At 40.8% G+C, this 144,179-nt stretch overlaps 2 protein-coding genes across 2 annotated transcripts; both read left to right on the top strand.

Moving 5' to 3' along the window:
• The first annotated feature begins 37,038 nt into the window (after positions 1 to 37,038).
• Positions 37,039 to 94,369, top strand: LOC134578474 (5-hydroxytryptamine receptor 3A-like). Its single transcript, XM_063437473.1, has 7 exons — positions 37,039 to 37,091; positions 52,148 to 52,290; positions 59,159 to 59,203; positions 73,822 to 73,931; positions 82,675 to 82,844; positions 93,956 to 94,069; positions 94,344 to 94,369. Exons 1-7 carry the CDS (start codon positions 37,049 to 37,051, stop codon positions 94,367 to 94,369), a joined length of 651 nt encoding a protein of 216 aa, XP_063293543.1. The 5' UTR covers positions 37,039 to 37,048.
• A 1,731-nt stretch (positions 94,370 to 96,100) lies between these two features.
• On the top strand, positions 96,101 to 130,641 carry LOC134578473 (5-hydroxytryptamine receptor 3A-like). Its single transcript, XM_063437472.1, has 5 exons — positions 96,101 to 96,221; positions 101,277 to 101,422; positions 102,338 to 102,542; positions 116,706 to 116,909; positions 129,520 to 130,641. Exons 1-5 carry the CDS (start codon positions 96,101 to 96,103, stop codon positions 129,783 to 129,785), a joined length of 942 nt encoding a protein of 313 aa, XP_063293542.1. The 3' UTR covers positions 129,786 to 130,641.
• Positions 130,642 to 144,179: the final 13,538 nt, after the last annotated feature.

Raw genomic sequence — 144,179 nt, 5'->3', positions numbered from 1 at the left:
AATAAACTTTTACAATAGTGTGCAATTTGTCTAATGTTGTTTAGACTTGTCATTTTGTTTGCCATTTGTCATCTGTCCAGGAGGTGGCCTACTAATAACACAAAAAGTATGGTTAAAAAAAAAAAAAAGTGTAGTGTAGTTTTTGTGTCAGAAAATAAAATGTGTGGACCTAATCATTGCAAACTGCATCTGTAAAACTAGAAATCACATTTTTGTCAATTTGTATGCAGAGTTTATTAATGGTTACATTCTCTCATCATCATAGATACATTTTTTTCTGTATTTTTGGGGGGTTATCACAACACATCTATCAATGTATATGCTACTTTTACCATTATAAAAGTGTTTCATTTTCTTCGCTTAACCACTACTTTTATAAAGGCCCACTCATGCCTGGAATTCTCATTAAGAGTGATGTGATTGGTTGGCTTGGAAACCAATCACAGCAATCTGATGGGCAAGTCATGCCTCTCATGAAACTTGCCTGGTAAAAAGAATATACCTAGTATGTGGTTGTAATTTATTTTACCTGGGAATTATTGGACTGCCATCAGTTCTATCTCCATGCCAATGCTACTTATATCATATTTGTTTTGACATAGTGCTTACAGCACACCCAACACTGAATTACATCAACAGTCCTCCATGTCACCAAGTTGAGTTCACAGCCTTCTCAACTACTCTCCAGGCATTCCCCACCACAGCTATTGTCACCCATGTATTATTTAAATTAAGGTCCTCATGTCCCAATGTGTCCCATAAAAAGGTCATCATGATCTGTACTTTGTGTGAAAATTGTAAACTGCCAAACAGACAGACAGTTTTACACAGCATCAATTTCACGGTCAAAAGAACATGTATGTGTAATAAAATTTGGTTTATTTGTTAATGTATGGTTTGGTGCCATTGTTTTTGACTGCCTTGGTGAAACATCTGTGTGTAAACTCCACCTTATTACAAAGTATGTGAGGTAATGTATTATTGTGGCGACAGAATAGGACATAGAATATTGCTTTGGTCTTAATCAATTTGTGTGAGATATAATGCCCTGGGAAATTTGACTAATTCTATTACAACTCCACAAACTACATTCCAGATCATTTTCCAGGGCCAAGAAATGAAAATGATATACACATTCCACGTTCATACACGTTCCAGTAGAACATCTTTGCTATTGGTATTTCGTATCAAATATTTTTTCATTGAAAGGTTTTCATTTTTAACAATCATTCTAAAACAATGAAATATGTGGAATAAATAATACATATACAAACAAAAAGAAACAGGGGGGGGGGGAATATTCCTCCATTAGAAAATTGATAACATATGCTTTATGAAAAACACTACATAGTGTCAAATAAGGTGTAAAAGAACTTCACATGCACTGGTGATAAATAGTGTACAAACAGAACAATAATAAAAGGAGAGGCACATATACTACAATACGGCAAAAATGTCATCATAAAGAGTATTTTTATTTGACATTATCTACCCATATGCTCCAGTGGTAACTTAAAGGGACACTCCAGTGCCAGGAAAACAAATAGTTTTCCTGGCACTGCAGGTCCCCTCTCCCTCCCACCCCCTATCCCATGTTGCGGAAAGGGTGAAAACCCCTTCAGTGACTTACCTGAGACCACCGCCGATGTCCCTCAGCGGTGGTTTAGGGTCCGCCCACGCTCCTCCCCCACCAACTCCTTCCCCGCCAGTTTGCGCATGCGCGTCCGCCGGGATGAGACCTAATTTGCATGCGCATTAGACCTCCCCATAGGAAAGCATTGAAAATGTTTTCAATACTTTCCTATGGTGATTTTAGCGACGCTGGAGGTCCTCACATAGAGTAATTATTGCAGTTTATAAAAACTGCAATAATTACACTTGCAGGGTTAAGGGTAGTGGGAGTTGGCACCCAGACCACTCCAATGGGCAGAAGTGGTATGGGTGCCTGGAGTGTCCCTTTAATGATTCTGTTGTGTTTGATGGCAATCTGAGGTAATCTCATAGCACTTATTCTCCAAGGCCAGTGTTAATACACTGAACTGCGTCAGACCTCCTATAAAGTGGTATTACTATAGTGATGGCTATCAAGACATTGCCTACCATTATCTTATCCACTTTGGTAAAGTTTTCAGGAAATTACTTGAATAAACATAGTTCTGGAGTAATATCCCTGATTATTGTATGTACACTTATCCAGAATAATTGTAAACGTGGACAATGCAACCACATGTGGGAGTATGTGCCTGTCTGCCCACAGCCACACCAGCAGAGATTTGTAGAATTGTGGTATATTTTCTGGAGCCTGAATGGAATCAGATACCACCAATATAAAACTTTATAGTGGTTCACCAAATGAGACGAACATTGGGTGATACCTTTCAAATTTAAAGAAATAGCCAACCAGTCATCCAGAGACATTTCTCTCTAGAGATCCCTTTACCATGAGACTATGTAATCAAATTTGGTTTGGGGCCTAGCATTAATATTGGAATAACAATGATATAGTACATTTCCTTCTCGGGTTATCGATATAATTTTTTTTATATTTAGGACGTCTCTAAATGAGTATATTTTTGGTCTAATATTGGGACTTAAATTTTCTCGATTAATTGGGTAACTACAATCTCATATTTGGTGGCATCTGAATCTTCTAAATCATATTTTAATCTAGATTTGTTAAATTATAACAATAAATTATCTGAGAAACTTTTTTTTTTTTTTTTTAAACCCAGAAATCAGCATCAGGACGAGGAGTATTAGATTTTAAAATGGACATTGGCATGACCCTGGACCACAAAACCGGTCACTATCTGCCTAGGCATTATATCCCAAGTCTTCAACGTTGTCCTTCTTGTGGAAAGTATTTTCCTGATTTTAGTGAGCAAATTATGAGATAAACCATAAAAGTTCTATAATGGAATGTGGAAGTAACTTTTCTTTTTTAATCAATAACCACTGAGGTTGATCGGCAGTCAGATTAACTTAAAGGCCTGTGCGGCATTTGTTGCAAAATAATAACTTTGAAAATCAGGTACACCCAAACAACCATTCACTGAGATGTTGCAGTATAGACAAGTTGATCCCACTAGGTTTGCCTGAGCAGGTATTTTATTATAGCTGAATTAAGTTTCCTAAAAAAAGCAAAGTGGGATGGACATTGGGATGGCCCTTAAAAAGTATAGCATTTGAGAGAATATTCATATTTAATGAATCTATTTTACCTAGTCATAATATCTCCAGCTCACTATCTGTTCATCTCTTTCTGTAGTTCTGGCCATATTTTTTCTATATAGAAAAAAGGGTGCGCTGTGCCTTTAAGACAAAAACGTGCAATATTTCTTTAAAATCAAATTTGAAATATTTGTGCTTGTAGTACTTCACAGTAATTATATTGTGGATGTGGTATTCTCTAATACACATGTGAAAATACACAAAAGTGCAAATGTGCTGATATCTCTGATATCACAGTGCTTCAGTGCAACACAAAATTCAGATAAATGAAGTGGATACAATACCCAGCTGTATATACCCTCGATTGGGTTACTTCAAATTACTTGTGCATATGTATAAAAAACAAAAAGAGAAGTACATAGTGTGATACAGTAAAATAAATTAGCATATTGAGACAATCTCTCTATGGGTACACTCACAAGTGAAGAGCAGATAAGCCTGCTCCAACTGTATCCGCTTTGTATACAAAAGATACACAGGACGGCAGCAGCTTGAAAACAAAATAGACTTTAATATCTGCAAAATTCCACAGTATAAAACGGTGTCACTTAGCTCCCTCAATCCTTCTTTGGACGAATGTTCTGTTCGGTTTGGTTGCCGGCAAACACAATACCGCAGACACTTCCTGGAGGCGGAGCCTTAGTGACGTAACCACGGGACGTGCGTGATGACGCGTTTCGCCTCAGATTCGGCTTCCTCAGATCACACTCCCATCCTGCTGCTGCCTTCTTTTAAATCCACACTCATTGGCGTGTATCCGCCCATTCTGTCCTCTCATTGGTTAAAAATTAGTCTCTATGTGTTAATCCAAAATTCTTCATTACAACGTTCATTCATAGAGTCCTTATCACCTAAATAGCGTTTTATTATAACACATATCTCAAACATCTTTTTATGTACAGACTATATTCATATTATACATATCTACTCAATCTGAGTGAGAGAAAAAAAGAGGAATATATTAGTCAAATGTTACATATATTAAAAATCAAGTTAAAATCTCTAGAAAATCTTTATTATACAATATACTATAATTTATAAAAAATAAAAATTAAGCTTCAGATAAAATGAAATAAAAATGCAAAATTATATTATTCATCTTACAGGAAATTATACAAATCAAATTATATATTCAAACCTCTTGGTTCTAAAGTTCCTAGACGATGTACCCATTTCATTTCTTCCCTACCTATTGCATTTATATGATCCCCCCCTCTCCAGGCTTTATTAACTATTTGGATACCTAGAAAGATTAACCCATTAGGATCCTTTTTGTGGTACTTATTAAAATGGGCTGAGACGCTGTGTTGCTCATAGCCCCGTTTTATATTGTACACATGTTCATAAATACGTTTATGAAGGGGACGTATTGTGCGACCTACGTATTGCAGCCCACAGGGACAAATTAATAAATAAATTAAATTTTTACTACAGCAAGTTATAAAATCCTTTATAGAGAATTCCTCATCACTTTGTCTCGCTTTAAATTTACTTATTCCTTTTAGAGTTTTGTTTTTGCTGCACTTGCAGCCCATACACTTTCCGCATGAATAAAAACCACTTTTATTATTTAGAAATGTTGTTTTTACTTCTTTTTTAGGGTGATTAAAGGTTAAAAGTCTTTTAAAATTTGGTGCGCCTCTAAAAGTAATAAAAGGCCTCTCTGGTATGATTCCTGCCAACTCTTTATCTTTTTTCAGTAAGTCCCAATGTTTATTAATTATAGACCTCATTTTTCTAGAATCACTATTAAAATCAAAAACTAAGGGCATCTTATTCTCTTTTTCCTCAATTTGCCTATTTTTACCTCTCATAATAGCATCGTCCTGATTGAGTTGGCTCACTTCCTCATATGCCCTATCTAATATGCTTTTTGGGTATTTTTTCTCTGAAAACTTATCCATAAGGATATTGGCCTGATCTTTAAAAACATCTAACTCTGTGCAATTTCTCCTCAATCTTTGTAACTGTCCTTTTGGGATATTATCCAGCCAGGGGGTGTAGTGACCACTATTATATAACACATAGCTGTTTGTATCCACTTTCTTGAAATAATTCTTAGTTTTAATACCCCCTCCTTCCACATAAATATCCAAATCCAGAAAGCTGATATTGTCCTTACTATAGGTACTGGTAAGATGAATACCCCAATTATTTTCATTTAATAAATTTAAAAAACTCTCCAAATGTGACTCCGTACCTCTCCATATAAAAAACATATCGTCTATGTACCTATGATATGAGACTAGGTCCGCCCCCCATTCTTGACTGTTATAAATATGGATATTTTCCCAACTAGACATAAATAAATTTGCATAACTAGGGGCGAACCTAGACCCAATCGCGGTACCTTGGCATTGGAGATAAAACTGAGAATTAAAAAAGAAGTAATTATTATTTAAAATCCAACGTATACTGTCCATTAAAAATTCTACATGCGGGTGACTGAATTTTCCAGATTCCTCTAAAATTTTTCTAATCTCTCTACATCCTAAGTCATGGGTAATTGAAGTATATAAGGAGGATACATCGCTAGTGACTAGTATAAAAGAGTCCTCCCACTCTATTTCCTTTAAAATCTTTATCACTTGCGTGGTGTCTTTTAAGTAGGATGGGACTATCTTTACTAGATCTTGCAGCCAGATATCGACATATTTAGACAGATTTGCCGATATTGACCCTATCCCCGAGACAATCGGCCTTCCTGGGGGGCACTTTGTATCTTTGTGTACCTTTGGTAGTGTATAAAAAACAGGTAGTCTTGGATGTTCTACTTTTAAGAAATTGTACTCTTTCTCATTGAGAACTCCTGTTTCCTTGCCCTTCTCTAGTAGTACATACAGAGATTCTTTTATTATTTGAGTGGGGTCATTTTTTAAACATTTGTACACCTTTTCTTCCCCTAACTGTCTGTTGCATTCTTTCAAATAATCCTCTGTATCTTGTACCACTATACTCCCCCCCTTATCCGCCGGTTTTATAACTATGTCCCTATTAGTCCTTAATTCTTGTAGTGATCTCCTCTCGTTAAAACTAAGATTATGATTCCTTCTTTTCTTATTGTTACTAGTATTCAACTTCTCAAAATCTTCCAATACACATTTTTCAAACATGTCTACAGGACTTGTCTTGTAGGTCCTAGGATAAAATGTCGATCTGTTTCTTAAACTTGTATGATTTGGATCTCCTATCTTATTCTCACATTTATTAATTGAAAAGAACCTTTTTAACGTCAGGTTCCTAGAGTATTTTAACATGTCCACATATGCAGAAAAAGGATTAAAACCTACATTGGGGGCAAATTTTAGACCCTTATTCAGAATCCTAATTTCATCTTTACTAGGATTATATTTAGAGAGATTTATTACTCCCTCCAATTTGATGTTCTTCCTCTTTTTCCTATGCTGTAACTCTCGTCCTCCTCTACATCCTCTGTATCCCTGTACCTTCTTCTTTTCTGAGGTGAGAAGGTCAGCCTTCCCCTCCTCTCCCCTAAAAAATCCTTTTGTTCTGGATGTATATTTTCATCTGCAAGGGTTTCAAAGTGATTTTTTAATTCAATCTCTTTCCTTTTTTGTACAAATGGAGGACTTCTATACTGTCTGTTTTTATTGGGTTGATATTTATTTTTCGGTTCTACCCTAGTCCAATTTTGTTGTTTCCTATTTTCCGGGGTTTTCCACTGAGTGTGATCTGAATATTTCACACTATTCACTCTCTTTCTGTAAGGGTAGTTAGGGGAATCCGATTTGTATTTGTAATTATATTCTTTCTTTTCTCTATATGGATTGGTATAGGTTCTAACCTTATTATTCTTTTTTTTTTTTTTAGTATAAATTCTTTTATTCAATTTCTTACACAAATACATTTATCACTAGGACTACATAAGTCCAATACTGTTTTAACATATTTAACACATTTACATAATACAAACACAATACACTGTTATCTGCCGGGTCAGGCATTGAGAGAGGATCTATCTTTAGCTCACGGTTCTAACTATTTCTGAGCTCAGGTAAGTCCCAATATAATTTATAGCCAATTTTCAATTTTGTTAAACCAACTTTGCCATAGATCTCTTCTTTTGGGGGCATTCAAATATGGGATGCTCAGATCTCTCTCCATCATTGTCTGAAGACGGATTTGATCCTTAATCATATCCCAATGGACCGTTTGGTTTGATTTCCAATTCCGTGCCAAGACAATTTTGAATGCGATAAAACAATGAATAATAAAACATCTATTACTATAGACCATCTTTGGCCAATGCATGTGTAACAAAACTATCTCGGGTTTCATTTCTAACTCTACTCCGGTTATATCTTTTATGAATCTTAGCATTCTCTTTATAGAGCTCTGAATTTTTGAACAACTCCACCAGATATGGATAAATGATCCTACTTCTTTATCGCATCTCCAACATTTAGAAGAGACCCCTGGGTACATCTGGGACAGCTTACTAGGGACTAGATACCATCTGTTGATGACCTTATAGTAAGATTCTAATAGATTTAAGCATTGGACCTGTCGACGGTTAATATTTATAGCTTTACACCACTCATCCTGATCTAAAGGGCATTTCAGATCATTTTCCCATTTAGTTTTCTGAGGGAAGCTAACCACTTCATTAATGTTTCTTATAGCTTCTATTGCTTTAGCTAAGACTTTTGGTACAGTCTGGTTTGAAAAAATATTTTTTATCATCATAGACGCTTTTCCAGGTTCTTTGCTAAGGTGTTTCTGCAGGAAATATTTAAGTCTCAGGTAAGTAAATACTTCTCGCTGGGAAAGATTAAATTTTTCTAAAATAATATCAAAAGGCAATATATTAACTGCACCTAATATCTGCGAGACTTTATATATTCCCTGGGTTCGCCAGCTGTCCAGAGAGATGTCCCTCATATTAACTTCTATTGTCCTCAAGTTTGCTGTATCCAGAATTGCATATTTTAGACCCATTTTCTTTTTAATTTCCTCCCAGACTGGCACCATTTGAGCCCATATAATATTATTTTTAATATCTATCTCCATTTTCTCTAAAGGTTTCGTATTCCATAATATGCCCTCTGAACTTTTTAATCTCAAGTCTTCCATTTCCATACAATACCAACTTTCTTCCCTAGCAGTCACCATCTGGGACCTATACATATGTGTAATCACGTTTGCCCAGTATATAACTCTTATATTGGGGAAATTTAATCCTCCGTCCTTGGTTTTTAAAGATAAGATTTTCCTATTTATTCTATTTTTTGTACCCTTATTAATAAAGTTCTCTAGATTATTTTGTAATATTGTCAACCAACTATCTGGAACCCTGAGTGGAATCATTTGGAATAGATAGTTCCACTTAGGGATGATATAGGAGTTGATGACATTAATACGGCCCCACCAGGTAATCTGCGCATTTCTCCAATCTTTAAGTAGTAAGTTTGTACTTTTTAACAAACTTAAAAAAAAATTTCTTCCATCATTCTCTCTATATTTTTCGTAATGGTTATTCCTAAACAGTCAAACTTCTGAGGTGCCCATGTAAATGCATAGAGATTACTAATTTCCTCTCTTGACTTTTTGTCTATTTCAGTACTCATCACAACTGTTTTTTCATTGTTAAGTTTGTAATTTGCTAGTTGGCTATACCGTCTAACTTCCTCCATCAAATGCTTCAGGGATCTAATTGGCTCAGTGATTGTCAAAAGGATGTCATCCGCATAAAGACTAATTTTTAGTTCTTTTTCTCCTATTTTATATCCATTTATATCTGCGTTGTTTCTAATATTTTCCGCTAGGGGTTCTATTGAGAGGATATATAATAGAGGTGAGAGCGGACACCCTTGTCTCACTCCATTATTTACTGATACCCAATCCGAACATACATTTGGGCCTACTATTCTAGTAGAAGGATTTTTATATAGGGCCATAATTCCTCTTATCATCCAGCCATCTATTCCATAGGCTTCTAGGGTTAGTTCTAAAAACTTCCAGTTTAGTCTATCAAAGGCTTTTTCTGCGTCGACTGCTAAGGTCATAAGAGGAATATGTTTCTTGTTAGCGTTATCTATAATGCTTATAATTCTTCTTGAATTGGACCCCACCCATCTATCTGGTATAAAGCCTATTTGATCATTATAAATAAGCGTTTTAATAATACTTTTAAGGCGGTCTGCCAAAATGGATGAGAATATTTTTACATCTGAATTAATTAGAGAGCTGGGACGGTAACTGGACACTGCAGCTGGATCTTTTCCTTGTTTCAAGATGGGAAGCATATTTGCTCTTGTCATCTCTTCAGGGAAGCTTCCTATTTGAACCGCATTATTAAACGCTAATGCTAGATGTGAGCTCAAAATAGATTTGTAAGTATGAAAAAACAAATTAGAGAAACCGTCTGGACCTGGTGTTTTTAATTTCTGGGTTTTAGATATAGCCCTAATCACCTCTGCCTCTGTAATCACTTTGTTTAAACTATCTTTCTGAATTTTATCTATTTTTTTTAGATTTGTACTGGTTAAATATTCTTTCATCTTTGTTACAGAGGTTTCTACGGGAAGATTGTATAATGACCCATAATAATCTCTAAAACAGTCTCCAATCTCTTTTGGATTTATATAAGTTTTTGAATTATATACAATCTTGGATATGCGTGCCTTAGCATGTTGTTTCCTCAGCTTATTAGTTAACATCTTATCTGTTTTATTCCCTCTGCAGTAGAATCTGAGTTTTAATTTCTTGATATTATTTGCTATCTTAATATTCAAACATTGTAAAATATTTTTTTGAACTTCTGCTATTCGTCTACCTTTCTCCATAGTAGGATCTTTTTTATTATCAGTTGTAAAATTATAGAGTTCAATATGTAGATCTCCTAATCTTTTTTCTTTACCTTTAGCTTCATGATTTAGCTTTATAAGATAGCCCCTTACCACTGATTTAAAAGAACACCAAGTGTTAAGATTTGAGGTATCCAAAGGGTCATTCTCCTTAAAAAAAACACATTATCAGATTCTCCAGCTTGGTCTTGCTATGTTTATTATATAGCAAGTAGTTATTTAGTTTCCAAGTTGAATTGCTTATAGCTGTCAAATTGTCTTTTAATTCAAATATGTACATGCTATGATCCGAACGTTTTCCACAATATTTATTTTTGTCAAATTATCTACTAGATTTATATTGCCCCAAATCATGTCAATTCTTGAGTATGTGTAATAAACTCTCGATAGGTGAGTATAATCTCTTAAATCAGGATTTTGGAGACGCCAGACATCAAATAAATCATAATTATTTTTAATGTTAGTCAAAGAGCTAGCGTTTTTAACTAATGATTTATTCAATGAGCTCCCTTTCAACAATTTTTTATCTTTTTGTGGATCTAGTATGCAATTGAAATCGCCCGCCACTATATATATCCCTGTTTTAACCAAGTCCGCTTTGTTTAGTATTTTCTTTAATTGGGAAACTGGAGCTACATTAGGAAGGTATAGATTAACTATGGTAAATTTCATGTCATTTATCTTGGCTACTAAAATCATAAATTTGCCTTCCGTGTCTAATTCCTGATAGAGTTTCTCCCACTTAACCCTGTCCGAAATTATCATTGCTACGCCTCTTTTCTTTTTATCCCTCATAGATGCATGTAGGATAAATGGAAACTTATTACCTCCCCATGTGGGTTTCTCATTTTGTCTCCAGTGTGTCTCCTGAACTAAACAGATATCAATTTTTTATCATTTGGTTACGTATCATGGATCTTTTATGCATAGTATTTAGGCCCTGAGCATTTATAGACAAAAACTTAACCATATTTACTTTCTCTCTCTCTATTTTCTATCCTCCTGCCTTTAAGACCCCTCAGATAACACATATTTATAACAAACAACAATACATTAATCGGGAACCTTTTATGGTACCACATCTTTACCTATCTCACCTAGGACTAACCTTAGTCTCTAGCGGATAGCCCCCGTCTCGTGAATAGATCACTACTCCAAGATTTATGCTTAGTATAAGCATCAGGCAGATCTCTAAGTTAGAGTCGAGGAGGGACGACTGGGGGAGGGAGAGGGAGGAAACAGAAAAAAAAAAACACTTGTGGTATCCTTCTATAATTTCAACTATTTCCAATTTACACTTAACTAATTCTATAGTGACGTATTTATAATGCTAACTTTCAATTATGACATTCTCTATAGGCACTTAATTTACTAGTATGAATTATAATGATACATTCTCTACCCATACCCTTATCTATGTGTTCTATGATAGGTACTTATTCCATACAAATCCAAATTTTTACAGGAGAGAGAAGAGAAAAATAAATAAATAAAAAAAATTAATATATAAGGCACTCGTGTTCTCCTTCCTCAATTTAAACTTATTCTCCATGTTACCCTTAACAAATTCAATAGTGACGTGTACTTGTGCAGACTTTCAATTATAACGTTCTCTATAAACTCTTAGGTTACTAATATAATTATAGTGATTATTTCTCTACCCTCACCTATATCTATATTTCTATAGTAAGTAATTATTCCACACATTTCTAAAACAATTTTTACCCCAAGAAGGGCATCTTATATCTTATAATCCTTTACTGGGTCGTAAGTAAATATATCTCAAACCTAAATCTTCTTCCATAAAAAATATAAAAAAAAAAAAAAAAAAAGGCACTCGTGTTATCGTTCCTCAATTTAAGCTTATTCTCCTTGTTACCCTTAACAAATTCGATAGTGACATATAATTATGGAGACTTTCAATTATAACGTGCTCTATAAACTTTTAAGTTACAAATATAATTATAGTGATTATTTCTCTGTCCACACCTTTATCTGTGTTTCTATAGTAAGTAATTATTCCACACATTTCTAAAACAAGAGGAATATATTAGTCAAATGTTACATATATTAAAAATCAAGTTAAAATCTCTAGAAAATCTTTATTATAGAATATACTATAATTTATAAAAACTAGTTTTTTTTTTTTTTTTTTTTTAAAGATTCTTTATTTTTCATTTTTCATTCTTCATAAACAAAGGTTGATGAACGTTTTACAGAAAAAAAGAGGTTGGTTAGTCAGGGGGTAACAATGATACGACACATGTTTATTTACACATAACTCTGGCATTGTGTTTGGTATCTCATACATTATATTTCCTTGGGGACTTGAGAGTTGGGAGGTTCGTGTGTATGACCTTACGGGTCATGTTCTCTTTGGTCAGCTGTTGTTGCGGAGGTTTGGGTCGGTTATGATGTTTCTGACCAGGTAACGGTCCCGAAGTTTGCCAGTTATTAGAGACAAGTTAGGTTGTAGGCTTGTTGGGTCAGGTATTTTGATGACGGTCGTTCTATTGTTGGGGGAAGGGGGAACATTTGTCTTGGGAATTACGGCCTTTGGGTCGTTTAGTGACTGTGGCGATGGCGGCATGGCCTGGTAGGTGGGTTGGGTGCTGTGGGGAGGGGGAGTGTTGGGTAGGTGGGTTGTTAAGGGTGGGGAGAGGGTTGTGAAGAGGGGGGTTAGAGGCTGCTGCCCTCCTGGGTACCCCCCCCGAGCCCAGGGTGGGTGGGAGTGGTGTGGGGTTGGCTGGTTAGGTGTGTGTCTTCGCATTCGTTCTATGTTGGTGGTGTTGGTTGTGTGATCTGGTAGATCACCATGGAGGGTTACTGTGGCCTTCTAGCCATGGGTCCCAGACTTTGTGGAATGATTTAGGGGTGTCGTGTATCTGTGCTGTCATTCTGTCCATATCTATACTATCTGTGATTTTTGCGTATATTTGAGGGTGGGTGGGTATACGTGATGTGGACCAGTGTTCTGCAATTGCTCTGCGTGTGGCAAGGGTCACTCTTGCTATGAGTTTATTTTCATTGCGGGTGAAGCTATCCAGCGGTTTGGAGAGTAGAAGAGCCCATGGGTCGAGGGGTACTGGCTTGTCCAGTAGTCTGGATAGGAGGGCCGTTATCGTTAGCCATAAGGGGGTAAGTTTAGGGCACGTCCACCAGCAGTGGAGGAAAGTGCCTGTTTCGCCACATAATTTCCAGCAGAGGTTGGTGGGGCACTGTTTCATGGCTTTTAGGCGGTAGGGAGTGAGGTACCATCTGAAGAGCATTTTGTATGCCTGCTCTTGATGGGTGACGCATATTGAAATGGATTTGGTAGATGCCCAGATGTCAGCCCAATCTGAGGGGTCTTCGGGGGGTCCCAGGTCTTTCTCCCAGGCCGTGATGTATGGGAGGGATACCTGTGTATGGTGTGTGGTTAGAGTCTGGTATATGGTTGATATTTGGCTCTTTCTGAATGGTGAGTGGAGGGTGTCCCTTTCAAAACTGGTCAGGGATGAGGTTGCTGCTAAGCGGACTGTGTCTGTTGCTGTGAAGCTTCGAAGTTGGAGGTAGCGGAAGTAGTCGTATGTGGTTAGGGTTTCGGGGTTGGGGATGTCGGTGTATTGCAGGGGCTTTCCATTGGGGTAAAGGTGTCCTAGTCGAACTATGTCGCGGTCTTCGAAGTGGGCGTAGTCTTGTGGAGAGAGGCCTGGTGGAAACATTCTGTTGCGGAGGATTGGGGTGAGAGGTGATAGGCCCGTGGACAGCTCGAATTTGTCGCTTAGGTGGTCCCAGAGGTCTAGGGAGTGGGTGATTGTTGGGGAGGTGGGGGGTGGCAGCGATCTGTATTTTTTTTGGAGCCACATGTATTGGGAGGGGTGTTCTTTACCAAAGATGAGATGTTCTAAGTCTACCCAACGTTTGTGTGAGGGGGGAAGGTGCCAGTGTTGAATTTGGGTGAGGTGAGCCGCATGGAGGTAGAGTGTAAGGTTGGGGAGGCCTAGCCCTCCGGAGGGTTTGGGTACGTATAGTGTGGATCTACGGACTCGGGGTTTTTTCCCGTTCCAGATGAATCGGTCTATGGCAGTTTGCAGTTGTTTGAGGTCTGTTTTTTTACAGGGGATGGGTAGTGCTTGGAAGGCATAGAGGAATTTGGGTAGGAGGTTCATTTTAACCGATGCTATTCTCCCTAGCCAAGATATGGTCATCGGTTTCCAGCGTTCCAGATTTAGGAATGCTTTTTGGAATAGTGGGGGGTAGTTGGCTGTGTATAGGGTAGAGGTGTCGTTGGTGATTTGGACCCCTAGATAGGTGATCGCTGATGGGCATAGTCTGAAGGGGAAGTCCCGTTTCAGGATGTGGATAGTTGATTCCGAGAGGTTAAGCGGCATAAGGTCTGATTTAGTGGCGTTGAGTTGATATCCGGAGATTTTTGAGTAGCTTTGTAGGGTTGTTAGGAGGGTGGTTAGGGTCGGGACGGGGTTAGTCAGGGTAAGGAGGATGTCGTCTGCGTATGCTGCGATTGTGAATGTTTCGTCCCTGATCCGGAGCCCTTCTATGTGTGGGTCATTACGTATGGTCTCCAGCAGGGGTTCAAGGGAGATGGCGAATAGTAAAGGGGACAGGGGGCAACCTTGACGGGTTCCATTCAGTATGGGGAAGGAAGGTGGGGTGATGTTGGGGATTAGGAGGTGTGCGGTCGGTGTGTGGTACATTGCTTTTAGAAAAAGGGTGAATTCTTGTGGGAATCCGAATTTGTGGAGTACTGTAAAGAGGTATGGCCAGAGAAGGCGGTCGAAGGCCTTCTCGGCGTCTAGGGAGAGTATCGTGGTGGGGAGGCGTTTATGATTGGCATACCAGATGAGGTCTATAGCTCGTCTGGTATTGTCTTGTGCTTGTCTTTGAGGGATAAAACCTACTTGGTCTGGGTTGATAAGTTTTGGTAAGAGGGGGTTGATTCTTGTCGTCATCACTTTGGTCAGGAGTTTTAAGTCTATGTTCAGGAGTGAGATGGGGCGGAAGTGGCCTGGGTCTTTGTGGGTCTTACCGGGTTTGGGTAGGAGAGTAATGTTCGCTCGCGTCATGTCGGGGGGTAGTGGGGTGCCTTTGAGCATTTCGTTAAATACTTTGCATAGTCGTGGGGTGAGTATGTCTCCAAATGTTTTGTAGTAGATGGCTGTCAGGCCGTCAGGGCCAGGGCTTTTGTTGGGTTTTAAGGTTTTTATAGCTGCTTGCAGTTCTTCTGGGGTGATGTCTGCGGAGATTATCGTTCTAGCTGTGTCTGTGAGGGAGGGGAGGGAGAGTGTTTTGAGGAAGTTGTCTGTTAAGGTTTGGGTGAGGTTGGTTCGGGGGTTCGGGGTGTGGTTGTAGAGGGACGTAAAGTAGTCTTGGAATGTCTTCCCGATTGTGTGGGGGTCTCTACTCAGTGTGCCGTCTGATGTACGAATCTTGGAGATTCGTTTCGAGTCCGTTAGGTGCTTGAGGCGTTTTGCTAGCATCGAGTCTGCTTTGTTACCCTTCTCGTAGTATTTTTGTTTGGTCCATGTGAGTGCTTTAGCTGTGGCTGAGAGTGAGAGGCGTTTGAGCAGGGTCCTGGCTGCTGAGAGCTGGTCAAAAAGAGAGGGAGTTGGGTTTTGTTTGTGTAGAGTTTCTAGACGGCCTATTTCAGAGATAGTGTCCATGAGTTGTCTGTTGTGTTGTTTTTTGCGTGTCGTTGCAATGGCTATTAATTTGCCTCTAATGACCGGTTTGTGGGCCGCCCAAAGGGTGATTGGGGAGGACACAGAAGGGTCATTCAAGGTGAAGTATTCTTTTATGTTTTCTGCCAGGGACATGGTTACGAGCTTGTCTTGTAGGAGCTGTGAGTTGAGCTTCCATGTCCACGGACGTGTCATGTTGGGAATTGAGAGGGTGAGGGAGATGTCGGCATGGTCCGACCATGTTATATGGCCTATGGAGGTGTGTGTGATTCTGGATGTGATGTTTGGGGAAATGAGGAAGTAGTCGATACGGGAGTAGGTGTTGTGGGGATGGGAGTAGAACGTATAATCTCGAGTGGAGGGGTGCTGGGCTCTCCATATATCCAGGAGGTTATGTGTGTGAAGGAATTGAGAGAAAGGGGCGTCGTTGTGTGAGGGTCGTGGGTCCCCTTGAGATTTGGATGTGCGGTCCAGGGTTGGGTGGTGTGTGGCGTTACAGTCGCCCCCTACAATGGTGAAGGTTGCCTTGAGCGTTGTTAGGTGGGCCGAGAATGTTTGCCAGAAAGCTGGGTCTGGGGTTGTGGGGGCGTATAAGGAGGTGATAGAGTAGGTTGAGGGTCCTATTTTGCCCGTGAGCGTGAGGTATCTACCTTGCTTGTCCGGGAAGGCTTGGACGTCGGTCAGAGGGCAGGTTGTTTTAAGTATGACGGCTACTCCTTTAGTTTTGGCTTCTGGTGAGTTGGCATGGAAGCTGCGGTTGTAGTGTTTGTTCCGGAGTGGGAAGTGTTTGTGAGGGGTGAAGTGGGTTTCCTGAACTAAGAGAATGTCTGCTTTTTGGCTGTGGGCCCATCGTAGTAGGGCGTGACGTTTTTTGGGGTTGTTAAGGCCTTTTGCGTTGATGGAAACACAGTGTAGCTTGAGTGTCATGGCCGGGGTTGAGTTGGTCAGGTGCTGGGGTGTGTCTGTGTGGTGTGGGAAGATCTAGAGATTGGGTATCGGGTCTGGGTATTCCCAGGAGGGCAGCAGGGGGAGGAGGGTATGGCGGGACGGGTGAGGTATACGGAGGGGGTATAAGTGCTGGTCTTATCTCAGTTGCCAGCAAGGGTGGTCTGTGGTGTCTGGGGTCTCTCTGGTTGGAGTGGTCAGAGACCGTCGACACAAATCAGGTCGTGTGGGGGGAAGAGGTCGTCTGTCTAGGAGTGGGCGGCAAACAATTTGCGATTGTAAGTGGGCAGTCTGGTAATAGTGCAAAACCTGGTGTAATGGAACCTGGAGAGTAACTTTTGGAACTATTTACAGCAGTGTGTACTTCTTGCCGCGCCTCGATGCGACATTGGGTTGTTTGGTGTGTTACGGCTTAGGTCTCTTCTGTGTGGGTAATACGTCGTGGTTTAGGGGTCACGTCCCCCCGGGCCCATGTCTAGGGTGGAGGGCCAGTGGAGCCCTGAGGTCGCCCAGGGCCCCCATTGCTGCCTGAGTATCTCATATCCTTGAGGCTCAGGGCCGTCGCGGCCCCCCGCCTCCCCCGTCCCGAAGGCGGGGGGAGGGGAAAGGCCGCCAAGACCCAGGCCGTGTCCCCTCCCGTCCCCGTCCCTGACAAAGTGGCACCGTGGTGCGGCACCCGATCTCCGGACCGTCGCGGCCCGCCGCCCCCCCCGCCCCCGGGGGGAGAGGGGGGGAGGGGAGGGCCGCCAGAGCCCAGAGGTATCCATCTCTGAGGCCGAATCAGGTGTAACCCGTGTGATGCAGTGCCCGCCCCAGCCGGGACCGTCGTAGTCCACCGCCCCCCCGTCCCATGGGGGGGGGGGGAAGACCACCAGGGAACCGGGACCTCCCTCCACCCATCTCAAGTATAAAACAGAAGCTTTCTCCAGAGACCGTGTCCCCCACTCCAGCATCATACATAAAACATAAAACAGAGATTGTCCCCATAGAGCCCCTACTGTATTCTCAGGGTTCCCAGAGTTTTGTTGGTCGCGCCGGAGGCGCCGCGTCCACCCCGTGCCCGGGCCGTCGCAGTCCGCCGCCCCCCCCCGCCCCCCAAAAAAGGGGGGGGGGGAAGACCACCAGGGCCCCGGGGCCTCCACCCCCAGCCCCAGGTGTAGGACAGCGGCTGTCCCCATGAAACCATACCCCCACCCCAGCCCTGGGCATAAAACAGAGAGTGTCCCCATAGTGTTCTTACGGTATTCCCAGAGTTCGTAAAGTTCTTGGAGATCGTGTTGGTCTTATGGGTCGGTGTCTAGCCTCTGGGTGTTGGGGTGTACTTTAGGTCGATCAATAGCTGAGTGGGGCCTTAGGCATATACGTCCTGGGGGGATCGGTGCCGGAGTGCAGAGTTCCCAGGGGGGGTCTCAAGAGCGCTGAAGTGTTCGTGCGGTGGCGGGGCGAGCGCGACAGCCAGGGTCTCGCGCCGGGCCCCGGGGTTTGCGGTCAGGTCTCTAGGTTGGTTTCAATGCGGGCACCAATCAGGGTTCTTCTGTACATGCAGCTGGGTCTAGTGTGGCGGGAAGGGTCCGTGTGAAGTAGCTGTAATTAGGGTCGTTGTGGGTTCGGTCGAGGCGCGGCAGCCGTGCCGGTGTGTGGGTTTAGGCTGGGGGCTGCCTGGGGCGCTGTCTTCTGTCGCGCTCCCTTTGCGGCTGTTGGTCCCATGTTCGGTGTTGGGCTGCAGGTTGTTGCGAGTTTGCGGTTATGTCTCGGGCAAGGTCCTGGAGGCCTAGTTGTTCGGCAAATTCCTGGGCTTCTGATGGCCTATACAGCGTGTATGTGCGGTTGTCGTGTCGCACCATGAGTTTAAATGGATGGCCCCAGGAATAGCGAATTCTTCTTGCTTGTAGTGCTTGGGTTAGAGGTTTCAGCTCTCTGCGTTTGCGGAGGATTGTAGGCGCTAGGTCCTGGTATAATTGTACCGCATGGCCCTCTATTTGAAGTGGGGTCTCTCTAGTTGCGCGCATTATTGCTTCCTTAATGTGGAAGTAGTGGCAGCGGACTATGATGTCCCGTGGTTGTGAGGCAGTTGCGGAGGGCGGGCGGAGGGCCCTGTGCGCTCTGTCGAGGAGAAGATCTGACGGTGGAGCGTCTGGCAGCAAGCTGCTGAAGGCCTCATGAAGCATGGCGTTGAGGGCTTCTGGTGCGGAGGATTCCGGCAGACCTCTTATGCGGATGTTATTCCGCCTGGATCTGTTGTTCAGGTCTTCTTGTAGGTCCTCTAGGTATGCTATTTGTCCCTGCACTTCCTTGAGTGTGGCCTCATGGCTGGAGGTGATGGCGGTAACGTCGGCCATTTTGTTTTCCAGGGTGTGAGTGCGTTTCGTTAAGTCAGTCAGGCCCTCTTTGAGTGGGGCTAGGTGTTTTGTCAGCTCATCTGCCACTAGTGATTTCATGTCAGATAGTAAGTCTTTTAGGTCTTTCCTTGTAAGGGGCGAGGGCTCCCTTTTGCGGCTAGTGACGCTGGTGTCAGAATCTGAATCTGAGGCCTGCAGGCTGTGTGTGTCTGGCAACTCTTTGTCTGACCTGACTTTGAAGATTAGCGCTACGGCTGCTCCGGTTCTGGATTTTCGTCCCCCTCCCATCTTAACGCGTTCCGTTGTGGGTCGGGGTCGCGGAGGTCAGTTTTCGGGTGTCTTTGTGCGGTATTGCCCCTAATGTGCGCTGATAATTGTATTGCCGCCACGGAGCTCTCCTACAACGCGGCCATCTTCGTCGGCGGTTAAGCTCCGCCTCCAAAAAAAAAACTAGTTTTTGTTTTTAATAGTGATTCTAGAAAAATTAGGTCTATAATTAATAAATATTGGGACTTACTGAAAAAAGAGAAAGAGTTGGCAGGAATCATACCAGAGAGGCCTTTTATTACTTTTAGAGGCGCACCAAATTTTAAAAGACTTTTAACCTTTAATCACCCTAAAAAAGAAGTAAAAACAACATTTCTAAATAATAAAAGTGGTTTTTATTCATGAGGAAAGTGTATGGGCTGCAAGTGCAGCAAAAACAAAACTCTAAAAGGAATAAGTAAATTTAAAGCGAGACAAAGTGATGAGGAATTCTCTATAAAGGATTTTATAACTTGCTGTAGTAAAAATTTAATTTATTTATTAATTTGTCCCTGTGGGCTGCAATACGTAGGTCGCACAATACGTCATGTGTACAATATAAAACGGGGCTATGAGCAACACAGCGTCTCAGCCCATTTTAATAAGTACCACAAAAAGGATCCTAATGGGTTAATCTTTCTAGGTATCCAAATAGTTAATAAAGCCTGGAGAGGGGGGGATCATATAAATGCAATAGGCAGGGAAGAAATGAAATGGGTACATCGTCTGGGAACTTTAGAACCAAGAGGTTTGAATATAGAATTTGACTTGTATAATTTCCTGTAAGATGAATAATATAATTTTGCATTTTTATTTCATTTTATCTGAAGCTTAATTTTTATTTTTTATAAATTATAGTATATTGTATAATAAAGATTTTCTAGAGATTTTAACTTGATTTTTAATATATGTAACATTTGACTAATATATTCCTCTTTTTTTCTCTCACTCAGATTGAGTAGATATGTATAATATGAATATAGTCTGTACATAAAAAGATGTTTGAGATATGTGTTATAATAAAACGCTATTTAGGTGATAAGGACTCTATGAATGAACGTTGTAATGAAGAATTTTGGATTAACACATAGAGACTAATTTTTAACCAATGAGAGGACAGAATGGGCGGATACATGCCAATGAGTGTGGATTTAAAAGAAGGCAGCAGCAGGATGGGAGTGTGATCTGAGGAAGCCGAATCTGAGGCGAAACGCGTCATCACGCACGTCCCGTGGTTACGTCACTAAGGCTCCGCCTCCAGGAAGTGTCTGCGGTATTGTGTTTGCCGGCAACCAAACCGAACAGAACATTCGTCCAAAGAAGGATTGAGGGAGCTAAGTGACACCGTTTTATACTGTGGAATTTTGCAGATATTAAAGTCTATTTCGTTTTCAAGCTGCTGCCGTCCTGTGTATCTTTTGTATACAAAGCGGATACAGTTGGAGCAGGCTTATCTGCTCTTCACTTGTGAGTGTACCCATAGAGAGATTGTCTCCATATGCTAATTGATTTTACTGTATCACGCTATGCACTTCTCTTTTTGTTGTTTATACATATGCACAAGTAATTTGAAGTAACCCAATCGAGGGTATATACAGCTGGGTATTGTATCCACTTCATTTATCTGAATTTTGTGTTGCACTGAAGCACTGTGATATCAGAGATATCAGCACATTTGCACTTTTGTGTATTTTCACATGTGTATTAGAGAATACCACATCCACAATATAATTACTGTGAAGTACTACAAGCACAAATATTTCAAATTTGATTTTAAAGAAATATTGCACGTTTTTGTCTTAAAGGCACAGCGCACCCTTTTTTTTCTATATTGTTGTTTTTTGAGTGTTTTATGAGCTATTGCACTTTACAAGGGAGCTGCTTTTATAGTTTTTAAGTACTAGCATTTACAAATTGTAGACGTGTATTGAGCGCCTTTTGTTACTTGTTCTTTTTTGGTGTATACATTTTTGATAGCTCTAATCAAGTAAGGCTGCTATACAATCATGTCATTATTTGAATACAGAAATAATATGCAATGTAGATTTGATTTAGTTGAAATTTTACAATATGAAAATACTATTGATACCACAAAAGATGACATAGAAGTCACTTTTAAAGATTTCGAAAAGATCTTAGCGAAAGAAATTAAATTTAAATGGGAGATTGCAACTTTAAATAGATATATAAAAGACAACATCACCCCTAGGGGCTTAAGATTTTCTAAGACCCCGACATTTGAAAATGAGAAAAATAAAAAATATGTGGATATCTGGAATGATGCATTAGAAAGATTTTCCAGGGAAATGATGAGTATAGTCATTGCCTGTAGAACTGAAGGTTTGGATGATCTAGATAAAGAGGTAAAAGACATCCAAAAATTACCAGAACCAGCACTAGGCACCAGGGATTATGATGAATTAACTAGGAAAACTCAGGAAAATTTGAACAGACTAGAAACACAAGTAAAAGAGATTAAACACAGAAAATATAAAAGAGACATGCAAGATTATAAGAATAATAAGGTTAGAACCTATACCAATCCATATAGAGAAAAGAAAGAATATAATTACAAATACAAATCGGATTCCCCTAACTACCCTTACAGAAAGAGAGTGAATAGTGTGAAATATTCAGATCACACTCAGTGGAAAACCCCGGAAAATAGGAAACAACAAAATTGGACTAGGGTAGAACCGAAAAATAAATATCAACCCAATAAAAACAGACAGTATAGAAGTCCTCCATTTGTACAAAAAAGGAAAGAGATTGAATTAAAAATCACTTTGAAACCCTTGCAGATGAAAATATACATCCAGAACAAAAGGATTTTTTAGGGGAGAGGATGGTAAGGCTGACCTTCTCACCTCAGAAAAGAAGAAGGTACAGGGATACAGAGGATGTAGAGGAGGACGAGAGTTACAGCATAGGAAAAAGAGGAAGAACATCAAATTGGAGGGAGTAATAAATCTCTCTAAATATAATCCTAGTAAAGATGAAATTAGGCTTCTGAATAAGGGTCTCAAATTTGCCCCCAATGTAGGTTTTAATCCTTTTTCTGCATATGTGGACATGTTAAAATACTCTAGGAACCTGACGTTAAAGAGGTTCTTTTCAATTAATAAATGTGAGAATAAGATAGGAGATCCAAATCATACAAGTTTAAGAAACAGATCGACATTTTATCCTAGGACCTACAAGACAAGTCCTGTAGACATGTTTGAAAAATGTGTATTGGAAGATTTTGAGAAGTTGAATACTAGTAACAATAAGAAAAGAAGGAATCATAATCTTAGTTTTAACGAGAGGAGATCACTACAAGAATTAAGGACTAATGGGGACATAGTTATAAAACCGGCGGATAAGGGGGGGGGGAGTATAGTGGTACAAGATACAGAGGATTATTTGAAAGAATGCAACAGACAGTTAGGGGAAGAAAAGGTGTACAAATGTTTAAAAAATGACCCCACTCAAATAATAAAAGAATCTCTGTATGTACTACTAGAGAAGGGCAAGGAAACAGGAGTTCTCAATGAGAAAGAGTACAATTTCTTAAAAGTAGAACATCCAAGACTACCTGTTTTTTATACACTACCAAAGGTACACAAAGATACAAAGTGCCCCCCAGGAAGGCCGATTGTCTCGGAGATAGGGTCAATATCGGCAAATCTGTCTAAATATGTCGATATCTGGCTGCAAGATCTAGTAAAGATAGTCCCATCCTACTTAAAAGACACCACGCAAGTGATAAAGATTTTAAAGGAAATAGAGTGGGAGGACTCTTTTATACTAGTCACTAGCGATGTATCCTCTTTATATACTTCAATTACCCATGACTTAGGATGTAGAGAGATTAGAAAAAAATTTAGAGGAATCTTGAAAATTCAGTCACCCGCATGTAGAATTTTTAATGGACAGTATATGTTGGATTTTAAATAATAATTACTTCTTTTTTAATTCTCAGTTTTATCTCCAATGCCAAGGTACCGCGATGGGGACTAGGTTCGCCCCTAGTTATGCAAATTTATTTATGTCTAGTTGGGAAAATATCCATATTTATAACAGTCAAGAATGGGGGGCGGACCTAGTCTCATATCATAGGTACATAGACAATATGTTTTTTATTTGGAGAGGTACAGAGTCACATTTGGAGAGTTTTTTAAATTTATTAAATGAAAATAATTGGGGTATTCATCTTACCAGTACCTATAGTAAGGACAATATCAGCTTCCTGGATTTGGATATTTATGTGGAAGGAGGGGGTATTAAAACTAAGAATTATTTCAAGAAAGTGGATGCAAACAGCTATGTGTTATATAATAGTGGTCACTACACCCCCTGGCTGGATAATATCCCAAAAGGACAGTTACAAAGATTGAGGAGAAATTGCACAGAGTTAGATGTTTTTAAAGATCAGGCCAATATCCTTATGGATAAGTTTTCAGAGAAAAAATACCCAAAAAGCATATTAGATAGGGCATATGAGGAAGTGAGCCAACTCAATCAGGACAATGCTATTATGAGAGGTAAAAATAGGCAAATTGAGGAAAAAGAGAATAAGATGCCCTTAGATTTTGATTTTAATAGTGATTCTAGAAAAATTAGGTCTATAATTAATAAACATTGGGACTTACTGAAAAAAGATAAAGAGTTGGCAGGAATCATACCAGAGAGGCCTTTTATTACTTTTAGAGGCACACCAAATTTTAAAAGACTTTTAACCTTTAATCACCCTAAAAAAGAAGTAAAAACAACATTTCTAAATAATAAAAGTGGTTTTTATTCATGCGGAAAGTGTATGGGCTGCAAGTGCAGCAAAAAAAAAACTCTAAAAGGAATAAGTAAATTTAAAGCGAGACAAAGTGATGAGGAATTCTCTATAAAGGATTTTATAACTTGCTGTAGTAAAAATTTAATTTATTTATTAATTTGTCCCTGTGGGCTGCAATACGTAGGTCGCACAATACGTCCCCTTCATAAACTTATTTATGAACATGTGTACAATATAAAACGGGGCTATGAGCAACACAGCGTCTCAGCCCATTTTAATAAGTACCACAAAAAGGATCCTAATGGGTTAATCTTTCTAGGTATCCAAATAGTTAATGAAGCCTGGAGAGGGGGGGATCATATAAATGCAATAGGTAGGGAAGAAATGAAATGGGTACATCGTCTGGGAACTTTAGAACCAAGAGGTTTGAATATAGAATTTGACTTGCATAATTTCCTGTAAGATGAATAATATAATTTTGCATTTTTATTTCATTTTATCTGAAGCTTAATTTTTAATTTTTATAAATTATAGTATATTGTATAATAAAGATTTTCTAGAGATTTTAACTTGATTTTTAATATATGTAACATTTGACTAATATATTCCTCTTTTTTTCTCTCACTCAGATTGAGTAGATATGTTTAATATGAATATAGTCTGTACATAAAAAGATGTTTGAGATATGTGTTATAATAAAACGCTATTTAGGTGATAAGGACTCTATGAATGAATGTTGTAATGAAGAATTTTGGATTAACACATAGAGACTAATTTTTAACCAATTAGAGGACAGAATGGGCGGATACACGCCAATGAGTGTGGATTTAAAAGAAGGCAGCAGCAGGATGGGAGTGTGATCCGAGGAAGCCGAATCTGAGGCGAAACGCGTCATCACGCACGTCCCGTGGTTACGTCACTAAGGCTCCGCCTCCAGGAAGTGTCTGCAGTATTGTGTTTGCCGGCAACCAAACCGAACAGAACATTCGTCCAAAGAAGGATTGAGGGAGCTAAGTGACACCGTTTTATACTGTGGAATTTTGCAGATATTAAAGTCTATTTCGTTTTCAAGCTGCTGCCGTCCTGTGTATCTTTTGTATACAAAGCGGATACAGTTGGAGCAGGCTTATCTGCTCTTCACTTGTGAGTGTACCCATAGAGAGATTGTCTCCATATGCTAATTTATTTTACTGTATCACGCTACGTACTTCTCTTTTTGTTTTTTATACATATGCACAAGTAATTTGAAGTAACCCAATCGAGGGTATATACAGCTGGGTATTGTATCCACTTCATTTATCTGAATTTTGTGTTGCACTGAAGCACTGTGATATCAGAGATATCAGCACATTTGCACTTTTGTGTATTTTCACGTGTGTATTAGAGAATACCACATCCACAATATAATTACTGTGAAGTACTACAAGCACAAATATTTCAAATTTGATTTTAAAGAAATATTGCACATTTTTGTCTTAAAGGCACAGCGCACCCTTTTTTCTATATTGTCGTTTTTTGAGTGTTTTATGAGCTATTGCACTTTACAAGGGAGCTGCTTTTATAGTTTTTAAGTACTAGCATTTACAAATTGTAGACGTGTATTGAGCGCCTTTTGTTACTTGTTCTTTTTTGGTGTATACATATTTTTTCTATGTTACATGCATGCATGTTCAACAGGTTTTTGGTTAAACTAATGCCCAAATAAGCCACATGTGATTCCCTCCACTCAAAACTGAAGGCATTCCTCAGCCCATCCATGACAGGCCATGGACCATAAAAAGGCAAAGCCTGCATCTTAGTTTCGTTGAGATTATAATAGGAAATATCCCCAAATTGTTCTAATATGTGCATCAAGAGAAGCAACCAGGTTCCTTAAAGACAAAATTATATTGTCTGCAAAGAGCCGAATCTTATGAGTGACACCACCAATTGAAACACCCTCTATCATCTGGTCACTCCTAATTAGTCCGGCCAGGGGTTCCATCACCAGAATAAATAATAAAGGGGACAGGGGACAACCATTAGTTGTGAAAATTAATGGTATTTACAACTGTGGCAGTGTACTCTTTATGGAATGGGGCTTAATATAATATTTACTTTAAATAATTATTTGCTGGAAAAAAAAGTCCTAAGCATCACTGATATTCAAATATCTAGTAGAAGACAATGGTTTTTGAAAGAAATAAAAGTAGGCTACAAGTTTAGAAGCCTTGGTGTGCGTAAATGCATTTAGGTATTAAAAATAAATCTGGATTTTGAAATGGAATGTATAAATAACTGGAGGTTTTTAATAACACTACAATGGCCTCTAGGTGTATGTCCACCTGTCAAGTCAAGGCAAACCTCTTAAGTGGGTCCTACACAAACAATTCACCTTGCTTCCTTAAGCTTCAGGTAAAAATGTTTTAATGAGTCAGAGACAGGCATTTTTCTAAACCCCTACATACTTATTAACCCTTAATAGGAATCGGGTGGCAGCATTAAGGCCCTGACGTGGCAGGTGGGCTAACACCTAGTGGCCAATGGAGTGTTACTAGAAACCTCCAGTTATTTAACTATGCATAGGATTTGGGATAGTGTGCAAGTAACTATTTTCTTTGGTTTTTATTGTATGTAGTGGGGCTGGTGTGTACTATGATCATTCCTACTACTTACCAGGAGTAGTGGAAGCACATGACTTATTTTTGTGTATTTGTAAGAGGCAGACAATTGCCCAGAGTACCTGCCTTGCATATGAGCTATAAAATAACTTATTGAGAAGTCAATGTCTGGACTGCCACAGAAAGGCTGTGCCGTGGAATAACAGAAGGTGCAGTAGCTGCAGATATCAGATTTCATGCTATTACAAGTCAAGACTTTAGATAAACCCAGAGAAAATAAAATAAATTGCATGCATAATTTTCTTTGGGTGTACGTCTGCTGAACTGATATTTTTAATGGAATGCAAGACAGAAAAAAAGACTTGCATCTATCAAGTTCAGCCCTTCTCACATCTGTTTTTGAGGTTGATCCAAAAGGCAAAAAAAATAAAAAAAATTCCTTCTCGACCACACAATGGCAGTCAATCTTGGATCGAGAAGCAGTTACCCAAATATAAAAAAAATGATATCCATGATTATATTTTTGCAAACAAATTCATCAAGTTGCGTTTTAGACATCTGTACAAACTGATAAAACCACATCCAAATTGTTCTTGCAAAGAAAACTTTTCTTTCTAAATGGATGACCTTGTGTCATATGTATAGTATTGTAATGGATCCCCTATACTACGACCAAGTACCCTCCGTTAATGGACGCTTCCTAGCCTGTGCCAAGGACTACAAGCACCGCTCCAAACACCACAAGCACCACAGACTCCACAACTGCCGTAGCTTAACTGGAGTCTCGCCGTCTTTCTTCCACCCTGGATCATCCTATGTCCTCCAGGACCGTGTGGGAAAGACCTCTCCTTCAGGAGAGCGTAACAGGAACAGCTCTTACAAGAGCTAAACGATTAAAGCTCAGGGGAGTATACAAGTATAGCAATCCCCAGTGTGAGTACAGCTGTCCCCTCCAATCACGAGACAAGACCACGTGTTGAGGGTCAAGAAGATCTGTTTAATAAGCACCAAAGGACTTTCTTTTATGCAGGTTTTTCCACAAGGTTACCACCCCCATGGTCTTGTGGAATAGCCAATCAACAACGTACAATACAGTTAAACACTCCCATTCATTCCAGCAAAATCCTCCCTTCTGCCTGTGATAGAATTACTGTACACAATGGGCTAATGTAATTATCACAGGCAGGAAAATGCAGTTTTTATACAATTCTTATAACTTTAAAAGTATACATGCAATATTAATCACATATTCTAAATCCGCATACTCCATATCCAAACATGTTAAAAAATCATACAATTTGGTCCAGTGGTTCAAAAGATAGATGGGAGTCCTATTTGACCGACTGCAAGCATGGCTTTCATGCCCAAAACAGTTCCACAGATTTAGGCTGTGCAGCTGGTCTATCTTCTCTATTCTGGAGATAATTGGCTTAAGTGGGTGTGGTAAGCCAATTATCTCCAGGTACAGAAAATATCTCCAAAAACTGTTACAAAAACTACATAACTTATATAATACAGTAGGAAACAAAACTGCTAACTATAATAGAAAACAGAAAAGAGGGAGTCAGCCTGTTAGACAAAAGCTCTGAAACTGGAAAGGTATAGGGATTCACCAAAAAACCTATACGAGAATATAGACAGATGATGGCTACTATGCAAGATAGTAACCGTTTATCCAGGAGCTTACTTAGTAGAATGAATGAAATAAAATAAATGTGAATGAATAAAAAATTAATCAAATTGAACTGAAGAATGAAAAAAATAATCTAAAGTGCAGGTTACGTGACGGCCTTTAATATGCTTAGTATGGATTAACCCTTAATTGTCTAATTTAATTGTATGATTAGACCCAGTTATGTGGGACCCAAGTGAGTAGAGAAAGTATAAAAAGAAAATGAGATAAAATGTAACCCTACTTCTCAGTTACAGGAAAAAAATAAAATAGAAATAGCTATCTATTTAGAGGATACAATAACCAAATGGTTAAATGTGTTCACAAAGTATCCACTATCTTCCATTCAAACAAATGGTTTATAGAGTGAATAGGCTCAGTACAACAAAGCTAATTTGTATTAGGCAATATAAATATATATCGCTAAAAACAACTGTAGGTATCAAAGTATTATTTATTAAAAATTACAATTAAAAATCAAATGCTCAAAAATGAAGTTAATAGCACATCCACAATATTAGTGCCAGTCAATTATGGGTAAAAAATGCAAGACCACCTTATTAAAAAGTATGGATGGATCCGGATGCTGTATGTGATCCTCTTGCCCAGATCCTAATCACCGGTGAGGACGGCGTGCGTTCCACAGTGCGTTCCACCTCGAGCCTCACTTCGGGGGAACAGCACTGCTCTCGCGGCGGTGTCAGTAATGCGCCTGGGATCCGGGATAGGCGAGTTCTTCTGCAGAGGTACCCTGGCTGGATAAAGCTCGTGTGGATGTTCCTTCTTGCTGTTCTAGCTGTCTGACGCGTTTCGTAGAGAATAGCTCTACTTCATCAGATGTAGAGACAGCGTCAGACAGCTAGAACAGCAAGAAGGAACATCCACACGAGCTTTATCCAGCCAGGGTACCTCTGCAGAAGAACTCACCTATCCCGGATCCCAGGCGCATTACTGACACCGCCGCGAAAGCAGTGCTGTTCCCCCGAAGTGAGGCTCGAGGTGGAACGCACTGTGGAACGCACGCCGTCCTCACCGGCGATTAGGATCTGGGCAAGAGGACCACATACAGCATCCGGATCTATCCATACTTTTTAATAAGGTGGTCTTGCATTTTTTACCCATAATTGACTGGCACTAATATTGTGGATGTGCTATTAACTTAATTTTTGAGCAATTGATTTTTAATTGTAATTTTTAATAAATAATACTTTGATACCTACAGTTGTTTTTAGCGATATATATATATATTTATATTGCCTAATACAAATTAGCTTTGTTGTACTGAGCCTATTCACTCTATAAACCATTTGTTTGAATAGAAGATAGTGGATACTTTGTGAACACATTTGACCATTTGGTTATTGTATCCTTTAAATAGATACTTATTTCTATTTTTTTTTCTGTAACTGAGAAGTAGGGTTACATTTTATCTCATTTTCTTTTTATACTTTCTCTACTCACTTGGGTCCCACATAACTGGGTCTAATCATACAATTAAATTAGACAATTAAGGGTTAATCCATACTAAGCATATTAAAGGACGTCACGTAACCTGCACTTTAGATTATTTTTTTTCATTCTTCAGTTCAATTTGATTAATTTTTCATTCATTCTCATTTATTTTATTTCATTCATTCTACTAAGTAAGCTCCTGGATAAACGGTTACTATCTTGCATAGTAGCCATCATCTGTTTATATAATACAGTGTTTAACCTATGTGTCCAACATATCCCCAGATAGCTTGGATCGGAGCGCTCAATATGTCCGCGCTCAGATCCCACAAATACAGTTGGATCGCCATGGGGTTAAACAATAACAAGGGCTCATGAGAGATTGAGGAGGGACAAAGCAGCCAGTTTCAACTGGTCTGGCAGTGTTCCCGGGACAGCGCCCTGCTGGAGAATAATGGACAGGAAAAGGGGGAGGGGAAGAGGCACATTCTCCCATGGAATCAAAGGGGCAGAAACAGTGCAATAAAATCCAATATGCCTAAATAAAGTTTTTAAAGGGCAAACTCTACCAGGGGCCATAGTCACAGTGCAAGAGGCTGGCAATTAGTCCTCTCCAGGCACAAGTAGCGAAGGGCACTTTGTCACAAGTATTGTTTACAAATAGATATGCAGACAATGGTCTGTATTGTCAAGACAAAAAAACATTTAGGTGAGTCCTAGCCGAGCAATTCACCAGGATGTTTTAAGCAGAAAAGATAAAATCTCTAATGAGACAGAGAGCAATATATTTTTAATTCCCTATAAACTTATAAACCCTTTACAGGTTTGATCCTTGTTTGCAGTAGCACGGTCCTCTAGGGTAAACAGGCACAGCCCTTTTATTTTCACATAATCCAGGCACTTTATTTGTAAGTCCACACAGGAGACAGCAACACAACTAAAGAAACAATAAAGTAACCGGTTTCCCTAGGGTGCTTTGCTTCTCTCTATTTTGCTCAGCTCCTTTGCTGTTGTCTTCTCTGACTCCCCAAGTCAGTCTGCTTTTCATGCCTTTGACTTGTTCACTTGGGTGTACATCAGTGGCTTCTGCTTCATGTTTCTTTCCCTGGCTGTATCCACTAGTTTTACTTTCTCCTTTTGGGTGGTTTTTGCTTACCACCGGCACTAGGCCTTGCATATATTTTCTCATCTTTGCAATTTTCTTTAAGATGGTTCTGCACGCTTTAGTCTTATCACTAGAGTTGAGTGAACCGGGATTGTAAAGTTCAGGTTCGTACTGAACATTACTTTTTTTGACCCCAGACCCGAACACACCAGTGTATGTTCGGGTTGGAGTTCGGTGTTTTAATGGCGCATTTTGAAAGGCTGAAGGGCAGCCAATCAACAAGCGTTTGACTCGTGTGCCCTTAGAAGCCATCACAGCCATGCCTACTAATGTCATGGCTGTGATTGGCCAGTGCAGCATGTGACCCAGCCTCTATATATAAGCTGGAGCTCTTATTAGTGTAGGGAGAGGATGCTGCAGCTGTTAGGGACAGATTAGGAAATAATTCTGGTGTTGAATCTGCAAACAGCGATTAACCCCTAACATTAACAGCGTTTTTGCACCCTGCCCTGAGCCCAGTGCCACAGAGAGTGCAGTGCACTTGCAACTGCATGCGTGCCAGGCACATTACTTTAATCCTGTTTTGGTAGCTCAGTGGGCAACATCTATGCATTTTTAAATACTGCAATTTTTTTGGTGCTAAATAGTACATTTGCGTACTGCATTTTTTGCAGTCCAATAAAACCCTTAAATACCACTGTTACAATGTTGGTTTTAAAAAAATAAATTAAAAAAAAATAAAAAAATAAAATAAAAATCGAACTTTTTGGTGCTAAATAGTACATTTGCAGCCTGCGGTGCACTTCATATCTGAGAGTCAATTAGAACCGTCATATACTGTGCTTACAGCGCATTTTTTAAAATTCTAATTATTTAGGTGCTTAAAAGTAAATTTGGGGCCTCCACTTCATATCTGAGAGTCAAATAGAACCGTCAAATATTGTGCTTACAGCGCAGTTTTAAAAATTAAAAAGATTTTACTGCTAAATAGTATATTTGGTGCCTGCACTTCATATCTGGTGTATGTGTACAACAATGGCTAGTTACCGCTTTTCAAGAAAGTCTAAAGACTTTTTAAAAAAGTGAAAAATAAGTGTTATTGTGATCGCTTCATATACAGAAGCATTAATATACATTTCTATATTGTGGAAAGACACAACTACAAAATTAAAAAACAAACACCAAAACAACGTGGAATGAAGGCCATGTGCAGTTTGGAGGAAGAGGCGCTGGTCGCAGAGAGGCCCCAGCACAGCATAAGAGGGAGCAGGGTACAAAAGCGGAGCGGACGTCCCCTAGCGCTTGTCGGCATGTATTATCTTTAGAATTACCACAGTTATCCAAGTAACAGATGGAGCGATAAAAGGAACCATAACAGATTTAACGAGCCATTCGTAGTTTCATAGTCAGGGGGGGAAGTCCGGTGACCGGGACCCAGACACTGTCTGGGCGGCGTTTGGACGACAGGGACCCAGTATGCCTGATGCCGAAGTTAGGAGTCACAGTGTGGAATGGATTAGCAGAGTCTAGTGCAGGGTAACCGCACGCCCCCTGGTGTTGAGCACCAATGTTTGTGCAGCCACATACCAGGACCCTGATGCAGCTTCAGCGAGCAGCAGCAGGCGATAGTGGAGTTTCAGCTGCAGCACGCACGGGTCAGTCGCTCTGCGGAACAGCACCACTTCACCACCAATGAGTGGGCCTCCATGCGAGACCTGTGTGCCATGTTGCGCTGTTTCGAGGACTCCACCAACATGACCAGTGCCGATGACACCGTTCTCAGCCTTACTATCCCGCTTCTATGTCTCCTTGAAAAAAACGCTTTGGCCGATGATGGAAGAGGATGTGGCACAGGAGGAAGAGGAGGAGGAAGAGGGGCATTTCCACTGTTATCAGGCCAGTCATTCACAAGTGGCTCAGAGGGTGGGTTCCTGTACCAGCATAGGCCAGGTACACAATTGTCCAGCATCTCCACACTGTCCCATGGAAGCGTTCAGCTGTCCATCTCCCAAACACTGGAGAGAAAGAGGAAGTACCCCCCTACCCACCCGCGATCCCTGGCCCTGAATGCCAGCATTTCAAAATTCCTGGCCTTTGAAATACTGTCATTCCGTCTGGTGGAAACGGACAGTTTTAAAAACCTGATGGCGTTATTGGACTGCAAGAAATGCACAGCAGGCTGCAAATGTTTATTTTTTTATATGTCCCAATATTTTGGGGGCTACCCCAATTAAAAAAAAACCAAAAAAACAGTGTTGGCTACCTCCTCCACCGTGCTTCCACCTACACCGCCACACAGTCACCGCCTCCTCAACCTATGGGTCACTTAGTATAAACTATGTACACAATAGCAGAGGCTTGTGAAGGCCTTTTCTCCATGCATCAGGAGTTGAGCACTCCAACCCTCTCTCAAATGGATAATTCTGATGATCCTCCTGACAGCCATGCTTTAGATTTTGATTTATGTTCTTCCAAAGCTAAAATCAAATATTCCATCTAGTGCTATTTTATGGCTCAGCTGTATTTTTAATTTTTATGTATTTTATGTTATTTTAAGTGATTTCCCTATCCACATTTGTTTATTTGTTTGCAGGGCACTTGTCCTACTCTTACCCCCATTTTACTTCCTTTTGCAGCCATCTAGCCCTTTCCAGGACATTTTTAGAGCCATTTTTGTGCCCAAAAGTTTGGGTCCCCATTGACTTCAATGGGGTTCGGGTTCTGGGTAAAGTTCAAACCCGGACTTTTTTCCGAAGTTCCGCGGAACCCGAACATCCAGGTGTCCGCTCAACTCTACTTATCACCTTTACACTGTGTGTTTTTACTGGTTTCATTTTTTATAGCACAAACCGGCTTGACACTGCTGGCCTCAGTTACAGTCTTTCTTTCTCCTTTTGTTGCCTTGGGAAGATTTATCAGTGCCTTTCTGTTTTCTAATGTCTTCCAGCATTCTCTTGAAACATGCAAGATTCAGTTTCTGAACGTGAAAATATTTTTGTTTCCAACTCTTTTTCTAAGACCTCTTTATCTGTTGTGATGCCACTCAGAGCAAGTTTGAGGCTCATGTGAAGCTGCAATGTTTTGATTTTCAAACAAACACTTGTCAACTTCAGTAATCAGTTTCTCGCTCTCCATTCTGATTCTTCTGACCTTTCTTACTTTGGCGCATGTCATCAGGGTCACCATCACTGTCTCTTGACAATTCCGCTTTTTCCTTTAGTTTTGCTGGTCTCTTAACTACCCTTTTTTCTTTTGTTTTTTGGTCCTTGGAGGATCCATCTGGCTTTTCACCCTCTTCCACATTATCACTACTTTCAGGCTCAATTTTATCCTTCTTGCCTTCTAATTCCTGTTCTCTCTCTTCTGCGTGTTTCTCAACATCACACTTTGCTGCCTCTATGCTGTTCAGCTTGCCGAAGACTTCTTTTACTACCTCTGTCATCTTACGCAGGATGTCAGTAGCTTCGTTACGGGGTCCCTTGTCCCCACGCTCCCTGCAGGGGGCAATCTGCAAAACCTCAGTAAGGGCAGCTCTCTTCTCCTGCTGAGCGTCCCTCAGGTTCTTAACCTGTGCAGCCAGTAAATAGTTGGTGTCTTGTTGTATAGCGGTTGCCTGTGCCAGAGCCTTCAGCAGGTCCTCCATTATAGCACCAAGCAGCTAACAATCTTTAAGGTACAGTGCTACTTATTTGTTTAACAGGTCTGCCAAAATAAAAGTCCTCAATAAGAAGACCAACGGATGACTGGCACACCCACAGACCCTCAATGTGCTACAGTGCCCGCATCCTCCACACTATTGTGATCCTTGTTTGCAGTTAGCATGGTCCTCTAGGGGAAACAACAGGCACAGTCCTTGTATTTTCACATAATCCAGGCACTTTCATGGGCGTCTGCAGGAATTTTTCCAGGGGGGGGGGGGGGGGGGGGAAGGGAGGGCATAATTGTAATGACATCCATGCTTGGCCCCTTTTTGATAGTGTCATGAAGGGGAGGAGCATTCTGGTCACCATAACTTCATTTAAATGAAAATGCTATGATGCCAGGAGGCCCCTGGGTGCTCTCTTTCCTTAAAGGGGTTAAACCACTCTCAAATGGTTTAACCCCAAAGGCTTCCTCCAGCTCCAGATTGCTCAGTGGTATTCGACTTCTGAAACGGAGTGTCAGGAAGTGCAGATTGACTTCAGGCATGTGGTCAGGCATGTGGTCAGCTGACGCTCTAAGCCAATCGCTAGTTCCCGATTCATAACATTTTTTACGTTTTTATGAATGGGGAGCTACTGATTGGCTTAGAGTGCCAGCTGAACATTGTAGCCAATCAGCGGCACTCCTACCCAGTGGTACTCTGTGCTTCCTGACACTTAGTAAATCAAGGTAAACACATTAACACTGATATGTTTTTTACCTGGGGAGAGGAGAAGGTCCAAAGTTTCCTGCCAGGCCCAGTTACCAAAGCCTTATGATGTGGTGTCCAGAATGAAGTGGAGGGTTCACTTCACTTGTCCTTCCTGCTCCAATCTAATTTTCTTCTCCATTTGACACAGTCTTCTTTTTCTTCTGACATAGTCTTCTCTCCTCCTTGGCTCCTTCTGCTCCTTTACCTTTCTGCTACTTTCTGCTTATTTTGTGCCCTTCTGCTCCTTTCTCTTTCTGATCCCTTTCTGTTACTTGCAGACCCTTCCTTCTCCTTGTTGTCCCTTCCTGCTCCTTACAGACCCTTCCTGCTCATTTCTGTTCCTTTTCCTACTTTACCTTTGTGCTCCTTCTGCCCCTTCCAGATAATTGTTGACCCTTTCTGCTCCTTGATTTCCCTTCCTGCTCCTTGCAGACCCTTCCTCCTTCTTGCTGACCCTTCCTGCTCATTTCTGCTCCTTCTACATTACTTACCTGATCTGTAGGTTGCCCTCCCCCCTACCCCCATGCTTGCTGCACTCGGTGCTGCTCCCCTGCGGATGCAGTCAGGAGAAGGACAAGCTGTAGCTTCCTATCCCTGCCTTTCTCCATTCACAGCGCCACCTGGCCGGCTCCGGTATTGTTTATTATCACACAAACGAAAAATAGCAGCACAAACTGAAAAATCCAAGGGGGGGTGGGGCAAATGCGGACGCCCATGGGCACTTTATTTGTAAGTCCACACAGGAGACAGCAACACAACTAAAGAAACAATAATGTAACAGGTTTCCCTTTAAACAAAAAACCTAGCTCGTCTGAGCACCGACTAACATAATATCCCTCTCTATCATGGGTTAAACTAACAAAACGTATCATTGCACCAACCTTATTTGATAACACCCTGCACTCCAGCACTCAGTCACCTTGACTGCTTTCCTTTCTGCACTCCCAATGCTCCAAGCCAGTCTTGACTGCTTCCTTCTGCACTCCCAGTGCTCCAAGCCAGCCTTGACTCTTGTCTCTTTCACAGGAGAGAACAGAGTGTCTTCTACCTGCTTCCAGGGAGGAAGCCAGCAATCCCCCTTTACCTGCCTAGCAGGGAGGGGTTTTTCCCACTGCTGCAGCTAATTATCTGCAGCTGAGCAGTGGGTTGGAGACAGTTTAAAACTCTGGCCTGGATCTTATTTCTCCCAGTAGTTTGTTAAATGCGGAGTGGAGCATTGGCCCACCCTGCTCTCCAAATGCTCCACCCCAGGGGCCCAAAACTAAACATAGGTTTGTGTTGCACACCACACATACAACACGTACTGCCCCTGGGGTTAAATGTTATAACATCTCTGCCTTCACTTTATCACACAGGGAACACATGGTGTGGGTGGTAGCACTGAAACATAATAGAAAAGCAAATACAAACATACAAAAGTAAACCTTGACGTTTGATGTTTGAAGGTTTTGCCTTGACTTGGCAGGTGAGCTTACAATTTAATGGTCATTGGAGTGATGCTAAAAAAAAAAATCACATTTTTTACATGTGCACAAGGATTTGGCATAGTATAGTGTGCAAGTATATTTCACAAAGTTTGACGTTTATTTTAAACTTGTTTTTCTGCTTTCAGATTCCTTCGTATTTAAATGTTTTTTTTTTCTGCCACAAGCAGAATAGTTTTGTCACTCGTCACTTAACATTAACAAAGTGTCATTTTAGTATATCACACTTCACTTTCATCAAAATGTTGCTTTTTATGTTGTCGCTGTTTATGCTCACCGTTTGTGGTAAGTAACTAATTTCTATACATTTATCACTTTGAATAGGTGGTCTTACGTTTTTCTCACACGACAAACATAGGTATGAAAAGCAAAACGAAGCCAGGCAAATTCTCTGCAAGAATTTATATCTTTTAATTTCTGTTGTCAGCAATAGAGAGCGTAAACGTAGTGAACGGAGCACTGCTTTAAAAAAATGAAACTATGAAATGTCAAGAGCTGTATGAGAAACAATAAGTAGTGAATAAAATAAAGTACAAACTTGCCATCTGACGAGGTCAAGGATTAAAAATAAAGCAGCCCGGTTCACCAAAAAACACTATTCTTTATTTATATTATTTGTGGTGAGAGGCATTGGGTAGGGACACAGAGCAACCCTACTTTACTGTCCGATGACATTATGTTGTTGTTCTGTAAATGAGCAGCAGGCAATGTGATTTGTTACATGGTGATTCACTTAGGAGAAAAGGAAGACAAGTAAGGGACTAATTTATGTGAAAATCAATATACATGACTAAAAAAGAAAATAAATGAAAGAAAGTAACATTATCTACTGACAAAATGTAATGTAGAAAATTATTGACAGTGGTCCTTCAAAGAGACATTCTAAGCACCAAATCAACTTTACACTTAATGCAGCTTAAGCTTAAAGAGACACTCCAGACCAATAACGTACTTTAGCTTGCTGAAATGTGTGTTTATGTGTGAATGGAGTGTCTTTTTTTCCATTTCAGAAAAAAATAAAAAATGTACACTTTTTTTTAAGTTTAACTTGCTGCAACCCCTCGATTTTCAAGCAGACGGCATGTCCTCTTACCTTCTGGTTGCTTACCTCAATGGAGCTAACCCCAAGAGGCAGGCAAGTTCCCAAAGCACTTTCTGTGTACAGACTTATCATTGAGCTCCATTGGGAAGTCTGTGATGGGACATCCACATTAAGTCTGGGTTGGGATAGAAGGGAAGGGATTGCAAAGGCAGTAAACAAGAGATCTGCAGCGTTTGCAAGCTGATTTTAAATATGACCACAATGAAAAAATGCATAATCAATTTTATGTATGTATGTTTCATTGAGGATAAATCTACTAAACAGTGATCATTGTTATATATATATATATATATATATATATATATATATATATATATATATGGGGCTGTGGAGTGTCCCTTTAATGTGTTAGGCAGGATCACTGTTACCATGTTGCATTCTGTATCTTGTGCATTCTGTATCCACTACTAAACAGTGATCATTGTTATATATATATATATATATATATATATATATATATATATATATATATATATATATATATATATATATATATATATATATATATTTGGGGCTGTGGAGTGTCCCTTTAATGTGTTAGGCAGGATCACTGTTACCATGTTGCATTTTGTATCTTGTGCATGAAGTATCCACTGTCTTAATGTTTTGGGTTTCTTTTGAAGTGTCATCACTGAATGGAGACACTGTATACAAATTAAGATGTCTTCTTGCCCCAACAGATGCAAAGATCATTCCAGTGAAGTAATAGCATCATAGGTGACTGACCACTGTGCTTTGATTTAACAGTGCAACCAGACCCATTTAATATAGCAGAGCTGGGAGGAAGTTAGCAACTGTAACTTCCTAGAGGAGGAGGTGGGGCTGCTGGGTGGACTGGGATAGCAGGTCCCAAACTCCCAACAGCCCCAGCCACCCTCCATCATCCATCCCTCCTGATCTAGATCATACCATATTATAATTGTTTGGCATGCTACATGAACTTTTTTTCTTTTATGATAATTAAAGGGACACTGTCGGCACCCAGATCATTTCAGCTCATTGAAGTGACCTGGGTACAGTGTCCCTTCCTGGTTTGAAACGGATACCTTTAGTATTAGGAACTCCAGCATCAGAGTTTTACCCTTAGGAAAGCATTGATTCAATGCTTTCCTATGGTGAGGTCTAATGCGCACAGCATTTGCCGCGCATGCGCATTAGAGCCCACTCATTGCGGGATGGAGGAGGAGGAAAAGGAGCGTTGTCCCAGCGCAGAGGGACATTGGCACTGGGATCAGGTAAGTAAATAAAGGGGTTTTAACCCTTTATTCATGGGAAAGGGGCACATGTGAGACAGGGAGAGGTAGGTGGAGCGGTAGTGCCAGGAATACAGCTTTGTATTCCTGGCACTATAGTATCCCTTTAATGAATGGCTTAACGAAAATCCTTTTTTGTTGTGACATATACAATTATGACATCTGTACACTAGGATGTACTTGAAAACTATCATTCCCCACATTTTCTTTATAGTAATACACTACAATATTTTTGCAAGAGTTGAGAAATGCAGCTTATTAAGCTTTTTAGCACTATGCAGAGAGGATATACATCTTATTTGAATAACTTTCCTTTTTATTGATATAAAAGATGTTTGTACAAAAGGTTCATGCAAAGAACCAAAGACATACAATCAATCAATAGTGTGCACCAATTATCAGCATTAATATAGAGCTTTTGTATATCTGTGCTGCATAACTCCAAAACATAAAAATTCACCATAATACATATACAAAAACACACGCACATGGTAATAGAGTCCAGTTTACATAATACACTATGTTGTTCCCACAGAGAGGTCCAATAGTTGTATGTCTAACAGAGTATAGCTCAAGGTAATGTCTCAAAAACCTTTGATCTTATCAATTAGGTTTGAATATGTTTCCAGATATCTATGATTATCATATATATTAATGAGGATCAAGCCCTTCTCCATCTCTAACTGTTTTAATAGTTGAGTTTTAAGATGTTCTTTGGTTGGGATATTCATTTTTTTTTTTCCAATTTCTAGCGATGAAAGTCTTGGCTGCCATAAGGCAATGTACTATTAGGATGTCTGCCTTTACAACATCTCCACCATCAATTAAGTGTAGTAAAGCTATTTCTGCTTTTTGATCAAGCAATACACCTCCTACGTTGTTAATTAAATCAAAGGCTACCTTCCAGAATTGCCTAATTCTTGGACAGCTTCACCAAATATGGGTCATGTATCCCTCTAACTTGAAACATCTCCAGCAGTGTGGGGGATTTATCTGAGATATCTTGGATAGTCTCATTGGGAACATATACCATCTATAACTAATTTGTATATGGGTCTCTAATATATTTAGACAGTGGATATATTTTGTAATGTTTATAAAAGATTGGCACCAGTTTCTATACTGTATACTTATTGATAGGTCTTTTTCCCACTTCGATAAAGCCTTAGGGATGTCTGGACCTCCCTTCAATTTTATTAACGACACCGAATATATTTTTTTAAGAATAGCACCCGGAAATTGTTTCCTAAATAGAATACCCATGTCTCCTTCTAAGCTTAACATATGATCTCTTAGGAAACTCTTAATACATAAGTAACTAAAGATCTCTTTGGAATGCAGATTCAAGATTTTCTTTAGATCACCAAACCTTCAAATTTGATGTTCTGTATATAGGTCATTAATAGGACAATCTTTTTTTCTATACCAATTTTTCAAATCAATTTCAGACATAATTATTTCTAAGGATTTAATACTAACATTGTCATAGATTTTATTATTAATTTTTAGTTCTTTCTTTATGGTTTTCCATTCTTTTAAGGTCTGAAAAAGGACTAAGGAGGAATTTTCTGTTATATTAGAGAGTTTATTATTCTTACTTGCTTCCCTCCAAAGGAGCGGTTCTAAGTTGTTTGAACCCAATCTATAGGCTTCTACTTTGTACCATGTTTGTTCTTTAGACTCGCTTAGTTGTAGTTTAATCGCATGTACAATCATGTTAGCCTGAAACTTTGTATAATTAGTGGATAGCCCAGACCACCATGATATCCCTTTCTCGACAAAGTATAAGAAAAAATTCTTGGTCTTTTACCTCTCCAGATGTAATTTGTGATACTACTCTGTATCATATTCAGCCAATGTTTGGAAAATGTGAGAGGAAGCATACGAAATAGGTATTCCCATTTGGGAATAGTATAAGCCTTTATGGTGTTTATCCCACCCCTCCATTCTTTCAATTAACTATTAGACTCTTTCAGAAGTCTTAAAAATGTAGCCTCCATGGCCCGTCTAAGGTCTGCTGATATTATAACACCCAAATAGGTGAACTCTTTTTCTGTCCATCTAAAATCGTATTCTCTTTTCATGGACTGAAGATTATTACTTTGTATATTAATAGTGAGGGCTATAGTTTTTTTCATGTCTAATCTATAATTAGAAACTATACTATATTTTGCGAATTCCTCCATTAAATTAGCCAGGGCAGTGTCTGGGTCCGTAACAGATATTAATATGTAGTCCGCATAAAGACAGATCTTTAATTCTCTATCAGACAATTTTACTCCTTTGATCTGGGGATTATGCCTAATGTTACTAGCAAGTGGTCCTATAGATAAGACATACAACAGTGGGGACAGTGGGGAGCCCTGCCTAGTACCATTTGTTATATTAAACCAACCCAAGCACATATATTGGCCCACTATCCTTGCTGAGGGCACCAAATACAGGGCTCCCACTGCCCCCACTATCCATCCCTCAAAACCAAAATGGATCAGAACACCTCTCGAAAATCCCCAACTGACCCTGTCAAAGGCCTTTTCTGCATCCACCGACAGGGTCAAAAGGGGCGTTCCCAAACTATGTGCCTAGTCCAAGACATCTATCACTCTTCGGGTGTTATTGCAGGACTGCCTTCCCAACAAAAATCCAATCTGATCTGGATGTATTATTGAGGCAATCTTTTTTTCATGCTTTCCGCCAATATAGCAGCATATAATTTAACATCTAAAGAGATAGGGCCAACTATGGCTATATCAGTGGGAGTTTTACCTTGCTTAAGGATTGGCATCATGTGAGCTCTTAACAAATCTGACAAGGCTCTACCTCTACCTGCAATCTCATTAAAAGTAGCTGTTAATATCAGGAGAATTTTCTTTTTAAAGACTTTAAAGAAAAGGTTAGAATAGCCATCCGGACCTGGGGATTTTCTATTCTCTAGTTTATTTATTAAATATTCTACTTCTTCTGGAGATATATCTTTAGTTAAAATATCGTTCTGTGCTGATGTAATTTTGGGGATGATTGAATTTTTTAGGTAGTTCTCGTTTTTTTAGGGAGAAGATTTCAAATTATATAAATTGGCAAAATAAGATCTAAATCGACTAGCTATCTCCTCTGGCTTCAAAATATCCTTTCCTATTTCAGTTAGTTTACATATTTTTTTTCTTTTCTAAACTACGTTTCTTCAATTTATTTGTCAACACAGAATCTACTCTGTTATTCCTATAGTAGAATTTAATATTTAGCTTGTGTAAACTACATTCTATTCTTTCTGAGATCTTTTTGTTAATCTTGTCCTTACATTACTTACTAAGGATAGCTCTCTCTGGAGAATAATCCTTTTTATAGGTGGTAGATAGATTATAAAACTCAATATTCACATCGGCTAGCTCAGTATCTCTGTTGACTTGCCAACCTTATCCAATGACCTCTTATAACTACCTTAAAAGAACACCATACGCACTCACTGGATATGTAATCGGATATATTTTCATCAAAAAATAATTCAGACAATTTCTTATAAAGTTCTATATTCGTCTTATTTTTCAAAAGGATATCATCTAGTCTCCAAAGTTGCAGTCTTTTTTTGTATATCTAACACATTAGCTAGCAAAATATCATGGTCTGACCAAGTATTCTCTTTAATTATAATTGACTGTATCGCTTTTGAAAAACCTAAATCTCCCATAATCATTTATGCAGATTATGCAGATTTCCGCAGCAGATCTGTGGTGTATAGATCTATGTGTAATTTTTTTTTCTCATTTGGATAGGCTAATCTCCAGCAGTCAAACAATTCTTATTTCTTATTCAACATGTTTAGTTAGATTCTTGTCTATCCGCTGCGATGGACTTAACTGTTTATCCATGGAGGTATCGACAATACAATTAAAACACCCCGTGATCACTAATCTTTCTTAACTGGATCTACTAATTTTTATATTTTAACCAGCATTTTAATCGGATCTCTGTTGGGCAAGTAAATATTCACCAATAGTGATGTACCGAACTGTTCGCTGGCGAATAGTTCCTGACGAACATAGCGTGTTCACGCTCGCCACGGCGGGTGAACACATGCGCGGTTCGATCCACCCCCTATTCATCATCATTAAGTAAACTTTGACCCTGTGCCTCACGGTCAGCAGACACATTCCAGCAAATTAGCAGCAGACCCTCCCTTCCAGACCCTCCCACCTCCTGTACAGCATCCATTTTAGATTCATCCTGAAGCTGCATTCTTAGATAGAGGAGGGAAAGTGTAGCTGCTGCTCATTTGATAGGGAAATTGATAGCTAGGCTAGGGTATTCAGTGTCCACTACAGTCCTGAAGGACTCATCTGATCTCTGCTGTAAGGACAGCACCCCAAAAAGCCCTTTTTAGGGCTAGAACATCAGTCTGCTTTTTTTTTTCCTGTGTAATGTAATTGCAGTTGACTGCCTGCCAGCTTCTGTGTCAGGCTCACAGTGGATACTGTGCCTACTTGCCCAGTGCCACCACTCATATCTGGTGTCACAATAGCTTAAGCTTGCATTTAAAAACCAAACATTTTTTTTCACTGTAATAGATTGAATAGCAGTTAGTTGTCTGCAAGCGTCTGGGTGTCAGGCATTCAGCGTGTACTCTGCCAACCTCTGCAAGTGCACTTTGCCACTCATATCTGGTGTCACTATAGCGGGCCTTTAAAAAGAAAAAAGTTTTTTACTGTAAGCTAATAGCAGTCAGTGTCCTTAAAGCGGGTGTCAGGCCTTCAGCGTGTACTCTGCCAACCTCTGCCAGTCCACTTTGCCACTCATATCAGGTGTGACAATAGCCTGCCTTTAAAAAGAAAAAAAGTTTTTCCACTGGTATAGATTGAATAGCAGTTAGTTGTCTTCAAGCGGGTGTGTCAGGCCTTCAGCCTCTACTCTGCCAACCTCTGCCAGTCCACTTTGCCTCTCCTATATGGTGTCACTATAGCGTGCCTTTAAAAAGAAAAAAAGTTTTTCACTGTAAGCTAATAGCAGTCAGTGTCCTTAAAGCGGGTGTCAGACCTTCAGCGTGTACTCTGCCAACCTCTGCAAGTGCACTTTGCCACTCATATCTGGTGTCACAATAGCGTGCATTTAAAAACAAAAAAGTTTTTCACTGTAAGCTAATAGCAGTCAGTGTCCTTAAAGCGGGTGTCAGGCCTACAGTGTGTACTCTGCCAACCTCTGCAAGTGCACTTTGCCACTCATATCTGGTGTCACTATAGCGTGCATTTAAAACCAAAAAACTTTTTCCACTGTTATAGATTGAATAGCAGTTAGTTGTCTTCAAGCGGGTGTCAGGCCTACAGTGTGTACTCTGCCAACCTCTGCAAGTGCACTTTGCCACTCATATCTGGTGTAACAATAGCGTGCCTTTAACCCCTTAAGGACCAAACTTCTGGAATAAAAGGGAATTATGACGTGTCACACACGTCATGTGTCCTTAAGGGGTTAAAAAGAAAAAAAGTTTTTCACTGTAAGCTAATAGCAGTCAGTGTCCTTAAAGCGGGTGTCAGGCCTACAGTGTGTACTCTGCCAACCTCTGCAAGTGCACGTTGCCACTCATATCTGGTGTCACTATAGCGTGCATTTAAAACCAAAAACCTTTTTCCACTGTTATAGATTGAATAGCAGTTAGTTGTCTTCAAGCGGGTGTCAGGCCTACAGTGTGTACTCTGCCAACCTCTGCAAGTGCACTTTGCCACTCATATCTGGTGTAACAATAGCGTGCCTTTAAAAAGAAAAAAAGTTTTTCACTGTAAGCTAATAGCAGTCAGTGTCCTTCAAGCTGGTGTATCAGGCCTTCAGCGTGTACTCTGCCAACCTCTGCCAGTCCACTTTGCCACTCATATCTGGTGTGACAATAGCGTGCCTTTAAAAATAAAAAAAGTTTTTCACTGTAAGCTAATAGCAGTCAGTGTCCTTCAAGCTGGTGTATCAGGCCTTCAGCGTGTACTCTGCCAACCTCTGCCAGTCCACTTTGCCACTCATATCTGGTGTGACAATAGCGTGCCTTTAAAAATAAAAAAAGTTTTTCACTGTAAGCTAATAGCAGTCAGTGTCCTTCAAGCTGGTGTATCAGGCCTTCAGCGTGTACTCTGCCAACCTCTGCCAGTCCACTTTGCCACTCATATCTGGTGTGACAATAGCGTGCCTTTAAAAAGAAACAAAGTGCCACCACTCATATCTGGTGTCACAATAGCTTAAGCTTGCATTTAAAAACCAAAAAATTGTTTTCACTGTTATAGATTGAATAGCAGTTAGTTGTCTTCAAGCGGGTGTGTCAGGCCTACATTGTCTACTCTGCCAACCTCTGCCAATGCACCTTGCCACTCTTATCTGGTGTCACAGTAGATTGCATTTAAAAAAAAACCAAAAAATTTCACTGTTATAGATTGAATAGAAGTTATTTGTCTTCAAGCGGGTGTCAGGACTCCAGCGTGTACTCTGCCAACCTCTGCCACTGCACAGTGCCACTCTTATCTGGTGTCACAATAGATTGCATTTAAAAACCCAAAAACTTTTTTCACTGTTATACATTGAATAGCAGTTAGTTGTCTGCAAGCGTCAGAAAGTCACCCCCTTGCCCGGCGTCTGACAGCTGGCTTGTCTGAACTATTAGCCCGCCAGCTTTTACCATACAAGCTGGTGGAGTCTGAGGCGTTCATAAAATGTGTAGCTATTGGGACACCGCAGTGGAAGGTACCCGGACAAAATTTCTTTGCACAAAAGGCAATCCCCAACCTGTACTCGACTGTGCAAAAGGAAGTAATGGCATGTCTGGCACACAGTGTTGGGGCAAGGGTCCATCTGACCACTGATACCTGGTCTGCAAAGCATGGTCAGGGCAGGTATATCACCTACACTGCGCATTGGGTAAACGTGCTGACGACTGCCAAGCATGAAATGCGTGGCTCTGCAGAGGAGTTGGTGACACCGCCACGACTTGCAGGCAGGCCTGCTGCCACCTCCTCTACTCCTCCTACTCCATCCTCTTCCATAACCTCCTCGGCTGACTCCTCTTCTGCTGCTGCGTCTTGCTCCACATCAACGGCACCCCCCAGCTCCCCAGGTACTATTTCACATCCCGGATATGGCAGTGTCATGCCGTCTTGGGTTTGACTTGCTTGAAAGCAGAGAGTCACACCGGACCAGCACTCCTGTCCGCCCTGAACGCACAGGTGGAAAAGTGGCTGACTCCGCAGCAACTGGAGATCGGCAAAGTGGTTTGTGACAACGGAACAATTTTGTTGGCGGCATTGAAGTTGGGCAAGTTGACACATATGCCGTGCATGGCACATGTGTGTAATCTGATGGTACAACGCTCTGTGCATAAGTACACAGGCTTACAGGACGTCCTTAAGCAGGCCAGGAAGGTGTGTGGCCATTTCAGGTGTTCCTACACGGCCATGGCGCACTTTGCAGATATCCAGCGGCGAAACAACATGCCAGTGAGGCGCTTGATTTACGACAGCCCGACACGTTGGAATACAACACTTCTAATGTTCGACCGCCTGCTCCAACAAGAAAAAGCCGTTAATGAATATTTGTATGACCGGGGTGCTAGTTCAGCCTCTGGGGAGCTGGGAATTTTTTTGCCACGTTACTGGACGCTCATGCGAAATGCCTGTAGGGTCATGCGTCCTTTTGAGGAGTTGACAAACCTAGTCAGTCACACCGAAGGCGCCATCAGCGACATCATACCATTTGTTTTCTTCCTGGAGCGTGCCCTGCGAAGAGTGCTGGATCAGGCTGTAGATGAGCGTGAAGAGGAAGAATTGTGGTCACCATCACCACCAGAAACAGCCTATCTGGTACCCGTGGTGTTGTACGTGGCTGGGGGGAAGAACATACCTTCATTGAGATCACTGAGGAGGAGGAACGGGAAATGAGTAGCTCGGCATCCAACCTTGTGCAAATGGGGTCTTTCATGCTGTCGTGCCTGTTGAGGGACTATAAAAAGGCTGAAGGAGAATGACCTGTACTGGGTGTCCATGCTACTAGACCCCCGGTATAAGCAGAAAGTGGTGGAAATGTTACCAAATTACAACAAGTCGGAAAGGATGCAGCATTTGCAAAATAAATGAAAAAGTATGCTTTACACAGCGTATAAGGGTGATGTCACAGCACAACGGGAATCTAACAGGGGAAGAGGTGAAAGTCATCCTCCTCCTCCCACGACCACGCCGGCAAGGACAGGACGCTTTAAAGACGTGTTGTTGATGGAGGACATGCGGAGCTTTTTAGTCCTACGCATCGCCACAGCCCTTCGGGATCCACCCTCAGAGAACGACTCGACCGACAGGTAGCAGACTACCTTGCCTTAACTGCAGATATCGACACTCTGAGGAGCGATGAACCCCTTGACTACTGGGTGTGCAGGCTTGACCTGTGGCCTGAGCTATCCCAATTTGCGATAGAACTTCTGGCCTGCCCCGCTTCAAGTGTCCTGTCAGAAAGGACCTTCAGTGCAGCAGGAGGTATTGTCACTGAGAAGAGAAGTCGCCTAGGTCAAAAAAGTCTAGATTACCTCACCTTTATTAAGATGAATGAGGGATGGATCCCGAATGGACTGACAGTGGGCGATACATTCGACTAAAAAAGGCCTGATGAGATGAGCTGCCTTGGGCTAAAAATGGTCCACACGCTGCTGTATTTTCGCTCTGAATGCCGGTTGACTTGCGTGACTTATCCGCCACCAACTAGGGTTCAAGCCGCAATGTTTTAGGGCACTTTCTGCCTGGGAAACAAACATCATTTTTTATGGCCGCTTCTAAAGCAGCGGCTGCAACAATACCTAATTTTTCAGGCATGTGTACATGCTCTATTTTTCGGCCCACTGGTGCTGCACTGTGGCTTCAAAAACCAAACCAATAAAAAGGCACATAACAGGGATTAAATTGATAGGAATAGTACTACATAACACACCACTCCTATCTGGTGGCACATTAGATTGCACGCGCAGTGCCCCAAATTTGAAGTAGGAGGACCGACCAAGCATCTTTTTCCATCTTCCGGTTCCTAAAATAGATGCCATATACACGTCCCCCTGATAGGGCACCAGCTCGTTATTCTCTTGGGCACTAGCTCATTATTCTCTTTTTCACTTCACTAGGGACACTTTACTGCACTATGGGCACTTAGACCCACTCTTTGTCTTGCACACTGTTAATCCTAGCCAGCATCTGTGATGGGAAATCAGGCAGTCATCTAAACGTTTATCTAAATGCCAAGTGACCCTATGTAGGGGGAACAGTCCCTATTCTGCTCTGTGTCAGTGTGTATCAGGGATCCTTAGGATAGGTGTCAATCCATACCTGCCAAGTGACCCTATGTAGGGGGAACAGTCTCTATTCTGCTCTGTGTCAGTGTGTATCATGGTCTCTGAGGACAGGTGTCAATCCATATCTGCCAAGTGACCCTATGTAGGGGGAACAGTCTCTATTCTGCTCTGTGTCAGTGTGTATCATGGTCTCTGAGGACAGGTGTCAATCCATATCTGCCAAGTGACCCTATGTAGACGGAACAGTCCCTATTCTGCTCTGTGTCAGAGTGTATCATGGTCTCTGAGGACAGGTGTCAATCCATATCTGCCAAGTGACCCTATGTAGACGGAACAGTCTCTATTCTGCTCTGTGTCAGTGTGTATCATGGTCTCTCAGGACAGGTGTAAATCCATATCTGTCAAGTGACCCTATGTAGGGGGAACAGTCTCTATTCTGCTACGTCATACTAAGTGTATTTTTTATTAATATATACATATATAAATATAAAAACACATCTAGAGTAAAATTACACGCATATATATATATATATAATACATGTAATATATGTAATAACTATCTATAATATATATATATATATATATATATATATATATATATATATATATATATAAAACTTGGTATATGCACAATATAGAAGTGAATAAAAGAAAGTGCTCAAACACCTAAAAAGTGGTATCCCCTACACCACTTAAAAATACATAATTATACATACATAAAAAAGGTGAAGCTTTAAATGTTCAGTCAATGGTCTGTAAAACAAAATAGTACAACAAATAGTGCACCACAGTAAATATAAAGGTTCAAGGGTAGATAATAAGGTATTATAACTCACAAGCCTAGAGTCATACCCTCATATGACTCAGGTGGTATGCGTTTCTGGACCATTCAAGGATGTCCAACTCCTTTTTCTTTCCTTTAAGGCTTGGTGTTTCCTTTAAGCAGTGCTTTCCTTTTTAAAGTGCTCAGTGCTCCCTTCCTCCCTTTGGCCGGTATACAGTATAGAAAAAATGCCAGGGCCAGAGGGGTGGGTTCCAAAAAGGTGCTTTATTAGTAAAAAATCTACACATAAAATAGAAATTAAAAGAGTTTTACCAGATACATGTCTGGATAGACTTATAGTCTTTAACAGTAGTCCAATACGCGTTTCGCCCTTCCAAAGGGCTTCCTCAGTTGGCTGTCATCTGTTTTTCATCCTCTCGCTTCAGATTTAAATCGCCCGTTCATTCCGCTTCCGGGTTGCGTGTCGGAACGTGACGTGCGTTCCAGCGTGTATGTTGACTTCCGCATTCGGAAATATATATATATTTATTTATATCAAAATACACTTAGAATGACATTTTCGAAGACAAGCCACAAGCTGATTCCTTTTTTGTTCCCGCAAACGGGTAAGAAGACCCGACAGGGCACTAAGGCCTACATTACGTACCAAACCACGAGGCTTGTGCCGGAAACTATGGTACAAGGAACGAGGCATGACACCCGCCTGCTTACTAGCACCACCGGACCGTAACAATATGGGCCGAAGGTCCCAGAGGCCCCCACAGATCACCAGTAGAGACACACAGGACATAGGTGACCTGCTGCAGTTACCGATGGCGCCCAAGATGGCAGCCTCGCCGGACCCCACACTAGTTCCTCAAAATTAGGGGGGCAGATCCGCACGCACATAGGCCTCTGAAGAAGACATTCTGGACAGGAGGTAAATGGGCTAAAGGAACATTTCCTATTTATACAGGCGTCCCAGTCCACCCTCAACACAAGAGTAGATTTGGCAGAGGACCGCAATAGATGCACTAACTTAAAAATAAGGGCGATTCTGGATATTGTGTACTCGACTGAACAGCCCCACTACCTCAGACACCTCACAGCCACACTTCTACCACATGCTTAAGCCAAAAGGTTTGCACTGGACTGCTTCTTTTGGATTATAAAAGCCAGACAAGCTCCGGCCACCGCTCCTCAAGACGTCATCATCTGGTGCAATTCTGTGGCGGACAAAATCTGGCTCCTCGCGGCAGTCAGGGGTGTGGCGAAGCCAACCTCGTCACTGTGAACTGGAGGAGCCTGGTTGCCCGCCTGCTGCCTTTAGATTATGGACCGGCAGCTAAAGGGTTAATTTTGCTGTGCAGGAGGATTTATTTCTCCCTCTCTGCACAGCCGTTCGGTAGATTCTATCCACCGAACAAACAGCAGTTTATCAGCTTCCCCAGAGCCATGGGAAGCCGGCGGGCGCTGTTAATTGGCCACCCAGAAGCTGGAGTGTGCCCTCCATTTACCTCCCTGAAGCTGCGGTTAACCGCAGCTTAATTGATTGTTACTGGGTGGTCGCGGTTACACTTAGCCGCCACACGATGGCGCTGTTCTGGAGCTCCCCGGGCAGCCAGCGCTTGTCTGCCCGGCTTTCATGCACCAAACCCGGACACTGTTACGTGCAGGCACCGCTGAACCTCCAGCCCCTGGTTCTAATTCGTATGGATTTGGTGAATGCATGTAAATTCGGTAGTTTGTTTTATGTGAATGTTTTAACCCAGATAGCACAGCCATGGAGCCTGTTCGTATAATTAAAGACTTTAGCTCCATGGCAATTAAACTGTATTCGTGTGGTCTGAGTGCCATTCACCTAATAATGTGCACTCAGAGCTGAGCTATCTGGGGATATGTTACATGTCTGTGTTTTATGTATAAAATGTGTCTTTATGTATTTTAAAGTGATAGTCTGTTTTGTGTCCCCACGTGTGTAATAGAGTTTTGCCTTTGTCCTGGGAGATAATTGAATTACTTCTCCAATTATCTCCAGGACAGAGAGGAGGAAGCCAGGATGCATTGTGGGAAAGTATTGTGGCTGTATGTACTAAACTGATACATGTCTGTCTGCTGTTTCAGTCTCCCATTTGGTCCCTTAGGGGAGTGTCCACCAAGTGGGAGACCTGCATCAATACTGGGCAGGTAGTCCTCAGTAAACCAGACTCTGCTTGACCCTCAAACCAATGTGTCGTCTCGTTTTGGGGGGAATTGGATTGTATGCTGACTGCCAGGAGTGTAAGCGGATTGTATGCTTTTCCTGTTCGGCTGATTCCAGGGTTCGTGTGTTTCCAGTTCGGGAGTTTCCTGAATTCGTACAGTTTGCAGTTTGGGAGATTGGTGCTTGCAGTAGCTGCTGGTCTAGGAAAAAGGGGATTATCGCCTAAACAATTTTTATCCCCTTTTGAGCAAAATGGTCCGTTACAAGGCGCAAGACTCCGCTCACATCCTTTACCAGAATATAACCCGAAACACCCTGCTATGGCGCAGGTCACTGGACCAGGTTACAAGCCAACTGCGCAAAGCCAAGTGTGAGGAACTGACTCTGCTGGGTTTTGAACCCTGGTTTACATGCTGCTAAACATCTTCCTTACAAGTACACAGTTAGATTAGTCTACTCCAAGGATTAGGTGCAGAAAACATAAGAAGCAAGGAAATATGAAAAAGAAACCATGCTACCTTTTGAATCATGGACCACGCTACCTAAACTTTTGAATGAGACAGTTGTCATATTCATGCATGTCGCCTTTAAGGTTTGTGCTGGACATTCTTATAATCTTATATTGCTAGTAGCTATCGTTTGGACATCATTTTTGTGTTATGTGTGTTATGTATATGACACTGCATATTTATATGTACACACACTGTGTCTTTCTTGTGTCCCATGTGTAGGTCTTGACCAGGAGAATTGCAGTGTCCATGATCTATATAATATGCTGAATAGTAACTTATCGGTAACTGTGCGTCCGACTACCCACTGGGAAAATGCAACAGAAGTACACGTTGATATAACCTTGTATTCCATCATACGCATGGTAAGAATTTCAATTCTACTTTTAAAATGTTACCTATTTCTAAAATATCTGTTAAAGGAACACAATAGTCACCAAAACAACTTTAGCTTAGTGAAGCAGTTTTGGAGTATAATTAATTTCCCTGCGGTTTCACTGCTAAATTCTGTGCCATTAAGGAGTTAAATCACTTTATTTATGCACTCTAGTTACACCTCCCTGCATGTGACTTACACAGCCTTCCTAAACACTTCCTGTAAAGTCAGCTAATGTTTATACTTCCTTCATTGCAAATTCTATTTAATTTAAAATGTATTATCCCCTGCACTGTTGATAGCTCACTAGACCCCACAGAAGCATCCTGTGTATGATTAAAGTTCACTTTAGAGAGCAGGCAATAAGAACTTTTAAAGTAAGTTACATCTAATTGAAAGTGAAACCATGTTGTTTTCATGCATGGTGTGTGAGTCACAGCCAAGGGAGGTGTGACTAGGGCTGCATGGACAGAAACAAAAGGGATTTAACTCCTAAATTTCAGAGATTTGAGCAGTGAGACTGCAGGATCATGATCTATACACTTCAAATGGCTTCAATAAAGGACCACAATTGTGCCAGGAAAACATACTCGTTTTCCTGGCACTATAGTGCCCTGAAGGTGCCCCCGCCCTCAGCTTCCCACTCCCGCTGGGCTCTAGGGTGAGGAAGGGGTTAAAATCTTACCATTCTCCAGCGCCAGGCTCCCTCGGGGCTGGGGAATCTCCTCCTTCTTCTGCCGTCATCGGCTGAATGCGCATGCGCAACAAGTCTCATAGGAAAGCATTCTCAATGCTTTCCTATGGACGCTGGTGTCTTCTCACTGTGAAAATCACAGTGAGAAGCGCGGAAGCGCCTCTAGCGGCTGTCAATGAGACAGCCACTAGAGGCTGGATTAATCCATTGGTAAACATTGCAGTTTTTCTGAAACTGCTATGTTTACAGCAGAAAGGGTTTATCCTAGAGGGACCTGGCACCCAGACCACTTCATTAAGCTGAAGTGGTATGGGTGCCTATAGTGGTCCTTTAAGCTAAAGTTGTTTTGGTGACTATAGTGTCCCTTTAAATATTATTAGCACATTATATTTCAAAAGACAAATGTGTTGTTAAACTCTTAAAATGGAGCTCCAGGCTGGATATGAAGCGTTTTTGAATCTTTGCATAAATAAAGCACTAAAATACACCAAAAAAACAACAAATACTAAAAGATTAGCAAACTTATCAAAAACCAAAGCTCTCTGCAAGATCTGGTGAGAAATTGGTTTTCTAGGACTTGTAGTACAGCTATCGACTTAAGAAAGTTTCTAACTAAACTACAACTCCAAGATAGTATTGCTGTGCCCCCTGATTATATTTATAACAATGTTATTGGAGCCTTCAGGTTAGAAGAGCAGATCAGAAACAAAGCTGTACAACAAACAGGAAACATATCAGGTACCTGTAGGCACAGAATTCTATGGATCCTGTTACCCATTCCCTACGTCACAAATAAAATAAACACAAGTTAAAGTGATGTAAATGAATTTATTAATTGAACATTACAACCATAACAACTCTCTAAAGATTGTATTGTTATTTAATAACTTGGTGTGCATATGTCAGGGCCGGAACGTCCATAGGAAGGGGTAGGGCAATGGCCCCAGGTGGCATTTGGAGACGTGAGGCCTTTTTCCGCCCCTGCATGTCACCCGGGGAAGCCACACACTTACACTCACTGCCAGACACACACACTCATTGATTTGACACACTGACAGACATATAGACACACACATTAAGACATACACACTCACTGACAGACACACCTACTGAGAGACACACTCACTGACAAATACACGCACTGACAGAAACACACTGACACACACACATTGATAGGCACACACTGACACACAAACACGTTGACAGATACACTTCTTGACAGACAAACACACAATGGCAGACACACTTACTCTTACTGACAGACACAGTCACTGACAGACAGTCACTGACAGACGGACACAGTAACTGACAGACACACTAATACACAGACCGACACACTCACTGACAGACAGACACACACTAATATTGGGGTACTTTGAAAGTAGTGATGGGCTTAACAACATATGGCCATATGGTGGAACCAAATCCCCATATCTATTCTGAGATAGGCATTTTAGTAGCCTTCTTTGTTTTTTATATTTTTTTGTAGTCTGAGTGCGCCGCAACTATTTATTCTCTCATTTAGACAGACACACACTGACACATACACACACTAACACACACACTGACAGATACATACTGTCACTGACAGACACACACACTGACAGATACACACTGTCACTGACAGACACACACACTGATAGACACACTTACTCTTACTGACAGACACAGTCACTGACAAACATAGTCACTGACAGATACAGTCACTGACAGACATACACACACTGTATTTTATTACAGGCCTACCCGTTCGTTGGTTACGACACACCCCAACCAATTTTGAATTAACACGAATTACGCAGATTACTATTAGGTTTCTGACCACAAATATGTATATATATATGCAATGATACCTTTTTTTTTTTATTGGACTGACATAATACTTAAATGACAAGCTTTCAAGAGTTTTTCTCTTTTCCTCAGGTCTGAGGTAATACTGATTAATATGATAGAGTTTAACATTTAAAATAACTGATTTTGGTAGAGAAGGGGAGGGTGGTGAGTTGGGTGTCATAAATAGCAGAAGATGTGCCTGAGAGTGGAAGGTGCAGACTGGTTGAGAATAGTCAGAGCAAGTAAATAGGAGGAGAGTCAATAAACTAATAAAAACAGCAGAGAAAGGGAAGGCACACAAATATACAGCTGCATAAATGTGTATATATAAATTGCTCAAATATAAGTAAAGTGGGAGTTTGGAAAAATAAATGTATTAGACATTATGATGTGTTTGATATAAAGTTTTGGTAGTGTGTCAGAAAGCCTGAATCTACAGTACATTAAGTCCTTCATTTGTGGTGCTTAGATGTGTTAAACTCATATTGATCACTATTGCTTCAGACCTTTAGAAGAGAGGAAAATTGAAAGCGTGTTTTTTAAGCATTATGTTAGTCCAACAAAAAGGTATTATTGGATACTGCAATACTCTAGTATTTTGGCATCTTGTCTACTGAACTAATATGGCTTATCCAATATATATCTTAAAAAAGACCCATCATTTAATTTACAGATGTAATTGTTTTTTTAATTAAAACCACAAATGAAAACGACTAAGTCTAGTGAGTGCACCCTTTATAGTATTTTGTTATATGTGGAACGTGGGTAGCACCCTACTTAAGATTCACCAGCTCCCTCCTCATTACCGTTGATATTCTGGCGATTTACCCCTCACACCGCTCCCTTTACTAACAATAATACTCAAGGTGGGCCCTCTTTTATTACAGGCCTACCGCATTGTCCGTTTCGGCACACCACAACCGACTGTTCATGTTTTCTATTTTGTTATATGGTACAAGTTATATAAGTTATATACTGTCATTACGGCTTTCTATGCCCTGAACACAAATGTATAAAACAAACAACAAACAAACATTCTCTTGCACTCTGGTCTGATAATCCCTTAAATGCCGGGTGCTCTTCAGCCTGGGTTTCTATCATCCAAAAAAAAATCAATATTGTGGCTGCACTCACGGTCTTCCAAGTTTCAAATCTTTATTGTAGTATTCAAAAAATGATCATCGACGTTTCAGTCCTCCGTTCGAGACTTTCATCAGGATCAAAAGTATACATATATTTAAAATCAAGTACATTTATAGGCAAGAATAATTACTAAAGTGACTTACCCCCAGGTGATGTGCATCCTAGACCGGCATCCCGTGGTAGTTAGTGCACATGTAAGAAACGGGCTCCGCCCCAAGTGGTGTCATAAAGTATTAACGTCATACGCATCACCATAGCAACGCAAGTAACTCCATACATATTACCTAGTATACAAGCCAGAATGATTTGCTATTTAGAGTCAGAGAAAAGGGTGATGAAAATGGTTGAATGGATAGACAGTTTACAGGGTAATCTACTTAGAGCACTATACAGGTTACAAATAAACTGTATATACTACTCGTACCACGGTTTGTAAATTTCAATCAGATGCAAGTTACAAAAAGCTGCACTATCGGAATGCTTGAATAATACACATATTGAATCTAAAGTGCCATTAGTGGAATAAAGTGTCTATTATAATGTAAAGTGACTATACAGATATATAACAGGATAAAGTGCTTGTTATATAAAGTGTACCTATAATTAAAGTGCAATGATTTTTTAAAAGTGCTGCTATAGAGAAAATGCAAAAATGACCGCTAACATCAGTCCGAATACAGTGCAATATCTAGACTTGGAATTATCTTTAGGACAGACAAAGATTGAATACTGTCTGTATACAAAGACTACGGATCGCAACACATTGTTCCATGCACAGAGTGCATCTGATTGAAATTTACAAACCGTGGTACAAGTAGTACATACGGTTTATTTGTAACCTGTGTAGTGCTCTAAGTAGATTACCCTGTACATTGTCTATCCATTCATCCATTTAATCACCCTTTTCTCACTCTCACTCAGCAATTCACGCTGGCTTGTATACTAGGTACTTAAAGGACCACTCTAGTGCCAGGAAAGCATACTCGTTTTCCTGGCACTAGAGTGCCCTGAGGGTGCCCCCACCCTCAGGGACCCCCTCCCGCCCGGCTCTGGAAAGGGGAAAAGGGTTCAAACTTACCTTTTTCCAGCGCTGGGCGGGGAGCTCTCCTCCTCCTTTCCGCCTCCGTTCCTCCTCGTCGGCTGAATGCGCACGCGCGGCAAGAGCTGCGCGCGCATTCAGCCGGTCGCATAGGAAAGCATTCATAATGCTTTCCTATGGACGCTTGCGTGCTCTCACTGTGATTTTCACAGTGAGAATCACGCAAACGCCTCTGTCAGTGAGACAGCCACTAGAGGAAAAAGGGGAAGGCTTAACTAATTGATAAACATAGCAGTTTCTCTGAAACTGCTATGTTTATAAAAAAATTAGTTAACCCTAGCTGGACCTGGCACCCATACCACTTCATTAAGCTGAAGTGGTCTGGGTGCCTAGAGTGGTCCTTTAACAATTTGTTGTATTTCATTCCCATAGCGATTATGGAGTTATCCATTTCGCTATGGTTATGTGTATGACGTCCTTACGTTATGGCGTAACTTGGAGGCTGAGCACGTTTCTCGCATGCACACTAGCCACCATGCGACACAGGTTTAGGATGCACATCACCTGGGGGTAAGTCACTTTAGTAATTATTCTTGCCTATAAATTTACTTGATTTTAAATGTACAGTATCTCACAAAAGTGAGTACACCCCTCACATTTTTGCAAATATTTTATTATATCTTTTCATGTGACAACTGAAAAAATGACACTCTGCTGCAATGTAAAGTAGTAAGTGTACAGCCTGTATAACAGTGTAAATTTGCTGTCCCCTCAAAATAACTCAACACACAGCCATTAATGTCTAAACCGTTGGCAACAAAAGTGAGTACACCCCTAAGGTGTACTCTTTCAACTTTACATTGTAGCAGAGTGTAATTTCTTCAGTGTTGTCACATGAAAAGATATAATAAAATATTTACAAAAATGTGAGGGGTGTACTCACTTTTGTGAGATACTATATGTATACTTTTTATCCTGATGAATATCTTTTTTTTTTTTTATATATACTACAATAAAGATTTGAAACTTGGAAGACCATGAGTGCAGCCACATTATTGGATATATATGATTCAGCACACTCACTCATTGACTAAACAGCAATTTAAAAGTTTAAAGAATGTAATATTTTTTTTAAAAAATAGTGTGTGGTGCAGAACTAATGGTGGTTTAATTACAGTATATGATCAGGCATTGCATAAGTCTGCTACAATGCCAATTTTGGCAGATCCTATCCTTGTAACTTAAAGGGACACCGTCCAAATACAAAATAAATAAAAATCGCTGTTTAGTTATCCCCAAAATGAAAACATGCATGCATTTAATTACACATTTTTATGTTGGGGTATATCTAAAAACAGTGTGAAAAGCTGCAGGTCTCTTGTTTACAGCCTTTTCAAACCCTCCCCTTTTTAACCTGCCCAAACTTACTGTGGCTGTCCAATCACAGGTTCCCAATGCAGCTCAATGAGAAGTCTTTCCAAGGCAGGTGCTCTGGGCAATTGCTGCCTCTTGAGTTTAGTTCCGCTGAGCTAACCAAACCTGGAAGTAACAAGGCCTGTTGTTTGCTTGAAAGCAAGGTGGTGTAACCAGGTTAAATTATAAAAGTGTTAATTTCTATTAAAATCTGCACATTTTGCAAAATGATAAAATAGGACACACTCTTCACACATAAAGGTTTTCAGCAAGCTAACGTTCTTTAACCCCTTAAGGACCAAACTTCTGGAATAAAAGGGAATCATGACATGTCACACATGCCATGTGTCCTTAAGGGGTTAAGGGTCTGAAGTGTCCCTTTAATGCCTGCTCATATGAGATTAATCCACTTTCCTTGGAAATCCTTCCTTTGGGACTCTCTGCAGTGCATGATAATACAGCCCTGGAATGAGGCACCTCTGACAGGCAGGAGTGCAAAACCAGGGAGTTGGCCTGGACTCCTAAATGTATATGTGAAACCAAGAGGGATGCACTGACATAAACATGCATACATTATAAAGGTGTTGTGATATATATATATATATATATATATATATATATATATATATATATATATATAATGGAAAGTAGTGAGTCAATATCAGACTTTGCAAAACTGTATTGTATCTCTGTGCAACATAATTTGCTGTACTAATCATTTATCATTTCCTTTAGGATATGACTTTGCAGTCTATATCTACATATATATGGTTTGAAATGGTAAGCTCACAGATTTAAAATTCTTTAAAATGACCATTGTGCTGATCTTTAGAGAACTGTCACTTTTTACTGGAAATGTTAACACAAATGAAAAAAAAAAAAAAAAAACACAAATATTAGTACTGATAATTTCAACTGTAGTGGTTGTGGTATCAGGAGTTCCAGGAATGAAAGTCTATAGTCTTCTATGCAGCAGGAATTAAAAGTATATACAGAATAATAAAAGGAGAAATATAAGCTATTAAAACACTATAAAACAGTATAAAAAATGCACAATGGTTTTTTTTTCCATATATAATTTTTGATTTTGAGAATACATAGAGAAAAACATAGAGAAAAATGGTGGGTGGTGGTAGGGGTACAGAAAGGAAAAAAGGGGAGGGGGGCAGGGGAGGAAAGGGGAATATGGTGCTACAGAGCGGGCTGCGCCCATTGAACATGACATGCTTAAACTTTTAACATATGTCTAGCTATATGTCTGTGCAATTAAGGTCAGTTTTTAACAGACTGAGTTTAGTATGAGGTCATCCAATCTGAGATGGAAGAGAGGCAACCAGATACTAGTTCGATGACAGAAGGAGAGAGCTCACTGGACGAGAATTAATACACTGTGTGCAGAATTATTAGGCAAATGAGTATTTTGACCACATCATCCTCTTTATGCATGTTGTCTTACTCCAAGCTGTATAGGCTCGAAAGCCTACTACCAATTAAGCATATTAGGTGATGTGCATCTCTGTAATGAGAAGGGGTTTGGTCTAATGACATCAACACCCTATATCAGGTGTGCATAATTATTAGGCAACTTCCTTTCCTTTGGCAAAATGGGTCAAAAGAAGGACTTGACAGGCTCAGAAAAGTAAAAAAATAGTGAAATATCTTGCAGAGGGATGCAGCACTCTTAAAATTGCAAAGCTTCTGAAGCGTGATCATCGAACAATCAAGCGTTTCATTCAAAATAGTCAACAGGGTCGCAAGAAGCGTGTGGAGAAACCAAGGCGCAAAATAACTGCCCATGAACTGAGAAAAGTCAAGCGTGCAGCTGCCAAGATGCCACTTGCCACCAGTTTGGCCATATTTCAGAGCTGCAACATCACTGGAGTGCCCGAAAGCACAAGGTGTGCAATACTCAGAGACATGGCCAAGGTAAGAAAGGCTGAAAGACGACCACCACTGAACAACACACAAGCTGAAACGCCAAGACTGGGCCAAGAAATATCTCAAGACTGATTTTTCTAAGGTTTTATGGACTGATGAAATGAGAGTGAGTCTTGATGGGCCAGATGGATGGATTGGTAAAGGGCAGAGAGCTCCAGTCCGACTCAGACGCCAGCAAGGTGGAGGTGGAGTACTGGTTTGGGCTGGTATCATCAAAGATGAGCTTGTGGGGCCTTTTTGGGTTGAGGATGGAGTCAAGCTCAACTCCCAGTTTCTGGAAGACACCTTCTTCAAGCAGTGGTACAGGAAGAAGTCTGCATCCTTCAAGAAAAACATGATTTTCATGCAGGACAATGCTCCATCACACGCATCCAAGTACTCCACAGCGTGGCTGGCAAGAAAGGGTATAAAAGAAGAAAATCTAATGACATGGCCTCCTTGTTCACCTGATCTGAACCCCATTGAGAACCTGTGGTCCATCATCAAATGTGAGATTTACAAGGAGGGAAAACAGTACACCTCTCTGAACAGTGTCTGGGAGGCTGTGGTTGCTGCTGCACGCAATGTTGATGGTGAACAGATCAAAACACTTACAGAATCCATGGATGGCAGGCTTTTGAGTGTCCTTGCAAAGAAAGGTGGCTATATTGGTCACTGATTTGTTTTTGTTATGTTTTTGAATGTCAGAAATGTATATTTGTGAATGTTGAGATGTTATATTGGTTTCACTGGTAAAAATAAATAATTGAAATGGGTATATATTTGGTTTTTGTTACGTTGCCTAATAATTATGCACAGTAATAGTCACCTGCACACACAGATATCCCCCTAAAATAGCTATAACTTAAAATAAACTAAAAACTACTTCCAAAAATATTCAGCTTTGATATTAATGAGTTTTTTGGGTTCATTGAGAACATGGTTGTTGTTCAATAATAAAATTAATCCTCAAAAATACAACTTGCCTAATAATTCTGCACTCCCTGTATGTTTGCCAAGAGAGGCTGTGCAGAAGAACACAAGGGGACCTAGAACAAAACGTTGGAGGACTCCAACCCAGGCAGGATAGGAGGTGTTACCAGAAAAAGAGAAACTAAAGGATCATTGGTGAAGATGGGATAAAAACCAAGTACAGTGTCACGAAGTCCCAGGGTGTGAGGAGTTTGGAGAGGGAGAGCGTGATTAACAATATCAAAGGCAGCAGAGAGTTCTAGATGCATTAATTATGATTTAGTCATGATTAGATAATTCGTTATTTTAGTCAGAGCAGTCTTAGTAGAATAGAGGGGTGGAAGCCAGATTGAAGAGGCACCAAAAATATAGGGGGTGCACACTATACCACCTAAAACTTAATTATTTCTACTTATGTATATATTCATCCAATGGAATATAATATGCTCCAAATTGCATTGCATCTAGGAATAAAATGAACAAATAAAATACTCTCATAGTATAAGTTTACAATATTTCAAGGGTTACAATTAGTCAATCACACTTTTCAGGTATAGCAGGCTCTGAATATACTGGCTTTAGTTAGCAGGATATTCCTGCAGTCTCTTTATCGCCTTCACAGCTCTTCTTTAAATAAAGACTTTAATGTAGAATAAAAAACAACAAATATATAATAGCTTATGAACATAAACTGTATTAGCATAGTCCCATCAAAGCCTGCATAATGTGGTTTGGCAACTAGCCTTTTTCTTGGTGTATATGTACTTCCATCTAGTTGCCCTACTTTTAAACTGTTTAATTCGGGATTTGCATTACGGTCCTCCGCCGGCGTATTCAGCCTCTTCCGACTTCTGGATTACATAATGATGTCATTGCGCTCCTGAGCACTCGTTTCGGCATTATTTTCTGTGATGTCACACATATTTGCCAGTCACTCCCTCATAATGTTCATCTCATATTAACGGAAGGCTCCAATTGCTTTACAGAAGTCCCGGCCACCATTTTTATAAGTCCCATTTTACCTTTCTTTAATCAGTCGGAACTCAATAAGGAATTCAAAACCCCTCACAAATCAGTTTCTTACAATTCAAAGGTACGGCTATCTGAGCCAGTTTCTCACCCAGCTATGCTAACCTGTTTAAGTCTTATTGGGAAAATCTTTTATTTATTCCCAACATGGATGGGTGGAGAAGCACAATATGCAGTAGTAAGAATATGATAAAAGTGCTACAATAACCTGTGTGAATCACTAAAAACACACAAATAAAGTGAAAATATAGTTAAAAAGTGAGAGCACTCAGTACATCTATAAATTGCCACAATCTAAATGCTGTAGTGGAATCTAGAAATACAAATAAAGAGAAAAGACCATAGGGTAAAAACAGTTAAACACAGTATATAAATGTACACTCTGATGGTCCAACTCAAATGATTCTGAGCAACTTAAAGCTGGCACAGAATATTAGCTTCAAATGGAGGATGCAGTGGATGATTTTTGAGGGTCTAGATATTTATATTGTCCATCTTTGTTTTCCTTGTACTTCACCACATTACATCCAGGATGCAGGATGTTGGTGATAAACACAAGTTTTTTTTTAGGTGATATATAGATGATATATTATTTATTTGGAAGGGCAGCAAAACATCGGCCATAGTATTTTTACAGTTTTTACATATAAATACCTGGAATATTAGGTTAAGACATGAAATAAGTAGGACTTGAGTCAATTTTTAAGATTTAGGCACTCCAAAATGCTCCAAAGAGTAGGCAATTTTATTGGACCCAAGAACCAAAATGCAACGTTTCGACCCCTTAGGGCCTTTATCAAGCATTGATAAAAGGCCCTAAGGGGTCAAAATCTTGCATTTTGGTTCTTGGGTCCAATAAAATTGCCTACTCTTTGGAACATTTTGGAGTGCCTGGATTACTTTACTACTAATATATGCTGAGTGCATTTCCACAACTTGTCTATGGAAATTTTTGAGAATTTGACATCTACACAGAAGGTAATAAAATTAAAACCTGTGCATATTCTAAGCAAGTAAATGTTAACAGCTTTATAGATTGAAAGTTGCCAAAAAGTTGCCATTTTCGTCCATGGCAATCTAATATTCTCAGAGGCTAGTTTTAAGTTAAGGTGAAACTGCTCAGTACAATCAGATATTTAATTAAAAAAACAAACAAAAAAAAAAACAGGTTATGTGCAGGAAAAATTAAATGAAGAGATTATAATTATATGTGTTCGGAAATACAAAAGGATGGCATTATTGCAATACAAACAGAAAGATAATAACACCCGAAATTATATTCCATTAGTTTTAAATTGTAATTGTAATCAGAATCTTTTAAAAAATATTTTTACTCAGTATTGGCATATTCTATCACAAGACAGAGAAATACAGAATTATATTGTTGAAAAACCTAAATAAATAAATAGGGAGGCCAGACATTTTTTTATTTATAATAATCTATATTGAAATGTTTTTATGTTTTAACAAAAATAGCATACAATAACTCACATTACTCAACCCTTAATCCGTATTATACAGTTGACAGACTAACATAGAAAATTAAAACATACTTTGTATTAGCCTAGAGAGATAAATAGACAATGCGTAATATATTTCTAATATTTATCTATAGATAAATAGACAAAGTGCATCTCGTTCCTTTCTACATTTCTCTAAGTACTTTGTTTTTGGATGATGAATTATTTATCCAGCCTACCCTCATCTCCATTCTTTAGTTATCAGGATATTCCTTCAGTCTCTTTGTCGCTTTCACAGCTCTTCTTTAAATAAAGACTGAAACTGATAAATTTAAAGGTAGACTTTAATGTAGTTTGTTTTTGCATGGTGAATTATTTTTCCAGCCTACCCTCATCTCCATTCTTAGTTGCAATAACAATTGAGTTTTCCATTACGTTATGTTACTTTGTTTCCAATTTGTGGCCAGGAGGATTTTTGTTGCCGTTAAACTATGTATAGTTATATATTGTTGTTCTCTTGTCATAGTTGGCCAGAACAGATGTAAAAGTACTGATTGGGGAAATCTCTGTATCTCAATCACATCAAACTTGTTTAAAAATTCAAAAACCCATTCACAAAGTATTTTAATATTTGGACAATTCCACCACACATGGATATTGTTGCCCACCAATACATTGCAACTCCAACATATGTTTGAGGCACTAGTATCTATTTTAACCATTCTTGTGGGAACTAAATACTATCTATTTGCTACTTTATAGAAATTAACACAAGCGTATGGATAGTTTCATTGACTCTAATTTGTGCACTATATCAGTCTTCTAAATTGAGATGTTTAGTTATTTAGTTTTTGACCTTTGTAATAGCTTATAACAGTTGGATATTGTTTTCACTTTTTATATTTGTCCAAAAATGTTTTGCATTTGGTCCCTCAGTTCTATATTTTCTTTATGGCCCATAATGTATGATTTTACTCTAAAATAGGAAAATAGGTCTGAATTAGTCAGAGCAAATTATTTTATTAAAGCAGCACTATAGGGTCATTAACACAAACATATATCATCCAGACCACATAGTGTTAAAACCACCATCTAGCCCCTCCTGCCTCCCTCTTGCCTCTTTAAATATAGTAAAATCTTACTTGTATTCAAGTCTGCAGCTACTGGATCTGCCCCTGTTTGTCTGTGAACTGTCCATGTCTGCTGACATCATCAGAAGTTGTGGTCTGAGCCAATCACAATGCTTCAGCGTCTATACCCCCTCATAACATATGGTATCTTTCTACCATACTTTCTTAAAATACAGGATCTGGAATAAATCCTGGTCAAAATTACCATGGTATTAATTGGAGTACTTGTGCCTAAGGTCTAATTTAAGATCTCTAGGCAGGGCAAACTGAAAGACTTTTCCTCTTTCCTATTTTCTATATTTTTTCCTCTCTATCTCTCTTTCCCTATTCCATTTTGTGCAGCTACTTCCCATCTATCTAGAATCAACTAACATTTAAAATGCAAGTAAGTGAAGAAGAAAGAACGAGTACAATGGGTATCTATGCAACAACATATCAAGACAACATTTCAATCCAATCTAGAACCTTTCAGAACACACCTTCCTGGTCACTTTAAACCCTTTAACTAGTAACTATATTTATGTTATATCCTTCAAATATTTTATATAAGATCTGAGGCAGAGAGAGGGAAGAAAAAACAATATTTGGGCAACTGAGTATATATGAATATCTATTTATTACTTTACCAACACGTCAACTCTACTCATCTTCAAAATTGTGCTACTCAAACCTATCCACTGTATATAAAAATAGCAATTCTATTTGTCAAACTATTTGAATATTAAACCACACACCTTCTTAATCCCTTAAACCATTATGTGTCTGTTTCCCTTTCATTATACCATTTTCTTGCCCTTTCCATTTTCGTTCGTTTTTTTTTTTATCTTTTTAAACATATGTGAGAGTGTCTTTTGTGGTAATTCTTAAATTTTCTTATCAATATGAAAAAACTCTGTGCTTGCTTCACTAAGCTCTTACCTTTATAGTTATACCTCTCCAGGGGAAAAAAAAAAAAACTTCTTTAGGCAATTGGATATTTGTGGATATCTATATATTACCAAAATCAAATCATTTTTTCTTTGCCATTACCCCTTCCTTTTTGGATTTCGCCCTTAAATTTATAACCTTAATATATTTGTATATCTCTATTTCCCTACTCTACTATTACTATATGTGTTTTGTGAATCCCTGTTATAACTCATAATACCCTAAAAAAAATGAATAATAATAATAATAATAATAAAAAAAAAAAAATATATATATATATATATATATATATATATATATATATATATATATATATATATATATCCCCCCTTGGCATGTGCATGGGGAAAACTTTCGGTTCGGCATTCCGAAAATCGGGACTTTCGCAATTCGGGACTTCGGCAATTTGGCACTTTAACACTTCGGAAATTCGGCAACTTCGGAACTTCAGCACTTCGGAACTTCAGCACTTCGGCACTCCGACACTTCGGAAATTCGGCAACTTCGGCACTTCGGCACTTCGGAACTTCGGAATTTCGGGACTTCGGGACCTCTTTTGCAGCCTCTTAGTAGATAACTCCCTAATTCCCACGGTATTAGGGAGTTATCTACCAAAAGGCTGAAAGACCTAAATTGGTCTTTCAGCCAAATTTACTAATACTAAGTAAAAATTACTTAGTATTAGTAAATTTTGCCACTACTCGCTATTCTGCGAGTAGGGGCATGTCTAGTAAACAGTGAGCAGCCTGTGGCTGCTCACTGTTAAAAAATTAAATAAAAAAAATAAATAAAAAAAAAAATAGGATCCCCCTTTAAACTAAAGGGGGGGTCCTATTGCCCCCCCTGGCCCCCACATCTGAGCGGCGGGTGGGGCCCTAAATTATAATAAGTGGGGGGGACCTAATGTCCTCCTCCCTGGCCCCCACCCCTGAGCGGTGGGTGGGGCCCTAAATTATAATAAGTGGGGGGGACCTAATGTCCTCCCCCCTGGCCCCCACCCCTGAGCGGTGGGTGGGGGCCCTAAATTATAATAAGTGGGGGGACACCTAATGTCCTCCCCCCTGGCCCCCACCCCTGAGCGGTGGGTGGGGGCCCTAAATAATAATAAGGGGGGGACCTAATGTCCTCCCACTGGCCCCCACCCCTGAGCGGTGGGTGGGGTCCCTAAATAATAATAAGGGGGGCTAATGTCCTCCCCCTGGCCCCCACCCCTGAGCGGTGGGTGGGGGCCCTACAGTAAGAAGGGGGGACCTAACGTCCTCCCCCCTGGCCCCCACCCCTGAGCGGTGGGTGGGGGCCCTAAATACTAAAAGGGGGGGACCTATTGTCCTCCCCCGGCCCCCACCCCTGAGCGGCGGGTGGGGGCCCTAAAAAAAATTACCCCCCAGGTGACTAGGGGTCCCCAAACCCCTAGTCACCCCCTCCCCCCTAAAAAAATATCCCCCTACCTACCCCCCTCAACCTAAAAATAATGAGGGGAGGCCTTCAACTAAGTACCTGTAAAAAAAAATAAAACTTACCATTCAATGTTTTCTTTCTTCTAAATCTTCGTTTTTCAGCCCCAAAAAAGGACAAATAAAAATCCATAAGAACCGACGCAATAAAAAAAAATAAAAAAACTCAGCGCAGACTGAGCTCTGCAGGGCGGGGGAAGGCTTATAACGCCTTGCCCCGCCCTGCAATTAGGCTCAGAGCACTCTGATTGGTGGGTTTAAGCCATCCAATCAGAGTGCTCTGACAGGTAAATGAAGAGACTGACAGGTAAGTCTCTACATTTACCTGTCACAGCACTCTGATTGGTTGGTTTGAAATCCACCAATCAGAGTGCTCTGTGTAATTTTACACAGCATGGGAAAGTTCTTTGGAATTTTCCCACGCTGTGTAATTTGACTCATAACTCTCTGATTGGTTACAGCCACAGGCTGCTCACTGTTTAATAGACATGGCCCTACTCGCGGTATAGCGAGTAGGGGCCTAATTTACTAATACTAAGTAATCTTTACTTAGTATTAGTAAATTTGTCTGAAAGACCAATTTAGGTCTTTCAGCCTTTTAGTAGATAGCTCCCTAATACCGTGGGAATTAGGGAGTTATCTACTTATTCATTCCTGTCATTACATTGACAGGCTAAGTAACTTACATTTTATATGAATGTATGTTACTTGATTGTTGTAAGTGTTGCAAATGCTTACAGCTGAATCCTTGCTATGTTTGGATACTTTTTTTTATTTAAAATTGTATACAATGTAACATTCTTCTTCTTTTGCTGGGTAAGTATATTAGTACTTAGGCAATACTGTGCTTCGGAAATTCGACACTTCGGAACTTCGGCTACTTCGGAACTTCGGCACTTCAGCACTTCAGAACTTCGGCACTTCGGCACTTCGGAACTTCGGGACCTCGGCAACTTTGGCACTTTGGCAATTCGGCACTTCAGCTATTCGGACATTCGGAAGTACCCGAATGTCCGAATTACCCGAAATTCGTCCAAATTCATATTCGGACCGAAACGAATTGCACATGTCTAATCCCCCCTCCCTTTTTCTTTCCTTCATATTCTTTCATGTGGTGCCTAATCCGAGTATATCGCTATGCCTTTACATCTTTCTTCCAGCATGACCCTTTCTCTGTTTGCCTTTAATATTTCTTGTTTTTACAAAGCATGCTATAATGTCTCTTGGCATCCCATTTGGAATATTATAGTGTTTTTTTTATCCAGTAGAAACTTTCAAGTAGTGTATCTTGTCCCTCTGTTTTGTTGCTCAGTGCACACAGAAACTCTTGTAGAAATGGCTTCAATTTGTCATATGTGACATATTCTGGTACATTTTTCAGGCCATTCTTGATCTATCTTCCCATGCGTTAATTCTATTTTCCAAGTTTTTTATCTCTCTTTCCATTGTCTTTTGGATATCTGTCGTTGTTTTATATTGAAATTCAAGATGCTCATATTTCTGCTTTATTTTTTACATCTTTAGACTCAGATCTTCTATTTGTTTTTTTTTCAGCAAAGTTGAACTACCGTATATACTCGAGTATAAGCCGAGTTTTTCAGCCCATTTTTTGGGCTGAAAAACCCCAACTCGGCTTATACTCGAGTCAAGGTCTGTATTATGGCAATTTACATTGCCATAATACAGACTGGGGGGAGAGGGGGGCTGGCAGAGCTGTAACTTACCTGTTCTGCAGCTCCTGTCAGCTCTCTCCTCCTCTGCGCCGTCCGGTCAGCACCTCGGTCAGCTCCCAGTGTAAGTCTCGCGAGAGCCGCGGCTCTCGCGAGATTTACACTGGGAGCTGACAGAAGAGCTGAACGGACGGCGCAGAGGAGGAGAGAGCTGACAGGAGCTGCAGAACAGGTAAGTTACAGCTCTGCCAGCCCCCCTCTCCCCCCCACTGAACTGCCACTGGACCACCAGGGAAGGAGAGCCCCCCTCCCTGTCATATATCAAGCAGGGAGGGGGGACGAAAAAAAAAATATAAATAAAATAAGAAGAAATAATAAAAAATAATAATAATAAAAAAAAGGGGTATAAGGACCACTATGGGGGGGGGGGTATAAGGACCACTATGGGAGGGTGGGGGTGGGTTAAGGACCACTATGGGAGGGAGGGGGGTATAAGGACCGCTATGGGAGGGAGGGGGGTATAAGGACCACTATGGGAGGGAGGGGGGGGATAAAGACCACTATGGGAGGGAGGGGGGATAAGGACCACTATGGGAGGGAGGGGGTATAAGGACCACTATGGGAGGGAGGGGGGTATATGGACCACTATGGGAGGGATGGGGGGGGGGATAAGGAACACTATGGGAGGGAGAAGGGGGATAAGGACCACTATGAGAGGGAGGGGGTGGGATAAGGACCACTATGGGAGGGGAGGGGGAAGTAAGGACCACTAGGGGAGGGGAGGGTAAGGACCACTAGGGAAGGGGTGAGTCAGGACCACTGGGGGGGGGTGAAGGAACACAGGGGTGGGGAGGTAAGGACCACTGAGGGAGGAGGAGGGGAAGTCAGGACATATGGGGGGGGGAGGGGGCGGCAAATTTTTTTTTGCCTACGGCGGCAAATATCCTTGCACCGGCCCTGCACACACTGCATTCACACACTGCATTCATACACACACACACTGCACTCATACACACACACACTGCACTCATACACACACGCTGCACTCATACACACACGCTGCACTCATACACACACGCTGCACTCATACACACACGCTGCACTCATACACACACGCTGCACTCATACACACACACATACGCACACACTGCATTCATTATACACACACTGTAAATAAATATTCAATTAATATATTTTTTTTAGGATCTAATTTTATTTAGAAATTTACCAGTAGCTGCTGCATTTCCCACCCTAGTCTTATACTCGAGTCAATAAGTTTTCCCAGTTTTTTGGGATAAAATTAGGGGCCTCGGCTTATATTCGGGTCGGCTTATACTCGAGTATATACGGTACTTTGAATCTCATTCTTGAAAACGTCAGTATGTTTTTCTAAACTTGTTTTAAGAAATTCTTGAAAATTGCTCAAATAGCTTCTTCTTTCTTCTGATATTGACTACACCACCAAGGAGGTTTCTATTGAGGATTTGTTTTGTGTTTCTTTACTTGATTGGGGAGAAAAAAGGAGGACACTCCCTTGTCCTGTTTGAAATCTCTTTCCTCTCTCTTTTTCTGATTTTTATTTTACTGCAGCCATATTGGTGCTGTTCACTCAAACACTTGTCATGTTAGATTTTTCCGTTGAACAAATTACGTAGTTTAGTTAATGTGTATTTATTCACCTTTCTTTCCCCTCTTGCTTTATCCTTCCCTCCCGTGCACTCGTGTAACCCAAGCAAGTAAATAACAGTTATGGCGAATCGTAAAATGAAAGTAAAAGAAAATAGTCTTGTTGGGGGCCTTTTGACATCTTAGCTACTTAGACCTGTCTATCGACTAAACAATACCTCCTATAGGATTTGGCACCTTTAGTGATTTTTACTGCTTTGTCAGTTATTCCATGCTTGCATCAATATTGATGTTTTACATTTGCATAGGAGAGGAAAGATATATTTGCCTTTTTTAGTTTTTCCTTTGCTTTTGGCTATTAATCTGATCCCGGCACTCTTGCCCTTGCCCTGGTTTCCATTGGCACTGCTAGGCACTTTTCGTCGAGGGTTACTGTTGCTTCCCTTGCGGCTGGGCTAATTCCCGGTGAGTATCCTCAAGGACTTTCTCGTACGCCACAGCTGCGCGGCGAACACTCCACTTGCTACAGAGCGCTCGCCTTGCTGACCCCGCCTCCTGATACGAAATGACGTCCTCACGTCATTACGCCCCTATGGAGGCCAGCAGTTCTAAACATATTTTAACTACTAGTTTCATTGAATAAGAAAATAAAGATTTTATTAGTTCACACAACGATTCCAGAAAGAGTTTCTTTTGCTGTGGAACTGCATGGGATGCAAAATTGATAAAAGAAAAGTACATTTCAGCTCAAATACAAATAATCAAAATTCCTTAATTCATTCATGTATCACATGAAACTCTAAAAATGTGATATGTATTCTCATATGCTCACGTGAGTATCAATATGTAGGTAAAACATCTAGATGTTTAAAGTGAGAATACAAGAACATATATATATATATATATATATATATATATATATATATATATATATATATATAAATCCAGAAAGCTCTTGCACTCCAACCAGTTATTTAATACCTGGTGCTCTGGTAGCTTGAACATATAAATAGAAAAAATACCGGCACTCCTAGGCTTTCCAAGTAAGGATTCTTAATTCCACAGAATTATATCGACGTTTCAGCTCCATTGTAGAGCTTTCATCAGGACATCCTGATTAAAGCTCTACAATGGAGCTGAAACGTCGATATAATTCTTTGGAATAAAGAATCCTTACTTGGAAAGCCTAGGAGTGCCGGTATTATATATATATATATATAATATAATAATTATAATCATAGTATATCCCACATTTTTTTTAGATCGTCATAATAAAGACCCCAGTAAAATAACCCTTTTTGGAATATAGTTCGTTCAAAGTCAGTGGAGAGTGGAAACATAGCATCTGCGTTAAGCAGAAATGAAATGAAGTGGATATGCTACTTGGATACACTATCCTCAATGGGTTAAAATTAGATTTTGAGATAAATGCTTTAGTATAATATCTCTATTTTTATATTGAATTATGTTACATGTTTTTTAACTCCTTATTGAGTTTGGTCTGTTTAAAGAAAGGTAAAACATTACTTTTAAAAATGGTGGCCAGGACTTCTGAGAGTGACTGGAGCCTTCTGTTCATGTTAGAGGAAGGGACATTATGTTGTGGCTGGGGATAGACTGGCACATATCTGTGATGTCACAGAGAATGATGCCATAATGAGTGCGCTGGTGCGCAACAATATCATTACATAGCCGGAAGTTGCAAAAGACTCTTGAGAAGGACTAGAATAAATGCGTAACGGTGCCAAACGCAAATCCAGAACTGGACAGTTTAAAAGAAGGGCAGTCAGATGGAACGACATTTGCACCAGGCAGAAGGCTACTTGCCAAAACGTGTTGTGAATGCTTGGATGGGACTCTGCTTATATAGTGCATGTTTGTAAGCTATTTTCTATTTGTTGTTTTTAGTTCTACAATAAAAGTCTACTTTTAAATCTTTCAGTTCCAGCCTTTATTTAAAGAAAAACAGTGAAGGTGATAAGGAGACTGGAGGAATATTCTGCTAACTAAAGCCACTATAGCTAGAGCCTGCTATACCTGGCTCTGAAAAGTGTGAATGACTTATTGTAACCCTTGAAATATTTTTATATGTTATAACACATTAATACTATGAGAGTCTTTTCTTTGTTCATTTTATTCCTAGATTCAATGCAATTTGGAGCTTATTATCTTCTATTGAATGAATATATACATAAGTATAATTCAATGTATTTTGGGTAGTATTGTATGCACTTCCTATATTCCTGTTGTCTGTCACAGGCTGTCTTTCCCATTTAATTAACCCTCATCTCTGCCTTCTTCTCTCTTCCATGTAGTTCAGTGTCTATAGCTGGGAGGAAGTGGCAGGCTCCACTAAGTGTGCAGTAGTCACTGGCTATAGGGTAATTGTGAATCGAGAAATACAAAATTAATGGAAGGGACAAAAAAAGGGAGTTGGGTGGAAGTGAAAGATATTAGAAGGTGATACATATATAGCAGACACAAAAAAATAATTATGAGTGGATGAAAAGCACATGAATACAGAAAAATTAATGGACACATTAAAATGTGACAATGGTGTGATGGATAGTAGTATAAAAAGAAAATGTGGGAAGATGCTACACATAATGGTGAACATAATGTGAAGATATGGTAATAGATGATCAGAGAGCACACACATGGAAATGAACATATTAAGTTTTTCAGAAGAAGTGCAGGTTGAGAAACAGATGTGGAGAATATGTTCAATGGAAACTCCATTCCCTTTTAGGGGATTCAAGATAAATTGGTACTTATGTAAATGACATTAGTTTCTCCTTCATAGCTTTCAATCAGATATTCAGAAGGGCTTCCTGCTTACTTGCCTTGAACAAGCATTTACCCAAGCCCAGGATTCAATGCTTTACTATGAGAAGCATTCAATTGATAGAGCATGGTGATTGCCGCACATGAGCTGTAGGTCCCCAGTACTTCTCATATTGTCCAGGAGGTAATCAGTTTTGACCATCTACCAGATAGTTCCTTTAAATGGTTTTTACATTGTAAAAAATTGCAAAGAATAAGCAGTAAATATTCAGATTGTTGAACAGTTGCAACTTCAGCTTAACCACTGTCTAAAAGTAAATTACTTTTTTTCCTGGTGTGAGTTTGAGAGTGTGCCTTACTCCTTGAAATTTAGTAGGTATTGATGCATAGAGTAATTTAATAAATGCTTCTTACACTTCTCAATTTTAGAGCTGGAGAAACAAGTTAATATTCTGGAAACCAGAAGAATATTGTGAAATCAAAAGTATAATTGTTCCTGAGTCACAATTCTGGAAACCGGAACTCTACATCAGTGAATTGTAAGTGTGGTGATTGCTTATATGTAGTATAAAGATGGGGATCGACTAACTAACATAGGGGTACGGACGGATCGTAAACAGGGGATAAACACTGACTGGCTGGCTGACCTTCCAACTCCTGGCGGGTTCTGACGGGTGGACTGTGGGACTGATAGTCTGCTGGGGCTGCCAGGGACGCCTAGCATTTACACAAACCCTGAGACTGTATGGTACCCGCATATATGCAATGTTCTATCTGGTTATTGACAAAGTGAATTTTCCCATTATCGTTCCACACATACCATGGTCTTTGTGGTGCACCTCTATTATATGGGATAGGAACCGGTGAGAACAGCTCTAAATCAACCCACATTATCTGGCTCTTTACTGACAGCCCTGTCGCAGGCTCATTTTGTAAATATGATCGGAGCCGGGTAGCTGAGACTGCTGTTTAATAACCCTCTCTAGTCCACCAGGAACCGCGATCACGGTTCTTGGTTACCCACTATAACTCAACACAGTGTTCTCCCTCTCAACTTTACCTGCCTATGTGGCCCTTCCTTCCCGCCCAGATCCCCTTTTTACCCTCCCATTTTTATATAAACCCTTCTCCCCTTTTTTTCTTTTCCTTTCTTCTCTCCTCTCCTTTTCCTCTCCCCTCTCCTTTTCCTCTCCCTCCCATTCTCTATATCTTCACTCGCTTGGGCCTCTCTATTTAATCCGCAACATGGCACCAGGTTGTAAGCCCGCCCCCCTCTACCTGTGGACCACTAATGTTTGGGGCCTTAACATCCCTGAGTGGTGCTCACTGCGTTCTTGCAGGAGACGCACTTCAAGGAGGGTGGGGCGCCATCGCTTAGGGACAGACATTACCGATGGGATTCTTTGCTAATCACACGGAATCTAAACGCTCAGGGGTCGACATCCTATTTGTGCAGACTATTCCATTCCAAAGTTCTGGCACACAGGCAGACCCCATGGGTAGGTATATTTTCCTCAAGTGTACTATTGCGAACCACACCTGTACTTTCGCATGCATCTATTCGCCATGTGACGGCGGCCATATGAAGACTTGGACTGGCGAATTGCTGGAGGGTGGCCCATCCTGATGACAGGGACTATTCATTTCTTTCTTCTGTACACAAACACTATACTCGCATAAACTTCATATTTATAGCACAAGAATATCTCCCTCTATTGTCCTCCACTATAAGCCCTCTAAGTGGTTTGGATCAGTCCACCGGTCTTGGCTCTCTGTTTAAACCCAGAGACCGACAGTGGAAGCTCAACGAGAACCTACTGACAAAACAAGAGGAAGTGGCCCAAGTCAGACAGTACCTCTGCCAGTTGTTCGAGTCAAATGAATCCCCTGACACCTCCCCCTGACTGGATGGGAAGCACACAAATGTGTGATCTGTGGCCACTTTACCAGCAGATGCACGAAATGCAAAAAGTACACATTCGTCATATAACAGATTTAACACAGAAAATTTACAAGCAGACCCTAGTGGATGATGTCTACCTGCAATTGACTCATGCACGCAGGACACTTAAAGGATCACTATAGTGTCAGGAAAATAAACCCGTTTTCCTGACACTATGTCATCCTTGGGGGACCATCACCCTCAGGGTCCCCCTCCCGTGACGCTGAAGGGGTTAAAATACCTTCAGCAGCTTACCATAATCCAGCACTGGGCTACCTCGGCGCTGGTGACCTCTCCTTCCCCGCCGACGTCAGCTCCCGAGTGGAGCAGGATGCGCGTGCATTCTAACAGTCCATAGGAAAGCATTTCTCAATGCTTTCCTATGAACGTTCTGCACGCTGGATGAGAATTTAGTGTGTGTATATATACAGTTGCAAGTCAAAGTATGTGAACCCTTTGGAATGATATGGATTTCTGCACAAATTGGTCATAAAATGTGATCTGATTATCATCTAAGTCACAACAATAGACAATCACAGTCTGCTTAAACTAATAACACACAAATAATGAAATGTTGTCATGTTTTTATTGAACACACCATGTAAACATTCACAGTGCAGGTGGAAAAGGTATGTGGATTTAATAACTGGTTGAACCTCCTTTGGCAGCAATAACTTCAACCAAATGTTTCCTGTAGTTGCAGATCAGACGTGCACAATGGTCAGGAGTAATTCTTGACCATTCCTCTTTACAGAACTGTTTCAGTTCAGCAATATTCTTGGGATATCTGGTGTGAATCGCTTTCTTGAGGTCATGCCACAGCATCTCAATCGGGTTGAGGTCAGGTCAGGTGACTGGGCCACTTCAGAAGGCGTATTTTCTTCTGTTTAAGCCATTATGTTGTTGATTTACTTCTATGCTTTGGGTCATTGTCCTGTTGCAACACCCATCTTCTGTTGAGCTTCAGCTGGTAGACAGATGGCCTTAAGTTCTCCTGCAAAATGTCTTGATAAACTTGGGAATTCATTTTTCCTTCGATGATAGCAATCCGTCCAGGCCCTGACGCAGCAAAGCAGCCCCAAACCATGATGCCCCCACCACCATACTTCACAGTTGGGATGAGGTTTTGATGTTGGTGTGCTGTGCCTCTTTTTCGCCACACACAGTGTTGTGTGTTTCTTCCAAACAACTCAACTTTGGTTTCATCTGTCCACAGAATATTTTGCCAGTACTGCTGTGGAACATCCAGGTGCTCTTGTGCAAACTGTAAACGTGCAGCAATGTTTTGTTTGGACAGCAGTGGCTTCCTCTGTGGTATCCTCCCATGAAATCCATTCTTGTTTAGTGTTTTACGTATTGTAGATTCGCTAACAAGGATGTTAGCATTTGCCAGTGACTTTTGTAAGTCTTTAGCTGACACTCTAGGATTCTTCTTCACCTCATCAGTCTGCGCTGTGCTCTTGCAGTCATCTTTACAGGACAGCCACTCCTAGGGAGAGTAGCAGCAATGCTGAACTTTCTCCATTTAAAAACAATTTGTCTTACCATGGACTGATGAACAGCAAGGCTTTTGGAGATACTTTTATAACCCTTTCCAGCTTTATGCAAGTCATCAATTCTTAATCGTAGGTCTTCTGAGAGCTCTTTTCTGCGAGGCATCATTCACATCAGGCAATGCTTCTTGTGAAAAGCAAACCCAGAACTGGTGTGTGTTTTTATAGGACAGGGCAGCTGTAACCAACACCTTAAATCTCATCTCATTGATTGGACTCCAGTTGGCTGACATCTCACTCCAATTAGCTCTTGGAGATGTCTAGCGGTTCACATACTTTTTCCACCTGCACTGTGAATGTTTACATGGTGTGTTCAATAAAAACATGGCAACATTTCATTCTTTGTATGTATATATGTATGTATATGTGTGTATATATATATATATATATATATATATATATATATATCCCATCCTATTGTAAATGGGCTGTACCTGGGATTAAAATCTGGCTTTTAAATGTTTATGGGCGTATCATAATATTTAATTATTAATGTGGCCTTTAGGGACTTTCATCAGTAGATGGCACTGTTTACCAAGGTATGAAGATCTTAATTTGCATGGACATTACCAGCATCTAAATTGTTTTCTAAAATTCATACTGTTCTAAAAAACACAACAAACGTCTCCCGGAAACACACGCCTGGTATGGCTGAGGACCTGGAAGTCTCTGGAGGAGCTGGAAGAGGCACTCACGCTGTCCAAGACCCCTGGACCTGATGGTCTATCGGTGAGTTATCAACATACTTTTATGGACCTCCTGCTCCCCAAGCTACTGAACAGTCTGAACTATTGCAGAGGACCTGGAGGAGCTGGGCAAGGCACTCAAGTTATCCAAGCCAAACAAGGCCACTGGACCAGGTGGTCTATTGGTGAGTTATCTACATACCTTTAATGACCTCCGGCTCCCCAAGCTATTGAATAGTCTTAACTCAATCCAGACTGGCAGCCAATTTTCTAATGACTCCCTAGCTGCAGTTGTGATCCCTAAAGAGGCAAAGGACCCGGTGTGCTGCGCAAGTTACTGTCCCATTTCCCTCTTAAAAGCATACTTTAAGCAAAACCCATGACGTTATGCTTTCCCAGGGTGCTACTGACACTGATTTGTTTGGACTAGGTGGGATTTGTGCCTGGCATGGAGGGACAATACCATCCGGGCCCTAAACATTGTCCACTCTGCCCCATCGACTTGCCGAGAGGTGCTGCTTTCGGACCTCATATCCTGGCCTGGGTATTGTCCTTATACATGACTCCCTCAGCACGAACGATATGCTGGATTACCTAGAAGTATCTGGAGGAGCTGGGAGAGGCACTCAACCTATCTAAGCCCAGAAAGGCCCCTGGACCTGATGGTCTATCAGTGAGTTATCTGTGTACCTTTAATGACCTCCTGCTCCCCAAGCTATTAAATAGTCTGAACTGAATCCAGACTGGCAGTCAATTTTCTATCGACTCCCTGGCAGCAAATGTGATCCCTAAAGAGGTAAAGGATCCGGTGTGCTGTGCAAGTTACCGGCCCATTTCCCTCTTAAACGCAGACCTTAAGCAAAATCCTTGATGTTACGCTTTTCCATGGTGCTACTGACACTCAATCATCTGGGCCAGGTGGGATTCGTGCCTTGTAGGGAGGCAAGAGACAGTACCATCTGGGACCTAAATATCGTCCATGCTGCCCGATCGACTTGCTGAGAGGTGCTGCTCCTCTCCATGGACGTTGAAAAGGTGCTCAACCAGGTAAACTGGCAGTGTCTCCTGACCAAGCTACAGCACATGGGTTTCTGACCTCCCATGCTGGCCTGGGTATCGTCCCTATATATGACGCCCTCAGCAAAAATAAGGGTTTGTGGTGCCCTGACTACCCTGTCTCTCATTAGGAATGGAACTCAACAAGGGTGTCCCCAGTCCCCCTCCTGCTTGCCCTCTCTCTAGGGCCCTTCCTGGAGGCAGTCAGACAGGATGGGGGTATTACGGGGCTCCCCCTAGCGCACAGAGCCCCTAGAGTCACAGCATACGCTGACAAAATACTCTTTTTTTCTCGAGAACCTACTGGTTACACTACCAAACCTACTCTGCATTTTTAAGACGTATGGCCTTATCTCAAACCTTAAACTTACTATGGACAAATTGGAGGCTCTTAACGTCACTCTTTTCCCCAGAACTGAGGCACACAGTTTTCTTTCATGTGGTGCTGGGACAGGCTTCGATATCTTGGCATATGACTACCACGAGACTTCAAAGTGTTATACCAGATGAACGTCCTTGCCATTCTTTCCATCCTGAATAATATGCTGCGAGGTCGGACCAATACATAACATAGTTCGGTCACATCAAAGCGGTGAAGATTAATGTTTTACAAAGCCTCCTATACAATATTTATTCCAGGCCATTCCCAGAACATTCTTCAAATCTCTATACTCCATGGTGAGATGATTCATGTGACAAGAGGGATTTCTCGGATTTGGAAGTCACAGCTGGTCCTGCCCAAGAACCTGAGTGCAGCGGGCTTCCCTTCTATGAAAGCCTACTACCAGGCGATACACCTGCTCAGAATAGCAGACTGCCACGTCCACCCAACCACAGAACTATGGGTAGAAGCGAAGTAGGCGCAAGCTGCTGAAAAAAAAATCTCTTCCTTGCTATGGCACGGCAGAACTACATTTAGAATGCTTCGTACAATCCTAAGCGTTTGGTGTGTCCATTTCTCAACACAACTGACCACTAACCCGAGCCCCTAACCCGAGCCCACTGACACCCATTACATACAATCTTGACATGGCCAATAGGCTGACACCGATGGACCTGAAAAGCTTTCGAGTGACTGACTGGTCTTACGTACAGCAATAGTGCAAGGCCGGAAAACTCAAGACATTGGTGAAAGTACTACAGGTATGGACCAGTTTTGTTACCTAAAAATACGGGTTTTCTCTAATTCAGCTAAGGGCAGATCTTTATTCCATAGAGACCTGACACAGTTTAAATCAGTCAGCTCATCCAGGAAACACATTGACAGGGGGATCTCTGTGTTCTTCACTATGCTGCTGACGAATGAGAATAGACCGCCACCCAGGTTTGTGATAGCATGAGAGAGGGAGACTGGTGTGACACTCACAGACCAGTAGTGGGACAAGATATTCATCCTTACCCACAAGTGCTCTATCAGCTGAAACTCCTCACGTACTGGTATAGAAGTCCAGACGTGAATCCGGAAATATCCAGTGAATGTTGGAGGTGAGGAAGGCATGTGGGCACTGTGAGTCCTGCCGTGTACTCACGCCTTTCTGGAGGATGACACACGCTGAAATAAAACAGATCTCAGATTCCAACCTACCATTCCTCCCTATGCTTCTCCATCTCACAAACTCCCCCATCACTACAAAATTTCCCTCACCAAGCACCTACTGAATGCCGCAAAGTCCCTGATTCTCCTGTACTGGAAATAGTCAGTTGTGCCATCCTTCCAGCAATGGGTCACCAAGATGGAGATTTACAATATGGAGTCCCTAACGGTGACCATCAGAGGAAGTTCAGACAAATGCATCTGGACCTGGACCCCGTGGTTTGATTATGTAACAAAATTTGGCACTGTGCCTTATATGCCCTATACCCAAGATTGCTGACTCTTGACGCCATCCCTCTATTTCCCACTGTCAACAGAACGACTATAATATCAATGCCCCCGCAAAGCCCCGGTGGCTGCGCATGTCCTATGGGGAGGGAGTGAACAGAGAAGGGTCAGTGCTAGAAAAATATGCTGCATTAAGGTTTGCTGTGGTTTTTTCCTTTTTTTTCTCTTTTTCTTTCCCTTCTCCCCTCACCCCACACTCATGCTTCCCTCCCCTCCCCTCCCCTGCCTTCCTAACTTTCTACTCTCTCCAGCTACATGACTACATTACCTCACCTTACATTCTACGTATCTCTACCAAGGTTGTTTGTTAGTTACCAACATCCTATTGCTGGCTATTCATTACAGATCTACACCACAAAGGCTTGCCCTCTTGTTTATCCACACATGCAATAACCCCCAGTTACACACAGTGACGCTTGCAGTCACCCAACTCCTTTGCTATCCTCACTCTGGATGTACCTGCCCCCCTATGTAGTGACATGAGGTATATGAAAGTGACGGTTTTCACCATTTTCCAAAACACCAATGAACACTTGTCACAACTGTCTGTGCTGCACACCATGCTGTAATTTTGTATTTCCATGCCATTTCCTATATCTTTCTTGTTTACTCTATTACAAATAAAGAAAAACTCTCTCAAAATGAAAACTAAATAAAGATTGTCAAAAAAACAAACAAAAAAAACCCTATCAGATAAATGGAATTGCACCAGCTGCTTCAGCTTTAAAAATCACAATTCAGATGTTGGATATATAATTGTATAGATATATCCTTGTACAGATGTTATTATTGAAGGCCTCTCATCATGACTAAATATGACAGCAGTTCAAAAACATTATTAGCCCAATTTATGAGAGATTGACATAATAAACTTTTTACGTTGCTGATTTCCAAATCCAATTTAAAAAACTAAGACCTGAGGGGCTGCTTCAACAAACACACACCATACTGGATTGAGGTGTGGGGGGGGGGGGGGGGGGGCATTTCCAAAAGCCACACAGTATTGAGAATGTGGAATACATTTTCAGCAGACACACACTATGTTGAGACCGAGGGACACATTTCCAGAAGGCACACTGTATTGCTTTTGGGTGACACATAAGTCAGCAGACACACAACATAGGTTTCCATCGACCATTTGCATACCTCCCAACATTAAGAGGTATAGAATTGAGATGGGTGGTGATGTAGCCAACAATGCAACTTGCATCACTCTCAACGCTCATAGTGGGCCCTGAAATCACAACTGTCCCACTTAATGTGGACTGTAGGGAGGCCTGCATTTCAACTTGTTCTTTTTGTTATCCGTACGATTTGCTTACACGTTCCCAAAACCTATATGGAAAAAATACCCTTGCAGCTAGGACAACATTAGTAGCTCAGTGGCTAAAGCCAAATATTACCTTCCTACAAGATATTAAAATAAAGGACACTTATCTTATTGTTAAGCTAGCCATCACTGAAACACAATGGCTACATTTCATAAGGTTTGGGGACTGTAGAACAACTTGATTTTTACCTCTCACCGTGGTACTTGTATTCCACTTTTTTTTTCTTCTTCCATTTTTTTATTTTCTTATCTTTTATTTTTTGTTGTTCTGTTTTATTCATAGGATTTTGTACTAAATGTACCACATTGCAATTGCCTTGATTGTTCCACAGGTGCATGTGGATTATATGTTCAAATTTTCTTACTCCTAACTCCTGAGGTGTCTTGTTTGATTTTAATTTGCATCTTTATAATATGTTTGTTTAATGATAATTATGTAAATTCAGACAAGATTTCCATTGTTTTGCAATGTTTGAAAAGTATCGCTATTGGAATTAAGTTTCACTGTTTCACTCTCTAATTTAAAGGCCTTAGCTAGCCCTCTGTCTGTACTTCAAATTAAGTTCCTGGGAAAGATTTATGTCTATATCTAGTCTTTTTATTATGTAAATCGCTTATGTAAAAGAGTAGGGCCTCAAAACACTCCTGGAACCACCGCAGATCCTTCAGCAGCCTGTAGAATACTGGAAACTGCCATGATCCTCAACAGATATAGTAGCTCAAAAATGGAGAGGCCTCATGAAGGTCCAATTGACCTAGGCAAGTTTTGAGTTGTGTAGTAGACACTGTACATCCTGCTCTTGGTGATGTAATTTTTTTTATTTTTTATCCAGAACTAAATTGGATGAAAACCCTATGATTTCCTATTACCAGGTCAATCATGATGGACTCATAGTTCAGACGAAGCCATTACGGATTGTTAGTACCTGCAACTTAGATATTTTCAAGTTCCCCTTTGACACGCAGACTTGTAACCTGACTTTCACTACCTTTGTGTACCAAGGTATGTTTCTAAAATAGAAATATAGCAATAATCTGTAATCTACACTCTTTGGTTGTAGAAAAACGGTCGGTGACTAGATTTAGCACCATAAATTCTGTATCAGACAGTTTAGAACATAGGTTAAAACAAAGTAAATATTTGTGCAATTATATCTTATATATATTCAATTTCCCATTTCTATATATAATTTTGACAAATGCATTCTTACTGATTAAATTAAATACAACATTGTTTTTAATTAAATAAGAAAACACCCAACATTGTCTTGGAAATGTACAATGAGATTGTCACTGGTTATCTGCAGAGTTTATCTTGGGGTTTGGTTATTTGGCAAACTCTCACATATGTCAAAAAGCACTTGGATGGCAAGTGATCAACTCCTGGTGCTGCCGTTTTTTTCTTTTGTCTTGCTCTGGAAAGATGTACTTTGTGGGAAGTGAGGGCAGCAATGGGTGCTTGTTCATAGAGGCACTTGGTAAAGGTATAGAACTATTGAAATACAGCTTCTCTTGGTGGACTTTTTTTTTAACATACAAAATGTAAACATGCTTATTTAAAAGTAACGGTTAGGAGATGCTGCTGAGAGCAACTGGGCTTGAGATTAGGGCATTTGTGTAAAACGTCTGTTGGGTAAATGTTTCAGCTGCCTCCCTCCTCTATTGACATCACTCAATAAGTATCCGTTCAAGTGTGTGGGTGGGTGCAGTGGTGGATTTTGGTTTTGTGCTGCCCTAGCTGTGATGAAACTTGTGCACCTCCCATTCTAAATTTGCCTCACCCCTTCCTGTCATGGCCTCAACTTTTCCTGTTTAAGACCAGCATACATTTTGACTGACAGACACAAACCCTCACTGATATATTCACTGACATACACTCACTGACACATACAGTCATTGACACATCCACACTGTATCATTCAGTCATTCAGTCATTCAACACTCAATTTCACTGAGAAACACACTCACTGAGAGACACACACATTGACAGACACCCACTGACAGACATACACATTCAAAAAAAGACAAACCCTGCGCTCAAACTCCCACTACTCTTGGGCGGAAGCAATGACCATAGTACACATCAGCCCCATTACATACAGGAAAAATGAAAGAAAAAAGTTGTGCACCTCCCAAACCCCTATGCATATTTAACCCATTAAAGCCGTTAGGGCGTACTATTCTGCCCGCATTAAGTGAGCCTAAATGATGTAAGGGTGGGCTAGTACGCCCTAATGATCGTTAGCTCGCCTGTCCCTGCAAACTTACCTGGACCGTCGATCTGCAGTGATCCTGGTGCAGGGGGACTGCCTTTCGAGACAGGCAGTCCCCTGCTTCCATTTCGGGCCTCCAAGGGCATGTGATTGCGACGGATCACATGGCCACAAAGCGGTTTATGAGACTGCTTGCAGGGGGATTGCCTGAGTGCTCAGGCAGTCCCCCTAGTGCCTGAAAATTAAAATAAAGTTAAGATCAAACAATAAAATAATATATTATACATGTAGTATACATGTATATCATAAGTTAATTAAAACACCTGATTAGCATTTTATACATATATAATACATGTATAATTTAATTCTTACTGTATTTTGGTATTAATCTATATATTAATACCAAAATACACTGAGAATTAAATTATATAGTGTTATATATGTATAATATGCTAATCAGATGTTTTAATCAACTTATAATATATTATATATAAATTTTAAAAATATACGTACAAAATAATAATAATAATAATAATAATATATATATATATATATATAAATAATAACATATGTAATATATGTGTGTATGTACGTACGTGTACATGGGGCCCAAAACAGTTTTTGCACCAGGGCCCACTTTAAGTTAGCTCCACCACTGAGCAGCAGCTTCCCTGGCACACAAGCTCTGCCCCTGCATGGAAGATCTTCTCAACTCCGCCCCCAATCTCTGACTGAGACACACACTGACAGACATACACACATTCTGACAGACATACCGTGACAGGCACACACTCTCTGACTGAGACACACACTGACTGAGACACACACACACACACACACTGAGACACACATACACTGAGACACGCACACTAATTTTCTCACACACGCACAAATTGCTATTTTTATTGTAATTTAAATCCTCCCAACCTCCCTTTGGGAGAACTGAGTTGATCTTTCCCTGGCGTCCAGTGTGTCTCCTCTCTATCTTCCTGCAGTTTCTACCTGCTCTCCTGCGTGCTTTCTGTAGTGTTGCCGGGGCCAGAGTGACGTCATGTCACTAAACAGCGCACAAGGGAGCAGAGAGGAACTGAAGGAAGGTTACTGCTCCCTCATGTGCCACCTCCATGCTCCCCGTGGTGGTCGGCTTTAATGTTTCCTGTGTGACTTAGTTAAGGGCTGCCATGGCGACGTGGTGCCTGGGATTTGTTGAGCCCTGTGTATGTATGTGTGTGTGTGCATGTGTATATTTTTATGATGACAAGTAAGACTTTTTTCTTTTTGTTACCATTCATTTAAGTACAGTTCTGGTTTTCACCTCCAGTGGCCTCCCTAACCACTAGTCACAACATACTCACCTGTATCTTATGTTAAGTCCTGCTATAAATGGCCACACCCAACAAGGCAAGATGTCATTACATTGAAGTTAGTGTTCAGACCAAGAACTTAATATCCTGGCTCCTGTGTAGTTCCTGTAAGAGATCCTGTACTAACCTGCATTACACCCTGCTTGAATGACTACAATCTTCTTACATTCCTAAATTGGATCATTATCAACTATCCTGTACTTACCTGCATTGCATCCTACCTAAAGGTATTTACCTGTCTGGCATACTACTAGTATTGCATACCTGCCTGAATTTTACCACATGACAGGAGGCTTCCTATTTTGCATTAGACTCTCTTTACTAACTCCACAGCAGCAAAGAAAAGTGAAAACAAGAACCAATCAAAATGTAATAGGAAGCATAGTATCCACAGTGAATAGGCTCCTCCCCATCTTTCTTTGCTGCTCCATCAGCAGACAGGTCAGTTTTTGGCTCTTCCATATATATATATATATATATATATATATAAATACTTCGAATCCCCAGCACTCACATTTACTATATACCAACGCCGGGCGCCAGACCAAGGCTCCAAGGAAATAGAAGATCCAAATGAGACAGGCTGCTCTCCGGGCTCTACTTATATAGAAGCTAGCAGTATCTCTGCAGTATTCCGGCACCTTTGAACAGCTTAGAGCTCTCAGTTGGTCGTACACTTTATGGGTAAATCTGCATCTGTGTTCTCTACCTTTATGCATTATAGCACTATCTTAGGAGCCATTTGTCTGTGTAGTAATTAACTCATTATATATCTATTACTATTTACACAGCTAAGATCAGTCTCTAATTTTCGGCACAGGAGCTAATTACCAACATTCCTGTAGCACTCTGGTGTCTGGAATAGCATAGAGTTCACGGACCACAGCCGATCTAGTGGACAGAAGTGTACCTGCGGTAGCATGATACTTATATCTCTGCAGTATTCCGGCACCTTTGAACAGTATAGTGCTCTCGATTGGTAGTACACTCTATTGGTAAATCTGCATCTGTGTTCTCTACCTTACGTATTATATGACTATCTTAGGTGCATTTGTTAGTGCAGTTATTTACTCATTCATATACCTGTTACTATTTACACAGCCAAGATCAGCCTCTAATTTTTGGCACAGGAGCTAGTTACTAACATTTCTGTAGCACACTGGTGTCTTGAATAGCATTGAGTACTCGGACCACAGTCGTTCTAGGGGGCAGAAGGGTACCTGTGTTCTCCACTTTTGTCCATGACTACTCTTAGAGCTTAATACAGTACACTAGTATTAGAAGCCATATAGCCTTTATCTGTTTTTTTTGCTTATCATAGCTCGGTACTAGTATGCTATTGGATTTCGTATTACCTAGTAGCATAGTTCTAGCAACAATATCATCTCTTTCTGACTGTATCAGGCCGTGACTTTTAACGGTATTCAGCATTTGCATGCTCATAGCCGCAAGCCACACGTTGGGATCTGCGGTCTCTACAAGTGCAGACTGCACTACGAGCTACTTGTTAAGTACACTTCCTGCACTGTGACTATATTCTATATATTCTTTATATCCCCCCATTATTAATATTAGTACCAACTATATATCTTTCCCTAACAGCACAGACGTGTGCTGCAGCTCAGTACTTATATATTTTTCAAGACATTAGAATGTATAACTACAATTAACATTGTACCTTACTTTGTGTTTGTTTTTAGTACACATTTTTTTATGTTTTCCACTTTTTGATGTATGTTAGTATTTTCATGATATTACAATAAATCATTTTTTGTTTTTTGCCTTTTGGTCTTTTTTACTTGTGCCGTCCATTTCCAACCATTTACTGGCTACTATCCAGTATAGGCACACATGGTCCTCTCCCAGTGCTCAGATACACTAACCTCCTATTTCTAATTCCCCATTCGGTTCCAGAGCTCCCAGGACCTCATTAAGATGTGTAGCAATTGAACATATTCCTTCTCTTACACGTGGGGGGGATATAGCCAAACTCCTGTTACAACGGGAAGCTTATTGGATATGGCAATTGGAGACCATGTCCCCGAAGGGTTTGAATGAAAAGTGTTCATTTTCAGCATATATAGTTACACTATGCCCTTCATATATGATGGTTAACGGGTTGAGTAATGATTATATCATCTCCTCTCATTTCCCTACATACCTATGTGACCCCATACTTAAGATAAACATGGCTAACAGAATTTTTAATTTTAGAGGCTTTTCCTTACTTATAGTTTTTTTAATTTTTCATATTCTTTAGATCAAATTCTTAGTTTTAAAATCATTTTCTTGTAGGACTAATTATATAAGTACTTACTTTGCTTCAGGGAAACTAGGAGTCCCTCCTTACTTATATAGACTATACTGTACTTAGTAGGATTAACATATAGTGACAGATTTGTACATTAATATTTATCTCTATTCCTGCTGTATAGCAGTAGTTGATGGCTTTAATTTAGCCATCATGATAACATTTCACAGAACAGTATTAATTTTTATCTCTATTTATTATATCCTTTAATTACTTTTCACATTTCATATGTCATATTCACCATGCAAATATTGTCCTGCACTTCATATCCTCAGATACTTATTCACTATTTCTGGGGTGATTTCTCTACCCTATGCTGTCTTATCTGTATTATACCCCTTGGTAGCTGCAGACTTTATTCTCATATAAAGTCCTCTCTGTTCTATCTAATGTTACAAGTAACTCCTTTCTCCTTTAGCTCATTTGACTTCCCTTTAGCCCCTGTTCACATGCCGGTTGCTATGGCGACGCCCTGTTGTTGATCGTTATATTCTTTGCAAACAGGCTTATTTTGGTCCGCATGAGACACCGTAATTCGGCGATACAGCCAATGGGACGTAAGCGTCCTTGGTTGCCCCAGGAACGTAGTTGTCAAGCCAATGAAATTAGCCTATTTGGTCAGATGATAAACTGACCAGGAAGTATCTTTGAAATTAATGGGTGGGCATAGTGAACCCAGTGGCTGAAGGCAATGAAAACCAGCTGATAGTAAGTACCACATTATTACATGTCCTATATAAGTCTTGTCAGTTTTATGAATGTTTGTGTCCTGATAAAAGCTCCCCAGTGGAGCTGAAACGTCAAATTTTTCTTCCGCAATAAATGGAGAAGTTATCTTCTAGAAAACCTTGAGTGCCGGTATTTTCACTTTGTGTATATATATATATACACTGAACAAAATTATAAACACAACACTTTTTTTACCCCCCCCCCCCCATTTTTCATGAGCTAAACTCAAAGATCTAAGACTTTTTCTACGTACACAAAAGGCCTATTTCTCTCAAATATTGTTCACAAATCTGTCTAAATCTGTTTTAGTGAGCACTTCTCCTTTGCCGAGATAATCCATCCACCTCACAGGTGTGCATATCAAGATGCTGATTAGACAGCTTGAGTATTGCACAGGTGTGCCTTAGGCTGGCCACAATAAAAGGCCACTCTAAAATGTGCAGTTTTACTGTATTGGCGAGGTACGGGGGGGGGGGGGGGGGGGTCCGAAAACCAGTCAGTATCTTTCGCGTAGAGTTGATCAGGTTGTTGATTGTTACCTGTGGAATGTTCGTCCACTACTTTTCAATGGCTGTGCGAAGTTGCTAGATATTGTCAGGACCTAGAACGCCGATACAGAGCATCCCAAACATGCTCAATGGGTGACATGTCCGGTGAGTATGCTGGCCATGCAAGAACTGGGATGTTTTCAGCTTCAAGGAATTGTGTACAGATCCTTTCAACAAGGACCATACATTATCATGCTGCAACATGAGGTGATGGTTGTGGATGCATGGCACAACAATGGGCCTCAGGATCTCATCACGGTATCTCTGTGCATTCAAAATCCCATCAATAAAATGCACCTGTGTTCATTGACCATAACATACGCCTGCCCATACCATAACCCCATCGCCACCATGGGCTGTTCGATCCACAACGATGCCATACACGCTGTCTGCCATCTGCTCTGTACAGTGAAAACCGGTATTCATCCGTGAAGAGAACAGCTCTCCAAAGTGCCAGACACCATCGAATGTGAGCATTTGCCCACTCAAGTCAGTTACAATGACAAAGTGCAGTCAGGTCGAGACCCTGATGAGGACAACGAGCATGCAGATGAGCTTCCCTGAGACGGTTTATGACAGTTTGTGCAGAAATTCTTTGGTTATGCAAACTGATTGTTGCAGCAGCTGTCCGGGTGGCTGTTCTCAGACGATCTTGGAGGTGAAGATGCTGGATGTGGAGGTCCTGGGCAGGTATGGTTACACGTGGTCTGCGGTTGTGAAGGGTGTACTGCCAAATTCTCTGAAATTGGCAGGGTAGAGGGTATAAATCAGGGCTCGAGTCCTGCAGGAACGCGTGGGAACGGCGTTCCTGCACTTTCTCTTGAGCAGGAACGCCGTTCCCGCTGTTGCTGCAGGACTCATGCCGCTCCCAAATGCCCCCCCCCCCCCGTGTTCCCCCTGTCATGGGGGGGAGGGGGCCCAAGAGGTGGCCTGATGGCCACCTGCTGGACCCACCCTGGCGGCCGTCTCTCTCTCTGTCACACGCGGCGAGGGAGCTGTGTCCTCTCTGCTCCCTCTCGCCGCGCGCCGTTTGCTGATGCTGGGACGTCATATTCCGACTCCCAGCATAAGCAGACAGCCTGCGCGGCGCGAGGGAGCAGAGAGGACACAGCTCCCTCGCCGCGTGTGATATGGAGACAGACGCCTGCCCCACTGAACCCCAGGAACACGTCCACGCCAGGTCTCCAGGTAGGGAGGCTGGGTGGACATTTTCTAGTTAAAAACCAAACAAACAATTTCTGTGTGTGTGAGAGTGTGTGTGTGTGACTGTGAATGTATGTGTGTGACTGAATGTTTGTGTGTGTCTGAATGTATGTGTGTGTCTGTGACTGTGAATGTGTGTCTGTGAATGTGTGTGTGTGTGTCTGTGAATGTATGTGTGTCTGTGAATGTATGTGTGTGTGTGTCTGTGAATGCGTGTGTGTCTGTGAATATGTGTGTCTGAGTGTGTGTGTCTGAGTGTATGTATGTGTTCTCTGAGTGTGTGTGTGTCTGTGAGTGTGTGTGTCTGAGTGTGTGTGTGTGTGTGTGTCTGAGTGTATGTGTCTGTGAATGTGTGTGTGTGTCTCTGTGAATGTATGTGTGTGTGTATGTGCGTGTGTCGGCGTATATGTATATGTGTGTCTCTGTGTGTGCACACGTGTGTGTATATACACGAATACACAAGTGTATTTTATTATTTTTTTTGTGGGGGGGGGGGGGAATCTTGGGAGAGTTCCCACACTTTATTCCCCAGGACTTGACCCCTGGTATAAATAGGAGACATGTTAGGTACTTACCCCCTGCCATTTTATAATTGGCTTGGAAGTGTTCGCTCCCTCCCTTTAGTTAGGTTGTTTCTTTCTTTCTTTCTTTCTTTGTCTCTATTTTACTGTTTTCGCACTTGCCTTTCATCACAGCAGGAGGGTAGTTGTCCGTGCCAATTGTGAGTTGGACTGGGGGAGTCCAATGTGTGTGAAGGAAAGTGGGGCCAATCCCTCCCCTAGCCTCTGTGGGTAGCGTAGGGTAGGGTAAGGTATGGGTAGGGTAAGGTATGGTTTATTATGGACGTAACACTGAGCCAAAGGTCAGCTAGTGATTAGCATAGTGTTGGTGGAAGGCCAGGTTTGTGGCCAGTGTTGGTTTGGACGAGAGGGGAGGGCAAATGCCCAGGTGAGTTCAGAGGTTACGGAAAATTGATTGGCAAGGACAGGTATGTTTATGGAACACTGTTAAGTTATGTTCGATGTTCAAATTCTTAAAGAATATATATTTGATACAAAGTATTGGTAATACAGTTTGGTGAAATATTTAATAAAAACAACTGTGGCCTATTTTCACCAACTATATCTCATGTTGCATTATTGGGACGTAAAAGGGGATAGTAAAAGGGGCACTACACACAACTCCCCATGTCCATACATGTTTAACCACTGAACTGCTGTTTTTTTGCCCATTCTGCATTTGTACAGTAACTGTACAAATGCAGAATGGCACTTATTGCATTGGCACTTATTACATAATAAAGAGGAACATAATAATATTGCTGTTGTTCTGAATGAGCCACAGTTGTACCGGGAGTCTGGCATCCTGTGTGCTTTACCAACTGCCTACTTCCACTGACAGTCTTCCGCAGGATGAGACTTCTCATGGGCAACTCCCCCTATCTACTCAGGATTTCTAAGTGATAATTAAAGCTGCTGTTGCGGCCTTGGTGGGAAAGGTCTATTGTATGTGCTACCCCAACCGCACGTAGAAATGGGGACACTAGGTTTGAAAGAAAGCCTCAGGTTCAGTGGTCTCTAGGGAATAAGCTGTACCACAACAGCACTGAATGTCAAAGGCAAAGCTCCATTGAAGAGGTCCAAGCAAGTGGAATCTACTGGATCTATCACCCACAACACAACCTATTTTCTCTAATGAGGATGACTCTTCATCTCCTCACTCCTTAACCGTTGTCGATGAGTGGTAACCAGTAGGCTCTGCATATGGGGAGGAGGATTGGCAGGTCTTACCCAAATCTACCTCACAGTATGTTAAGATACATGTGTTAGAGATTACTACCACCGTAAATATGACAATACTTCACTGACCTTGGTGACTGAGGACAAGTACTTTTGGATGCTCAAGGAGTCCCCTTATTTAAACCCTGTACTATCTGACACCCATGATCATCGGAGTGGAACCTACCTGCCACCTAGCTCAGTGTGTCCACTATTAGCTCTCCATGCCTTTGGTAAAGAGGATTAAACACGGCTCGAGCCGACTGCACTAGATCTCTCCTGCCTGAGGACATTGCCAACGCACCTGAATTTGACACCACAGTAGTGTTTTTTTATGTCTAGATCGGACCTATATAGGCTTCAAGAGAGGCCTTATGGCTATGTAGGATACACTGCTGGTTCTACTGAGTCAGCTGGCTTAAATACTATCCTTTGCTACACTTTCCCTCTCCCGAGGCATGCACCTAGGTCAGAGTGACTAACGCTGCATTGTGTGCTGAATTCCCAAACTTCCAAATAATGGGAACACAGTCTCCTCATGGACAAAGAGACTTGATCCCTGTTCACCAAGGCATGGTTCAATATGCACTGGACCAAAATAGTTTCTTCAGCAACATTTTTTGAGTTGGAGAATAAGATAAGGGATTACTGACTGGTTATCAACACTTGCCAGCTGCATGGTTACATCATATAGACAGCATTTTATGATAAACAGAATTTACCATTTACAGGGCCTCCTCTCGCTAATTAGTTTACCTGGCTGGACCTAATTGATGCGTATCTGTCGGGTCCCACCACGTTGGCGAATAGTCGCTTCCCTCTGTTTTTTTTGTTGTTTTTTTTGGTGGATCGGGCGTACCATGTCATTTTTGTTAATGTCCTGGAATCTGTGGGCTTCGTGGTAAACAGACAGAAATCGACACTCGACCACAGGGTGAAACTCCTCTGGTGGCTGCTACACATGCAAGCCTGGAATGGCACAATGATATATGGTCCTTCACTGGAATTCATTGTGGGATTGGATACTAGCCTCTGTGGCTGGGGAACTCACTATACAGATTCTTCCACGGGAGGCCTTTGGCTGGACTACGAGAACAATTTGTACATATATTGTCTGAAAGTGATCTTTTTCCAACCACAGTTAAGTTGAAAAGTCTATTCAACTGCTGACTTCTCTTCCGCATGGATAATTTTTTGCAGTTCCATACATCTACCGCCTAGGCAAAATCTGGTACTGGGCCTTGTCAGAGGCAACAAAATAAATTTCCAGGTTCTGTTTCTCACGCACCATCAGTCTTTGAGCAGAATATGTTCCTGGGATCACCAATCTCACGGCAGGCTAGTTATCTCGCCACTGGCAGGACTGCAGCAACTGGCATCTAGACGGTTCAATTTTCCTTGCATTACCATCCCTGAGGGGCCCTTTGCATGAGGACCTATTTGCCTCCGACATCCTCCCTAGGTCCTTCAGTTGGCTTCCGGATCCAGACAGAGAGGCGGTGGATGCGTTCCTTCACCTTTAGACGAGCCAAGGGGCCTATGCCTTCCCACTGTTCTCCATGCTGAGAAGAGTATTTCATTACAATCGCCTACACAGAGTCTCTCTTTTTCATCGATCCCCACTTGCAGAGCAGCCTGTGGTATCAGGATATGTTGGAACTACCTCCTGACCTTACTCTCCTCTTACCATCATTCTCCCTTCTACAGACGGGAACTTGTGGGGAACTACACCCTCTTGTGATAAGGCAGATGCTGGACCTAGTAACTTGGGCGCTTTTGGGGATCCTGATTGGTTCACAGGTTTTTCGCGATAGACCAAGGTCCTTTTATGAGACTCAGGTTCCCAATGCCAGATGATGCTTCATCTCCACTTGGGATTTTGAGGGTAATGGGTGTTTGGAGAGGGGTTAGGATACCGTTACAGCACCTGTTTCTGTCATCATGTGCTATCTGTGACTTCACTTCTAGGTTGGTCTATGATATTGGTCTGTCAACATGGTGCATTCAGCTATATAGATGACTCAAGTTCTCCTTCAAGGCGTCACAGTGGGTCAGGACTCTCTGGTTTGTTGCCTTTGGGAGGTATTAAGGTGTCCAGACACCTTGCGCCTATATATTCCCCCTTATGGAACGTGGACTTGGTGCTGCATTTTCTTCGAGGTTGGCCAGACAATACAGGTTTGTCTCTTCGACTACTTTCGGCTGAGCTTACGCTATTGTTATGTCTTTTTTACTTCCGTCGCATTTGGGGTGTTTGACGTGGATTTTTCTTTCCTTCTCTCGGGGCGGCATACCTTTTTCTGTCTCGTGCCATGATACATCAGACTCTAAAACAGTTTTTTATCCGTTCTTTTAGGCAGTACCTCAATCATGCGTTGTTAATGCATTCTTACGATACATCGAGATTACCGAGCCTTTGCAGTTTGCCTTCGGATCAGCTTCTATTTGTTTGCGTCATGCCCCACAATCTGGTCTCTACTATGACTTTGGCTAGATGGATTTTCTGCCAATTTGACTATTGTCTATGGCCTGAATCACTGGTCTGGGGCGACAGTCTTGTTTTTTGCTGACATTAGGCAATGTGCGGTTTGGACGCAGGAGAATGTATTTGTTTGTTTTACAATAGACATTCTTCTCGTGCTTTTTTCACTTTTCTAAATCCTAAGCCTTAAAAATGCAAAATATGAAGCCTCCTGTCATGTGGTAAAATTGGAGATTATGCTATTGTAGTGTATCTATAATCTTAATTTTAGTAATAACAGGAGGTTAATATTTTCCCACCCTTGGCTTTCTGTTCCTTGGTGTGTAATTTTCACTGTTTTATTTAGATTTAGGTTTGGCATGTTTCATAGCGATAGCACATATTTTGTTATTATTACCATTAATTTTATTGTATTCAATTGTTAGAATTATTTAGCCTGATTTAATTTAATATAGGTTTATTACATGGTTAATGTAAGATGGACAACATACCGTTTCTGATGCCTTTCCCTTCTTTTTGTTTCCTTTCAGTGTGATTGGTTACTTCCATGGCAAGGCCTCATCCAGGTTATGGATTGCTACATTCTTTTTCATGGTTCCTTATGACTTGGTTTACTGTTTCTGACTATATTGTTATTACTGTCGCTACAAAGAAAGAGGAGGGGCTTAGAAAGGCAGGGCCTTTTGTGGAATGTGTAGTTGTTTTTTGATTGGTTGTTCTGTTTATGATCTGTGCTGCTGGAGTTTTCAGTAAAGAGAGTTATGCAAAATATTCGTCTCCAGCCATTACTAAAATTAAGATTATAGGCACACTATGTTAGCATAATCTACAATTGTATAGGACCTCATTTTTAAAGAGGATGTTATATTTACTATAATGTATTTACCTTGATCACCGAGCTCATAGATAATCTCTCCAATAATCCAACCAAGGGGCCCATATTTTAAGATATTTCTGCTTGCAACCCCTGCCCCTAGTGTATCTTCTCCATATCCCTAATATATTTTACTTTCAACACCCACTGCTCCAATGTTGGTATTTGTACCCATCTCCAATATGTTGAAATCAAGGTGTTGGCCTCTCCCAATAGTATCAATAGTCATTTTTGTTTTCATATATCAGAGATGGCATTAGGCCGTCCATATAAAGCCTGCGATCGGAACCGTGAGAACAAAAAAGTAAGAATTATTTTATAGCAGCAATAACTTGTTTCCAATAAGGGGTAATAGCTAAACAATGCCACCATATGTGTTCCTGAGTGGCGTGTTAGGAGTGAGCCCTTTATTAATATATAGCTCACACTTCTGTCAGTCTCTTACTATAAGTTTCAGGATGTGGGCTCCTTGTCCATTTTGAAAATCAGGATTATGTACTATTGGGATTAAAGAAGACAAACCGGTGGACAGCTGCCACATAGTTTTATATGATCTCCACTTCTTTAAAACCATCCTTATAAAGGGTGCTCTAATATCATAAAACAGTAAGTAGGACTTATTTGCCAAGGGGAAAGTATTTAGGGGAATTGTAACAAAACTTTGCTCCAACTCTCGTTCCATTCCTTATACTTAAATAATGGGTATTTAATCACTCCCAAGTGATGGCACCATTAGACTTTCAGAAAGCACGGACGGATGGCAAAACGCGTACGTCACATGGTGCACGCCACAGTTGGAGCAGTTGAGAATGACAGAACACCAATGGCAGCCCAAAAAAAGAACCATGGCTACTTTTTAAAATCTGTTTTTACTAACTGTAAGTTTAAAATAAGTTGGTTGCAAGAAAAGGTGCCTGCTCAACGGAGACACGATTGTAGCGGGGAAATGGTTATAAAGCACTCCATATAGTGTGGGATATGTGTTTGTCCCAGAGTAAGGTAAGAGTCTGTACATGGAGGTGATCTGGTGGAGATCAGAAAATCTTGTTACTGCACAATTTAGTCCCTCCTCTACTGCTCTGCAGGCTATCGTGCGTCTAGGTATAAGATTAAAAGACCCTCTACAATAGTGTGCACGTACTCAAACCCACACCAAATGAGGATTCCACCTATTGAGGTGGGGTCATGGCTTTACAAGGTATTTTTCTTTTTTAGAAAGAAGCTCAACCCTGCAACACAGAATAACTTGAAAAATCGACTAAATAAGGTTTATTATCTAAACTGTGCTTTCTATTTTAAAAAAATATGGGAGATAGCACAGCTATATGGTACTTATCAATAATCTAACTTTTATGGTGTATCCATTGTATTATATTTGGTGGTAACAGATGACAGCAGCGAGATTATTAGGTAATTAACTATGATTGTACTAAGAACCAAAAATTAACAAAAAAGGTTCCACAGGTAATATTTGTCCAGAAACAAGCCCACCTGACCCTTTTTTAAAAATCTGTGTTATGTGTGGGAATTGAGAAGTAACTCGAGCAGTGCTCCAGGATTTTTATTCTTTGGGAAGACCTGAAATCTTGGCAGAGATGGTGTGGAATGATGTAAGGATAGAATGTATCTACAAATTGTTTGTAATACCTAATAGTTTGCCTCTCACAGCCTTGACAGTTCCAGGAGGAGTGACATCAAGAGATCAATTTCCTGAGGGAAAGGCATCAATTCAAATTGATGGGAAAGATAGGTATCAATGAGTTGTTGTTAGGATATAGTAGTGGTCTTGAAGGGGTCCATGGTAATTGAGGAATGGAAAGCGTTTTGTCCATTTTGTCCCTTTTTTTTAAGAACTTTAAGAACTTAAGCAGGCAATTTATTCATTGGTTTCCTGTGCTAAGTCGTGTTCTGAGTTCTTACTAGATACACATTCAGAAGCTGGGGAAGATGCATCTGATGTTGCAAGAGTCATGCAGGCCTCATTTGATGTAATTTGAAAAAGCTGAGAGCCCAGATCATCTGGAATTGGCAAATATCAGTGGATTGCAATCGTATGCAGGCTTGTTGAGGTCTCTGAACTTGCAAGGATTTGGTACATTTTACTGTTGATTCACATGAAGATAGACTATCGACTGCTGTCCAATATAATAGAGTTTATAGTGTGATATGATTCCATCAGCCAAAACTTTGGTTACCAAGCTGTAACACAGAATTTTAAATTTCTGTGAGAACCAATCACAATGATCAAACTAGCTGTCAGCGAATGCTTTTAGTTACTGTTATTGGCTTTCACTGCAATCACAGCGGTTAAAGTCCAGTTGATTATTGATGGACTGCTTTTTTGTGAACCATTATGTTGTGGAGGAAGAATGGGAAAGGAAACTACAGAACTATAATCATTACTCATACATAGCAGTGTTTTCTCTTTTAACACAGGGGAAAAAGACAAGTTGGAATACAAATAAGATACAAATAAAAATGACTACTTTTAAGAGACTCTTCTACAATATTTAGACTGTATCCTTGTTAGTTGTACTTTATATTGAACTATTTTGAAGCTATATTTCAGATAGAGCTTTTTTGTTCCTTACCACACTTTTATTGTATTTTATTATTTTTTGCCATATTGTTTTTAATATTATCCCAACTTTTTTTATGTGTTAAATTTTTTAGCGCAACCTTTTATTTGTATTTCTGGGTCTCTTTGCTTCTTTTGGGATCTGTTAGGGACCCCATCCCTTAATGCGTGCTGCTTTAATTTATTCTCTTATTCCTATTTGGTTACCGTTGGGGTCATTTTACACTGCTGGGCAAAGCTTTCCATGCACCTCACTTTTGGAACGAACATTCGGGGAGAGCCTTTCAGTGATACACAGACAACGTGTTTCAAATTAGGCAAACATATTTATAGACAAAAGTTACAGCAAAAGTAACTGACAAGATTACATCAGCTAAACACGATATTGCTTATTCAGAAACCAACAACATGTATTTCTGTTATCAGAGGTTAAAAGGTTATTTATTTGATGATCTGCAACAGGTTTTACTTTTAAGCTGACATTTAAAAATGGCTATTTCCGGGGGCGGGGCCGGGCCGCCGAGCTGAACGGTCGCAGGACGGCTCGGCTCCTGCACAGAAAGACAAAAAAAAGCTCATAAATCGTGATTTTGACGGGAAGAGCCGCCTAAAACCGACAGCCCATGCAGTAACCGGGCTGCCCGAGCTGGGGAGAGACTGGCTCCCGAAGTTTCAGTCCCTCAGAGGAGAGGGCCCGCGGCAACAGATGGGACCTCGCCTGGCGGTGAGTGGTGCGGACGGCCGCCGCACCGCTATCCTGCCCGACGGAGCCCGACACACTAGCACCATCGGCGGACCCGGTCCTGATCCCCCCCCCTCTGGACCGGGGGGGTGATCCCGGTCCAAGCTATGGGGTCACACTCTGAGGCACCGTCCCACCTTCAAGCAGACCAGTACACCGAGACTAAGATGGCGGTGGCCACGTGCACAGGACCTGCAATACAAAACCTGAGGCGGACTGCAGCTACCACCTAGCCCAGACGCACAGGGCGTTAAGCAGTATATACCCGCAACTGGCAACTGCCTTACCTGCCCATCACACAGCCACATGCTAAAAGTGACCGTTGGACACTCTGCCCGCAACACACACCTCCCAGGGTATGCAGAAACCACCTAAGATGGCGGCTTGCCAAATCCTCAAGCGGCAGGAAGCATAGCGGAGATCTCGCCAGACAGCAACCCCTGCTGAGGCAACCTACACTGTGGAGACGCTCGGATTGCCCTGGGACTCTATGATCCGACCCCGCTGGAGCACTGATGGACTTGGCTGCATCACCGGGCGGCGCCCAGCCTGGAAATCGTGAGTCAACCCCACAGGGAAAAGTACCGTTCGCCAGGCGCCAGGCACACGCTAGGCAGCTCGTGACCAAAAAGCCAAGCCTCACACACCACCAAGCCGCTGTTTAGTCAGCCTGACAACATCGGGCAGGGGCCACACAAACCACCGCTGGTCCCCTAATGCACAATCCAACTTGAATATAATTCATAATCTCGAACTCTCAGGACCTTATTTGATCCTATCCACAGGAATGACCCAGCGGATATCCTAGCTTATCTTGCAAAAATCGCTTTTATATTTTTGATTTAATGCTATATATGCTAATTTAACCCCTGTGAAATGTGCCTGCATAGCGGAATTGTAGGTCCAGATTAAGCTTAAGTAACATATACCTAGCATGTGATGTATATCTACGGTAAAGCAAGGTAGAACCGTGTTTAATACACGTCTAATTAAGTGTCCTGTCAATCTTATAGGCAGATTACTGTCTCCCTACATGCTACCTAATACAGGCCTATTTTACTTTTATTACTTCTCTCACACTTAGCCTAGCTCAGGGTAATTTTTACTTATTAAACCTTGCAACCAGTGGTTACCCCCTTTTTGCCTGTGCTTAAGTGGCCAGCCATGTTTCAAACTTTAATGCACCAAGTCTACACACTACATTAGATATGATTAATCGTTCATGTCAACCTCTTAACCATTAACTCATTAACTGTTTGACGCTAGGATGCAGATGCATGTCATGTTTCCCCCCTTTGTCACTCCTCTGTTTTCGACTTTCTGACATGTCCTTCCTACTATCTATACAAGCGAGAACCTACACCGTTATATATTGTCTTTCCTGAAATTTGACATGTACCTACTTCGCAAACGCCAAGACAAATAATGTTATATTCAACAATGTTTCAAAAAAAAAAATGTGCTTTTACCTCAATGCCACGTATGTTTAAACCTGTGAAACTTACTGTGATTATGTTTGCTGTTGTGGCAACGTACATCATTCTGTTAAACCATGCACAACAAAAATAAAGAATTCAAAAAAAAAAAAAAAAAGGAGCGTAAAACACAAATCAGCGATTTTCTTCTGCCCGTTTCGGCACGATGTATTAACGCACATTTTACTGAAAAACAAGAATGTTTTCTGTATCCAAGCTTTTTACTCCGTATTTCACATAATTCAGAGTTTATAGAACATTATTGGAATTCTCTCTAAGCCTAGAATATTCTACCTTCCAAATTCGTTTTTAAAACACTACTTTTTTTTTTTATTGGGTTTTAATCTAACTGGATTTTTTTTTAATAATCTGACTTTGGTATGAAGCTAATTTCTACAGTATTTTAACACTTGGATGTATTGTGTACAGTTGAATGGTCGTTGCGTGCTTTGTTACCATTGGTAAATGTCATGTATTTTAATAAACACTCTTGTATCTGTACATTGATTGGCCCAATACAGCTTACTGCAGACATGAGTGCAGTGAAATAAAAGTTGATCGCTCTAAAAAAAAAAAAAAAAAAAAAAAAAAAAAAAAAATGGCTATTTCCAATATATTCTTGTCCATTTACAGTAGTCACGTACTTCATTTTTAACCCTTTTAGTTACCTAGCGCAGAGCATCTGTTGTTTCTTTCTGAAAAAGACTGGTAGCCTATGCTTTTACCATTGACAATAGATCTTTTTACAATTATCTGACACTGCCCCTATTGATGAGCATCACTTTGTATTTTTTCCCCATGTTTTTTGTGCCAGTTTAGTTCATATGTTTTGTATTACTAGGTCTTCTGACTTCTCTGTCAGTTATTTCGTTGCCATCAAAACCCTACATGTCTCCATACAGATTTTCTGTTTCCTGTAACATGTATGCATTAGAACCTGTGTGTATTTGTGCACTGTCTTGTCTGTTGTTGTTTTTTTTTTGTTTGTTTTTAGCTGTCATAGCCATGTACCATCATACATATTTTGCATAATTAAAAATGTTCGTTATCTTTTTTTCTGTTTTGTTGTCATACTAGGGAATGAACCTAGTGAAAAAAAAACCTTCAGATATATTATATAGATTGTCTTGTTCTGTAGGTGGTGAAATTATAATGTATCCTAAGGTGAATAATTCTGAAAATGCAACTAAACAAACAAAAGAAGCATTTGCTAGTAAAGGAGCATTTACCTTTATAAACATCAATGTTATTCACCGTGAGAAAGAAAACTCTGTGACATATATGGTAAGAACATATCTACTAAAGCTCAGTCATATAATTCTTTGTTAAATGCTCTGTAAACTCTGTGATGCACTCAAACATGGGAAATATTCTAAAAATCAAAAATAAATGTAAAAACTCATTGTGTTGAGTATACCACAGTGCAGTTACTCATAAAAATATATTTATATGTGGTGAATTGTTACCTTTTAAGGAACACCAACAAATTAAAGATTAAAGGACCACTCTAGGCACCCAGACCACTTCAGCTTAATGAAGTGGTCTGGGTGCCAGGTCCAGCTAGGATTAACCCTTTCTTCTATAAACATAGCAGTTTCAGAGAAGTTAGCAGTTTCAGAGAAACTGCTATGTTTATACTGAGGGTTAATCCAGCCTCCAGAGCCTCTAGTGGCTGTCTCATTGACAGCCGCTAGAGGCGCTTGCGTGCTTCTCACTGTGAAAATCACAGTGAGAAGACGCCAGCATCCATAGGAAAGCATTGTAATTGCATGCGCATTCAGCTGATGACGTTGATAGGAAGGAGGAGAGGAGGAGGAAAGCTCCCCGTCCGGCGCTGGAGAAAGGTAAGATTTTAACCCCTTCCTCTCTCCAGAGCCCAGCGGGAGGGGGACCCTGAGGGTGGAGGCACCCTCAGGGCACTATAGTGCCAGGAAAACGAGTATGTTTTCCTGGCACTATAGTGGTCCTTTAAGGAACAACACATAGAAAAAACACAGGTTTAAATTTTACAAGGTTACCTAAAGTCATGTCCTGTATCTTAGCATACACCATACACCATTACGCTCACCACTACATCACATTATCATTATATCAGTGGATAGTACACTGATTGAACATGGTCGATAAACTTGTTAACTGTGTCAACCCTCATTCTATTTTGGAATTAGCATTTTCTGTATTTTTTTTTCTTCTCTCTAGATTTCCATAAAGAGAAATGCACTAAAGTATGTAATTAACCTTGTTATTCCAACCTTCTTCATGATGTTCATGGATATTTTCGGTATGTCCATCCAGTCATACGAAACCAGATTTAATTTCAAGATTATCATAGTTTTAGGATTCTCCGTGCTGCTGCTGATTCTGAATGATATGCTCCCAAATTCTGACAGTCCACCAATTTTAGGTAGGTACCTACCATAAACAATTTATTTTTTAATTTTCTGGTAACACACAAACAAGAGCCTCCTGTATGTGATCAAAGTTCAATTTAGAGATTGAGATACAATTATTTAAGGTAAATTACATCTGTTTGAAAGTGAAACCAGTTCTTTTTTTTCATGCAGGCTCTGTCAATCATAGCCAGGGGAGGTGTGGCTAGGGCTGCATAAACAGAAACAAAGTGATTTAACTCCTAAATGACAATGAATTGAGCAGGGGGATGATCTATACACTAAAAATGCTTTATTTAGCTAAAGTCATTTAGGTGACTATAGTATTCCTTTAAGAAAGGTTAGGATTAGAATATTAGAATATGATGGAAAAAAAATCGGACTGTTAACAAAGAAGAATGCTTCAACCTGCTTGAACTGTAAAGGCCATGTACATAAGATGGATTGGACACACAGGGGGAAGCACTTGATCTACCCACGGTAAAGGTACAAAATGCATTAAAGCGTAGATCCAGTGTATTATCAATACAGGTGAAGTCATTATCGGCCCATTGTTAGGGCTTGTTAGAGTCTCTTGCGGGTTAAGACCCATCGGGACAAAATGGAAAACAACGGGGTTGGGTGAACTGGAGGGTTTATGTTGTCCTCTGTCACCTCCTGTGGTCTTGTGGGCCTCGATGATAACTTAGGTTATGTGGACAGGAGAGTCTCTTTATGGGGGGTCCTCCCGCCCCGTCGGGTGTGTGTCTCCAGTAGGTCTGTTTCCTCGTTTCTGCTTTGCGGTAGGGTTTGCTGTGTTGTGGTCCCCTATTGTGATCTGCTCCGGGGGGGGTCGATGCTAGGGTGTTGAGTCTTTTTAGGAACTCTGTATGGTCCTCAGTGGCTGACAGGGTGTGTATGGTATCCCCCTGTGTTACCACCAGTGTTCCTGACAGCCCCCAGCGGTATTTGACGCCGTGATCTCAGAGGGTCCGGGTGATGGGTGCGAACTTGCGCCGTTCGAGAAGGACTGTGAAAGGTAGGTCATCAAATGTTGAGATTCTATTGTTTGCGATCATCAGATGTGGGTTTTGTCTAGATCGCGCCATGATGGCGGTTTTCACTGCAATGTCTCTTGAGACAACTATGATGTCGCGGGGTGCGTCCGCGGGTGCCGTGGGGGCCTTCCTAACCCTGAAGGCCGACAATAGCGGTTGCCAATCGCCTTCTGTCCGGACTCCCAGTGCCTGCAGGACTTTGGTGGCAAACTCGAGCAGGGCTTCTTGGCCTATTGTTTCTGGGGCCCCTCGGAGTCTGACATTTTTCCGCCAGTGGCGTGTTTCTAGGGAGGTCACCGTGCGCGTAAGGTGTTGCACTTGGTGGGTGAGGGCAGTGACCCGGGCGTCTGTGTCCGCGATCGTTTTCCCCCTCTCCTCTTCTCGGGTCTCGATTGCTCCCATGCGGCGGTTCAGGCCTCCTATTTCCTCCTGTACCCCAGCAACGTCCGCCTTCCACACTTCTCTCAGGTCCCGTAGGAGGTTTTTGATGTCTCCCTTAGTGGATGGGGACTGGTCGGAGTCAGATTCTGCTCTCTGGTGTACTCCGCTGTGCATCCGGTGTGGTTGAGCTGTCTCATCCTCCCATGAAAGCTCTGAGTCACTCGAGCTGCGTGGCTCCGCAGGCGCCATGTGTGTTCGGGCCTTCTGCGGCGGCCTGCAGAAGGACAGCCTGATGTCTGTATGTTTCTGGCCCTCCGCTTGGGCTGTTTTTCAATGCTTTCTTCCCATCTCTCTCGGAGGGGTGTTCCGGGTATCGAGGAGGTAAGTATTTGAGCTCTGTTGCGGTAATTAAAGCCGTTTTTTTGGGCCTCTGGAGCGGGAGCTCTGCAAGTGTGCGACCGCTCAGTAGCTCAGCTAGTCACGCCCCCAATAAAGGTATGATTTGTGTGAATTAACTATGCAAAAGGATTTTGAAGTCTGTTTTTTTTTTCTTTCACCATGTTCTAAGCAGTCGTGGTATAAGGTATAAATAAGGTACACTCCACAATTGATAAAGCAATTGATTTATGCACAGTATACTAATTTCCAGTGGATTTTTGTTTCTGGCAAGCATATGTATTAGAACAGACACATTTCCCCTAACTAACAAAAGTTAATCGGAGAGGAATGCACTTACAGGTTGACTTACTAGGGCACTTGCAAGAGGCTGACCATGTAATATTGTATATTTATACTTATATACATGTATTTATGGAATATAAGAGCACCGGAATAATAGACGTATCCATGTATTTTAGCTAGAAATTAAAGGAAAAAAATAAAACTGGCTGAAAAGAGACACTTCCATAAAGTTTGGCCTTTCTCACATCTGTTTTTGATGTTAATCCAACAAAAAGCAAACAAAAATTGACAGCACTTTCCAAAAAATTATATTTCTCAGACTCTGATAAAACTACCTCTTCAGGTAGAGAATTCAACACCCTTATAGTTCTGTGCTGAAAAATTGCACAGCATATTCAAGGTGTAGTCTAACCATTGATTTATAAAAAGGCAAAACTATATTATCATTCTGAGAATTAATACCCCTTTTTATTCATGTCAATACCTTACTAGACTGCAACTGTTGACTGACATTGCACATTGTTGCCTAGTTTGTTGTCTAGAAAAACTAGTTACGGCGCACTCAGACATGTAAAAATTCACAACTAAGAAGGCTACTCTAAAACGCCTATCTAAGAGAATAAATATGGGGATTTAGTTCCACCATATGGCCATATGATGTTAAGCCCACTACTGCTTCAAAGTACCCCAATATCAGTGGGTCCTACGCTAATAACAAAAATGTGGGAGATAAATTAAATAGTACTAGTGCTAAACATAAGCAACAGTGTATTAAATTAATTTCTTTGTAAGAGCAAAGTGAGTATACAATAAAGAGTGATAAAAGCAATTAAAAACAGTGTAACAACTAAACAATTAAAGTGTTGGTGCTTGAATGAGTATACTCACATTTGCAGATAATCTCTGTGCTGCATGAAGAAAATAATAAAAGTGACAAGACTATAAAACTCCTCCTATTTATACACACCTGTGGCCACCTCTAAAGAGGTCTCAGAAGCTGGGGGGCCTGGGCGGGGTGCTTAACCCCAAAGGAATCTGGTCTGGATTCCAAATATATTTGCACAAAGGAGAGATTGGGGGCACACCCGAAAGATGCATTATGCATGAAAGGTGCTGCCGCAGTGACCAAAATTCATACAGAAAAACTAGTTACGGCGCACTCAGACATGTAAAAATTCACAACTAAGAAGGCTACTCTAAAACGCCTATCTAAGAGTTAGTGGTTAGTTTGTTGTCTATAACATTTCCCAAATCCATCACATATGTTGTTATCGCTAATTTACTACTGTTTAGGATGTACGTTGCTTGTGCATTCTTTACTCCGAAGTGAATAACTTTGAAATTAGCTGCATAAAATGTAATCTGCCCTTTGAGCGCCCAGTCCCCCCAATCTATCTAAATCCCTCTGTGTCAAAGTAATATCCTACTCACATTGTATGACTTTACAGAGAGTGATATGATTAGAATTAGTATAGATAGATTAGGTGAACCTTTCAGTCTGTGTCCTCTCTTTTCAGACTCTTGTGGGCAGTATTGATCAGAAGATCAGATATCATTATATCGGTTCTGTGTAATCGATTTTTGTGGTTAGCTCCAACTGTGGTGGAACCAACCTCGCCACTGTCCACTGGAGAGGCCTGGTTGCTCGCCTGTTCCCTTTCGACTATGGTCCTGCATTTTAAACTTTTATTTTACCTGCAGAAAGGTTTATTCGTGCCTTTCTGCGGACTGTTAAAGCCATGCTACCCCAGATAGCTATGCCATGGAGCCCAGCCGTATACTGAAAGACTGTATGAAAGACTTTGGCTCCATGGCGATTGAACTGTATGTATGTGATCTGGGCACCATCCGGTAATAATGTGCGCTCAGATCTAAGCTATCTGGGGATAGGTAGAATGTGTATGTTCTATGTTATAAATGTAACAGTATGTATTTTTATGTCTTTTATTGTCCTTTGTCTGCCATGTGGCTAATGGAGTTTTGCCTCTGTCCTTGGAGATAATTGGATTACTTCCCAATTATCTCCAGGATAGAAGACTCTGTGGAACTGGTTTTGGGCAGAAAAGCCATGCTTCATTTGGTCAAATAGGACTTTCCCTTAACTTTTTAACCCCTGGATGGAATTGGCTGAATTTTGGTTATGTTTATATTTAAAGTATGCTGATTCTGAATATTTATGTGAATATGATGCATTTTTTAAAGTTACAGTGTATGTATAAAAAGTGAATTTTTCCTGCCTGTGATAAATTACATTAACCCATTGTGTAAGGTAATTGTATCACAGGCAGAAGGGAGGATTTTGTGTGGGAGTGTCTGAGTGTATTGTACATGTTTATTGGTTGTTTTCCAAAACCCTGTGGGTGGTACTAATGTGTATATAAGAACAATAAACCCACAGCTTTGTCTTTTCACTGCTTGACCCTCAACACAGAGCTTTGTCTCATTCTTGGGGGGATTTACTGTATGCTGTTAGAGACTGATTGCTAGCAGCTACTCGTGAGGTTCCAGTTCAGGAGTTTGGAGTGCTACTTTGTATCCTGTTTGGGAGTTTGGGGTTCTGCAGTAGCTGTGCCTGTGTCTCTGGAAGGGGAAGATCTTCTAAACGGCGCTTTAACCCCTTTTATGCTTGCGGGGTGCCGTTACACCAACTAACCAGCAGTTGGGGAAATGGACTTCTGAAAAGGGTCTTATTCCACAATGCCTAGCAAACATTTGATGTACACTACATGTTCTACATTTTAAGCATGTATACAAAGGCGTAACTAGAAACCACCTGACCCGGTGCAAAAATTGCCCTGGGGCCCCCCAACATGTGTTTTATTCCATCCCCCAGCTTTTACAATTGTCTCATTTTCCTCTTCACCCCTCTATGTGTCTCATTTTCCCCCAGCCTCTCCATGTGTTTCATTTCCCTACCCATTGGATTTCAATCCACATCATTCACAGTAAGCAAAATACGTTCTCCAGTTCTTGGTATTATTAGTTGTTTCAAACCTGAAGTTATTGGGAAGCATAAGAAGGAATATAATTGTCTGACCTCTGGGATTCAGCTACTTATCTCCTATTTATTTCTGCCAGAACCTAAATTTTCTATGAAGAATTAGCTTTGTGTTGTTATTGCTGAAGTTAAAAGCCCTTTATATATGTTCCTAATTAAGGAGTTGCCTTATTTAATTTAATTTTGCCAAACGTTATTCAGATTGAAGCAATTAACTGCAAGATTATATTTGCTCATGTATTATCATTTTAGAATCTCTTTACACTAGAAGATTGCCAAAGCAAAATTTTGTATTCAATAAATATTCTTTCTTAGTGACAGTGTCAAATCTCTTCAATCACCTGCGGTTGAGTTCCAAATACATTTTCCACAAGTATTACACCCCCTCAGTTCCTCCATGTGTCTAATTCCCCTGCTCTTCCCCTAGCCCCTCCATTTGCCTCATTCCCTCTCTCACCCCCACATTTACCTCATTCTCTCTCACCCCATCTAGCACTCATTAACCCCCCTCATCCCCATTCAGCCCTCACTCCCTCTCTGACTTTCCATCAAGCCCTCATTAACCTCCTTCACCCCCCATCCAGCCCTCATTAACCTCCTTCACCCCCCATATGGCCCTCATTAACCCCCCTCACTCCCTCTCTCACCCCCATCCAACACAAAATCCCTTTCTCAGCCTCCCATCCAGCCCTCACTCACTCTGTATCCGCTCTTCTCCTGTACCTTATGACTGTGTAGTGTGGCTGAGGGGTAGTGATGTCCCGAACTGTCCGCCGGAACCTCACAGTCAGCAGACACATTCCAGCCAATCAGCAGCAGACCCTCCCTCCCAGAATGTGTCTGCTGACTGTGAGGTCCCGGGCCAAAGTTCACTCAATGATGATGAATAGGGGGCGGACCGGAAATCGCGTATGTTCGCCCACCGCGAACACGCTATTGTTCGCTGGCGAACAGTTCGCGAACGGTTCGGCGGACAGTTTGGGACATCACTACTGAGGGGTACCCAGTCTGACAGGAATTTTCTCTCTCAGTGAGCACTACACACAGAGAGACCGACAGGAGAGGAACAGTACACAATACAGCGCTCCCCTCCCAGCAGTCACCCAGTGACCGCGGGGCTCAGTCCAATGCGGCAGTGCACCGGCCTTGAAGTTGTGGTAGACCACTGTCGCAGGTGCGGCCAGGCACACTGGAGTGAAGGGCCCGGTCACAGCTACAACCCCTGCGACTGTGGTAGGTATGCCACTGCATGTATACAAATGTTTCTATGGCAAACAACATATATCTGCCCACATATAAAGAGGAGGAGGTGGGACTGGAGAAAGTCCCTAAGGTGGAGAGTTAATAGTAAAAGATGGGGAGCCCCTACCTTTTAATAATCCTAAGGGGAAACAAAATAGGGAGGGAATAGGACAGGTAAATCAAGGGTTAGGAGTGTGCCAGCAATCAAGGGACAAATAGTATTACAGGTGCCCCCTTAAATGGGAAGGCTACCTGACTATGTCCTTAACTTGAATAGCTCCCCTTAACCGGAACCCTTATAGAGCGATCTAAGGTAATAGGAGAAACTTGCTGCCATGGACGGAGGTGCAGAGAAGGTAGAATCCTCTACAGGGGGACACACAGAGGTCCCAATATTAACCTTAGCAGGAATGCTGAGTAGAGAGGACTGACCCTAAGTACCTCAGCACTATATGGAAGCCACTAGTGCCTACTATAACCAGAGTCCCTTGAATAGCTCCCCCTCACCGAAACCCCTGTAGAGGGATCTGAGGTAGTAGGAAAGGCTTACTGCCAGTGGACAGAAGTGCAGAGAAGGGAGAAGCCTCTACAGAGGGACACCCAAAGGTCCCAAAATTAACCTTAGCAGAAATGCTGAGTATAGAGAGGACTGACCCTAAGTACCTCGGCACTGTATGAGAGCAACTAGTGCCTACTATGACCAGAGTCCCTGCCTGTCCTAATAGCTAAAAATAAATTAAATTAAATTAAATCAAATCCATTAGTGCTACCAAAAAAGTGCTAGTAAATAAATGAAATAAAGAAAGAAGACTAGCTCGACGCGCGTTTCGGCGTTTCAGCACGCCGTCGTCAGGAGCAATGAACTGTTTGGGTTCCCAGTAATGTTTTAAATACCTCTCTATGTAATCGTTCCGTAAGTGTTGCCGGCTGTGTATACCACGTGGTCCGCCGTGCTTCCTCGGTGCTCATTGGTCTATCCCTGTTGCTAGTCCCTCCTCTCGATGTTGATTGGTCTGACTCATTGTTGGTCCCTCCTCTTGCTAGCCGCGTCATCTGACGCGGTTCTAGTCATGCGGGAGGGGTATGGAGCTTCAGTTCATTGGTGCTCAGCCCGTCTATCACATCTCTAACACGCCCTGTTAGTGGTTGCGTCATATGACGCGGTACCCGACATGGGCCGTGGGATGTGATAATGGGACTATCGGCAAAGCCCATATGTGGGGGATAAAGGAGTAATTTAACTCCTACAGCATGAATCTGGAGGCTAAATGATTTGGTGTTGTAGTCAGTATGTACAATATATGAGAGGTACTGGGTATGTCACAATGATTGTGATATAACTGGTTATGGTGCTAAATGCATCCATCAAATAAGGCACAAGAGTAAGTGATTATAAGTTCTATAGATCATCTATAGGGATGGAACAAAAAGTAGTTACCTGTGAAATGGTAACAGAGGTATAAGCATAAGGGGGAAGACATATAGTTCTTAGTAGAGATATGTACAAAGTATACATGTAATGTGTTAATTTACAGTGACGAATTTGTGTCCAACAACAGGACTGGTGGGAATCACCATCATTAAAACATCCAAAATGAGAGGTGGATAGAGATAGGTAAGGTGTTTAAAGGAAGGCTGAGAAAGAGAAGCCCTCATTCAGACCTACGGGGGAGAGGGTTTTAAGTTTATAACTCCAATAGGATTCGCGTTGTCTTAGTTTCGTATCCCAATCCCCCTTCCGTTGAGTCTGTGGGATGTGTTCGATCCCTATGAATTTTAACTTATTCGCTGAGTTTTGATGATGGATTTTCAAGTGACGTGAGATTGGAGTTTCCAGGGGTCTTCTGACTGAGTTGACGTGTTCTCTGATTCTTAGTTTAAAGGGTCTGAACGTTTTACCCACGTATTTCATACCATGAACAGGTGAGTAGGTAGATTACCCCTTCTGTCCTGCAGTTGAAAAATGAGCGTACGGGAAAAATTTCCTTGTTGTTGCTGTCTGTGAAGTTTTTAGATTTTAAATTAATGAATTGACATGCGCTACAGTGTCCACATCTGTACGACCCCTTTGGTAGGTAGTTGTTCCCTCCTCTTTTCAGGGGGGCAAGATGGCTCTGTACCAAAGTATCACGTAAGTTTTTTCCCCTGCGTGCCGTCACGAGGGAAAAGTGGTGACTACCTGTTTAATTTGAGGGTCAGAAGTCAGGATGGGTCAGTACCGCTTCAGGGTGCTCATCATGAAGTCCCACCCTTCATCATATGGGGCGATGCAGCGGATCAGTTTTTGATCTTGACCTTGTATCTTGTTATCAATCAAAAGGGACTCACGTTCGGTGCCGATTGCTCGGCTATAGGCTTTACGTAAGACCCTATTGGGGTAACCCTTGTCCTTAAAGGCACGTCTGAGTTCCCATGCTTTGATTTTGTAACCGTCCACAGAAGAGCAGTTGCGTCTTAATCTTAGGTATTGCCCTATTGGTATGCCAGCTTTAAGAGGGCGAGGGTGGTAACTATGCCAGTTCAAAAGGCTATTAGTGGCTGTTTGCTTTTTGAAGAGGGTTGTTGCAATGCCCCCTTCGGAAATGGCTATGGTAATGTCCAGAAAATTAAGTAGTTTACCCCCTATCTCGCTGGTGAATTTAAGATTAAGATCATTTCTGTTTAGAAGATTTACAAAAGTTTTGAAGTCTTGTGCAGTGCCGGTCCAAATAATAAGCACGTCATCTATATAGCGCTTCCAACAAAAGACCATTGCCATGAAATGGCTCAAATGTGGAGAAGAACTAATGTAGTTTTCCCAGGTGCCCAAGTAGAGATTTGCATACTACGGGGCACAAGATGTACCCATCGCAGTCCCCCTGATTTGTTGATAGACTACACCATTGAAGAGAAAAATATTCTTAGTAAGGATTGTTCTAAGTATATTAGAGATAAGTTCAATATAGGCAGACGGGGATTGTAGTTCTTGTTCCAGGATGGTTCTAATGTTATTAATTCCCTGTATGTGGGGTATAGAGCTATATAGTGACTCTACATCCAGACTGCATAGTAGTGCCTGGTCTTGCATGGAGATATCCTTAAGGAAACTGAGCATTTGTTTCGTGTCTCTTATATACGATGGCAACTTGGAGACAATAGGTGACAAAATCTTATCCAGAAAAATGCTAAGATTCTGGGTCAAATTGCCGCATCCAGATACAATCGGTCTACCCGACAGGTTGTCTAGGGATTTATGGACCTTAGGTAGACTGTAAAAGGTTGATAGTATGGGTTGTCTCACTAGCATGAATTCAAATTCGTTTTTGGTAATTAGGTTATCAGTTAGGGCCTGATTCAACATAGTTTTAATTTCGGCAAGAAATTGAGTTGTAGGGTCGTGTTTTAATACTTGGTAGGTCTCCCTATCGTCTAATAATTTCTGTACCATCTGTATGTAGTTAGAGTGATCCATAAGGACCACATTACCGCCCTTATCTGATGGTTTGATCACCAATTGGTCATTCTCTTTAAGTTCTTTTAGTGCTACTTTTTCTGTCCTAGTGAGGTTGCCAAGAGATTCAATACACATGGTCCCTAGTTCAGCTTCTTCAATTGCCCTACACACCATTTCCAAGAAGACCGCAATATTCTTGTAGTCTTTTATATGAGGTGTGAAGCGACTCTTGAGTGCAAGGTGAGTGATTGGGATATCACTGACATTGGGGTTATTAGAGTCAAGAAGTTCAACTAAAGCATCCAGGCAATCCATATCTTTGATTGTCAGGCCTAGGCTGGATGCTTTAAGTTCTTTTTTATGTGTATGATATTTCTGTAGGGCCAGTTTTCGAGCGAACAGGTGCAGGTCTTTTGTCCAAATGAATTTATTAAAGACAGGTGTAGGTACAAAAGACAAGCCTTTTGAGAGGGTTTTACGTTGTATGTCTGATAGTATAAATGAGGACAGATTAATTATCCTTAGGTCATTGGTTATTGGCGTCGTTGTCTCTGCTGATCCTTGCCTCTCAGTGCTTGTCTTGTTCTGGGACATTGGAGTTCGTCTGCCTGTCTTAGCCCTAAAAAATCAACACCCTTCCTTAGTATGCTTTTTGGCTCAATTGGTATTGGGTTAGTGGTTATGGATTCGCCCTCAGTATCAGTGGATTCATATTCAGAGGTACTGAAGTGGTCCGAATCAATTCTCACTTTCCTTTTTGTCTGGCGATAGACTCTCCCTGTTTCAAAATCTGTAGTATCTCTTACAAATTTGTGATGTTTCTTGATTTTGATTTGATAGGAGAATCTATCTAAATTATTCTTTAGTTTTACTTCTAGGCTTTGAAATTGGGGATCCTCCTTGAACTTCTGAATATTCTCAATCTCAGTATCTAGAGTTTTTTGAATATTTGTCAGATTTATGGTCTCGTATTTACACACTATAGACATGAATGTTGAGGAACATGTTGCGGCTGCATCTTCCCATTCCCGTGTAAAACCCTCTATTTCAATGTTCCTAGATGGTGGGACAAGGACTCTAAGTCCCCTTGGGATGATCTTTTTCAAAATATATGTCTCAAGAGTAGAGATCTCCCAACTCGTTTTAATTTGTTGTTTAAAGATTTTGGTTAATTTGTTAAAGCCACTTTGTATGTCCACAGGGGGTAGAGCCTGTAAGGGGGAATTAGTGGAGAAGATGCTGTCTGCATCTGAACACCATTGTTTGTGGTCTATTTTATTTGTAAGGAAGCCAGCCATAAGTTCAAATGATCTATCTCAAATCCTAAAATAACGTTGTCTCGTAGATAGGATGAAACAGGGCTAAATATGGTGCATAACACCTGAAAAATGAAAATAAATTGGTGATGGCACTTATGCAGAGGTCAAAATATTGACCAGTGGATTAGTGTCAAAATGCCCTGCAATAACTCTCCCAGAAGGGAATAACCCTTAAATGTAAAATAGATAAAGGGGAGGAGGTGGTGACAAAGGATTCTTTTAAGCAAACAAATATGTTTGAATGACTATCTGTTCCTGTCCAAATCTGAGATGATTAAATTGCGTATACGCAGAAGTAAATTCACACTGACACATGCAGTTCAGGTTAAAATAACTTCAGAAAATTTAATGGCATCTGGTTAAAAAGCGGGTATGCAGACCCTTTTAAAGGCAATATTACATCATCATAGAATATCAAGATAACAACAAATAAACATCATTAATTGGTCTATGTATTAAGTGGTAAGTTAAATGCCCTCCCATCTATATTAGTAATTGGCTTAGGGGTTTGAGTGGCTAGTGGGGCATCCTCCCATCATGGGATGTCGTCATTTCTGACAAGGATGAGACTGAGATTCAGTCGCCATTGCTCTTTAGCACGAGGCTCACTCGATGGGAGGGGGAATCTGGCAGCCAGCCATTTTGAGTACTTGGCACCGTTTTAGCTTCAAGGTTAGTTTCTCAGGCTTTTTAGAGAATGGACATTTCATTAGCATGGGCTAGCTATGGTATACATTGTTACATATTACAGGAACTTGATAATTCCGGTGTTAGTCGTATTCTTCTAGAAAATAGATTCTCTGTCTAATATTCTAAATGCTGTTAGGAAAATCTGTCATATAATGAAGTTAGATGGAGTTAATGGAGAAATTTAATACAGGTTTAATAAAGGTTTTTTTTTAATAATTCTACATCAGTGGGACTGGAGAAAGTCCCTAAGGTGGAGAGTTAATAGTGAAAGATGGGGAGTCCCTACCTCCTCCGTCACTTCGTCACTGTAAATAAACACATTACATGTATACTTTGTACATATCTCTACTAAGAACTATATGTCTTCCCCCTTATGGTTATACCTCTGTTACCATTTCACAGGTAACTACTTTTTGTTCCATCCCTATAGATGATCTATAGAACTTATAATCACTTACTCTTGTGCCTTATTTGATGGATGCATTTAGCACCATAACCAGTTATATCACAATCATTGTGACATACCCAGTACCTCTCATATATTGTACATACTGACTACAACACCAAATCATTTAGCCTCCAGATTCATGCTGTAGGAGTTAAATTACTCCTTTATCCCCCACATATGGGCTTTGCCGATAGTCCCATTATCACATCCCACGGCCCATGTCGGGTACCGCGTCATATGACGCAACCACTAACAGGGCGTGTTAGAGATGTGATAGACGGGCTGAGCACCAATGAACTGAAGCTCCATACCCCTCCCGCATGACTAGAACCGCGTCAGATGACGCGGCTAGCAAGAGGAGGGACCAACAATGAGTCAGACCAATCAACATCGAGAGGAGGGACTAGCAACAGGGATAGACCAATGAGCACCGAGGAAGCACGGCGGACCACGTGGTATACACAGCCGGCAACACTTACGGAACGATTACATAGAGAGGTATTTAAACCATTACTGGGAACCCAAACAGTTCATTGCTCCTGACGACGGCATGCTGAAACGCGCGTCAAGCTAGACTTCTTTCTTTATTTCATTTATTTACTAGCACTTTTTTGGTAGCACTAATGGATTTGATTTAATTTAATTTAATTTATTTTTAGCTATTAGGACAGGCAGGGACTCTGGTCATAGTAGGCACTAGTTGCTTTCATACAGTGCCGAGGTACTTAGGGTCAGTCCTCTCTACTCAGCATTTCTGCTAAGGTTAAGTTTGGGACCTTTGGGTGTCCCTCTGTAGAGGCTTCTCCCTTCTCTGCACTTCTGTCCACTGGCAGTAAGCCTTTCCTACTACCTCAGATCCCTCTATAAGGGTTTCGGTGAGGGGGAGCTATTCAAGGGACTCTGGTTATAGTAGGCACTAGTGGCTTCCATATAGTGCCGAGGTACTTAGGGTCAGTCCTCTCTACTCAGCATTCCTGCTAAGGTTAATATTGGGACCTCTGTGTGTCCCCCTGTAGAGGATTCTCCCTTCTCTGCACCTCCGTCCATGGCAGCAAGTTTCTCCTATTACCTTAGATCCCTCTATAAGGGTTCCGGTTAAGGGGAGCTATTCAAGTTAAGGACATAGTCAGGTAGCCTTCCCATTTAAGGGGGCACCTGTAATACTATTTGTCCCTTGATTGCTGGCACACTCCTAACCCTTGATTTACCTGTCCTATTCCCTCCCTATTTTGTTTCCCCTTAGGATTATTAAAAGGTAGGGACTCCCCATCTTTCACTATTAACTCTCCACCTTAGGGACTTTCTCCAGTCCCACCTCCTCCTCTTTATCTATTTTACATTTAAGGGTTATTCCCTTCTGGGAGAGTTATTGCAGGGCATTTTGACACTAATCCACCGGCCAATATTTTGACCTCTGCATAAGTGCCATCACCAATTTATCTGCCCACATATATTTCTATAGCAGAATTGCATCTCTGTAGAATTCTGTACGTCATAGTGGGATGGACATGTTTTCTACATTTAATCGAGATTCAATTGATGAAGAGGTGCTGATTGACCAAAACAGCATTTGCACCCACCAATTTTGCATTCTGGGCGATTTTAGACAATTTCCGAGGGCTTGCCGATTTCAGCTGATTTCAGCCAATCCATGTGGGAAAGCATTGGATTGGCTGAAAATCGTCAATTCTGATGATGTCACCAAGGAGGCAGATTGGAGGCGGGGCCAGCGTATGTGGACCAGCACGGTGCTGGAAATAAGGTGAGTTTTAACATTTTCTAAAGGGAGTAAGCGGGTCAAGCTAAATAGTGAATTAAACACTATAGGGTCAGGAATACACGTTTGCGCTTCTGACCCTACAGTGTTCCTTTAAGTCAAAAGCAAAAATATAAGAGAAAATAATAGAGTATGTTTTGACAATAACCCTGCCGTTTGTTGTTTACACAGGTATATTCTGCTGTGCCTGTATGGCTCTGATGATTTTCAGTATAGCTGGGTGTGTTTTGGCTTCCTACGTGATGGAATTATCTTCTAAACAATATAAGATACCAAAATGGATAAAGACTTACTTGCTAAATAATCTGGCATATGTGCTGCGTGTCAAAGTAAAAGATGTTACAGATTTGGAAATGGCCATTTCAAAGAATAAATGTGAGTAGAAAAAGGGACAATTGTCAACTTTCAGGTCACCAGGACACAGGGTAGTTGGTATTTGGTATGACAATGAAGAATGCCTATGAAGGTACACGCAACACTAATCAACCCACTCCCATTCTTATCTTGCACAGCTATGCATCATCACCTACCAGGGATTAAGATTAAGCTATATATATTTTTATTAGAAATTCGATATTATTTCTATAATGTCAACAAAATGCAGCGTTGTACAAAGGATGGACTAAGTGACACATATTTGTAACCAGACAAGTTGGACACACAGGAACAGAGGGATGGAGGGCCCCGCTCAATGAGCTTACATACTAGATGGAGTGGGGTATAGCGACACAAAAAGTAAGGGTAGGGTAAAATATAGGTCCTGGGATAGTATTCACTGAGGACTTACTGATTTGTTTTTATGGCAGTTGCAGAAGAGGAATCAGGCAGACCATATTGTATCAACAGGCAGACCATATTGTCAAATCTCGTACAGCATGGTGGATGATGTCACGTTGTGCATTAAAAACCATAATGCAGAGTGTAACTGGCACTGTGTAGTGTGTTTAGCGTGGAGCCTTTAATCTCAGGACGTTATCAAGATATATGTCCAACATCCACCAGCATTCCTAAGATTGTTGGGTGCTACACTGCTAGACAGTAACTTCCACCATTACTGCAGGCAATGCAGGTTATCAGTTAGGTTGGTTTATCTCTTGACTAGCAGCTGTTGGCTAGATATGTTGGATAAACAAACATTCAGAGATTTGAAAATAATATTTAAAAAATATTGGAATTATTTAATGAATAAAACTTTTAGGATTTTACTTGCAGGTCATGATTGGAAATGTTGTTAGTTAAATCCCAGTATTATGATCGCCAGCTATATTTATAGGTACTAAAATTGTTTTTTATAGTTGATAGAGGGCCAACATAGGGACATGTAAAATATATATTGTTCTCTAATCATTGTTGATGTCCTGTTCCGCATCACAGTTATGCACACATGTCATTGTGTCTGAATACAGATTTTCTTCATGACCAAGTATAGCACCACTATATCCTGCCATGGAAAAAAACAAAACATTGTTATTTTGGCCCTAGGGCTAGTGAAATGCTCTTAAGCCCGATTTGTCCTTGAGCCCCAAGAACTAGTCACTCTCTGGGAACCTAGCCCTGATGATTGTACTTTGCTTACCAGGGCTTGAAAAAATTCTTTGGAATCTAGGAGCCAGCTAAAAAAGTTAGGAGACAGTCATTTTCAATGAGAAAAATCTAATTTTGAAAGATACACTAGTCACCAGAACCACTACAGCTTCATGTGAGTTCCTCTTACTCCCACTATATAACGTAGTGAACACAACAAATCAGTAAGATGTGAGTTGGAGCCCAAAGCTATACTAATAAAAGGAGTGGAGCACTGTGTAGAGCATAGAAATTAATATACACTTCCCCTTAAATAGGGTGTAAATTTGACACGTACACTCGATACATGTAGGGAGACACAGAATAAGATACTATAGTGTAAATCCACAAAAGATTGTATAAACACAGGACTTAATTATAAGTTGATCAACTCACATTGATGAGAGCCTCTAGAGGACAGGCTCAAATCACATCAACAGTAGTTTTGTTGGTGACACTGAACCCTTTTACCGTGATATATACCCTCAAGGAACGAGATAAAAAGAAAACATCTCGAGTGTATTACGTATAAATACATAGATATAGCGAGAAGTGATGATGATTGTGCTCAACTCTTTAAGAGCCAATAAGAGCCTGGCTCTGGATTGCAAGTCTGGATGTTTATTTAGGGTACACCTTCCCTTCTTTGCAGCAGGAAGTGGACAAAACCAATAAAATATATTAAAATTTATTGGAACTTTACAAATAAAAGGAATTTAAAAAATAATGGACAGATTTAAAAAGTGCAGAATGTCTAAAATAACTTGAGATCCGAGATGTGTTTCGCCCACGTGCAGTGGGCTTTTACAATCCGTATATTCACTTACTTCCTTGTTGTTGTTTTTAAGCTGTTTGGGTTTGTACGTCCTCCTCCAATCGAAAGTTCAGGGTGATGGGAGGTTGGGTTACACACCTCCAATTAGTTGAAATAATCGGAAGTGACATGATGTCCCTATCACGCCACTTCCGATTCCGTTGCCGCCATTGTCCTTATGGGCACATACCTACAAATCTCACTGGAAGTGATGTGATGCTATATTGCAAGACGTCACTTCCCATTTTCATCACAGTTGCCATTTAGGATGTGGTAAGTAGTGAAAATAATGGCATGTCCTTACATCGGCAATCTATGTATATATTCTCACCTTGAAAGATCACAGAAGCAGAAGGGGGGGGGGAGGGAAGAGAAAACAAAATGCATTGGTATCAGTTATATACAATTGGTATCTAACAAATCTAAAAGACAAATGTTTCCAATATGTCAAATCTATAAAATAGTCATTTAAAATAGTCCATTTTGTTCGGTAGTGGACTAATTTTAGAGAAAAAAAGCTAAATTATATTTGTACTTGGGGATTAGAGATAAAATATTAAATAATATTTATATTGGTGACATTTTCATCTCAATATTATTAAAGTGTATTATATGTGCAAAAATATTGATGATCAATCCTCATTCCCTGGTTTACAAATATATATATTTTTTAAAAGGTCATATATTAACCCCTTCAGGACGGAGTCAATAGTACACGTTCTGATCAAAACAAAACGTAAACAAAAACTGGAATTTGCGCTATATGTCTGTTCAACCGTAATTCACCTCTTTCATATTAAATGCACCCACACTTATTATATATCATTTTGTTCAGGAGAAACAGGGCTTTCATTTCCTATAAAATATTTGTATATGAAACAATTTATTAGGAATAAAATTTAAAACAACTGTGAGAAATTTAATTTTTTTTTTTAATTTGCAGTTCCAAATCACATTTTAGCTGTAAATGTCATAATACTGTTAGGTTTTACTGCAACAAAATGCACATATTTGTAATCAGCGATGTCTCACGAGTACAACAGTACCCCCCATTAACAGGTTTTATGGTGTTTTGGAAAGTTACAGGGTCAAATATAGAATGTTCCATTTTCAAATTGAAATTTGCCAGATTAGTAATGTTACCTTTGAGACAGTGTGGTACCCAGGAATGAGAATTACCCCATAATGGCATACCATTTGAAAAAGTAGACAACCCAAGGTATTGAACGTGGGGTATGTTTAGTCTTTTTTAGTAGCCACTTAGTCACAAACACTGGCCAAAGTTAGCGTTCATATTTATTTTTGTGTGAAAAAAGCAAAAAACTAATATTTGGCCAGTGTTTGTGACTAAGTGGCTACTAAAAATGACTGGACATACCCCATTTGCAATACCTTGGGTTGTCTACTTTTGCAAATGGTATGCCATCATGGGGGTAATTCTTATTCCTGGGCTACCATACCGTCTCAAAGGCAACAATAACTAATCTGGCAAATTTCAATGTCAAAAAAATGAAATGCAAGCCTTATTCGTGACTCTCTAACTTTCCAAAACACCATAACACCATATTCTCGGGAGATTTCACTAAACACAAATATTAGTGTTTTAAAACAGTAATACATTTTACAACAATAATATAGTCCATAAAAGTGCCTTTTGTTTGTAAAAAATGCAAAAAACGTAACTTTTACTTAAAATATCATCGTTGTAATACAATTTACCAGTTTTAAACACTAATATTTGAGTTCAGCGAAGTCTCCCGAGTAAAACAGTACCCCCTATATACAGGTTTTATGGTGTCTTGGAGAGTTAAAGGGTCAAATATAGTGCTTGCGAATTAAATTCTCTGCACTTTCTCCCTGTGTTGTCAGGCATGTCAATCAAATTTTAATTAATCAAATGACATAATTATGTTAAAAAATTACTTAAATATACACGTAGAATTTTAATATATATGCATTTATAGGTATATAAATTATACGTGTATACTAATGTAATCTTTTATGTAATTATATGTATTTATCTCTATATATATTTGCGGTTATTTGTATTTTATATATAGATAGATATATATAGAATGTCATTCTAAGTGTATTCTGTTTCCAATATATATATATATATTAATAACAAAATACAGTTAGAATGAAATTACATATGAATATATAATTTATTTTAAATTTTGTTTCAATATTTTATTTATTTATTTAATTATTTTATTTATTTATTATTGTAATTATACGTGTATATATATATATATATATATATATAATATATATATGTAGATCTATTATATATATAATATATATACATATTATATATATGTAGCGTCATTCTAAGTGTATTTTAATACTAATATATATACTAATATTAATATTAAAATACATTATGTATGACGTTACATATATATAATATGTATATATATTATATATATAATATACATATTTTATATATTTACCGTATATACTCGAGTATAAGCCGAGTTTTTCAGCCCATTTTTTGGGCTGAAAAACCCCAACTCGGCTTATACTCGAGTCAAGGTCTGTATTATGGCAATTTGCATTGCCATAATACAGACTGGGGGGAGAGGGGGGCTGGCAGAGCTGTACTTACCTGTTCTGCAGCTCCTGTCAGCTCTCTCCTCCTCCGCGCCGTCCGTTCAGCGCCTCGGTCAGCTCCCAGTGTAAGTCTCGCGAGAGCCGCGGCTCTCGCGAGACTTACAGTGTGAGCTGATAGAAGGAGCTGCACGGACGGCGCAGAGGAGGAGAGAGCTGACAGGAGCTGCAGAACAGGTAAGTACAGCTCTGCCAGCCCCCCTCTCCCCCCCACTGAACTGCCACTGGACCACCAGGGAAGGAGAGCCCCCCTCCCTGCCATATATCAAGCAGGGAGGGGGGACGAAAAAAAAATATATAAATAAAATACGAAATAATAATAAAAAATTAATAATAATAATTTTTTTTTAATAATAACAAAAAAAAGGGGTATAAGGACCACTATGGGAGGGGGGGGGGTATAAGGACCACTATGGGAGGGAGGGGGGTATAAGGACCACTATGGGAGGGAGGGGGGGTATAAGGACCACTATGGGAGGGAGGGGGTGGGATAAGGACCACTATGGGAGGGAGGGGGTGGGATAAGGACCACTAATGGAGGGAGGGGGGATAAGGACCACTAATGGAGGGAGGGGGGTATAAGGACCACTATGGGAGGGGAGGGGGAAGTAAGGACCACTAGGGGAGGGGAGGGTAAGGACCACTAGGGGAGGGGTGAGTCAGGACCACTGGGGGGGGGGTGAAGGAACACGGGGGTGGGGAGGTAAGGACCACTGAGGGAGGAGGAGGGGAAGTCAGGACATATGGGGGGCGAGGGGGCGGCAACATTTTTTTTGCCTACGGCGGCAAATATCCTTGCACCGGCCCTGCACACACTGCATTCACACACTGCATTCATACACACACACACTGCATTCATGCACACACACACTGCATTCATGCACACACACACTGCACTCATACACACACTGCACTCATACACACGCTGCACTCATACACACACGCTGCACTCATACACACACGCTGCACTCATACACACACGCTGCACTCATACACACACACATACGCACACACTGCATTCATTATACACACACTGTAAATAAATATTCAATTAATATATTTTTTTTAGGATCTAATTTTATTTAGAAATTTACCAGTAGCTGCTGCATTTCCCACCCTAGTCTTATACTCGAGTCAATAAATTTTCCCAGTTTTTTGGGATAAAATTAGGGGCCTCGGCTTATATTCGGGTCGGCTTATACTCGAGTATATACGGTATATAAAAAGGCATTTAATTTATTTTATAACATTTTAATATTTTTTTTTTTACACTACCTACCAGCAGGAGGACTGTCTAATATTTTAGACAGTCCCCCTGCTGGCAGATCCATAGCCAGCTATAGGGGGCCATGTGATCGCTCTTTGAGAGCGATCACATGGCCCCCGGGGGCCTGATTTGCTGGAGGGGGGCTGCCTGGGCTCTCAGGCAGCCCCCCAGAAGAGGATCGCGGCGGAGGTGAGTACACAGTACCTCCTGGGGCTGCAAGCCGTTACGGCGTTCTATGCCGCCGCAACGGCTTTAAAGCGCTTTAAAGCAGCGACGGCATAGAACGCCATAACGGCGTTAAGGGGTTAAGTTAATAAATGTAGATAAAAAAGGATATTTAAATCATTAAAAAATTTAATTAAATAAAATGGCATATTTCAAAATCCCTATTAAGACCGCCAGGAAGTAAGGTATTTAAATAAAAAATCCACTTCATCTCAACCTGCCCCATTTTTTTAATTAAATCATCTCCTCTCCAATTCACATTAACTAATTATATACCAATAGAATGTAGTTGTGTAGGATCCTGGTTGTGTTTTTACTTAAAATGTAGTTGTAGTAGAAATGTGGAACTGCACTCAATCCCAAGTATTGTGTATCTGGGTGCAACCAGGCCAGTCCCAGTACCAGGGACCAAATACTTAGAAATTAGAAGAAAGGTCCTGGCACTCCAAGAGACAAAAAGGCAAATTTATTGAACCCACTGCCACTCACAACGTTTCAAACTATAAGGTCTTTGTCAAGCAACCAAGTGCATGCATAAATCAATTTTTATAGGAATAAAAGTGATTAACAAGTAATTAACAAAGTTTAACACAATTATACAATAAATCAATTCATAGAATTTGCCTTCTTTTGCATCAACAGCAAAAAAACAAATGTGAGGAAGGCTGAACTTGATGGATGCATGTCTCTTTTCAGCTATGTAACTATGTAACTATTATCTTTCTTTGTCCACACCTCTTCTTGGTGTCATAATCGCGGCTCAACCTCAGGCACCTAGCAATAAACCTTCAGGTTTCCTGTTCATTCCTGAAGCTGAAAGAAGAACGATTCTTGCTATGTTTCATAATAACGTTACAGCTGGGCATCCAGGTACACGCAAAAACATTTCAGCGGTAACCAGAACCAAAAAGTTTTGGTGGCCCTCTCTTAAGGCCCTCTCATGTCAATACTTGCCATACTTGTGCTGTCTCTAAGGTTCCATACAAATTGAAATGTGGTTTGTTACAACCGCTGCCTGTGCCTCTCATTCCATGGTGTCATATAGCCATGGACTTCATTGTGGAGTTGCCTGTCTCAAAGAGTTATAACACTATACTCATGGTCATAGATCAATTCTCTAAAATGGACCATTTTGTCCCGCTTAAAAAATTACCTTCCTCACAAGACCTTGCTCAGATTTTTATTAAGGAAATAGTGAGGTTACATGGGATTCCTCAAAATATTGTTTCTGACTGAGGTTCTCAGTTCATTTCTCGATTCTGGAAATCTTTTTGTAAAGAATTGGGTATTGACCTGTCGTTTTCTTCATCTTATCATTCCTAAACTAATGGGGCTGCTGAAAGGGCAAATCAGTCTCTGGAAGTATTTCTACGTTGTTTCGTTAATGCTTCCCAGGATAATTGAGTTTACCTCTTGCCCTGGGCGGAATTTCCAGAACAACTCTTCCAAACGTACTCCTTTTTATGTTGTATATAGTCTCCACCCTACTGTATTACCATCTGTGTTCTCTGACACAGATATCCCCACTCTGGATGAGCATCTGACCTCTATAAGGAAAACATGGGATCTTGTTCATTATGCTGGAGACGTTGGAAATGTCGAAATTGATGGAGCCTTATTTGGTATTACCCACAGAATGAATAACAAAATCTTACATTACTCAATCTCTAGAAGTGCTATCAATAAAATTAATCTCTTCCTGGCTAACTACAGCCAATAAATTGAAAAAAAAAAAAAAAAGAACAGGAGATTGGTTGCTGAATTTCCCATCTGGAAATCAAAATGGAGGAATATGCTTTGGCTCATAACGATTTGGCTGATCAAGTGCAGTCACTAGAGCAAAAGAATGAAATCATGAAAGCCAAGATGATGTATGTAGAGGATAGAGCATGAAGAAACAATCAGAAGCTTAGAGGGGTTCCAGAAGCCGTTTGTCAGGTAGACCTGCAAAATTATGTTCGAGGCCTATTTTGAGCGTATGTTCCAGAGGTAGCCAAAGATATGCTCCTCGTGGATAGAGTGCATTGAGTGCCTAAACCGAAACATCTGCCAGATAATGTCACTAGAGATGTGCTCCTTAGAGCCCAATACTTCCATGTGAAAGACATGGTGCTTCGAGCAAGTCAAAATAATACTCTACCTCCAGAGGACTACAGCTCCATTAAAAATATTGGGGACATTTCCCCTGCAACACTCCGGAATAGAAAATAATTTCAAGTCGTTATCAACAAACTGCGATCTAATGGACTGAGATATAGATGGGGCTACCCAACAAAAATGCTGGTTTCGCAAACCCTAGATGAAGCCATAACTAACCATAACCATAGCTCTGTGAGTGGGAATTATTGCCATCATAACTCCCAGGACTGCAACCGGAATTGCCATCAGATCAAACACGGACACTGAACCTAGAATGGCACATGGTTAAAAGCTAATGCAATAACCAGCATACAGCCCTCATAACGGGACTCAACAAAGCAGCAAGCATCTAAACGAATGTCATAATTATGATTTTGTTTTAAGCTCTCAAGGTGCATTTGAGACACGTTATGGTATACCTGCATGATAGTTTATAAGGCACATTATACCCCTTCAAGTTGTATAAAGCTAGCTGCTGCCCTATATGATAAATAATACTTAAATAAACCAATAACTTAGCTAATGTACCATGGTTAAGTGATTGAAGTGTTAAATTATGTGTAAGTTTATCAATAACGCAAAAGGTTAAACATTAATGCAATAACCAACACATAGCCTTCACAGTAGGTCTTGATAAAAGCAGCAAATATCCAAATGAATCAAACTTACCAAGTCCAGTGAATTATGATGGGTTATAAGTCTCTTTAAGGCTGTAACTAAGGTACTTTAGGGTACATTTTCTACGATAATCTGCAAGACACAGTATATCATTTTAAGACTTTATAAAGATAACTGTTGTCCTTTATGTAAAATAACACTATAAATAAATCGAAAACTGTAAGGACGCAACACGGTTAAGAGCATTTAAACGAATGTCAAATTTATTCAGCCTAGCCATGCCATAATTATGGTTTGAATTAAGTACTCAAGGGGTATTTAAGGCACTTTATGGTATACCTGCATGATAGTTTATAAGGCATATAAGGCATATTGTATCTCTACAAGTCTTATAAAGCTAGTTGCTGCCTATAATTCCTGAACAAACCGATAGCCGAGTAAACGTCTCATCAATATTGTAAAAGGTTAAAAACTAATGCAACAACCAACATACATACAGCCTTCACAGTAGATTTTGACAAAGTAGCAAGTATCTAAATGAATGTGCATAACTTATCAAGTCTAGTTAATTATGGTTTGTGATAAGTCCCTTTAACCCCTTAAGGACCAAACGTCTGGAATAAAAGGGAATCATGACATGTCACACATGTCGTAAGGCTGTAACTAAGGTACTATATGGGTTATTTGCTATTATAATTCATAAAGATAGTGTAACCGCAGCCGGTTCCCTTATTTACTACTATAACGTCTTAAAGCATAGAACTTAGCAAGGCTAACCATACAGATATCTTAGCTAAACTATTGTATGGTTAGTACGAGATCCTCTATCTAAAATATATATGAATAATTGAGAATACAATAATACAATATAAAATAAGGATTGTCTTGGAAGCAATAAAGTTTTGTCTTTTTAGATATTTTATTAAATAAAACTACATTTCATTCTAAAACTTGTAATATTTGCATTTGCCTATAACAGTACACCCTGTTCCAAATTATTATGCAGATGATATTTTTTCTCATTTACCTAAATAATTGATGTAAATAACAGGCAGCATAATTCTCATGTTATCAACTATTAAGAGTACAATTCAAATTTTATTGAACAAACCTCCTAATGATAACAGTATTTTTTTTTACATAAAAAACTTACAATGCACTGTTCAAAATTATTACGCACAGTACGTTTCAAAACACTTTATAGGTTGTAAAGAACTGAAAATTGTCATTGTTGTGCTTGCAGCATATTTACTGAAATCAAAAGCTATTTCAATCAAACTTATAACAACATTTTAACTTTTTAAACATTTTTAACAGGTCACGTTACATTTTAACATAGAACATTTGATAGCAGCTTCACAAGTCTTGCATCTATTGAATTTGTGGGTTTTTGGACAGTTTCTGCTTGAATTTGTTTGCAAGATGTCAGAATAGCCTCCCAGAGCTGCTGTTTGTATGTAAACTGCCTCCCACCCTCATAGATCTTTTGCTTGAGGATGCTCCAAATGTTCTCAATAGGATTGAGGTCAGGGGAGGATGGAGGCCATACCATAACTTTCTCTCCTTTTATCCCTATAGTAGCCATTGATGCAGAGGTATTCTTTGCAGCATCAGATGGTGCATTATCATGCATGCAGATGATTTTATTACGGAAACCATAGTTCTTCCTTCTGTACCAGGGAAGAAAGTGGTCAGTCAGAAACTCCACATGCTTTGCAGAGGTTATCTTTACACCTTCGGGGACCCTAAAGGGGCCGACTAGCTCTCTTCCCATAATTCTGGCCCAAAACATGACTCCACCACCACCTTGCTGACGTCGCAGCCTTGTTGGAACAGGGCGGCCGTCCACCAACCCTCCACTACTCCATCCATCTGGACCATCCAGGGTTGCACGGCACTCATCAGTGAACAGGACTGTTTTAGTCTTCATGTATTTTTCTGCAGCTCTTTCTGCTTGTGAGCATTGGTCAGCGGTGGCCGAATAGAAGGTTTATGCACAGTTGCAAGACTCTGGAGGACCTTGATGTCCGTGGGACCCTAGAGGCACCAGCAGCTTCAAATATCTGTTTGCTGCTATGTAATGGTATTTTAGCAGCTGCTCTCTTGATCCGATGCATGGATCTGGCAGAAATCTTCCTCAATGTGCCTTTATCTGCACAAACCCATCTGTGCTCTGAATCAGCCACAAATCTCTTAATAGTGCGATGATCACGCTTAAGTTGTCGTGAAATATCTAATGTTTTCATACCTCGCCCAAGGCATTGAACTATTTCACTCTTTTCGGCAGCAGAGAGATCCTTTTTCTTCCCCATATTGCATGAAAATGGTGCTCTGCTTAATAATGTGGAACACCCTCCTTTAGTAGTTTTTCCTTAAATTGGGCTCACTTGGCAATCTAATTATCACAGGTGTCCGAGATTGATAGTTATCACAGGTGTCCGAGATTGTTTTCAGTAATCAAAAGAGCCAAAATACCATCCAAGTAATTAAACTGAAAAATAAAATATTTCATCTTTGCGACACTTAAAAAAAAAAAATCACTGTTGTTTTTGTTTATGCAGCACTAACCACACCTCCCCTGCCTGTCACACACAGGTTGCATGATTTATTTGTTTCCAATCAGATCTGATAGCACAGGGGTTTACTTTAGAATGTGATTTTTTTTTTATCTATTGCTCTATTAATTGGACTTTAAAGGGACACTCCAGGCACCCAGACCACTTCAGCTCATTGGAGTGGTCTGGGTGCCAACTCCCACTACCCTTAACCCTGCAAGTGTAATTATTGCAGTTTTTTTAAAACTGCAATATTTACCTTGCAGGGTTAAGTCCTCCCCTAGTGGCTGTCTATTAGACAGCCACTAGAGGACACTTCCTGCTTCATAGCACAGGTTTTCTGTGCTAGAGCGTCGCTGGACGTCCTCACGCTGTGTGAGGACCTCCAGCGTCGCTCTATTCCCCATAGGGAAGCATTGAAATTCATTTTCAATGCTTTCCTATGGGGTGCGCTAATGCGCATGCGCGGCATTGCCGCGCATGCGCATTAGGTCTCCTCGGCCGGCGGGCGAGATCAGTCTCGCCCACCGGCCGACGTAACCAGAAGGAGGAGCGGCGGGGGAGGAGGAAGCAGCGACGTGGGACCTGTCGCTGCCCCTGGTAAGTGACTGAAGGGGTTTTCACCCCTTCAGTAACCGGGGATTGGTGGGTGGGAGGGAGAGGGACCCTCCAGTGCCAGAAAAACGGATCGTTTTTCTGGCACTGGAGTTTCCCTTTAAGCACACAAGTGAGGCTTCTGCAGGCTATTAACAGAGGAGGAGTTAAGAAATTCTAAATTAAACAGTGTGCACATTTATGCATAATTTTATTTAGAGGAAATGTGTAGGGAGGACTGTGTAGATTACATACAGGGAAGCTGTGGCTAGGGTTCTATAAACAAAGTGATTTAACTCCTAAACTGAGAGAATTGAGCAGTGAAATGGCAAGGGCATGATCTTATTGTTTTGCTTTAATAAGCTGTTTTGGCAATGAATTGCCCAGGTGTTGATATCTATTTCAACCAAACATTTAGGTTAGATATTTAATTGTTATTTTTCTTGTGGTTTATTGGATTTAACTTTTTAACAGGAATATTCACGAACACATGCTAACATACACAAATGTGGGTAATTATATTCCAGTATAGGGCATAGGATGAGAGATCTCACACTGTGTATTTATTTTCTTACATTGATTTATTTTTCATGTTCACAGATTTTTACAGGATCCATTTACAACCTGATGTCATTAAGAAGAAATCTCATCCTAAAATAAAAGTGAACCTGCAGGTGAAGCTTCTAAAGAAGATTCTAGCAGAGATTGTTAAGTTTCATGAAGAGTGGAAGAAGTCCATTAACAAGGAGGTTACAGAGTCAGAGTGGTATACAGTGGCAGTAGTGATAGATCGCCTGGTCCTTATCATTTATCTACTTTTTGTACTCATTGTGTTTATCATTCTGATTGTTTCTTGGGCGAAATAATATTAGGGTAAAGTCTTCTGGGTGCAAATCTGTATTTTTTTTTTATTAAATCTTATTATAACAATTAAGCTCCTTGCACAGGTGCAGATATGGGGAAGGGGAAGAGAGCTCCAGCATAGGTGCCAAGCATCAGATAATATTACATACAGTGCCGGAGGATGAGGGGATCACCTGCATTAAATGTTGAAAGTCGTGGGGTAAAGGTTGTATCTGTGAAGGACATGAACTGTATCTGCCTGCCTGCTCCTTCACAATGGATTACATCAGATGGACACCACTTCACACTGCAATACATCAGGCAGCTGTTCCTTCACACTGCAATACATCAGGCAGCTGTTCCTTCACACTGCAATACATCAGACGGCAGCTCCTTCACACTGCAAAACATCAGACGGACACTCCTTCACACTGCAATACATCAGACGGCAGCTCCTTCACACTGCAAAACATCAGACGGACACTCCTTCACATTGCAATACATTAGGATGAAACTCCTCCACACTACAATACTTCAGGTGGACACTCCTTCACACTGCAATATATCAGGTGCCTGCTCCTTCACATTGCAATATCTCAGGCGCCTGCTCTTTCACACTGCAGTAAGTCAGGGGGCCGGCCCTTCAAATTGCAATAAATCAGACAGCTGTACCTTCACACTTCAATACATCAGTGGGCCAGTTCCTTCACACCGATTTTAATCAGGCGGCCACTCATTAACAGGGCAATACCCCATTCAGCTGCTCCTTCACACTGTGGAAAATATCCATATAGTTAAATAATGCTGAAATGCAAACAGTATAATCCAACTGATATATTGGATAAGCTTGCTGTGTCGTAGTAGGAGGGTTAATGGGCAAAATTCTGTGATCAGCAATTTATTTTTAACTTGTTGCTTGCTGCCAAATATAGTTTTTATTTGTTACCCCTCAACAGATGTTACTGCACCCACCCAAGATAAAAGCTAACAAAGGCTTTGTGTATTGTATTATATATATATATATATATATATATAGATAGAACTTGTAGAAAGAGGATAGTAACTAAGCATTCCTGCGTAACCGATAACTCGTAGTTAAGTAAAATTTCAAGCTCTCTGTCTCTCAGAATCAGTTTTTACTACTTTTCTCTCTATTGCAATAAAGGCGTCTTCCTATACTTCCAATGGCTTCAGACTGCTTTATTGGAAAAGGTTATTGCAGAGGGTATTGGCTACTTGACTAACAACACTGCAAAACACTAGGGGGCCAGCTTTTTCACGCTGCAATAAAGCAGAGGGCAAGCTCCTTTACACTGCATAAAATCAGGGGGCAAGCTCCTTCACACGGCAATCCATCAGGGGGCAAGCTCCTTCACATTGTAGTGCAACATTGGGCCAGATCCTTTACACTGCAATGCATCAGTGGGCCATGTCCTTCACATTGCAATGCATCAGTCGGCCAGGTCCTTCACACTGCAATGCATCAGATGGATGCTCCTTCACACTGCAATATTTAAGGAAGCTTCTGAGGAAGGCAGCAGGATATTGCATTGTAAGCCCCTGTGGGATCTGCTTTCTTTTGGAGGAAGGAGAAGGTGATGTTGCTCCCAGCAGTCGATAGCACTGGACCAACAGAGTAAGTGGCCTAACAATTTACTGTGCTGGGGTGGGGAGAGACAATGGGAATGGGAGGAGAGAGGTAAATTGAGATTTGAGGAGAGCGGGAGATAAAGTGGAGGAGAAAAATAGAGCTGGAGGAAAGAGGCGATGGAGCTGGAGGAAAGAGGCAATGGAGCTGGAATGGAAAAGAGGGAGATGGAGCTGAATAGTGAGAGGAAGATGGAGGGAAAAGAGGGATAGAGGGGAAAGAAAGAGATGGAAGGAAGAGAAGGAGATAAAGTTGGAGGAAAGGGGGAAATGTTGCCTTTAAGCAGAGGCTTTCCGGGCAGCAAGGCCACCATCAGGAGCGTACAGCCCATAATCTGATAAATGGACCAGCCATGCTTTGGGGTCTGCATGATACAATGCTATGTGGTCTAGTTGGGCACCAAACCACATTGCAGAATCCGGCAATGAAATGGAACCCTTTCACAGTACAGCCTTTTCACATGCAATGCACTCGGAGGAAGGGATGTTCGATCTTTTTCTCCCAGTGCTCAGAAGAGGCAATGTGGGAAGACAAAAACTGAGCATCACAGGCCCCTGAGCACAGCCTGTTGTCAGTGCTGGATCCCCACTTGAGCATAGGGATACCACCCTCCAGGTAAAAGGCAGTGAAAAAGTAGGGTGACTTAAACGTCTTTAATTGTAATATTACATTGTGTGTTTCTCTGTCAGTGCTAATGTATTTGTGATTGTCAGTGTGTGTGTGTGTATATATGTCAGTCTGTTAGTGTTTGTGTGCCTGGCAGTGGGTGAGAATCATTGTTTGAGTTTGTGTGTCCATGAGTGTGTCTTAAATGTATATGTGAGTGTGTATCTGTGTGTCTAGAAGCCCGTGTGTGAGTATGTTTGGGTTGATGGGGGCTCAGTGACTGTGTTTTTAATGGGCCATAAGAGTTATGATGGCACACCTGCAGGGTAGACTGAGAGACAAGGCAGTGGGTGTGGAGATATGCTGGCACCTGCTGGCTGGAATCTGTGCCATATGCAGTTGGAAAACAGAAAGGTGTCCTCACCACTTGACACTATACAAAAGTTACTGCATCTCTCCGACCCTCTCTTTCTGGTCAACTGTTAATCTCCTATGTTCGACCTCATGGCCTAGTTTCATCTAATACGTTGGCTTGTTGGATCAGGTGGCTGCTTTTCGTAGCAGGCTTATCTTTGGAGCACACTCAGTCAGGGGATCGATGGCTTCCGGGGCTTTAATGGCCATGGGCCTCCCTGCAGGACGTTCTACGATCATCAGATTGGTTTTGTGAAGATACTATCTGACATTTCTACGTTTGTCCTACTGAACATGCCTCTTTTGCATTGTTGACTAAGCATTAAAACAGCAAAATATGAAGCCTCTTGTCATGTAATAAACTTGTAGATTATGCTAGTTTTAGTGTACATATAATATTAATTTTATTAAAGACAAGAGGCGAATATTTTCACTCCCATTTTCTTTCTACCCAGGTTTTTTAGTGTTGGATTTTAGAAGTTGTATACTATATGATATCTAACTTTATAGTATCTTACTATTATATTTTCTTGGTCATCTGATGTGATTTATTCTATGACAGTATATTCAGGGATTATAAATCTACGACTTCCAATGCCGTTTTTCAAGTCCATTTCTTCGATTAATCCTTGTTTTTTGACTCCCTTCTCTTGTTTCAGTTTGTTTTCAAATAATTTTATTGAAGTATATGCCAAAAAATATATATATATATATAAAATGTATTCCTACTTACCGTAATTTTCTTGTCCTGGTCCATTGTTGTGCTGCCATGGATATATGCCATGGATATGGCCAGGAAATAAATAAATATATATATATATATATATATATATATATATATATATATATATATATACCGTATATACTCGAGTATAAGCCGACCCGAATATAAGCCGAGGCCCCTAATTTTACCCCAAAAAACTGGGAAAACTTATTGACTCGAGTATAAGACTAGGGTGGGAAATGCAGCAGCTACTGGTAAATTTCTAAATAAAATTAGATCCTAAAAAATATATTAATTGAATATTTATTTACAGTGTGTGTATAATGAATGCAGTGTGAGTGTATGAATGCAGTGTGAGTGTATGAATGCAGTGTGAGTGTATGAATGCAGTGTGAGTGTATGAATGTCGCGTGTGTGTATGAGTGTCGCGTGTGTGTATGAGTGCCGCGTGTGTGTATGAATGCCGCGTGTGTATGAGTGCAGTGTGTGTATGAATGCAGTGTGAGTGTATGAATGCAGTGTGAGTGTATGAATGCAGTGTGAGTGTATGAGTGCCGCGTGTGTGTATGAGTGCCGCGTGTGTATGAGTGCAGTGTGTGTGTGTGTATGAATGCAGTGTGTGTGTGTATATGAATGCAGTGTGTGTATGAATGCAGTGTGTGTGTGTATGAATGCAGTATGTGTGTGTATGAGTGCAGTGTGTGTGTATGAGTGCAGTGTGTGTGTATGAATGCAGTGTGTGTGTATGAATGCAGTGTATGAGTGCAGTGTGTGTTTATGAGTGCAGTGTGTGTGTGTGTGTGTGTGTGTGTGCAGTGTGTGTGTGTGTGTGTGGGGTGGGGGGTGGGGGGTGGGCAATTTTTTTTAAATTTTTTTTATTATTTTAATTTTTTATTATTATTTATTATTATTTTTATTTAATTTCATTATTATTATTTTTGTATTATTATTTAATGTCATTATTATTATTATTAATATATATATATATTTTCGTCCCCCCTCCCTGCTTGATATATGGCAGGGAGGGGGGCTCTCCTTCCCTGGTGGTCCAGCATTGGCAGTTCAGTGGGGGGGCTGTGGGGGCTGTGAGAGATCGTTACTTACCTCTCCTGCAGCTCCTGTCAGCTCTCTCCTCCTCCGCGCCGTCCGTGCAGCTCTTCTGTCAGCTCACACTGTAAGTCTCGCGAGAGCCGTGGCTCTCGCGAGACTTACACTGGGAGCTGACCGAGGTGCTGAACGGACGGCACAGAGGAGGAGAGAGCTGACAGGAGCTGCAGGAGAGGTAAGTAACGATCTCTCACAGCCCCCACAGCCCCTGTCTGTATTATGGCAATGCAAATTGCCATAATACAGACAATTGACTCGAGTATAAGCCGAGTTGGGGTTTTTCAGCACAAAAAATGTGCTGAAAAACTCGGCTTATACTCGAGTATATACGGTATATATAAATCTTATATATGCATTATATATGTATAATATATTATAAAATGCTTTAATTACATATATGTATATTATGTTATATATTATAAAATAAAGCATTTTATAATATATTATACATATATAATGCATATATAAGATTTCATTATAAGAATACATTATATATATATATGTATTAAGGCTGTTTGGCCTGTATTTGTGGGAGGGGCTTAAATTAATTCACTCCCCTATATAAGGGACACCCCTTACCTGACTCATATCACTTGAGGTCAGCATCAGAATGATTTCCACTTCCGGGTCATCCAGACGCCATTTTACCTGATTACTCCATGAGGTTTCTAAGCAGAGCTGTGTCAGGAATCCAGCCACAGGCTTTTCCGGCCTACCACCTTCTTTCTTCAATCCATCACTGTGGATGGTGTCCAAGTGACTCACAAACCGTAAGTCGACCTACCCGTTACGCCAGGCATCAGTCCCACGGCACCATGCACGGGTCAGGTCCTCACTTTACAGCTGCATTTTGTCTGTTCTAAAAGCATTGCAACCATTGCAACCATTGCAAGAGGCCAACATATCATTCGTTTAAACCCCCTACTGGTCTTTGGGAGTACTACAGGCTTCTTCAGACATTATTGCATTTCATGTACCAACCATTAAACCACTGCATTTTCGCATACACATTGACCCCTACCGGTCATTCAGTGTACTACAGGCTTCTCAGACATTATTGCATTTCATGTAAAAAACAACCAACCACCGCATTTTTCACCTACACACTGACCCCTATCGGTCATTTGGTGTACTACAGGCATCTTAGACGTTTTTTGCATTTTCATGTACAAACCAATAAACCACTGCATTTGCGCCTACACACTGACCCCTACCGGTTATTCGGTGTACTACAGTCTTCTTAGACATTATCGCATTTCATGTACAAATCAACGAACCACTGCATTTGCGCCTACATACTGATCCCTACTGGTCATTTGGTGTACTACATGCTTCTCAGACATTATTGCATTTCATGTACAAATCAACGAACAACTGCATTTTCGCCTACACACTGACCCCTACTGGTATTTTGGTATACTACAGGCTTCTTAGACATTATCGCATTTCATGTACAAATCAACGAACCACTGCATTTGCGCCTACATACTGACCCCTACCGGTTATTCGGTGTACTACAGGCTTCTCAGACATTATTGCATTTCATGTACAAACCAACAAACCACTGCATTTTTCACCTACACACTGACCCCTATCAGTCATTCGGTGTACTACAGGCTTCTAGGACGTTTTTGCTTTTCATGTACAAAACAATAAACCACTGCATTTGCGCCTACACACTGACCCCTACCGGTTATTCGGTGTACTACAGTCTTCTTAGACATTATCGCATTTCATGTACAAATCAACGAACCACGGCATTTGCGCCTACATACTGATCCCTACTGGTCATTTGGTGTACTACATGCTTCTCAGACATTATTGCATTTCATGTACAAATCAACGAACAACTGCATTTTCGCCTACACACTGACCCCTACTGGTATTTTGGTATACTACAGGCTTCTTAGACATTATCGCATTTCATGTACAAATCAACGAACCACTGCATTTGCGCCTACATACTGACCCCTACCGGTTATTCGGTGTACTACAGGCTTCTCAGACATTATTGCATTTCATGTACAAACCAACAAACCACTGCATTTTTCACCTACACACTGACCCCTATCAGTCATTTGGTGTACTACAGGCTTCTCAGACATTATTGCATTTCATGTACAAACTAACAAACCACTGCATTTTTCACCTACACACTGACCCCTATCAGTCATTCGGTGTACTACAGGCTTCTAGGACGTTTTTGCTTTTCATGTACAAAACAATAAACCACTGCATTTTCACCTACACACTGACCCCTACCAGTCATCCAGTGTACTACAGGCTTCTCAGACATTATTGCATTTCATGTACAACCCAACTAACCACGGCATTTTCGCCTACATGCTGACCCCTACCGGTCAATCGGTATACTACAGGCTTCTCAGACTTTATTTCACTTCATAAACAAACAAACTAACTACAGCATTTTCGTCTTTATACTGACTTCTATCTGTCAAACGGTAGGATTAAAGGGTATTTTTACCATACAATCAGCATTTCTGACCCCTACTGGTCAACAGCAAAACTGTCTTCACATGTCATATACAATTTACCAGCCAATATAAATTACACATAAGATTGTTTTAAACATAACCATAAACCATAAATTAAACTCCAGCACAGGCTCAACTTCAGGTTTAATTCACAATAATTTACATTTCACATCAAGACCAACAGTGGTTCTATCAACACTGCCACCTACAGGTCTGTCAAGTACGTTGACAATTTTCATGGGGTTTTACAAACACCAAAACACTGACACCTATAGGTCAACAGACAATCAGTATCCAACTACACTGCCACCTATAGGGCACTCGGCAGATCTCCAGTGCACTTGCATTTTGCAACACCATGTTCACTGACCCCTACCATTCAATAAGACATACAACAATTCACATAGCAAGCACTATATCAACATCTGGTATAAATACATATATTATATTATTACACAGTAGCAGACGCATCTGTATATACGTAACTGGTAATATAGTTCACATACATTTTCACAGCACGCTGCTCACACAACAGACTTTCCCCTAGCAAGGGGACATACAACTTACAAGGTGGGGACAGACCACATTTTCACTTGTACATACGGCACTTAATGGGTTAAGATTGATACATATTTAACCAGTATGGCTACGATGTTTAATATTTACACATCACGGCACTTTACTTTTCACATATACTGTGCGTATTAAGATAAGCTTGGTCTATGCCACATTTCCTTATGCCATACGGTTTTATCCATTCAGGTTACAGTTACTACTAAAAACCTATAAGGATTGTCAGGTTCAATACCATACTACAAGGTACATACACCTGCTCACGTAGTTATTCATCTCTTACCTTCCCTGGAATAGTAATGGTGTACTGGCAATTAGGGTTCTAGGGCCCAATAGGTATTACCCCCTTTTTTCTCTGCATTATGCTTCGGTTAGTGGTCCCGCGAGGCCAACACCCCGCCTCACACTCGGAGGCATACACCCCTCGGGCCACTCATGAGCTAGCCGCCTCGCATTGTATCATAGAGAGGGCCTCACCTGTCACTCCCCTTCCTATTTTCTGGTTACTGTCACCGAGAGGCCAACATCCTGCCACAACATTCAGTGGCCACACAAAATCCCCTCGCGCCAAGCATAGATAGAGCCTCTCAAGCCACTTGGCAACTAGCAGGGCCTCACCAGTCACCAAAAAACACCAAGCCTAATCGAACCCTGGGTACAAATAATAATTGCAATCTTTATTGTTATTTAAGTATTTCTCCAAAAGATGGTGAAGAATCACCTCTTCCTAGCACCCCAGCTAGAATTGATACACCTTCAAGCAGAGGAGATGTTGCTAGTCCAGCAGCAATCAGATCCTGGACGATCCCACACATTACCACCGACCTAAGGAGGTGACAAATCTCCTACCCTGCTACAGCAAGGAAAGCAGAGTTATTCAAACTCCTCCATACATCAACGGACAACACGGAGGCAGGGGAAGGCCCAGCTACATCAACTCAGGTGACACCCAGGCTATGCTAGCCTCACTCATAAACTCATGAGCCAAAAAAAAAAAAATGATAGACTGGCAATCTCGAGTTGGTCACCACAGCCCTCACAAGGCTGGGCCTCACGCTACTCTACAACCAGCACCAACCGAAACTCGGTTACCTGGTACAATCAATTCTTATGACACACAAGACGTTAACCCTGCACGTATGATCCCAGCACATTGGGGAAGCAATGGTCAGATCCAGGGATTCCAGGTAAATCGGGAACTGACCATCCCTTGGTTGGGTTGGCATTTGGAATATGTAGAGATGTTTATTTGTGCAGGTACCCATACAGAAGGGAGTTTTTCCGAAACAAATGGGCGAGCACTCTCAGGCTCCAGGTACCAGCACCTCTGAACTACCAGAGACCATTGATATGAGTAGTTGCATTGCATATAGACTGTTGCATATATGTTCAAATGGTTCAGGGCACATGACAAACCATGTGTCCCAATACAACTTACAAATAACGTACTCACCATCTGTACACACTAATGCATTTTCAACACTACTGACTCATCACCCTTCCAGACTTGTAGTAGATTTACTAAAGCTCTGGAGCTTCAAAGGGCTCCCATACAGGTATCATAAACACACCTTCACGGAATATAGCATGCCCTCACTTACAGTCAGCACAACAAAACCATTGGCTGTAAACACACTCATAGCCAAGATTTGCAGAGGGGTCTTTCTATCTCCACCATTTACAGCATGGCACCAAACACATTGGTATTGTCACAAGGAATCTTCCCTTAAACAAAGACTAACCATAGACTTATTGGCACCACACACCTCCGCTACCCCAAGTCTCAACTCCCACATACCCTCCGAGGTTTTCTTACTATACAACACCATTGATCTACTTTTCCAGCTATCACTCAAGCATGGGTTGAAGCTTGGTTAATTAAGACCAATATCATCAACGCAGTAAACGGCTACCATCTACCCTACACACTGGCACTTACATGGCATAAATTGGGCAATCCTTTCCCTGCTCAACTTTCGAGCTACAGATTAGCCTACTATCGATATTCGCAGATACTCTGTGCTGGTTATGATAACATATCCAGAGGCCTTAGTCATACACTATCTAGAAGACTTCTTGTTGATCAAAGATAACATGTTTTTCACTAGAAGCCTCACGGCAGCTTAGTCTGGTTGACCACTTGGGCGTCCCAGTTCCCCCATAAGAAACAGAAGGCTCAGACACTATCATCACATTACTGGGCATATGACTTGAGTCGGCATCCATACACGCAAGTTACCACAAGACAAATAGGGAACATTCTCAACTACATCAATCACTACCTCCTGCTTAGTACTTACAACTGCAAGGAACTACAATCCCTACCAGGTTCCTTAATTTTGCCATGCCAATCATACCACAAGACCACGCTTTCACATCCAGAGTACTTTCCCCTTTTTTCCCACACTTCCAACATGACGATCAGAGGATGTCCCTAGACACCTCAGCAACAGCAGACCTGCACATGGGGGGGGATTTCTTAACCACTTGGCATGGTAAAAGCATGTTCCTTCCAGGATTGTCTGACACTTCTCCAACCAGATGGTCAGATGCGGCGTCTACCACGGGTTTGGCAGCGATCTACCGGGAACAATTGCTTTGGAGCTGTTGGTCATGGCATCCAGGTTTGGAAATTTTTCCCCCACCTCAGCCCCTTTGGGAGATCTACCCCATTGTAGCAGCTGCTGTGGCAAGGGGTAAATCATGGTCAGGGTCATCAATCCGTTGTTACTCAGACAACTAGGCACATGTCATTTCAGCAACAAACGCCACTACTCATCCATAAGGTCATGATATTTCTGGGGAACTCACTTGGTTGGCCACTTATCACATTTCACTTTCATGTACTAGACGGGGGTATACTTGTAGAACACATAACACAGCTTTTACCTGGCTTAAAGAATCTAATTGGAACACAACATAGCTCAACCTGTGTCATAACATTTCTCCTAGGTTTTGCTTTTTTTTGCCACTTTAAACTATCTCACACACCATCAATTATATATTTTACAGGCATTCAACAACACAGGATAACCTATGGCCAAAACTACCATAACTTCATGCTATCATACCAGACAAGAATATACTCAGAGGTTTTCAGGAATCCATTCCCCCACGATCCTCTCAGAGATTACCAATAGCCATCCAACTTTTCATCCTTATCGGACCTATTAGATCTACAACCATTCAATTATACTACCAAGTCGGCCATTACCAGCCATGCACATTGCCTTTTATGCCTTTCTCGGGCCAGAGAATCCACTACCATCACCACCACTCAGACAGATCATTGTCTTCAACTATCCCACGTACGTAAACACATATATCATTACCTATTGGCTCTACCACATTCCGAAACGAGTCAACACGGACCAACAGTAGAGATAACATACTATCCTACCCACAACAAATGGTGTCCACTTTAGGTCCTAGATTCCTACCTTCAAAATTCTTCCAGGAATTAAATACTGTAATGCATTTAAGGAAATGTCTGGTTAATTTGTATATATTTGTTGACTGTATTAAATCTTTGATTATTCATTTTTGCCCTCTCGGCACACCACAACCGACTTGCTCCCTTTACACTATCCTAAGCTTATGCTGGATCCTTACTCCATATACGGCTATTTGCCCCTTACACAAATATATATATATGTATATGTATATGTATATGTATATGTATATGTATATGTATATGTATATGTATATGTATATGTATATGTATATGTATATGTATATGTATATGTATATATATATATATATATATAATATATTATAAAACACTTTAACTATAATATATTATACATATATAGGAAATACAAGTGTGTGTATTTATTTATACACATACACTTATTATATATATATATATATATATATATATATATACACACACACACTCGTAAAAAATGTATACATGTGAAGGGTTATTCAGGGATTCCTGACAGACATCAGTGTTACAATGTAACAAGTTAATTTTGAAAAAAAATGTTTTGTAAATAGCAAAGTGCAACTTATAGCCCTATAACTTTCCAAAAAAATCTAAGAACATGTTAACATTGGGCATTTCTAAACTCAGGACAAAATTGAGAAACTATTTAGCACCGGTGTTTTTTGGCGGTTGTAGATGCGTAACAGATTCTTGGGGTTTGAAAAAGGGTTTGAAAAAGGGTGTTTCATATTTATAGTTTTTATTATAGTAAATTATATAATATGATGAAAATAATGGCGTCTTTGGAAAGACCATTTAATAGCAAGAAAAATGGTATATAATATGTTAGGGCACAGTAAATAAGTAAGAGGAAAATTACAGTTAAACACAAACACTGCAGAAATGTAAAAAGAGCCCTGGTCCTTAACGGTAAGAAAATTGAAAAAAGGGTCTGGTCACTAAGGGGTTAATGCAAGGTTTATTAAAAATGCTTTATAATATATGTCAAATGGAATACATGGTACATTCGGCTACTAATTCTTTGGGGTCCTATATTAGAGGAAAGAGTAAAATAAGAGGATGGCTAGCTGAGAATAAAACCAAGAATACATTTGGGTGATGACACAGAGGCTAGTATTAACATTAACATATAGGGCATTTGGAATTAAGATGGATTTGGCTTCTACAGGGAGTGCAGAATTATTGGGCAAGTTGTATTTTTGAGGATTAATTTTATTATTGAACAACAACCATGTTCTCAATGAACCCAAAAAAACTCATTAATATCAAAGCTGAATATTGTTGGAAGTAGTTTTTAGTTTGTTTTTAGTTTTAGCTATTTTAGGGGGATATCTGTGTGTGCAGGTGACTATTACTGTGCATAATTATTAGGCAACTTAACAAAAGACAAATATATACCAATTTCAATTATTTATTTTTACCAGTGAAACCAATATAACATCTCAACATTCACAAATATACATTTCTGACATTCAAAAACAAAACAAAAACAAATCAGTGACCAATATAGCCACCTTTCTTTGCAAGGACACTCAAAAGCCTGCCATCCATGGATTCTGTCAGTGTTTTGATCTGTTCACCATCAACATTGTGTGCAGAAGCAACCACAGCCTCCCAGACACTGTTCAGAGAGGTGTACTGTTTTCCCTCCTTGTAAATCTCACATTTGATGATGGACCACAGGTTCTCAATGGGGTTCAGATCAGGTGAACAAGGAGGCCATGTCATTAGATTTTCTTCTTTTATACCCTTTCTTGCCAGCCACGCTGTGGAGTACTTGGACGCGTGTGATGGAGCATTGTCCTGCATGAAAATCATGTTTTTCTTGAAGGATGCAGACTTCTTCCTGTACCACTGCTTGAAGAAGGTGTCTTCCAGAAACTAGCAGTAGGACTGGGAGTTGAGCTTGACTCCATCCTCAACCCGAAAAGGCCCCACAAGCTCATCTTTGATGATACCAGCCCAAACCAGTACTCCACCTCCACCTTGCTGGCGTCTGAGTCGAACTGGAGCTCTCTGCCCTTTACCAATCCAGCCACGGGCCCATCCATCTGGCCCATCAAGACTCACTCTCATTTCATCAGTCCATAAAACCTTAGAAAAATCAGTCTTGAGATATTTCTTGGCCCAGTCTTGATGTTTCAGCTTGTGTGTCTTGTTCAGTGGTGGTCGTCTTTCAGCCTTTCTTACCTTGGCCATGTCTCTGAGTATTGCACACCTTGTGCTTTTGGGCACTCCAGTGATGTTGCAGCTCTGAAATATGGCCAAACTGGCAAGTGGCATCTTGGCAGCTGCACGCTTGACTTTTCTCAGTTCATGGGCAGATATTTTGCGCCTTGGTTTTTCCACACGCTTCTTGCGACCCTGTTGACTATTTTGAATGAAACGCTTGATTGTTCGATGATCACGCTTCAGAAGCTTTGCAATTTTAAGAGTGCTGCATCCCTCTGCAAGATATCTCACTATTTTTGACTTTTCTGAGCCTGTCAAGTCCTTCTTTTGACCCATTTTGCCAAAGGAAAGGAAGTTGCCTAATAATTATGCACACCTGATATAGGGTGTTGATGTCATTAGACCACACCCCTTCTCATTACAGAGATGCACATCACCTAATATGCTTAATTGGTAGTAGGCTTTCGAGCCTATACAGCTTGGAGTAAGACAACATGCATAAAGAGGATGATGTGGTCAAAATACTCATTTGCCTAATAATTCTGCACTCCCTGTATTACACCATAATCAGTTAAATCAGAACGTTGCAGGTCTTTATCTAGGTCTAACAAATACAGCTGTTGAGAGAAAATAAATATTTCACCGAAGTTGGGATGGTTGTAGTGTACTTAGGGCATAACCCAAAATAATCATAGAAAGAAAGACTGGAATGGGTTAACTAAACAGCGCACCCAATGTCCGTCCAAGTACCCTAATATAAGCTGCTCTGTAAGAGGCAAAAAAAAAGTGCCTTTTTAAAGAGAGCAAAAAAAAAAAAAACTACAATTTTATAAATCCCTATTTGGTAAGGAAGAACAAAAAAAATATATTTTATATATATAGATATAGATATAGATATAGATATAGATATAGATATAGATATAGATATAGATATAGATATAGATATATATAGATATATATATATATATATATATATATATATATATATATATATTTTTTTTTTTGTGTTTGTTTGTTTGTTTGTTTTTTAGCAGCCTGGGGGACTGCCGGACATCTCAGACAGTCCCCCTGCCGGCAGCTCCTAGACTCCTATTGCGGCGATGTGATCATGGGGTGGCCCCCCAACCCTGCCACGACACCCAGTCCAGGTAATTCCAGGGCTCCTATTTGCCGCGGTCATACTCAGTATGTCTGCGGTCCTTAACGACCGTTTTTTTGTTCACAGTCGTT

Source organism: Pelobates fuscus, chromosome 12 (genome assembly GCF_036172605.1).
Source record: "Pelobates fuscus isolate aPelFus1 chromosome 12, aPelFus1.pri, whole genome shotgun sequence".
Classification (NCBI taxonomy): domain Eukaryota; kingdom Metazoa; phylum Chordata; class Amphibia; order Anura; family Pelobatidae; genus Pelobates; species Pelobates fuscus.
Note: the sequence above shows the minus strand (reverse complement) of the source record. Positions and strands in the feature narration are given on the sequence as shown.

Excerpts from the sequence above, each read along its gene's own strand:
- LOC134578474 (XM_063437473.1), top strand. The coding sequence starts at position 37,049 with ATGTTGCTTTTTATGTTGTCGCTGTTTATGCTCACCGTTTGTG. Across the intron at positions 59,204-73,821 it reads CATATATATGGTTTGAAATG|AGCTGGAGAAACAAGTTAAT; the intron begins GTAAGCTCACAG and ends TCTCAATTTTAG. Across the intron at positions 94,070-94,343 it reads TGGTTTGTTGCCTTTGGGAG|GCAGTACCTCAATCATGCGT; the intron begins GTATTAAGGTGT and ends CCGTTCTTTTAG.
- LOC134578473 (XM_063437472.1), top strand. The coding sequence starts at position 96,101 with ATGGCAAAACGCGTACGTCACATGGTGCACGCCACAGTTGGAGCAGTT. Across the intron at positions 102,543-116,705 it reads TGACAGTCCACCAATTTTAG|GTATATTCTGCTGTGCCTGT; the intron begins GTAGGTACCTAC and ends TTGTTTACACAG. Across the intron at positions 116,910-129,519 it reads GGCCATTTCAAAGAATAAAT|ATTTTTACAGGATCCATTTA; the intron begins GTGAGTAGAAAA and ends TCATGTTCACAG.